The sequence below is a fragment of the Paramisgurnus dabryanus genome, chromosome 5 (assembly GCF_030506205.2).
Source record: "Paramisgurnus dabryanus chromosome 5, PD_genome_1.1, whole genome shotgun sequence".
In the NCBI taxonomy this organism is placed as follows: Eukaryota; Metazoa; Chordata; class Actinopteri; order Cypriniformes; family Cobitidae; genus Paramisgurnus; species Paramisgurnus dabryanus.
In genome coordinates, this window is record NC_133341.1 from 46522624 (window position 1) to 46639363 (window position 116740).

Below are 116740 nucleotides of genomic sequence, written 5' to 3' on the forward strand. Positions count from 1 at the left end.
TACTGTTTCATTAATGATGATCCTTTTTTAAAGATCACGTTCTTTCTGATCCCAGTTTTTAAACCCTAGTTAGTGTGTAATGTTGCTATAATAGCATAAATAATACCTGTAAAATGATAAAGCTCAAAGTTCACTGCCAGGCCATATATTTTCTTTAACAGAATTCCATCTTCCGCCACAAGGGCGGCGATGTGCTCGTGCGCGCCTCTGGAATAATCAAGAGAAGAAGCAGCATCCGGGTATTGTTCAACCGAAACAGACACGGATGAGAGAAGGAGATTTCGGACTTTGGCGACAAAACACGGCAATTTTATCGGACGTTTCATTTGTTTTTGTTTGAAATGGCGGTATGTACATTAGTTTTTCGGTTTCTCACGACTTTAACATTTAGCGAAAGCTTAAAATTTCCAAAACCGCTATTCCTTTACTGAAACATGAATTGGAAAAATGGCGGACGTTAAAGCCGATAGACAGAAATGAATCGTAACGCTCAAAAGAGCGATTTTACTAATATTCTTCATGATCATCTTTAAAAGTAATATCTTGTATTGAATTCTATCACAAGTTTATAATCTTTCAAGAAGTATCATCAATTTAACAGACGAACGAGCTAGTTAGCTAGGTGCTAAAGTAATGCAGTTTGGGGTTTTCATCCTTCGTGTGTGCCATGATATATACATGTTCATATTAAGAATGATTACATATAATTTTGTGATATGTTTTCAATCAGGCATATGACGCCGACTTCAAATCTCAGTCAGACGAGGACCGTCGACGGTTCGCACCTGAAACCTCGAAAAGCTCGCGGAGTTCGAAGCATTGCTCCCGGTCCAGATCACGTTCTGTAGAGCGGAAGCGCAAATCAGGTACGTATTTGTTTGTCTTGAAAGTCACATAATTTACATTTCCAATTACATGTCCTTTTGGCAGAAAATACAGTTTTCAGTATGTTTACTTTCAGGTTATCATCCATAGATATTTTCTGAAACCCAAATATTTTTCTGTTCATTCCCCCCCTCCCCTATAAATAACACTACTGAAGATATTCTTAAGTTAAACCAAAATTTTTACAATAATTTGTTAATATATTGTTTGCATTAGCTAACAATGAACAATAGTTTTTACTAGGGCTGCACGATTAATCGTATTTTTTATCATGATAACGATATGTGCGCCCCACGGTTAGTTTAAGACAATCGTCGCGATTAATGTGTAAAAACCAAGCACAAAGCAGACGGTCTAGAATCAAGCAATGTGTTTGCTTGATATGGGCGGAGTGGATATTTGCAAGCGCGGTCTGTGTTATGGTAGAATTAAGTTGGCATCACGAGATTTACATTCATTCATCTTCAACGAAAATAATGGCAGAGCAATAAGAAGAAAGTACAGAAATACGTACGTTAGTTCCCCGAAAAGGGTCATATACTCCATTGTTTGGATATTTCGGAATTGAGGAAAGCGTTGTTGATTAGGTTAGTTACGAGTCTTGTGCAAACTGTGCTTTTGTTTCGTCCAAACGTGAAATATCCAGATTTTTAAAAGCTGAAGACACAAGCCGCAACCATAAAAAAACCAGATCATCCACGACATACAGATATATGTTAAAATTGGCTCGAAACCCGACAAGAGGGGCCTTTTTACGTCCCTCTTGTCGGGTTTTGGGCCAATTTTAACGTCACAGTTGATACGCAGGCTTTTTTAGGCTTCTTCATCTTTTTATATTTTTAAATTTAATTAAAAGAAACGTTTAGCCATTGGTGATTGTAAAAGAAAGACATTTAACCTATCGCACGAGTCCGCTACGCACACACATACATTCACAATGCACCTGTTGCAAAGGTGTTTAGCGTCTCCGCTTGCAGCACCGGGGGAAAATATAAATGGGGGACTGGATTAAAACCTTAAATACTGCACATAATCTATGCACACAGCATCTAAGACAAAATCTATAAAAGACTTCTTCCTGTAGTCATGTAAGAAAGCTTTGTCATTTTTTTCTTGTTTGAGAAGCCTTTTTTTCTTAGTTTAACTGTTTGATACATACTGTTTGATACATGAATAGCCATGTTCTGTGTTAAAGCATTACATTTTAATTGATGCATAGCGAATGTGTAAGGTAAGGCAACCTGCATGTTTATTTCGTTTCATGTTTATTTCATTTCATTTTGTATAGTCACTTTCATTATTTTCCTGCACTCCATCGCGACTGCAAGATGCAGACCAGCCTGCCTCCGCTTTTTAAAAATAGTGTTGATAATAAACATTTAAATAAACATTGTTATATGCTGAAAATATATATTTTATATAAATGTTATTTTAGGCAAGTAAAGTGTTAATTTGAGAGGCTCAATTGATCAAACATGTCGTTAACTTGCAGTCGGCCGCTAACTGGTCATCATCAAAAACCTTAATTTAACAAACACAAAATGCTCTAAAATGTAAGCAATAAAAGATATTTAATTATTTTGACAGTTAAAACAAAACTGAACTGCTTTAATTGCTGTAAGAGTATTAGGGATGGGCGTTTATCGCATTTTTTCATTTCGATTAATCCATAGGTCTGAAGAACGAGTACTCGATTAACTGGGGGCGGGGCAATCAAAGGGGCGGGGTGTATACGTCATGGTGAAAATGAAAATATTTTTATTAAAAACACTCAAATAAATCAACTAAGTTATGTACAGAAAGTTTTACTCACGTTGTGGACATGCATAACAGTGCACTTTAAACACGTCCAGTCAAAGCACAAGCTTCATAACATTAACCAGCTTTAAGTCTTTTGCTATCATTTTAGCGATTAGCTGTGTTGTGTTGTCCCCTTACCTGTTCTCAGTCAAGATGTAATGTTAATGCTCGTATGGCTCTCTGGGATCTCTTGGCATTTGATGTTTAAATATAAGATGATAATCCATTCAACACTGACGGCGCTGTACATTTTGCACCTGACCGACTGTATTTCCGAAAATCACGGCATCCTTTTAAACCATAGTGCCTCAGTGATGTGAGGTGTGGCCGGCTTCACGGGATTGGCGAGATCGGCGGGTTGCCGCGTGGCCGGCGCGCAAAATTTTCTGTTTTTTTTTTAATTATGCATGGTAATATTATGTCATATGGCGGTCTGCGTAGTTCAACACGACGTCAAACAAGCATCTCCAGACCCAGTCTTTACTACCACAGACGCCTGTAACGCTAACCAGACATCCATATGCCGCCATAACCACAATAAATAAATAAACCCACATGATCATCGTTTTCGTGATCGATCATCGATGCCACGTTCAAGTACTCGAGCAATCGGGGACTCGTGCCCATCCCTAAAGAGTATCGGCTACTACAATTGAATCTGTGTAAGAAGTAGTTATTTTGCTATTTCTGCGGATTTCTTTTGCAAAATCTATGCAGAATTTTGCGGAATAATTTTAAATGTTTTAAAAAGAAAATGGGAGCTGTGAATATTACAAAACAATAAAATATTTTATAATATATAATATATACATGGCTGTAATGTGTAATAAAAATACTGAATTGAATAGAAGTCCTTCACTTAGAGAATGATCGTGATTTCTAATCGTGATCAAAAGTTTAAGCAAAACAGTCCAGTCGTGATCATAATTTTTCCAGGAATCGTGCAGCCCTAGTTTTTACTAATACATTTTTAATGTCAAAACAATAGTTGTGTCTGCTAACATTAGTTAATGCACATTGCACAAGCATGAACCATTGCATTGGCATTTAATTAACATTAACAAGGATTATTAAATGATGATAAACTATATTGCTTATTGTTAGTTCATGATACAAGCTTATTTTGTTACCATTTTGTTTATAGCAAAATAGGGTTTAAAGGTGCCATAGAATAAAAAACTGTATTTACCTATGCATAGATGAATAATAAGAGCTCTGTACATAGTAATGACATATCGTGAGCCTCAAACGCGTTTGTTTCCTAATTTCTATGTAAACCTCATACATGGAAAAGAGGCCAATCTCAACAGAACACCCACTGTGCCGTCACCCCTGATATGCATGCCCCACCATTAAATTACACATGAAATTAATTACAAAGTTGTTAAAATGCTAAAAACAAAGTTGTGAAGTTGCAGAGTTAGCGCTACATGCTAATTAAATCTATATGCTAGCGTTTAGGCTGAAATTCTACTATTGACGTTACAGTTACGTTTTGCAGGTCCATACTGAAAAAAAACACACAAACTTAACACTTAGAAACTTCCATTAACAATCTCCCAAAAAATTTTTGTTCCTCAAAATCTATATTTTTGTCTAATATAGGCTCAAACATATAAGGTCTGGTTATTAATGTGAGCTACTGACATGAGCCTCAGAGCAGAGCTCAACATTATTATTCATGACCCTTCCAAATAGGACAAAAATAGACCATTTCGTTCAAAGGACTAATCCTGGGGTTGTAAATGGACATGTAAAAACTTTCTGGATCATTTTTGCACTTAAAGTTACATACCTTCTATTTAAATATCAAAAACAATTTAACATATTAATTCAGTGCATTCTTTGGCACCTTTAAAATCTAATATTGTTTATTATAAATGTTACTTACAATGGTCAAAGAAGATGCCATGGAGTTAAAGTCAATCTTAACAAAATTGTTTGGTAAGTATGGTAAGTAAGATTTGTTTTCTGTAAGCTAAGCCACACCCATTCATTATTTACAGGTAAAGTAGTCAGGGCACTAATAAGGGAGTCGGCCATGTCTTTCTAGTGCACTGAAATGTCCAAACACCCACATTCGAGAGCATGTGCACGTTCAGTAAATGTTCATTTCAAAATGTTTATGTATTCATTTAAAAAAATGTATAAAATATAATAATAAAAATAAAAAATAAATATGTTTTGGAATTTTTACACTTGCTAAGTGTGTCCCATCAGGTGACATGCATCATACATGCATGCTTGGGATCTTCACGCCCACTAGAACACTTGGGCCAAATGCTATTTGGACGCAACCTTAGTCCACAATGCAACACAAAAATCTGAATGGCTAAGTTGTTTGCTATTTTTTCTTTTAGGAGACAAGAGGCACAGACGAAGCCGGAGCAGAAGCAAAGAGGTAACTAATTTTCGTCCATTGAAGTCATGTAGACCTATGTTAAACTGGTCACAGCATCAGTAATTTTACAGCTGGCATTTCTAGTTTTAGCACAGGGTAAGTATGAAGCTTAGACAAGAATGAAATGCCAGACTGAGAAGCAAACACTGAGATAATCGCATCTAAGCGCATGTAATGTGATCTTAGATTTTCTTAAATATATGTTACAGATGAAGAGATTTGTTTGGGAGCTTTTTGAACGTCCTGTATTTAGATCACATGATAACATTTCTATAATAAATTATACTCAGCGTGCTAATGCACGAAGAGACACACTGAACAGAAGACGCTGCTGACAGATAGCAAAATTATATGCCTACTACCTGGACAGGTAACTATCAGTCATTCAAACTTACTTATTAAAAAAAAGACCTATCACTGTTTGTCACACAACCCAAGTTAATGCCTTTTTTGTAGTCACTAGCTGAGATTTACAATTGAAACAGTGAGTGATCTTTTCCCACCCATGTAAATGCATGCACATAGGACAATATGTAAATAAGAATTGAGCATTAAGTTGGATTTAATTATTCATGTAATTTTTAAAGTAAACATGAAACAACCTTCACATTGCAGATTAAAACCAAATATTGGCTGGGAAAAACAATTATTGCTGTAATCTGTATTACATTAATGTTTAAAAAGACTGCATTGCATATAAAAGTATCCTAAATATGTTGCTTATGGATTATAGATCGCATGAAATATTAAAAGTTCGAAAAATTGAAAGTTGCGTCGGATGCGTAAATTTTTTTTTTTTAAGTAAATCATGTTCATTTTGATTTCATGTTTACTTTAATGCTTTTCCAAGTCAGGTAAAATACATTAAATGTAATTTTGCAATAATGTGATTTCTGAAAAAGGTCTTTTTCACTCCAGGATCGTTCTGTTTTTCACAGTGTTTGTGAATTGTGTTTAAATGTGCTGGTTAAACGCACTGAATAATGAAATGAACACTATACACCTTGCACTCGTTGGATGGTGGTGGAAGTTGGGATAGGGTTCATGTAATTGATAAAGTTAAAGTGTTTGTCTTGTCAGAATACTTGGCAAGTTTGTTCTTAAACAAATGTACTAACTCTCTTTGTTGCACTATTTTCCTGAAAGAGACCAATTCTTCTTAAAACAGGTATGGAAGAAGGACTCTCTGAAATGTCGGAGCGGATCAGAGGAGATGGAGCTGTCGGATAAGGGCCACGATAGGCTGTCTGAAGAAAAGGAGGAACGGCAACGTCGTAAAGACAGGAAGTCCCCCAAGACGAGAAGCACGTCGAGATCACGCTCTCGAGAAAGGTGACGTGTTGACATTGAATGTGACACTTAAAATGTATTAAAAATTAATGTGCTAACCGGAATAAATGTTTTACTACAGACGACACCATAATCGAAACTGGGACAAAAAAAGATCTCGCTCACGCAGCGGTGACAAGAGATCGAGGAGTCGTGAGAAGAAGAGACGGGGCAGATCTCCATCAAACTCCAAAACCAAACACAGACATCGCAGCAGAAGCAGGTGGGCGAATTTTACAAATATATATAGTTTTAAGTCTAGCTAAATGAAACTCATGATTTAAATTCACAATTTTATTTAGAGAGAAGAAGAAGAGAGTGGAAAAAACGAGGAGGAGAAGTCGTAGCCGATCAGTCAGTCCTGTGGCTTTCAGGGGCAGAAACACAGCCATGGATGCTCAGGAGGCGCTGGCAAGAAGGTAAAGCATCACCTGGGTCATATACCAAATCTTGATTACATATTTTAGGTGCATTAATATAGCAAAACTAAGTTTGTTTAATAAACAAACAAATATGTTCATACTTTCAGGTTGGAAAGAGCAAAGAAACTTCAAGAACAGAAAGAGAAAGAGCTGCTAGAAAAACAACATCAGGAGAGAACAGCAGGCAAGTTTTCTGACTGTGGGCGTGATGTCTGAACATTGTATTCATCTAATAGTTTCTTGATTTGTTTTTTAACAGCAACGACTCCGTTGTTGTGTGACGCGGCCACTGCCGCGGCCGGCCCTGCTCTGAACGTTGCCGCTCTGCTGGCTTCCGGCACGCAGGTCACCCCGCAGATCGCCATGGCTGCTCAGATGGCGGCGCTTCAGGCCAAAACGCTGGCAGAGACTGGCATCGCTGTGCCGAGTTACTACAATCCCTCTGCGGTCAATCCGATGAAGTTTGCCGAGCAGGAGAAGAAGAGGAAGATGTTGTGGCAAGGGAAGAAAGAAGGGGTAAGGACATCCTTTAGGGCTGACACAGTGTCATAGTTGAAATTTTAGGATGATCAGTACCATGGTAAAAAAAATTATATAAGTGTAGCTACACAAAGAAAATAAATACTTTTATTTTTATGTTGTAGGACAACAAGTCACAGACGGCTGAGCTTTGGGAAAAGCTCAATTTCGGCAACAAGGACCAAAATGTTAAATTTCGCAAACTGATGGGCATTAAAGTAAGTGTCTTGTGTTATGTTGTCATTTCTACATTTTCTGTAACGTGTTCTCAATTTTGATTGACTCTTGTGTTACCATAGGGTGAAGAGGAAAGCGGTCCATCAGGAGGAGGAGCAGCAGCAGCAGCAGCTCACGAAGAAGATGGTTTGAAGACCTTGCAGCAGCAGGAGGAGATGTTTCGCAACCTGGACGTCCAGTACGAGATGGCACGATCGCAGACGCACACACAGAGAGGAATGGGCCTCGGCTTCTCCTCCTCTTTCTCCTCCAGGGGAATGGATGCCGTTTGAACTTCCTCTCTCGTCATTCTCCATTTTGTATTGTTGTCGACTTCCCAGCTGTAAGGCCGGTGTGTATCTGTTTGTAGAGAATGCTGACACGTTAGCTTGTGAAGATATCCGCTTCATCAGATCTGGCCGGGTTCGTCTCGGAAAAATTCACATGTAAATACAATTGATCACTCAAACATGATTTGTTGCTTGGTTTCTGGAAATCGTGTGTTTAATATTGCAGAGCTTTCGTTGAGATTTAGGGTGGGCATTGTAATTGTATAACTGTTTGTTTTTTTATTAAAACTGTGTTTACAGATGAATTCTTGTATAGTCTGATACGCCGATGTTAGCGGTATCTCAAATGCATGTGACGGACTAATACACACTGACATTGTTGGCCTAATACCAAGAATACTGTCAGTGTATCCAAAGGTAACAGATCTGTGTTTTATTTATGATTACTGAATCATATGAAGCTACAGCTTCACTTAGACATACCTGATGCACTGTCTACCTTGACAGTTTTGTGCTCGGATGTGAATGTTACATTGTTATCCATCAAAGTACAATATGAGAGGATGTGCTTCTATTCTGAAGTATTGTCACTATATAGCAAGGGCATCGAAAGGCACGATCCACACCCCCTTCAGACGTGACTCTGTAAAAAAACAGTGTATAGTAAACAGATCATAGCACAAAATAAACCTTGACACAAAGTGAAAGATTGATTTGAATTGAAACTATTATAGGACACAATTATACAACAGACATGGAGCTACTAGAGATTTGGTGGGTAATGGACAGGTGCAGGCAATGCTGGAAATGGCAGAACTGCACTGGGGGACTCTAGTTTGGAGAGGGGGGGTAAAATTCTTATATGGGTTTAAAGTAAAGATGCAATGATATTAAATTTTTCCATCGATAGCCCATTATTCAGACTGATATCTGCTCGTTCCGATAGTTTGGTGGTTTATTAACTTGCATTAACTACATTCTGAAGAGTAAATTTTCTGAATGTTTTTCATTCATATAATGATATTACTCACGTTACTCTATTTTGTGATAAATGAACACTTGCAGACAAGACATTTCTGATCTAACATCGCAGGGTCATGGTGGGGGGCACAATGACACATTAAATGTGTGGTCCCTGAACTAACACACCTTCTGTGTTATTCATTGTGCCGCCCACCATGGTCCTGCAACATTACATCAGAAATGTCTTGTCTGCAAGTGTTCATTTATCACAAAATAGAGTAACGTGAGTTACCAAGTCATTTAAATTTCAGTAATTGTAACTGCGTTACTTGATTTAAAAAAAAATACTTCGTTACATGCTCGTTACCGCTAAAATTAGTGGAATTACAGTAATGGAATTAATTGTAATGTGTTACTCTCATCACTGTTTTTAACACAATTTGTGTTGTCCCTTTCATTTATTTTAACATAAAATAACACCTTAAATGGCATGACACACACAAATTGTAAAAAATTAACACATAATTTTTTGCAGTGCACCAGTATTGTTTTTCATAAGGTTTGTTTGTAAAAACTACTTCAGTGCACCAGTATTGTTTTTCATAAGGTTTGTTTGTAAAAACTACTTCAGTGTCCTAATATAACTTAAGGCCTAGTCTTGAATTAATCTAAACCCTGTCCTGGAAACGGCCCCTAGGTGTTCATTTGTCACAGAGATCTGTGTGTTGATTGTGTAAAAAATTTTAATTTCAAATATTTTTCAAGTAAAATGTATTTAACTAGAAAGGGAAAATACCGCCCCTTAATCTGCACCATCCAGCCACAGCATTGCCAGTTTAGTGCAGAGATGAACTCATTTGCATTTAAAAGGCACATTTTTGCTCACGCCTACAAAATGGCAATTTTAACATGCTATAATAAATTATCTATATGGTATTTTGAGCTAAAACTTCAAATTTCACATTTATTTGACATGTCCCCTTTAAATTAAATCTATTAATAACACATTCCTCATCAGGCTTCTCAATAAAACATTAAATAAACACACAATTTTTTATTGCTTTGCAGATTTTAGCCAAGTAACATATTGAATTCCCTACCCTTGGCACAAATACAAAAGCTACATTTAGGATAGCAAACTCTTTGTGGAAAAGTGCAAATAGGTAAAATTTACATTGTAGAATTGAATTTCACTTTTATTTATTTATTGACCCCTTAAGTCTTAAATGATGCCTTAACCAAGTATCCCTTATTTGGATATTAAACTGGAATATAATACATGGGCCACTCCTGTGATAAGATTGTGATTGGCAAATTCGAGGATAAGCAATAAGATGGGATATTCGCTGTGCCTTTTCCATTCGTCTGCCTCTTCGCTCAAACCCATCCAGTGGGCGAGAAGATTCCTCATGGCCTCTGGGAAAAGTTCAGACGCCAGTTCCTCTGGAGGCGGCAGGTCTGTGATGTGTTCAATATGCTGGGCCTTAAAATCTTCAACCCGATGACTGATAGCGCCGTTAGCCGCGTTGAACTGCTGGCCGAGCCATCCTGAAATGGATTTCATCAGTGCGCTGGAGTAGATGGAGATCCTTTGAAAATGTGTTTGAAGCAGGGTCATCACCAAGTCCGTCAGTCTCCCCTCATCCGGCTTCTCGGTGATGCAACACTCGACATAGTCCAGGATCTTCATAGTGGTGTTTAACTGATCCTCTTCTATGTTTGTAATAAACTTTACTTTATCTCCAATGATGTTAAGTTTCTGACCAAGTAAAGCAGACTGGATTGTGTTCGATTGCTCTGTTGAGGAACAGTAGTCGTGGTCTGTAGATGATGAATTAGTGGACTGATCTGTAAATGCCTGAACGTTGTTCAAAGCCTTTTCTCCTTCAGAGTTCAGATGGCTTTGGGAGGATTCACATGTAACTGTTTGTGCCTCCTGAACATCCACTTGGGTGTCAAGATGATAGGTCAGGTTTAGTTTATCATCATCTATCCGAGACTTCCAAAGATCCTTATGAAATAAGATTTTTAAACCGTAAGAATATTTTAAGACCAATTTTAATCAAACAACCACACCTTTAACTTACTTGAAAGCACTCCATGACTGACAGCTGATCTTGTTTGCTATAAAGTTCAAAAGCCACTCGAAAAACACCATGTATACTATAAAACCACAGACTGTTACTGGAGAAAGGAAGTCTCAATCCCTGAAATCTGCAGTCTGGAGGTAAGAGAGAAAATATTAAAGGAAAACACCACCTTTTTAACATTTTACTATGTTCGTTCCTCATATTAGACAAATTAATACATACCTATCTTTTTTCAATGAGTGCACTTAATCTTTGTACAGCGGGTCATGAATGTGTTAGCACTTAGCCTAGCCCCATTCATTCCTTAGGATCCAAACAGTAGTTACACGACTAAGTGTGGTGGCACAAAATAAAATGTGGCAATTTTTTAAGCAGACAAAAAATGAGAACAATATTGTACGGCAGAAGAGCACTTAGTTTGCAGCACTTCAACCTCTGTGTGCAGTAACATCATCACTCCTGACTACTCTTGTTCAAACTTCCATCGATATTACTGCGACTAAGGTCAAAGTGCTGCAAACTAAGTGCTCTTCTGCCATACAATATTGTTCGCATTTTTTATCCACTTAAAAAATCGTCACGTTTTATTTTGTGCATAGGTGTAATTTACACTGGGGATGCTGGGGACATGTCCCCACCACTTTTTGAAATAGCTGATTTTGTCCCCACCACTTTTTGAAAGCATTTGGTTAAAATGATATGAAAAATCAAACAATACCTGTGCGATTTACATTGCAAAAATGACTTTCTTATTTAGAATTTTTATCTTGTTTTCAGTAGAAATATCTAAATATTCTTAAATCAAGATGCTTTTTCTTGATGAGCAAAATGACCTAAGAAAATGAGTCTCGTTTTAGACAATATACAATTTAAGTGAATTTGTAATTAATACAAGCAAAAATATCTGCCAATGGGGTGAGCAAAAAAATCTAAAAATAAGATTTCTTTTTTCTTAAACCCTTAATTTAAGCAAACTTTTCTCACCCCATTGGCAGATATTTTTGCTTGTTTTGAGAACAAATTCACTTAAATTGTATAGTTTTTGTCTCAAAACTAGACTTAATTTTTTAGGTCATTTTGCTATTCAAGAAAATACATCATGATTTAAGAATTTTTTGATAATTCTACTGAAAACAAGACAAAAAAAAAAATTCTTAGTATTTTTGTCTATTTACATTAAAAATATCTAAAAATTATTAAATTAAGATGCTTTTTCTTGATCTAGTTTTTAGACCAAAAATATCTAATATAAGTGATTTTGTTCATAAAACAAGCAAAAAAAATTGCCAATGGGGTAAGCAATTTTTTCTTGACTGTTTCTTGAATTTAGTGTTTAAGAAAAAATGTTTTTGCTTATCCCATTGCCAGTTTTTTTTTTTTTTGCTGGTTTTATGCACAAAATCACTTAAATTTTATATTTTTGGTCTAAAAACTAGACTTATTTTCTTAGGTCATTTTGCTCATCAAGAAAAAGCATCTTAATTTAAGAATTTTTTGACATTTCTACTGAAAACAAGACAATACTACTAAGAAAGAAAGTCAGATTTTCAAGAAAAAAATTCTTAGTATTTTTGTCTATTTACATTAAAAATATCTAAAAATTATTAAATTAAGATGCTTTTCTTGATCTAGTTTTTAGACCAAAAATGTAATTTAAGTGATTTTGTTCATAAAACAAGCAAAAAAATTGCCAATGGGGTAAGCTATTTTTTCTTGATTGTTTCATAAAAATGTTAAGATTTTTTTGCTTACCCCATTGGCAGATTTTTTTTGCTTGTTTTATGCACAAAATCACTTAAATTTTATATTTTTGGTCTAAAAACTAGACTTGTTTTCTAAGGTCATTTTGCTCATCAAGAAAAAGCATTTTAATTTAAGAATTTTTAGATATTTTTACTGAAAACAAGACAATAATACTAATAATTTTTTTTTCTTGAAAATCATTTTTTGCAGTGTACGACTACAGTTTTGTGGTCCAGGGTCACATATGTTGCATTGTATGCTTATGGTGTGTTTTCTTTTACATATTTAATAAATTTCATTGTAATCATTGACTTAACATTCTGCTGTTTTCTACAGTATGGTGCTTTGGCACTGTTCAGTTGAGCTGGTGTTGTAGGGACTGTTACCTGTGCAGTCAACATTGTTGAGGGTTTTATGCTGAGTATTTTCATGTTGTTGACCGGCCTACACTATGCCCATTTTTTATGTTTTTCAATATTTTTCCCGTCCTTCTGTAATGTTTTTTCATCTGATCTTTTGTCCCCACCAGTTTTCAACACAAACTGACGCCCCTGATTTTGTGCCACACTACTTACTCGTGTTACTACTCATGTGACAGTCTTTAAATAGGGAAAACATGGAAGTGTTTGGTGGACTGGCCTCTAAATTCATCCCTGTTTGGATCCTAAGGAATGAATGGGGCTAGGCTAAATGCTAACACACTAACGACAAGCTGTACAAAGATTAAGTGCACGCATTAAATAAAGACAGGTATGTATTAATTTGTCCAAGTTGAGGTAAGAACATAGTAAAATATTTAAAAAACGGTGGTGTTTTCCTTTAAGCACTGAAATAAACAGTTCATCATTTTTGAAACTACAAAAGATTATCAGAGTACCTGATGAGAAAACTAGTTTAGTTGCTAGTCCTCGCTTAGCAAATTTGGCATGATATCTGGGTTGGTTTTCACTGCGTATGTCTGTGTCTGAGAACAGATCAGCTCCAAGAAACAGAGGAACCATCGGATCCTACAAAATAAAAGTACGTAAAAAAAGATAAATTACAACTTTGTAAGGAATCGAAATAAGGTTAAAATATAAATTAATAAATATATTAAATAAATAAATTGCTAGTAGTGATCTTACCTCATTAGTACCTTCTTTAGCAACTTTAAATGACTTGTTGTTTACAAGATACAAGTGCCGTATTTTTCTTTTACCGCATTGCCAGTTTGACATATTGATGAGAGAAACCCCACCAGATGTCATGATACTGTAAAAAGACAACCATTTCCACAAAAAAAGTAAAATGCCTTGAGATGTAAAATATGTATTTAAAAATTATTACACGCATTATTACATTTATTTAATATAAAAATAAATATTTTTAATACTTGCTTGGGTGTTCTTCAGCGGTTGTATTTTGTTCTCGCGTTCCCACTGCATACGGTTTCCGGTCTCTCATCCAATCAGCGCCTAGCGTCAGCGCGTTTTTACCGATCAGCCCTTCGAACCTAGAGACGTCACAGTGATCATCAAACATGGCCGAGGTTGATTTTGGAGACACCGAACTGTTCGATCAGTTCGATGAAGTGCAGGTCGTAAAACACATTCGCTTTAATGAAGAAGATGAAGAGGACTCGGGGCAGCCGCGCAAGTGTCGACAGACGTTCGACGCGTACGAAGCCACAATCGCGCGTTTGAACGCAGAGAATATCCTTACAATGAGACCTGGTGCTTTCTCTTTGCATTTGAAATGCATTTAGGCGCTCTTCTATAACTTACTTTAGAAAAGTCTTGTTTTTCACTACAACTCTAAGTCATGATGACGTGCACCACAGTGTGCTCAGCCGAGATTAAAAGACCACGTGGAGAAACAAGTAGTATTTCTTCAGGTGTTTGTGTTTATCAGTTATGGATGTTGCAATGGGCCAAATAAGATTATATAGTTTTAGTCTCGGTGTTAAACGTAGTAACTCACCCACTTAGACTTTTTATTATGGTCGATAGTTGTGAGTCTACATTGTTTTAAAAGCATACAGCTTACCCTGTCTCAAATGTTAAGTCCTGCTGTGACGTCATACATCAAGAATATACAGCATAGAAAAATGGCGAATTGTTTTGATAAATAAGACTTTTTTTGTAGTTTTAAACAATTCAATGTATTTTGTACCTTAACAAAAGTCTACATGAGGAACTGAAGAGAAAGTTAAATGTATTAAGTCGTCCTATGTGAGTATATGAAACATACAATTTATCAGTATACAGTTAAACTAAGCATCTGTGTGTAATTGTAAATGGTTTGTTCGCTCATTTTCATCCCAGAGGTATAAACGTTGAAAACCCCAAAACCGATGGACCTCTCTGCCAAGTTCTTTATGGAAACAGTAACATTTCCAAGTAAGTTTTTGTTGCAACCTGTCCTAATTTCATCTTATGATACTTCTTATTGAGCGAACAAGGTAAACAAGGCTATATGTGATTGTGTTTACAGGCAACATCGACAAGAAATCGAAGACTTCATCTGCTGTCTTGTCCAGAAACACCTACATGATGCAGGAGGATCTGCGCCTAATGTCAAACCACATGTACATCTTTAAGTCTTGTATTCAGAAAGGGATTTGTTATAAATATTCTCGATTACAAACTCAAGCCTTTATTTCTTCCTCAGTATTCAAGTTTTGTCATGGAGAAGAGCTATAAACTGCAGGAGTCATGTACCACTAAACTTATCAAAGATGCTTTCAGTGTGAGTACCAGAGATGTTTGTCGGAGAACAGATATTTTTTTATTCTTCATTAAATAATTTTGAACAGCGTTAAAGTATAGTATTTATTGAGTGTGTGTGTGTAGTATTTGGGGGGAAAATTCTGATAAACATGCTTAAATATTTTTTTTTATAAACATTCATCACTTGTTGACACTTTTGCCAGAACTAATACATATTAGTATGTTTGTTTTGCTTTTGTAGGTGGTGGGAAGTGTTTTGTACTTTACCAACTTCTGTGTTGACAAACTCGGCCAACCACTGCTGAATGAAAATCCCCAGCTGACGGGATGGGAAGTTCCAAAGTATCCTGACGTTTATAGTTAGCTTGGCAACTTAAAATTGTGGCGCTTTTAATCATTTAAAAAAGTCTTTCAGTTTGTTTGCCCGTATCTGTGCATCACTGTTCCTGAATCACGATTGCAAAGATACCAGCAGGTCTTCGGGCAAGTTATTGCTCTTGAGGATCAAGAGATCCAGATTAAAGGGAAAAGGTAAAATCGCTTTGCAAGCCAGTATGCTGAAAAGTTTGTGTAGGTTGCCATATGTAATGGCAGGTGCGCAGCACAGACAGATTCTTATTGCTCGCATACTGTATGTGTTTGTCTTTACAGGCCGAAACCTTGCTGTTTTAACTGCGGTTCCGAAGAGCATCAGCTGCGAGATTGTCCAGAGGTGCGGATCTTGATCTTATTGAATAATTTAAAACATAAAACATAATTTAATATCAGATCTATTTAAAGTCTTCCTTCTGTTTAAGCCTAAAGATATGGCTCGCATCAATGAAAAGAGGAAAGAGTTTTCGCACAACAACAACAACAATCAGAGCAACCAACGGTACCACGCAGAGGAGGTCGAGGAGCGGTTTGCAAAGTACAAGCCGGGAAAAGTGAGGTCAGCCGTCTTTTACATTTATTTTATTGGCCTAGGCAACAAAATTACTTTCAATGATTTAACGATCAAGATGCAATAATACACAAATGTCTTTGTGTAGTCAAGAGCTTTATGATGCCCTTGGAATCACAGCAAACGCCCTCCCTCCATTCATATATCGCATGCGGGAGATGGGTTACCCACCCGGCTGGCTAAAAGAGGCAGAGATGGAAAACTCAGGCTTGACGCTGTATGATGGTAAATGTGATTTTTGAAAGATAACAAAAATTTTGATTTATGTTAAGATATGTTTTTAAATCGTATAATTCAACTTGTTTTGCAAGGATCAAATGATGCTTCTGAAGATGACCAAAGTCAGAAGATCTCGTATGATGTCTCCAAGTTGGTTGATTTTCCTGGATTTAATGTTATGACTCCACCCAATGTCAGGGATGTAAGTACACAAAATTAATGTATAAAATAATGATGTATTAGGGCTTGGCAGCGTGACTGTGTATAACTTGCAAATGTAAAAATGTGTCCATGTATCACCATTTATTCAGTTCCAGTAAAGGGCGATTTATAGTCGTGCGTAGGTCCTATCCGTAGCCTGTGCGTAGCTCTGCGTAGCCTGACGCGCACCTCACAAAATTTCTAACAGTGCGTCGGCTCTACGCGGACCGCAAGCTCTGTGATTGGTCCACCAGAACCCGTGCCGTCAGGAAAAAAAATGCGTCATAGGTATTTCCGTTTGAGATGGTGAAAACAAAGATGAGCCAAGTTGAGGAGTGATTTAACTCAAACTGCAACATAAGTCGCTGTTTATTTACTTCCATCATTGCTGGTCTTCTCAAATTATACACAACAAGTTGCTATTTCTTCTTCGTTTGTGGGTTAACTTGCTTAGCTTCTTCTTCTGTGACGACTTCTGCTGCTACTGTGGTTACACGCGTGATTACTGCCAACCAGCGGTTTCGCGTGTGTTTGCACGTCGACGCGGATGGCGACGCACAAGTATAAATGAAAACCGACGCGGAACCTACGCCGTCGCTGCTATGCCGTAGGACCTACGCACGACTATAAATCGCCCTTAACACTGAGCAACTATAAGTGTTGCTTTCTGTGTAGACTACTTTACTGATTATAAACTATATGATGGTTGGTTTTTATTGGTGTAAAAGTCGTTTTATGTAGTTATCATTTGAAAAGCAATTTTAATTTAGCTTTAACTCTGTTAGATCCGTTAATTTAATTTCCACTGAAACAGGAAGCTTGGGTGGGGCATATTGAGTGTCCCCTCCCTTTTTTAAAACAGACAATAGCATTTAGTGTAGAAACCAAAGTGCAGAATGATGTCATAAAAATGATTCATCTGTATTGCCAGAAACGAGACCCTGAGTGCGTTTACATGCAATGAATAAGTGAATAACTATCAAAAATCTGCTTATAGAAACCTGTTTTCATGCGTTTACACGAAAAGCAATTAACTGCATGTTCCGAAAACACAGGATTTGGAGATTTGTCACAGACAATGACGTCACCGCCTATGTACATCTAATCATTCAAGCTGGCGGGATATCTGTCTCAAGCTATACTGTTGTATCTCTTCTCATATCCAAAGAAATGTACCCGACCTGAAATGACCTCAATAACCCGATGTGGATATTTTTTTTAAGAAAGACCTGACTCAAGACAAACCTGACAAAATTAGACCCAAGTCTGACCTGATCCAGTGCAATTTTTTTTGACCCGAATGTAAACGGCACCGACGTGTGTGCAGTCTGTAGCCTGCAGCCCTGCACGCACCAGACAGACAGAAAGTAACCCTGCAACCAATTTGTCCTGCTGCTCCACTTTTTTGATTTGTTATCTGACGACGACACCAAGCTAACCGCTACAGTGTGCATTCAATATTAATTGACAGGATTGGCTCAATGAAAATAAACATACCGCCACCCACAAGATGTCGCAACCGCTTTTTTCAAACGGTGGGGTTGGAAAAGGACTCGATGCACACACGTAAGATAGTTTGGGGCTTGTCGGGTCCGTTCGGCAAAAACACATAGATTTTTAAATACCCGAGGGCACTAATATTATAACCGACCTTTGTCAGAGGAACCCATAAAACTTCTACACCCAAATCTGCTATAGTTGGACCTCAGATTTTCATATCTGGATCGGTGAAGACCCCTACTTTTCGTGTCTGCAGAAAATGTAAATGTAACAACTTAAGTGTTTTTTATTTCACAGTTTTTTTCTGCATTGAGCACAGACTTTTGAAAGTGCACTTACATGTAAATTCAATTTGAAATGTGGTTTTCATAAGTACTTTTTTTTACATTTCTAGAAATTGTTCACCAGACTATGATAATATTGATAACCATGTTGATTTTGCTCACTTTAACCGTGATTTAAAGGTCCCATTCTTTCGGTGTTTTAAAATTTTGATATATTCATCCTAAAACTGAAAAACTTCAATTTTGATTTCATGGGGACTTAAATAAATATTAATTTTATATACAGTGGTTATTATCTATTATAAAGACAAGGTGGCCTGTGCCATAACTAGCAACTACAATATTATACAAAAAGGAGAATATAAAAATCTAGTTACTTTTCAAGTTGACTTCCTGGATTAATTGCTGTAAAATTAAGAAATTGTTTCACAATTTTTAAACTCCTGCATTTGTTTTGTATACAGGACTACAGGTCTTTTGGGTCCATCCCCATGCAGCCCCAACACTGGAAAGAAAATTTCACTGCTTTTTTAACCAGCACTTTTCCAACAGTAAGAACATGCTGTGCAATATGTTTTTTAATCTTTAGTTTGTTGTTTTTCTAAATATGTCTACTCGAGTCACATGACTCGCACTTGTGTCCCAAATTTGAAGACTTGCGACTCGACTTAATTACAGAAGACTCTGTTTAGACTTTGACAGCAATGACTTGAGACTTGACATGGACTTGAGCCCTGTGACTCGGACAGACTTCATAATCAGATCAGAGTCCTTATCACTCTAGACTCCTGCAGTGTGCAATTGACCCGTTTTGCTTGACATCTCCGCTTCTGACAGCGCTGCCCTGTTTGTTTGATCGTCGCCCAGCAGAAACACAGAACGCAGGCATGAGAAACGAAAGGCGTGGTTGTGATGGTCACTGCGGCAAGCCTCATCATCACCATTACCACTGCTGTTAAATGTTAAACATTTTTTTCACTTCTTTTGTTTGTCCAACATCTTCTGCACCCTGGGAATCCCGCCCGCAACCTTCGCACTTTGACAGCGTGTGCTTTAATTTTAATTTATAAACACCTCACTGAGATCTGTTTTTATCAGACCTCTACTGTTTTTATTTAGTCCGTTACATATTTTAATTGCATGTGCATTTAAATGTATTTAAACCTCTATTAAAGGGACAGTAAGTAGGATTTTAAGTGTTATTAATCAAAATCAGTGTCTTTATTTATAAATATGGTCTCATTGGTGTCAAATGACCTATGCCAATGATCTGACTTTTCTTTGTAAGCTTAAAATGTCTTCTCTTTACTTGCATTGAACGGGTAGGTCCAAGGAGGCTTCCATGTCGTTCCGCCATACTGATAAACTATAATAGCAGAGAGGGACAAAAAGCACTAGTCTACCGCAAAGCGTTTCCACAACGCGTTTCCTCAACGCGTTTTTATTTAGAACACATGAACCAGCTGAAATGGACAAGGAGATCAGTGAGTACATAACGGCTACCGTAGCAAGGCGCTAGAGAGCACTATTCATTTGAATGCAAAATACAATTTCACCACTAAATGGGGTAAATCCAACTTGCTGTCCCTTTAAATTAAACCATAATCAAGATGTAATTCTGAGTTTAAAGTTATGGGGCAACAGGACTAAAGGTAATCTTAAATATAAGTTAAATCCATGATCAAAATGATGGGTTAAATGTAAATCAAGGTTTAAAGTTTGGTGCAACAGAATTATTAGATAAATCCTTAAAGGAATAGTTTGGCCAAAAATGATATTAAACCCATGATTTACCCACCCCCCAAGCTGTCCGAGTTGCATTGTGTTTGTTTTTCATATAAACACATTTTCGGATATTTTAGAAAATGTCTTGCATCTTTCAGTTGATTAAATGTAATGTTACGAGGTCCACGACCTTCAAGTCCAAAAAAAGTGTGTCCATCCTTCACAAAATAAATCCAAACGGCTCCAGGATGATAAACAAATGTCTTCTGAGTGTAATCCGCGCGGTGGTGTTGTAGAAATATCCATATTTAAAACTTTATTAACGAAAATAAATACCTTCCAGTAGCGCCGCCATCTAAGACTCCTCTGTATTCAGGAGAGAGTATTAGCGTAGTGTACGCACTTTTCTTAGTGACGTATGACAAATTCGGAGGGCGGGGGCACAGAGCAGCAGTAGAGTAGCCTCCGTAGGCTGCGTAAGCTCTCATCCTGAATGCGGACGCGACTAAGATGGCGGCGCTACCGGAAGGTAGTTATTTACGTTAATAAAGTTTTAAATATGGATATTTCTACAACAACACCCGGCGGATTACCCTCAGAAGACCTTTGTTTATCATCCTGGAGCCGTTTGGGTTAACTTGCCAAGATTCTTCTTCTTTGATGGTCGCGCTGCTACTGTGGTTACACGCATGGATACTGCCATCTGGTGGTCTGCGCGTGTATTTGCAAGTCGACGCGGACAACGACGCCAAAGTATAAATGAAAACCGACGTGGAACCTACGCCGTCGCGGCTACGTCGTAGGACCTACGCACAACTATAACGAGCCCTTCACAAACTAGGCAGCTAAAAATTGCACATAAGGCAAGTGATGATATGATCCCTTAAAATAATTTGAATTTAATTATTTATTTTACCAAATGAGCATCGTGTATAACTATTAAGTATAATACATTTTTCTCACTTTTAACTTTAAAGTTACTTTAATTTCTTTTGGGATAAACTAATTAATTAAATTCTTGTAAATCCAGTTTGCAGCGCATAGCCCCTAGATTTAGCGATCAGCTGCACATTATAAACTTAACATTTAAAGGGGACAGAGAATGAAAACATTTTTACTTTGTCTTTGTTGAATAATGGTAGTCTACCCGCATTCACGAACATACAAAAAGTGCTAGACATGCTTAAAATCTCAGTCTCATAGAAATTCCTCTTTTAGAAATGTCAGCCAGAAAATGGCCCAATCTGAAAAACTGATGCTTATGACATCACAGGCATCTCACTGCCCCTCCACTTTAAAATAATTGGCTACAATTTTTGAGTGGCAGCAAAGTCAGCCAATCAGTAATGAGATTGCAAGTTAAACCAGTAGGGGGAGCCAAATAGGTGCAAAACCACTTGTTTAAAATCCCACACCCTAATAGAGCTATCTGAGAGAGGTTTTTAGGAAGCTTCTAAGGCATTACAGACCCAAACAAAAAAATTTTGTCTACATGTCACATCACAGAACAAGGATAAATACCCCATTCAATCATTCTATGTCACATTCAACAACACTTTAACATTTATTTACATATACTTGAAAATCTGAATATTTAATATTTTGCAGGATTTCACGTCACTTGATATGTCGTCATGGACATAGACATGAAAAATATTCATAAATTACAGCAATGTGAAAAAAATTCTACCTGCCTTCCTGATATAAAATTAATATAAATTTGATATGATTATTATTAATGATACACTTATTTGAGCAAAGAACACTAATGACTTTGAGACTTGAGCTGATGACTTGCAAACTCGACTTGGACTTGCCTATCTTGACTCGGGACCTGAATGCAAAGACTCAAGACCTACTTGTGACTTGCAAAACACTAACTTGTTCCCACCTCTGCGTCTACATACATTTCTCAATTTTTCTTCCACAGCCTAGTCCTGGTTCCAATAAGAGGCGTCATACATCTGAATTAATTCTCGGCCCTACCAAGAAGCTGAGGTCCAGTCCAGATCGTGAATCAGATATGGAAATAGAGTCAGGTACGAGTCTCAGACTTCAGTGTAAAGAGAGATTTCGTAAGCACAGATTGATTCTGTATGAATTAGGCATAAATGATGTAAAATGGTTCATAAAAGCTAGTTTGACTACATTAACAGTTACATAGAAGAGTAATTTGTTTAAGAGAGTGTATTGATAATTGCCTCTTAATTATTTATTGGAAAATAAACTATGATAATTTTAGTTCTTGGGGAAAACAGAAGTTTTAATCCACTTACAGATCAAGACAAGACTCCAATCAGATCAGAAGGTTTCCAGTTTCAACCACCACCGCCGCCTCCCGGTACTTCGTCCCCTGGCATTCTCCCACCTTTACCACTGGGAACGCCACCCTCCACACCCACCCCGCCTCCCCTCCCTAAAGGTACTCCACCAACATATAACTCTCCATCCAGTCAAGCAAGAGGCGTGACTGAGGGGGAGGAGTCAGAGGATGGGCTGACCCTGGAGGAACTGGAGGAGCAGCAGAGGCTTCTGCGGGAAGCCCTCGAGAACGCGGACACCACGACAAACAGTGACTCTGAGACCGGAGCATCCATGACTCCTGTGCCAAGCTCCCCCAGTGTCTGCACACCGTTGAGACTCGATGTGGAGGACGACGGAGAAAAGATTCAGACGGAAAACTCAGACAGTCACATGTATGAAGTCTTGAGCACGCCTGCTTCACCTGTTGTGGAACCGGTGAGCAGTGTTAGTGAGGATGAGAGAATGGATCGTGAACAGGAAAAAGCTTTGATTGATGAAAATGTGATGGACATGAGTGACATTATTGTACTGGATGAAATTTATGAGGAAAACGATAATCCTGACGCAACGGAAAGAACTGAAAATGTGACACCGGTTCAGAAGCAGGAAGCCAACGCTGAAGTGACTGAGAACACTGAGGAACCTGTGACAAGTAAAGTTACTTTCGTTCCTCACCGTAGCAAATTTGCAGCGGGAATAATTCCTTTTGAGGACACACCTGAGTTTACAGAGGTTGCTGAAGCGACAGGGGTTTACCTGAAGATTCGAGATTTGCTGAAAGGTTCCCCAAGAAATCAGGCCAAAAACAAGAAATAACGGATGTCTGTTTTTACATTTTTTCTTTTACTAGTTACCCAGTCAGTAGAATTTCGGTCTTTATCTGTTTTATAGGTTATCAACGATGCCTTTGGCATCATTTTTAAGAAAACGACAAGGTCTTGGTCTAAAAAACAGATGGAAAACACATTTGATCCATGTACCTGGACTGGCTTTTGTACTTAAGATTTAAATGTGTTTAATATTATTTTTATATTCTTCTTGTTAAATTTGTTGTTGGTAGGGTGATTATTGCTATGGTTGCTTGTTTGACCGCCATAGAAAATTTGCATAATTTGTGAATATCTTAAACTTTCTTAAAGATTTTGTCATTTGTTCACCTGTGTTGATCTCATTAAATTAAACATTTTAACTGGTAGATAAATCTTTTTTACTTTACTATAGACTATAGCGTCTATAAAGTAAATTCAATAAAACAATTCATATTATTATATAGACAAATATTTGACCCCAGAATGTTAAAATAGGCCAGTCAGATGACCAGACAGCTCTGCAATGGTAAATAAAATTTTATTACAATTTGGAGCTGGGCAGTAATTTATTAAATTTAGTCATTTTTAATTTATAGATTTATTTTCTCTTAATTGTACAGTACAGAAGATGCAACGCACGACTATTATTTAGGATGCTTTACTTTAATATAAATTTAGATTGCACTACTGGTTACCGACTTTCCCAGGTGTTCCTGTATCTCGGTAAGGAGAGCATTGCAAGGGTCATGGGTTCAATTCACACGGAACATAAACCGATACTGATAAAAGGTATAACTTAAATGCACTGTAATTCCCTGTTTACGTTACAAGTGACACAATCCCATTCCTTTTTAATGATGAGCTGGCGATTTCCAGCGACAGTGACCATTGGGTCATGTCCAGTGACGTGACAAATAAAAAAAAAAATCTTAAACTTTATGCAGATGATGAACGACTTTGAGGAGCGACTACCAATGGGAATTAAGTGTGGAGTTCACGCCATCCATCTTTCGTTGTTCTTTTAAGAATTAAAGCTGCAAGCAGCGATGGAAGGGCCCTCACACACATGCCCCCCGCCACCCAATGGCCCTAGGTATGCAGTAAATAGTGGGGATATGCATTTAGGTTTGTAATTATAGGAGGAATATGGTAGGTATATTAATGGTATTAAAATGTGCCACAACTCCTTTTTGCAACAGGTGGCGCAATTCCTAAAACACATGTTTGAGATTTTAAAGATTTTTAAAATATGCCAGTGCCATTGATTTGTCTCAAGATACACACCAGTAAAATTTTTCTGAGTCATTTTTATAAAAAAAAAATGCGTAAACACCTTAATTTAATTTGTATGTTTAAGGCTTCAGGCCTGTATGTTTAAGTAAATGTAAAGCATGCCTGCTCACATTGACAGCAGGTGGCACTATGACTGTAACTGAATATTGCCATGTTGATGTGTGCAGGTCAGGACCATTATAAAACCTGTGAGGTTTGGGGTAGGTCAGACATTGTATGCCTTCACATCAGCTTCCTGTTTCATGGCAAAACATCAAACTTTGTCAGGCCGCCACAGACACAATCTCCAACGACTTCAAGAAATTTGCAATTTATTATCGTAAAGGCTTTTAGATGAGACTGATAAAATAAGATATTGATCTGGTTAAATCTCTTTGAGTAGTAAATCACAGTAGCAAACATGGTATTTCCTGCAGCCTGTAGGTGGCGCACTGACTATCAATGAATTTTGGCATGTAGATGTGTTCAGTCCAGGACAGTTATTTATCATGGAAAGCGTAGGACAGATTGAATATTGTAAGCCTGAGTTAGAACAACCGATCAAGCCGATCAGTCTGCACAGCACTGCATGAACTCGAGCATACCTATTTCAAAAACCTCCAAGCAAAATCATTGCATAGCAAACAGTGCAGCTATTCTGAAAAACAAAAAAGCCCTAATCGGATCTTAACAATTGCGTTACACGGTGTGGACAGTCAGTAATTCAAATCAGATATGTATATAAACCAGATTTAAACTGAAAGTGTGAACAAACTCAAAGTTGCAGGTAGTTAAGTGTGCATGCAAAATAAGTCGCTTTAGATAAAAGCATCTGCCACATGCATAAATGTAATGTAAAGGAGTGCGCTAACCAGTGGGTGGCGCAAGTAACCAACTCCTGCTTCACACAACCTGTCGATCGCGCTGTTCCTGCATCGGGTCCTTGCAGTGCGATATCACCGTTTCTTCGCATTTTTTATGTGTTTGGCCTTCAATATTTTGTCTTCCCATAGGTTGAAGCACAGCAGACCCGCGGTGTTTAGGCGGGGCAGAAGCGACGTCATTACGCCACGCGTGTCGCTGCAAAAGTGGGTGCTTGAACGCGCCGGTTTAATCCTTAACCCACGCGGCAATCGAGCCAAGTGGATCAAAGATAATTCAAAGGAAACCATCTCCTCAAGACGCAGCAGGTGAGTGCGCGAGATCAACAGAAGAAGCGCTCGTTTCCGTGAATCGCGCGGTTCTCCAGGAACGTGCTTTCTTCGTGTGGAAGTTGCCCAGTCAGAATTTCCTCAGGTTGTGTTTTTGGCCCTCGCTCGTTCGGTAACTATATTATTATTTATTTATTTAATAACGCCACTGGTGTTGTACATGGAATGATCAGCTGCTGGTGTTCGTGGATTAGCGTTAATCGTGGATTTTCAGTGACTAGTTAGTATGGTTTGTTCACTGCAGATATGTTTTGGTTCGGTCCGTCAGTCAGACAGTCAGTCAGATGACATTGCGGGAAGTCGTCAGTCGAACTTGTGAACTTCAAGAACATGTTTTTCCCGTCTTTTCGACATATGTGTGTTGTTTTAGAATGGTTCTTGTTGTAAAGCTGAGGTGAAATATGTCGGGATATTTAGTTTAAGCAACCTTGTGACGTAGTGGTTGGTTTTGTGAATGTAACTTTGTAAAACGATCCTGGAAGCTAAGTCCTCAGCTACGCAATTCTCATTTAAAATCGAAGCTCCTCAGCATTCCTCGTCAGAACTAGTTAATTTAGTTTTGTTTGACACGTAAAATCCAAAATAGGCTTAATAATTGGTCATGCTGTAAAATAAATCTGTTTAATCTTCTCCATAATCCAGATGTGGCACCTGATCACATGCTGCAGTAGATTTCATGCCAACTGTGCAAATACTTGTTGCAGATGAAAGTGTACAAGCTAGCATATACGTTAACTAAGCTAGTATTTAACTATATGAACAGCTAATACATGCATAATAATTATTTTGACTATGAATTATTTTACTGTAAAGTGTGTGTAGCACTGATGAGTAAGTGGATATCGTTTAAACTTGTACTCGTGTCTTTAGGCCAGGGTTGTTTTGGTAAATGTCCAGGTAACGTTAGTGTTATGGAGGAGGTGTCACCTTTTATACATTTGTACTGTTTATTGTTTTCTTTTGTATTTATGTACTATTGTTTTTCTTAAGGTTTCTTCTTATGACTAATAGTAGAGGTGGTTTTAGACACGATTGTAGGTATCACACAAGAGCTGTTCATGATTTTTGTTTTGGTTTCTGCCTTCTGTTCAGTGTTTATCTAGTATTCCCCCTTTCCCTTTAGAGTGTGTGTATTATAAAGTTGTGCATACATGTTTTTGTACAAAACAAATGTATTAGAAATGTCCCAGAGCATAACGATTAATTGCAACTAATAGAGTTATATGTATATATGTGTGTACTGTGTATAATAATTATGTTTATATAAATACACACACATGCATGTATATATTTAAGAAATATTTACATGTGCATATACATTTTCATATTTATATATAATTTATTATATATGCGATTAATCATTATGCAGCCCTAGTAATCTAAGGGTACAGAAAGCTTCAATCTGCTAAATCTTTCTTCTTTAATTGAAGATTTTTATTGAACTCTTTACTCTTGCAATACATGTTTGCATTTGTTTAGTCAAACATCTGTTTACAAAGTATTTATTTTCAGTACAGTACTTTACAGTATTAATTTGGAGTCAAGCTCCTTTTGAACATAATATTGTACCAGATAAGACTTCACTTTAGACAGATTTAAAGATTTACAACAGAAACGCTGTACTTAAATCCGTTCTGGCATTGGCAACTAAAATCTGCCCTTAATACGCTGCTCTGGTATGGTTGATATTTTTGTCAGTTAATGGATAGCCAGCAGATAGATGGTCTTTTTAGGCCTTTTAACCTGTTTAATACTGATAGCGCTAAGAGGTCTAGTCAGTAAGTCTTTTTGTTTTTCAAAAGCAAAACCCTTTTTGTTCGAAGTGGTTTGACATGCGTATTGCTTTGAAGGTTACATGTTATTTTTGCTGTTTTTCATTCACTATTACTGTGATATTTTTACTGTCAACAATGTGACAGTTTCACACTGTTATCCATACATTCGTGACTGAATAGATCACTTGACAAAGACATTGTGATCAAAAGATGTTTATTTATATTTACACACAGCACTGTTTGGTCTCATAACATTTCAGTGGAGCTAGTATGTCACCAGTCTAATAATAACCATTGGAAATGTTATTTGCTCCTAGTGACGGTACTACACAATACCGAAAAATTAGCTATCCTGTCATCAGTGTAATATATTTAAACATACGCTGATGCTAGTTTCTGAGATGGTGGAGGGTATGTGTTACTAAAATCAGGTTGTGAATTATGTCAAATACAGACTACGGATGTATGTTGTGTGGACTGCTGAGAGGTTCGGGTTGTCACATTTCTATCCTTTCATCATTTTATTTTTTCTCAATTTTAAGTTTTGCTATTGCCGTATTACTCTCTACTCTGGACTATTTGCAAGGGGAGGCAACCGATAACACTGATGGCGCGCGGGTGACGTGCTAGGCAATCTTGAATTCATAATCACAGGCGATTCATCCGCGATTATGAATGCGATTATTCCCCCGCATGTCTATGGCTCTGTGTAGTAAATGCCGCTCCATCTGAAAGCAGCTGATGGTGATTTATTTATTACTGATCAAGGAACCGGCTTTACTGACGAGATGCGCGTTACAATTGCATGTGATTTATCGTGCAGCACTACCTGCCAAAATGCATTCCTGAACTAAAATCGTTCACAGTTTTTGTGGTAAAACTTGTTCTTCTAGTAAATGGTTCCGGAACTATGAAATAGTTCAAGCCCTTATACTTGTGTACATGTTCTGACCGCATGACTTTATTACTTGCGCGTTTTGCTGTTATGTGGAGTGGCTGAACTGCCTTAGTTCAAATCTTAAATGCATTTAAATGCCGTAAAGGAAAAAGGAATTACAACAGGAAGTGGCTTAGCTTGTTAACTGTATAACAACCAGTGTGAGACTAGACTAAGCAGTTAATTTACCCATGATCAGCAAATTGGTTACCAGCTCTCTCCTCTAAGTGTAAATATATTGAAATTAATAACTATGTACGGTAATATGTAAGTCCATATTTAGTAGAGCTATGGAAACCATTGGAATATCTAAATACACATCACGCAATGGTTTGCAATAACTGAATAATTTTAATACTTCAAAAAGTCAGGCGTAGGCAAAGTTTTAGATGGGCGAGGCTGGCCAAAGAGTTTTTCCAATATATTTGATCATTATTCAAAATAATTTACAAACTAAAAAGCATTACTGCACAGGTTCTCAACTCTGGCCCTCAAGACCCACTTTCCTGCAGAGTTTAGCTCCAGCTCTGATTAAACACACCTGTATTTTGTTGTGGATTACTGTATCCCTAACAAAATACCAGTTCATACTCAAATCAAACAATGAGAAAACAGTCTCACATTTGGCTTACAGATGCTCTGTTAAAGGTGCGGACCACCATCATGTGAGGCTGGATTTAATGTTTAGTCTTTGAATAGTTCATGTTAACAGTCTGTATTGCATAGCTGTGTTCTGACACACTGTGAGACCTGTGAAACCCTGACAGGGACATTCCAGTCCAGTGTTTCCCACAGATCTGAAATTTACTTGTGGTGGTAGCTGGTGAAAAGGGCAATCATTATCCACCGACAAATAATGGTCTACTATACATGTAACAAAGAACTAATAATGTGTGACACAACACAATACTTTGATTTAGGGCTGGGCGGTATGACGGTATATTCCGTTACCGCGGAATAAAATGTCAGACGTAACAGATTTTTCTATTCCGTCTATTCCGCGGAATGCAAATAAGTGGGCGTGGCTAACTCTGCCCTCCAGCATGTTAGACTGACTGTGACGAGAAACATGTAAAATATTTCACTTATAAAAAATGAACGAGTTATTTGTGTATTTTTTAATAACAAGTGCCAGTGAATCCACCGCGGGTCACGCAGGGAGAGTCTTGTCTTGCTGGCTCTCACGCTCTCTCTCGCGCGCGCGCTTTCTCTCTCTCCTCATGCAGCAGCCGGCCGGTCTCTCACGTGCAGAGGTCTCTCTAGGCAAGCGCAAGGAGCTGCGCCTGCGACGTCAAATAAAGAGTTCTTCTCGCACATAATGCTAATAGTTGTAAAGTTTTCTGAACTTTAAGCAAGCTAAGACAAAACTCGCGTTTATATCAGTGACACGTGCGCTGCTGTGGCGCCATTTGCTTATACAAACATATTTGATCGGAAAGACGAGAAAGAGATGCAAATGTTAAGGTCTAATAGAAAGTAAAGGGCGTCAAGACCTTAAAACAAACTTTATGATCATCACATCATAGCACCTGTCACATTTATAATATCTAGAGCTTCTTCTCTCATATACAGGTATTTATCCTGTCTGTAGGTTTTTGCATATATTTATACCTGTTCATTTTACATATTGCATGTGTTTAATGTAATGTATGCATAAATACAAAATACAATGAAGCCATACTATAGCTTCAATAGTCTATAAAATTAATAACTCAATTAAAAACAAGATTCTGTCTAATCAAGACTTATCTGTTGTTATCTTCTGGACATTTTCACTTTAACATTATTAACTTTAAATTGCTCATATTTTAAAACTGTGGTGAGCATTTAGTCAAAAGCTATAGTGAGTGGTGTATTTCTGTACATTTTTATTATCAAAAAACAATATAAACTGAAAAACATGTATACCGTGAAATATTCCGTTCCGTGAAATAAAATGACTCATTCCGTGAAATAGATTTTTGGCCATTCCGCCCACCCCTACTTTGATTTATAAAACATTCATATTAATTTCACATTATAGTTAATTAATCTAACCACCCCAAACTTTTTTTGCCATAAACAAAGCTGACACTGTTTGTCAAAGCACCACGAAAACACTTTATGTTTTTGCACTTATATATGAAGCAATTTGATGACCCCTTTTATCAAACTCAATTATATACAATACTATGTATACTATAGCCTATATAGACAGTGCAGGTCTATAGATTATAAATGTGACTGATGTTATAATGTTAATAACTTCTATAAGATAGGCACTTTTACTGCTTCTGCTTTCTATTTCTCTTTTGCCGATTAAAAAAAAGCTTAATCCAGTAATTATTTCAGATTTAAAAGTCTACTTGCTGTCCCAATGACAGACTTTACATTACAGCTTTGCGTTTTTTATATCCTGAGTCAGCTAGAGCTTTGCTCATTCAGTATTAGCACTGCTTTTTGCTACAATCTCTGTGCAAACTGTTTAGATTTTAGTAAAGATATTGTCTATTAATAGTAAGATTATTAAAAAATGGGATAAAGAAAATGAAGCGGCGCGTGGTCGTGACAAGAGCCAGTTGCTATCGCCATAGAAACCGGAGGCCCGCTAAAACAGCACTCGAGCTTTAGCGCGTTAGCGCTCACGGCCGTTCTTTGATCGACTCGGGTTTACACACAATATTAATCAGACTTGGGACCCGAAGTAATGAACTAGGACCGACCCGGACCCGACTGACCATTTAAAAAATAAACCCGGAACCGTACGGGTCCCGCGTCCTCAGTGAAGAAAGACCTCTAATGGTAAAACTCTGCTCAAGTTCAGAAACATGAAAGGATACAATGTGACACTGAGGTTGCTTCGCGTCGCACCCAATTCATTGAGAAACAGAGAGCACGTGAACGGACACTCAACGGAAGAGACACAACGTGCTTGCACGCAAAATGAAGCCAACTTGGATGCCATAAACACATATGCACATAAGCATATGCAACCATTTTGGTCGCAGTGTAGTTCCCTGGCTGCTCCGTATGTGCTGCAGTTGATCCAGTTTGCCGCGCTGGATGATGATTTTATGACGCGTGCATCATCTTCACGGTCACCCGGCCCCCACCTCTCTCTCTCTCTCTCTCTCTCTCTCTCGCTCTCGCTCTCTCCAAAACACGGGTCATCCAGTCGAGTTCAGAAAATACGGAAATTCGTAAAGTGATTTTTTTTTTTTACCTGGGCGGGTCGCAATTTACCTGGGCGCACCGCCCAAGTAGAGCCTATGTATGGGAAACACTGTACCATCTCTGAAGCTGTGTACCAAATGTATTATGAATTTAAGCTTTGCCCTGTGTACTCTATCATGTAGTGCAGTGGTTTGCAAACCGGGCGGCAAGAGATTGTGCAAGGGGGCCCCAGTTTTATGAAATTTATAAACATGTAATGAATTGAAGCCAAAAATGTCAGACCATGGGCGCTGCCATGTTACGTAAAAACGTCAGTTTTTGGGGGTTAAAATGACCCAAAGTACCCATGGGGTATAATAACCCAGAAGTTGGGTTAAAACAACCCAACATTGGGTAAATTTTTACCCAGCGGCAAAGAGAGTAGAAGTACAAGACGGGAAACTCTTATTCATTTTTGGCAACAGTCACTAGGTGGCGCTTCAGTAGCGTGGCCGCCATTTTGAAATGGAAAATTCTCACAGCCAATTCATTCTCAGCGAATCTCACAGCCAAATCTGAAGCGCAATAGTAAGTTTCTTATATTAAAATTTTGTTCACTTCTACACCTACACGAAACGCTGTATTGTCTTGTATGAATGTGTTGATTTGTTGTTGTTATCAGTTGTGGAATCCAATCATTAAATAGATACACATTTGAGGTATTTTTTTCTTGCTTTATTATGTTATTCTATTTTATGCTACTTTACACATTTACTACTAGGGCTGTCAACTTTAGTCGTTTAGTCGACTAATCGGTCGATGCTGTCTTGGTCGACTGACATTTTCATTGGTCGACCAGTTGCATAATTAATTTATTTTCCCCAATAAAGAAATTTTCATTGATTTACTCCTTGATATTTATTCCTTTTATAAGCAATTAAATATTACTGTATTCTAAATATAATTAGCCTATGTTTTATCCCCAACTTTAAATGCTTTAATTTAGGCTATTTTGTAACAGCGCCACAGTTTAGCGCACCACGTAGAACACTCTGGAACCGCACTTGTGGCTGGGTGCACTGCTACTTTGCTCAGAAAGGAATATAGGTAGTTCTGCTGTATTCATTCAGTTCAAACGCTACCTGTTTTGGCTTTAGTCAGCAAAATGTCCAAGAAATCTAAATCTTTTGTCTGGCTGCATTTTCCAAAAAAGGTCACGGAGTTTGAGTTCGCCTGCTCACAAGGTTTGCGTAAAGTAAATGGGACAGTCTATTTTTTTGTAAATTCTTTCATTTGAATAGTAAATAAAAAACAGCAATAAAATAATTCAAATGAAAGTCTCTCCTGATTGTGTTCCAAATTATTAACATTTACGTATTTTAGGCTATAAGTAAATTGCAGATTAAGTTTTGTTTTTGTAAATCCTCAGACATTATTTTTACCACTTAATTAAGTTTTGCTTTATAGAAAGCATTTCTTTAAAGTGAATTTCATTTTGTATAAATTGTTTCTTTATTTTAATAAATGTTTCATCAACCATCTGCATGTATTTAATAAATAAAAAGCAAGTATTGCAGACAATATAATATCCGCGCATGGAGGCGCCGGCACGACGCATTCACTTGCATTGCATTGTTAACTAGAACACACCTCATTATGTAAGGGATAATGTAGAGGCAGCCGGTAGTTATTGGGAAATAAGCCCCGACAGTGTGATCAGGACTTGTATCACACTGAAGGGGCTTATTTCCCAATAACTACCGGCTGCCTCTACATTATCCCGCTTATTACACGGCTACTTGCCACATAAGAAAAAAAACTGGACATGAATATGAATTTGAAACATTTTATTGGCATATTGTTTTAAATTAACATTTTTATCCTTCCGCGAAACTTTGCACAGATGCATAAAATGATCGTAATACCTTATTAAGATCCTCTGCTTCATACTTGTCTGTCTCCATTTTTTTCTCTTTAACCAGTCTTTGAGAAGCTTTAATGCCCATTCTGTATTTTTTTGTGTGTTGGCTTCGTAGCTGTCATGCTCTATTTTGTCAAGTTCAGTCTCCGTAAGCTGTCTGTGTCTTGTCGTGGTTGTCAAGTGTTTGTCACAAGATGGCGCCAAACAGACAGTAATCTTTATTGATCTTTATTGGCGCGGAGCGATTTTACTCGTGCAAGTAGTCCGGCTATGCGTTATTATTTTGGAGCGGTTATTATTTGAAAAGAACGAACCTGCAAATGTCTCAACTGACCAATCAGAATCAAGCATTCCAGAGAGCCGTGTAATAAAAATTAATCAAACTCAGCGTATGCCTATATGTCTCATACATTAGCATTAAATATCTTTGCTGCATTCGTTCTAGAAGATGACAAGGGCTTTCTCACACACAGTGAGTTAGACCCGCCTTGGCCGGTGCGTCTTTTTACGCATTCTTAAGGTGCCTGTCTTATCCATTAGTTTTATCGTGTTAGATTTGGAAATATATTACATCTACATTTCAGTGGTTACAGATACGGTGATGATGATCATCTTCTTTCTTTATTGTAGCACTACCTCATACTAAAGCGGAGTTTCTTCTGAGCTGTCATTTTCTTAAATGAGCTGCGGCAATGTTTCAAATGAGCTTCTAACGCTAGACAAACGCCTTTATTTTCAACACGATCACCTCGTACCCAAACCATTTAGAAACTAAGGAGCCAGTTGTCCTCTGATTCTGCGTTTGCTGGACTTATGTTTTTGTTTTTATTTGTACAGTTGACGCGTTTGAAAATAGCCTAAATAATGTAACAAAACGAAAATAAACCTATAGGCCATCCTACTATACAGCCTATTATTATTAGGATTGTTTTAGGCAATTTTTGTGTGTGTTTGTTTTAAAACGCCTAGATCGGCTGGACAAAAGTTAACCCATAGCTTTAAATTAAATAAGAATATACAGCCTGTATAAACGAGAGCTTTTAGGAGTTTTCATTTTTTGGCAGTTTTAGCAGTTATATTTTTTGTAGCGTGCGGGAGTGGTCAGGTGCGCGATTGTGACTGTCACTATAGACCTAGTACAGAGCTCCTCACTTTGCACATATAAAAAAATCACTTAGAATTGTGGTATTATTATAGTTTTATGTATTATTATTGATGTTTTTTCGTTGTTGTTTTATAAATTCTCTATGACAATTGTTTAACAAATGTTCAATCAAAATGCAAAACATTGCGTCTTTTTTATTTTTAATCGTCTAATCGATGCGCAGGACAGGACTTTGGTCGACTAAGCATTTCTTTGGTTGACTACAGCCCTATTTACTACTATTATTAGTTACCAACTCCACTAGGTATGAAATATATTTTGTACATATTAATCCCCTGGATCCCGCTACAAACATTATAATCTTATAGAACATGATATATTGTTCTGTCTGTTATCCTATAATTGCTACTTTTGGACAGTGGCTGTGTTTTTTTTTACTTAATCCATTTCGAGCAATTCAGATGTATATGTGTGTATATGTGTATGTATATGGAGCCAAAATATTATGTGTGGATGAGTTTATGTTAGTATGTATCTATGTAAAATTAGCCTATATAAAAGTGGAAGACTTGTCTAAATATCTGAAAATAAGCTGTAAAAAGGGATTAATGATCACTGGTCTGATTGTATGTTATTTTATGTAATCATCATTCAGTTTGAATTTGATCTTTTAATGTACAAAGTAGCTGATATTGCCATTACTTCTAGTTGACTCCCGATTCGCTTTCATTCCAAAATGGCGGATTCGTGGGGCTGCTGCTGGGCGCTGGTGTTGCAATGGAACGTTCTATTGAGTTTCCTTATTTAGTTTTCTTTACATAAGCAAAACTGTGACAGTTGTGAGCATGAAGTGTCTACACTTTATTACTTTGTTCAAATGAGTTCTTCTGGGTACTTGAAGTGCACTTGTTTTTGTTGGAAATTGAAATGTGAACACATTACTCAACACTATTTGTACTACAAGATGGCTTAGAATAGTTCATAATTTGGGATTCACCATGAGTTTACAACAATTTAAGTAGTAGTAGCTTGAAATGGATATACATTCCAAATAAACAGTGTGTTAATAAAATGTCAGTAAAATAAGATCCAAAGCTGAAATACTCAAGTATTTATTGTGTTTCTTTATTTCTCACCACAGGGCCCTTGCTGCCTTCTTTTCTCCTTCACCTTTTTATTTTCTTTTACTTCTTTTTGTCTGCTGATGTTTCACCTATGAAGCTGCCTGTACTGTAGCAGCTGAATCAATGTGTGTTGGAGGGTCAAAGCTCATCTATAGACAGAAGGCACATTTAAAGAGACCATGAGCACAGCAAAGCCCAGCGGGCTCAAAGCGCCCAGCAAAATCGGCAAAACAGTCGCCACTGGGGTCACAAAAACATCCTCCTCTGCGGGTGAGAAGCCTCTCACTTAATCAAGTCATGTATTTGATCTTTTAAATTCTTTTTTTAAAGATTATAATGCATTTACATGTATTGATTTATGTATATGTAAATCTATTTATCTGGAACAGGTGCCCCTAAACCAACTCCAAGTGACAAATCCTCACCTGAAGCACAAGATGTAGGAGAGGAGTATAAAATTGGTGATCGGGTCTGGGTGAATGGCAACAAGGCGGGCGTCGTTCAGTTTCTCGGAGATACCCAGTTCGCTCCAGGGCAGTGGGCTGGCATTGTGCTGGATGAGCCGATCGGGAAAAATGATGGCTCTGTATCGGGGGTGCGCTATTTTCAGTGCGAAGCCTTAAAGGGTATTTTCACACGCCCCTCCAAACTCTCCCGCACAGAAGGGGAGGCTAACGGGACGACGACGGCCCCTCCGTCTCGTGCAGCATCACCCACACCCTCCACGGCATCAGCCACGGCATCAGCCACGGCTTCAACCAAGAAACCTGCCACGACCACCAAAACGGCGGCACCACCCTCTGAGCTGGTGCGCTCAAAAAGTGAATCGGTATCAAATCTATCAGAAACCGGTTCGGTCAAGAAAGGTGAACGAGAGCTAAAGATCAATGACCGGGTGCTGGTGAGTGTCTTAAAATGATGTTGTGATGAAGTGGTACAAAGCTGCTTTATGCTGATTGATGTTATTTCGCAAATAAACCCACATTCAGATAATGTTATTTTTTATGCATAATTCATAAAAATTCAGTAGTCTGGCAGTTGATATAAACTATGAAGAACTTTTTAAGAAGTTTTTTAACATGTTTCTAGGTTGCTGGCTCAAAAGCTGGTGTGGTGCGATTCTTAGGTGAAGCAGATTTTGCTAAGGGTGAATGGTGTGGCGTTGAGCTGGATGAGCCCTTGGGAAAGAATGATGGTGCTGTGGCTGGAACCAGGTACATTTTTGTACTTCTGTTATGTCCTGTTTTTACATGCACCGCTAGTGAGGGTTGGACACATGCATTAAAGCCTAATAGTAAAGTCATGATGCCTAGAAAGAAAGAGAGAAAGAAGATTGTTTGGAGTTTTACATGGATGTGCGTTTGTGTCATCAGGTATTTCCATTGTCAGCCCAAGTACGGTCTCTTTGCACCAGTGCACAAGGTGACTCGCATTGGTTTCCCCTCCACCACGCCGGCCAAAGCGAAGGCGACTGCGCGGAAGACATCGACCACGCCATCAGGACTGAAGCGCAGCCCCAGTGCCTCCTCCATCAGCTCCATGAGCTCAGTCGCCTCATCCGCTAGCTGCAAGCCAAGCCGAACCGGGCTGGTGAGATGCACGCACTCCTGCATGCACACTGTTTTTGGTTTTGGGATGCTTAAGAGTGCCTAACAACTAGCCTGAAACTGAATGGAATGGCTTATTTACACATTAAAGCAGGAGAGAGTATTTTAAAATGCTCATTTAGCTCTTGTAGTAGTGAGGTCATGGGTTTAATTCCCATGGAAAAGACACACACTGACAAATTGTGTACTCATGTCTAAATATCACAAATGTTTAATGTAAAGATTTTGAACTAAGTTTCTCACTGAAGCTGACGGAGACGTCCTCGAGGTACACGCGGAAGATCTCGGGCACAACGGCCCTTCAGGAGGCCCTTAAGGAAAAACAGCAACACATTGAGCAGCTCCTCGCTGAACGTGACTTGGAGCGAGCTGAAGTTGCCAAGGCAACCAGCCATGTGGGTGAAGTGGAGCAGGAGCTGGTGGTGCTGCGGGAAGGCCAGGAGCAGGTGAGAGACAGCTGTACTTCTCCTCCTCAATGTGCCCCTGCTTGTGAAATTAGTGCCAATGCACTTAATTACTTTTGCGAGTATATAAGGCATGACAATTTTTAGGAACTTCTTCCTGGCAGGTTCCCCATCCTGGCATGATGTCAGAAAAAAACAGTATAGTGCTTGTTAATACAGACTGTAGAGATGGAGCTGAAGTAAACAGTGTTGTATATTTAGGTTGCTTGGAGGTAGCAACCCTTTGCAACTATTTTCACGCCAGCTATTAAACCAACAGCCATATTATATTTTCCTATTCAAATAAATTGAAGTCACCATATAACAGTAAGATTGGTGGATTAAAAAAATTCAGGTTTAAAAAAAAATAATATCAAAAATAAAATGATTAAAGTTGTTAAAGAATTGTTTTGTGTAGTAAGTGTATGTTGTGGTAAGTTGTTTTCATATATTTGTGTGGGATATGTTGTGGTAGGTTGTTTTGATATGATGTGATAAGTTTTAAAGTCACCATAAAACGGAAGTAGCAATTGTTGTGATGTATATTTGAGTGAAACGGCTTCTGAAATGACATTGGGTCATGTTGCTATTTTCTAATCGCTGCAATCTTTTCCCGGACTCCGTCCACCTGCCATACTATACGACCGGAAGTAAAGAGAAAGTGTTTCTAGAAGGGGAGAAGATTTGCGTTTTTGATTAAAGATTATGAGGGCACATGAAAAAAAATCATTTGTGTAAAATACCACAATATTCCAAAACAAATGATAGTTTTCATTTCCATTTCATTGCGACTTTAATGTGTTTGTGTGGTATGTGTTGTGATCAATTTTATGTGTTTGTGTGGGATATGTTGTGATAAGTTGTTTTATGGGTTTGTGTAGTGTGTGTTGGAGATGGAGGCTAAAATGGATCAGCTGCGAGTGCTGGTGGAGGCCGCAGACAGGGAAAAAGTGGAGCTTGTAAACCAGCTGGAGGAGGAAAAGAGGTTCAGTATCACTCATATATTCACAATTTATATTTGTCTAAAAGGATAAGCCTTATATACAAAGATTTTTTCTAGTGATGCACAGAAAAGGAAAATTCTTGACCCCGTGTGCTAAAAACCCCAAATACCCCTAAAAATGTGTAAACCTGATATCTTGGAAACTTAGTTGTTTATCAGTTTTAGAAAAACATAAAATAAGTCATAAAACTGATAAAGGGATTGATTATCAGAGGTTAAAAGAAATTGAAAGTGACAAACAAAGAAATGTAAACGGTTGATAAGGAATTGTTGTTCAAACAGAAAGGTGGAGGACCTGCAGTTCCGGGTGGAAGAAGCTTGCATTACCAAAGGAGATTTGGAGGTATTTAAAGTTTCTTGCTCTGATATGATTAAGTTTTATTCACCTGTTAGTTTTACTGGTTCTTAGCATTGTTTGGCATCCATTAATTTGGATGAATCGGGCATATTCTGCTAAGGAACTTTACATCAATCTGACTCATTTGATTTGACAAAGTGTACAAAATCATATACCAGCTCATACAATTTACAAATGTTAGTTAGCTGCTTTATTAATTTATTCAAATGTTTTATTTTTTTTTTTTAACCCAATTAGTTATTATATATTTTGTAATGATAATTTGATAAAAAAAAAATAAGATAAGTTGACCATTGTTTTGACATAAGACCGGGACATAAAGACCTTTAGGTTCTTTTTCCCCCTGTGATTTAAACAATGGTGGTACTGGTTACCGTTGCATATAACAGCTTTACAGTTTCTTTTTGTTGATCTGCAATGGGTTTTTAATGATATTTATACATAAGAGTCCCGCTGTCTATTGGCTATGTGTTATATTATACCAGTGTAATAATTGCGGGCTGTCATATTCTGTTTTTCCACACATTTGCACAATACAAACATACATACATTAATACTAGAGATGCACTAATACATTTTATTATTTTTTTAATTTCACTGATGACGTCAGATTAAAAAAAACAATTTTATGTTTCAAACAGAGATGGCAATATAGAGTTAAAGGTTACGTATTACAGCTTTAAAGGGGTTATGACATGTTTCTTTTTATTATTTTATTATGTTCTCCGTGGTGTACCTTTTAATATTACGTTTTTCCCAAATAACATACAAATTTAAGTAGTATTTGACATTTTCACCCTGTTTTTCATCCTGTTATTGAAACCATTCAATTGATTTATGTGCTTCCCCTTTAAGAATGTTCCGCCTGACTTGATGTCCCGCCCACTTCTGTGATTGACAGCCTACATGCTGCGCATACTACGCAGTTTCACTTTTCTCAAATGGTCTTTTTAAGCACATTTTTTGTCTATTCATGTCATAGACAGCCAAACATTCTCTCAGAAACCGATTTAAACAAGCAACAGAAAACATAAACGTGTGCAAGTCATATTTAACATTTCATTACTGACCTCCTGATGTGGGGTTTTATTGCATGTGATGGAAACAGAAAGAATAAACAACACAATCTTTGCTTAAAAGCAAACAAACAGAGCAGTTTTTATTTGATATTTTCTGTATTATGCAATTTTGTTTAAAACTATTGTTTAAAACTGTTATTAGTTCATGTACTGGCTATACATTTTTTATGGTTCAGTTATTAATAGTTTTTACATCATGCGTGTTTTATCGTTACTGTATCGTTGATCGTATGTCACTATCGTCTATTGTCAAAACAAATCTAAATATGAAATATGTCTAAAAACAGATTAAATTAAAACTGTGTCGAAAATTTTGCGTGTTTCTAAGACGATGCTTTGTGATTTTATTGGACAGAAAGAATTTTATTTAAGGTTACATGTTTATACCTTCATACTCTAAGCGCCTATTTAGTCTATTGTTTTGCCTGTTAAATACAATGTTACAAAACTATGTAACCACCTCATCATCAAACTGATTAAAACATATCTCAATATTATAAACTTAAATAAAAGGGTAAATGCTTTGTCATTGTGTAGCTGTAGATAAAAGTGTTTGGGTAAATGCAATGTAGCCTAAACATAACTTTAAAGCGCATAACTTAAAAATGCTGTTTATTAAGTTCTATAAAAAATGCTTCACTAATTATTTTAGGCTTATAATAGGCTTATTATAACTTTTATGCCTACTGCTTATTCTTTCTTGTGCTTTCTTTGATACGCGTGCACAAGCGTCTTTAACGTTGAACAAGAAAAATGATGTGCTGGTAAGGCGTGTCTTTTTTTCAAAAACTGAATAAAAACTAAATAAGTCTGCCCAATGTTTGTATAATGTAACTGTACTATTTGTGTAAAGAATTGTTAAAACAAAACAAAATGATGATCTGCTCTCACGTGTAAATCAATGTCCATATTATATTAAATATTTATGTCTATCGCTATTTTTATTCATGTTTTATTGTTGATGTTTTTTCAAAATTACAACACACTGTTAGACAAAGAGAATGATGTTAATTCTAATTCTAAAATGTTATGTTATAATCTATAAGCATATTTAACAGTAGGTTGAAGTTAAATAATCGGAAACTTTAAACGGCAGTTTCCCAGACAGAGTTTAGATTAATCCAGGACTAGGTCTTAGTTATATTAGGACGTTTAAGTAGTTTTTACAAACATCCCTTACATAAACAATACTGGTGTGTATCTTGAAACAAATGAATGACACTGATATATGTTAAGATATGTCAGTTCAACATGTTTTTAAATTAAGGCACCTCAAACGCAGCAGGCATAGTGATATTACGCACTGCCCAAAATTGTCCCCTTGGTTACTTTCAATAGCAGGGGACACTTTTAGGGCAGTGCGTAATATCACTACGCCTGCTGCAGCCATGTTACTCCAGCAAGGTCCTTGATTATTACGCCAGAATGAGAGTATAGTTCCTAGCCATATCTGCCTAGAAAATCGCAACTTTAAATTTTCCGTTTTTCTTAGTATACGATGTACAGAAGAGTCAAGTTTTAAATAGGAAAAATAATAAAACTATTTGGTTATTTTTAGCGCAATGCTAATGGTCTAATTAGATTCAATGAATTAGGCTAAGCTATGCTAAAAGTGCTGTAATGTACGTCACTAATTTAAAAAAATTATTCGTTTTTTTTTTTTTTTTTCGGATAACGATTACATAACTCTTTTCTATTGATAAGGAGGGCATTTAAAACTGTGAATCTTGCAGGATGATACCAAGACCTGTTATGTCAATAGATCAAGGCAAAATTGATTCATGTCATAACCCCTTTAACAATTTGGATATTTAAACATTTCTCACTAATGATTAAATTGATACCACTTTTTCAATTTTAATTGGCCACTAACACTTATCTGTTCAGTTCATCTGGTTTTTCAGTAACAAATCTCATGGAAATGACAAAACATCTATTACTGTATATCTGTTACTGTATACTGAATCTGTTACTGTAAATCTTTCTGTCTGCATTTTTCCTATGTGTGTCTTAAAGCTCTTGATAAGTTAAATGTTATGATTATCCATTGCATTCATTTGTACATTTATCGGTTCAGATTCATTTCAAATTCCACATTTAAATATGACATCATTTACATCAATTCAGATTCCAATAACCTGTTCATATGAGTATTTTTAAGATTGACAAGTCAAATGCTTATTAAGAATTGTTAATTTAAATCACAGTATGTGAATGTGATTGTTTTTATTCAATGCACTTACTGATTTTTCACCATGATATTTTTGGGATAATCTTTAATCCTTAAAAGCCAGTTGATTCCTGCTATCATGCTAAACTGTGCAAGAATCTTATTCTGAAAGTTTAAACATTGTGATTTCCATAAGGTTTATTTTGAAATTGTGTGAAATTTTAATTTGGTGCTTTTATATGTTATTCGGCAGCAGGTCTCATTAAATATTTTTACATTTTTCCTCTTCTTTTTTGATGCCAAACTATCATTTTATTTTACGTGTTTACCCACATTTTATTATTCTCTCTCCTGCTCATCGGTCACTATCACGCTGCATGAACGTGTTTTTGATTTCTGTGTTCATCGTCAGCATGCCAATAACCTTTATCCAGGACATTTCACTTTCTTCTTTTCCTGCATCGTGTTTTTTCACGTCCTGTCTTCGTTTCGCCTCCGCTCCACACCTCTCGCCCTCTGCATCAGGCTGGCATGTGATGGTGGCACTGGTTGTTTTTCTTCCTCTCCCCATTCTGTACTAACAGACGCAGACGCGACTGGAGCATGCCCTCCTAAAGGAGCTTGAGCAGAGTCTGCTTTTTGAAAAGACCAAAGCTGAGAAACTTCAGAGGGAATTGGAAGACTCTAGGGTAATGGATCTCCACCGGGGCCGTGGGTCAGGAATCGCTGCTCATGAGTCGTGGAAGCTGATTTTTTAGTAGGGCATTAGTAAGGGATCCTCACTGCATGTCGCTCAATAACCAATAAAAAATTACTAACACACACTAAATATCTTGGTGCTGTAGTTTGGTTGGGCTCTGTGTGTGTATTCACGACATGGGCATAGGTATGTAGACCCACACCCACCTACGTTTGGCTGTTTCAACAGGTGCATAAATCAAGGCAGTCTCGTGCACAACCAAGTTTTGCACATCTACCAACCCTATAAAGGACCATTGGTTTTGAAATGAACTGTTCAACAGGCACATATGTGCATGGTGTTCAGATGTCTATATACTTTTGGCCATGTGGTGTACATTTAGTATAAGTATAAATCAAAATGTTAGACAATTTAATATTTGCCTTTACTCAATAGTACAGTTTTGGTGGCACTACTAGATCTTCAAGAATTGGGAAGCCAAACATACTAGTTATCTAGATGTTATCACCTTCATTAAATTGAGATATTCATATGGTCTTGCTCTCAATCTCAATCATAATGTCTTTGATGATTTGACGATCCTATGCTTCACAATTTCAGAAAATACAGTTTTGCAGAAGCCCGTTTTCTCACCCTTTCCTTTAGGTGGCCACGGTCTCTGAGAAGTCCCGTATCTTGGAGTTAGAAAGGGATCTCGCCTTGAGAGACAAAGAGGTTGCTGCCCTCCGCAAGCCACTGGAAGTTGTACCTGGACAGGATGGAGTTACCGAGGACTCCACCGCAGCATTGCTCCAGGAGGAGCTACGTTCCCTTCGCACACAGTTGGCCGACCAGAGCGCCAGTCACCAGGCCGAGCTGTCCGCCCTGCGTGAGACGCTTGAGGCCCGAGAGAAGGGACATGGTGAGGCCTTGATACAGCTCCAAGAAGCATCAGGACGTTTGGCGAAGGAGAACGAACGACTTTGCGTCCGCCTAGCAAAGGCCGAAGAAGACAACGTGAACGCCATTGAGCAGTGGCGTGCCAAACTGGTGTCAGTCGAGGCCTCGCACCAGAATGTCTTAGAGGAGCTGAAGACCTCCTCGGGAGCAGGCCATGCCGAGCTGATTGAACAGCGAGCTGCTCTGGAGCGGTTGAAAGCGTCACACCAACTGGAACTAGAGGAGATATCCAACAAGCGTGCTGCTGAAGCCTCAGGGTGGGCCGGTCAAACCAAAGAGCTCCAGATGCAGCTGCAGAGGGTTACGGAGGAGAAGGAGCGACTGGAGGACTCGCTACACACCAATATTGAGAAAACCGAGGAGCAGCACCTGGTCGAAATGGAGGACGTCTTGGGAAAGCTGCACACTGCTGAACTCAGGGTAAAAGAGTTAGAGGAGGAGGGGGGTAAGGTGGGCCAGCAGTTGGAGGAGAAGGTGCGAGAAGCTAAGGAGAAACATGAAGCCCTTCAGGCGCTGCAGTCGCAGCATAGTGAAGGTAATCAGGAGATGCAAAAACTGTTGGCCCAGATAGAGGAGGCAACGGCCAAAGCCAAATCCCACGAGGAGAAGGTAGGGCTTCATATCCATTTGTGCCACTTTTACAGCAGGACCACGGATTATCCAATGTCAACCAGACTTAAAGGCAAGATAGGGAGGAATTATCTAAAAAACTGTTTTTACAAATTTGTTTAAACTGTCTTTATATACCAATACATAAGTAAAGTTATATACCAATATATAAGTAAAATGTAAGTACTCTGAATAAGAGAGTATAAAAATCGAGTGTCTGTAGACCTCTCACGACTGTTTTAAACACAGCTCATTTTTCCATTCACTGCACAACCCCCCCTCCCCCCCTGGGTTTCTTCTAAAGCCACGCCCCAAAACACATGAACGCGCGACGCTGACCGGCTCTGCTGGGAGAAGCATTTACCTGAGACGAACGGAGAGTAAGGAGCGCGGTGCATGTAGTAACATCATGTCACAATCACATGTAATAATACACCTAACTTTATCACTATGAATATAAACAAATACGATAGCTTTAAGTACTCACTATTAAGCTAGCATATCGATACTGGTAAAGTTTAAAATATTTCGTGGAAGATTTATAACGTATACAGTGTTACACTCCGGAGACAATACCGCTACCGCATCGTCGACTCGAGGAAAAGCCACGCGATAGTTACTCTCATTTGATTTCTTCGTTTATTCCTTTTTTTGCCTTCGCTGACTGCATATGTAGGTACTGTAAGTTCTGAATGCTCTTTCTTTGCCGTACTTTTGCTCTTCCTAGAATGCCTCATGCATGTTCAAATCAATCGGGTGTGCGCATGTGTGGGTGGATCCCGCAGCAACAGGGGTGGTGCCATGGTCGCGAGAGAGAGTGATAGTCGCGCAAGCCAATCATTTGTTTAGTCCTGAATGGAAATAATGAGCTGTGTTTAAAACAGTCGTTAAAGGTCTACAGCCACTCGAGTTTTATACTCTCTTTTTCAGAGTACTTTTTAAATATGTATTGGTATATAGACAGTTTAAACAAATTTGGAAAAAGTTTTTTAGATAATTCCTGCCTATCCTGCCTTTAAATTATAGAGTCATGCTAAATGATTGAGACTAAAATTCATTTTTTTAAAACCCATTCCCTCTCTCTTACCGTATTTTCCGCACTATAAGGCGCACCGGATTATAAGGCGCACCTTCAATGAATGGCCTATTTTAGCGGAAGCGTCCCCGCGCGAGCCGGCTGCGGAAGCGCACTGTCATTTTTTTTAGAAAATTAAAGGCTTTTAAGTGCGCCTTATAGTGCGGAAAATCTGGTAGTTATCTTGTTTGCACTTGCACAGATGCATGGTGCCAGATTTTTTGTCAAAGACGCTTATTGGCCCTGTTTACACCTGGTATTAAAGGCCAATAATACCAGGTGTTCATTGGTGGTCCTGCTGTGAAACACATCAAACTCATTCATTTATTTCTTTAAAATTACTATTATTTTAGTACATCCAGCATGTAAATGTGTTCAGTGTTCTGTGTGTTCATTTTCCATAATTTCAGTCATTCTGTATGACAGAAATTTTGAGTTTGTGTAACTCATGCGTCCCCTGTCATGTCCCTTCATTTCTCCATTGTGGTGGTGCATCTCCATGTAGGTTGTTGAGTTGAATTCAGTACTCGAGGACAAAGCTCAAAAGTTGAGTGACCTGTTGCAAGAAAAGGGCTCTTTGGAGAATGAAGTTAGTGTGCTGGTAAGTACCCTGTGTTGGGTTTTTCCCTGTGTACGGTAAGGATAAATCTTACAGAATATCTAAATATCAGAGGTATCAATGCTAAATGGCTTTTTGCACCTGTGTTATTTCCCCATTTGCTTGGTATGTTTTAGCCATAGGCCACAAACATATTTTATACAAGTGTGCACATGCATTGCAAATACATGTCCCGTTTAAAATGCCTAAAGTTTGTTTCTGTGTTAGTTTTTTTAAATGTCTTTACTAGATGTGTTGTTCAGGTAGCTAGCTACACTTAGAGAAAAAAGGTACAGATGATGTCACTGTGATGGTACCCTTTGAAAAGGTATTAATATGTGGCATTGGACCACAAAACCAGTAGTAAGTGTCAGGTTTGTTTTATTGCGAATTTTACAGCACCTGGAAGCCGAATAAATGGTTAGTTAGGATAGCATAACATTTGGTCAAGATACAACTAAAAAAATTGGAATCTGAGGGTGCAAAAAAATCAAAATATCTAGAAAATCGCCTTTTAGAGTTGTCCAAGTGAAGTCCTTAACAACACCGATTACTAATGATAAATTCATTTTTGTTAGAATTACCGTAGGAAATTTCCAAACATCTTTATGTAACATGATCTTTACCAAATATCCTAATGATTTTTGCATAATTTTTTTTTTTATTGTATTGTTGGCTATTGCTGCAAATATACCTGTGCAACTTATGACTGATTTTGTGGTCAAGGGTCACATATGTATAAATATGTATACACTCACCTAAAGTATTATTAGGAACACCTGTTCAATTTCTCATTAATGCAATTATCTAATTAACCAATCACATGGCAGTTCCTTCAATGCAATTAGGGGTGTGGTCCTGGTCAAGACAATCTCTTGAACTCCAATCTGAATGTCAGAATGGGAAAGAAAGGTGATTTAAGCAATTTTAAGGGTGGCATGGTTTTTGGTGCCAGACGTGCCGCTCTGTATTTCACAATCTGCTCAGTTACTGGGATTTTCATGCACAACCATTTCTAGGGTTTACAAAGAATGGTGTAAAAAGGGAAAAACATTCAGTATGCGGCAGTCCTGTGGGCAAAAATGCCTTGTTGATGCTAGAGGTCAGAGGAGAATGGGCCGACTGATTCAAGCTGATAGAAGAGCAACTTTGACTGAAATAACCACTTGTTACAACCGAGGTATGCAGCAAAGCATTTGTGAAGACACAACACGCACAACCTTAGAGGTGGATGGGCTACAACAGCAGAAGACCCCACCGGGTACCACTCATCTCCACTACAAATAGGAAAAGTAGACTACAACTTGCACAAGCTCACCAAAATTGGGACAGTTGAAGACTGGAAAAATGTTGCCTGATGCAAGATGCTATCCTATCTACATGGGCCAACATTTTTAAAGAATGCTTTCAGCACCTTGTTGAATCAATGCCACGTAGAATTAAGGCAGTTCTGAAGGCGAAAGGGGGTCAAACGCAGTATTAGTATGGTGTTCCTAATAATCCTTTAGGTGAGTCTATACTAATATGCGCACACATGTGTACTTTTTAAAAGGTTACAGCCCCTTTCAAAGGTTACCTTTTCTTCTGAGAGTGTATAAACATTTTCATGATTTAACTAACTAGCATAACAAAGTCTTTTTGAGATTGATCATCTTCCATGATGGCAGGTAATTCGTAACTGACCATAAAAGTAGCTTATGGCTGTTGTGTGGAGAAAATAGTGGTTCTGTCATATTTCATGAAATTAAGCTTGCACAACTAGAAGTGTTTGCGTTTACATGCTTAAGTAACGTATGTTTCGTGCCATAACCTTAAACTAATTCTTTTCTTAGAAGCAGACTCTGGAAACGGCATCGAATGACCAAGCCAAATCTTCTCAATCTAATCAAGGTATGTGTTTGTTTGAATCGCTGTTTTTGTTGATTGTAGGTTATTGCACATTCAATTTAATTATTATTATCCATAAATCTGTATCTCAGAGTTACGTGAGGAGCTCAGGAAGAAAGAGGAACAATGCACATCGCAGTCTACTGAATTACAGGAGATCAAGAGTCAACTAGCTGGTTAGTGTTTGTCTATCAAGTGTTAATCAGTGGGGGGGACTGGTCAGTACAGCTTGGGGTTTGTTTTGTTTGCATTTGACAGTATGACTTGTTTCATTGTCTGTGTTGACTTTGACCTTCAGGATTACAGAGAAATTTGAAGGCGAGTGAAGAAAAGCTAGACATGTTGACCAAAGACAAGACCAAACTTGAGAATGACATCATGGATATGATGAAGTCATCGGGAGACAGTTCTGTCCAGCTAACAAAGATGCAAGAGGAAATCAACCAGAAGGAAAGGTCTGATGGGATATTTAAAATTGATTTTTTTATTATAGTTTAGATTAGATATGAGATCTGCTTCAAATGGCCTAAAATCACATCCTTATATTATTACATGCTGTCAGGTGGTTTTAATCTATTATGTCAGACTAAAATGTCAAAGGTACATTTTCCAGCTGCTTCAGAGTTGTACATTTGATTTTTACGGTTTTGAAATCCAATCAGCCATTTTCCGGGTCTGGCGGGACCACTTTTAGCATAGCTTAGCATAATCCATTGAATCCGATTAGACCATTAGCATCGTGCTCAAAAATATCCAAAGAGTTTTGATATTGTTCCTATTTAAAACGACTATTCTGTAATGATATTACGCAGTGCCCGAAAATAGTCGCCTGCTATTGAAAGTGACTAAGGGGACTATTTTTGGGTGCTGCGAAATATCATTGGGCCTGCTGTTCTAAATAGGAAAAATATGGGGCGGTGGTGATGGCGCGCAGTGGATAAGACACACGTCTTTGGTGTGAGAGACCTGGGTTCGAATCCACTGTGAGACATCATTGTGTCCCTGAGCAAGACACTTAACCCCTAGTTGCTCCAGAGGCTTCCGACCTCTGACATGTATAACAATTGTAAGTCGCTTCGGATAAAAGCGTCAGCTAAATGAATAAGTAAGTAAATGAATAAGTAAAATAGGAAAAAAGCTTTTTGGTCATTTTTGAGCGCAATGCTAATGGTCTAGTTGGATTCAATGGATTGTGCTAAGCTATGCTAAAAGTTGTACTGCCAGACCCAGAGATCGCTTAAATGGTTTCCAAAATGGTTAGAATCGAATGTTTCACTCTAGAGGAGTTTGAAATGAGCCTTTTTTTTTTAAAGAAAGTGTAGTGTCCCTTTAAGTCACACATCTTTAAACCTAATTACAGAAGACTAGAAGAGCTTCAGAACCAGCTGACAGAGCAGAATGAAAAGACAGCCAAAGCAGAGGAACGCTGTTCACAAGCACAAGTCCAGGCTGAGAAAGAAGCTAAGGAGATCTCTGAAAGGCACCAAAGAGAGCTTAACAGCCTACAGGAGAAAATCCAGCTACTGGTGAGTAGGGATGGGTAGTATGATACCCATGCCAAAACCATGTGGTAACACTTTACAATAAAGCCTAGAGTATATTTGTTTTTTACGTGTACACAAACATACGCTCATGGTCGAACGCACAGCCTTGCAAAGTAAATGTTTGTACGTGTACGCTACGAAATACAATGCATCAACTGGGCTACATGCTACATTCTCCTGTACGCGCATGCATTACAAAAAATATTTAAGAGGCACTGAAATAAGGCACAGATATCTGCATTCCAATTCGGTGCGGTACCATATAGGTACCCTGTCTGATGAGAAGCTAACATCATAGAGAGACCTCAATTAATCAAGCCTACTTTATTTATAGTTATATTGCTTTTGTATTGTACCGAGTGCACCACAGCCCATATTAACAGTCTGTTTTCTGCAATAGTGTAAATATTAAATGTGTGTATCTGATTATTTGTACCACACTTCATTTAATAGACAAAAAACAAAAAACTTTTCATAAGAGTTACATCTATTTTCGGACAACAGCTTTGACTTTGACCTTTTATTGAAGTTGTCTGTTTGTCATCACTGCAGGAGAAGAATGTTGAAGAACATCAAGCTAAAACCAAAGACGCAGATGCTTCGAGAGAGAAAGCTCTTGCAGATGCAACAGATCGCCATTCAAAAGAAATACAGGACTTAAATGCTCAACTTGAAAAAGTCAAGCAGGAGCTCTGTGTGTCTCAGGACGAACGTGTGGAGTTAAAGAAACAGCTTGAGGAATTGATGCCCTTTAAAGAAAAAGCTGAGGTAAAACAGCATTCAGCAAAGGGCACCAATGAGAATCTAATCAGAACTTTCCACAAATACACACACGTAATTCACAGCAACTAAGACAGATTAATTAGGTAGATTGAAAGTAGTTAAAGTGTTTGGATATCACACCTAAAAACTTGTTTAAAGCGACACTCCACTTTTTTTGAAAACATGTTCATTTTCCAGCGCCCCTAGAGTTAAACATTTGATTTTTACCGTTTTGGAATCCATTCAGCTGATTTCTGGCGGTATCCCTTTTAGCATAATCCATTGAATCTGATTAGACTATTAGCATCGCGTACGACCATGGTACGGCACCAGTCCTTGATTCTTACGCCAGAATGAGAGTATAGTTCCTAGCCATATCTGCCTAGAAAATCGCAACTTTTAAATTTCCGTCGGTCTTAGTACACGATGTAACTACAGAAGAGTCAAGTTTTAAATAGGAAAAATATAGAAAAATATTTGGTTATTTTTTTGCGCAATGCTAATGGTCTAATCAGATTCAATGGATTATGCTAAGCTATGCAAAAAATGGTATCACCAGACCCGAAGATCAGCTGAATGGATTCCAAAACTGTCAAATGTTTAACTCTAGGGATGCTGGAAAATCACCCATATTTTCAAAATAAAGTGGAGTGTCCCTTTATGCCCTGAAAATGATAGACTACAGTAACAATGGTGTTTATTTGTTCTCAGGTCACAGAGAGAGCGGAGCAGGCTGCACAGGCATCACTGGAGATCTTAACCCAGCAGAACAGTCAGCTGAACAAAGATAAATCTGAGGCTGAGACGCTGGTGACACAACTGAAGAACACCGTGCAAGAATTACAGTCCAAGGTAAGTAATTGTAAATGATTTGGGGTGAGAGATCGTTGGTGATGTGATTAAAGGTGCATTATGCATACCATATCAGGGTTTCCCGCAGCACTTTTCAGTTCGGGCGGCCCACCTAAGCTGGGATACCCTACCACCTTAACTAGGTCGTCCAAAAAAAAAATTCCACCAAACGACACGTGGCCGAAATGAGAGAAAGACAGGGTCCGTCACTGTCTGGAGGATAACTAGCCTGTTGATAAAACATTTAATTAATTACTAATCTAGTATGTGTTCATTTTCTGTCATAGTTTTTTCAAAATTGAGTTTTATTTGAGTGTTTTAAATAAAATATTTTCGTCATGATGCGTACGCCCCGCCCCTTTGATTGACACGCCCCCGGCCCGCCCACCTGCACAACCCTACCATCTTAACTAACAAATTTTCTGCGGGAAACCCTGCATATCATACCCAAGTCAAAGATATTTTACCCAAGATGCATCACTGCTATTGCTACGAATGAGGGAGATCACACCGGTTAATATAGCCGCTCTAGCAAAGGTAGTCCCACCTTTCAATAAAAAGAGCCAATTGTCAACCATTAAAGAGTTACATCCTCTGGGGGAGGGGCTCTTTACAGACTTACCTGTTTTTTGCGACAGTCCATGCCAGTTGTTTGCGCATGCGCACTGTCTGATGTTGCAAACATGGCGGCGCAGGGGCGATTCAAAAGAAGAGACCTCTGTTGCGGGATCACTCACCTTCATCTGCCTTCGTTAAAATCTTCTGATGCGCGCAGCAGGGTTACATGAATGTCTGAGCTGCACACGCGACAGACCAACTAAGCATTTTAATGGCATGTGACAGGGCTGTTTGTCATCGCGCACCAAACGACTCCGAATAAAAACATAGACTTAACATTACGATGGGCTCCAGTGTTGAGAGAGCTCTGTACTTCCTGGTTTGTTTAAAACAATCGCATCCTAATGGCGAAAGCATGCCTGGGCTCAGATCAATAAAAGTACAGTGTGAGTGCCTGCTCTTGTTGCAGTAGGAAGGGGGAAAAATCGCGCTGGGGTGCAGTTTGGTTTGGATAGGAAGTGCGCCCTAAGTGTTTAGTCTTACAGAGCAGATTATGATGTAAATCTCAACTCGGATGCGTTGAACTAACTTATATTTGCTTTCGTCTGTGTTTAGTTTGATCCATTCCTATCTTGTCTGTTCTATCAACCAAAGTTGTTTTCTCTGAATAATTTTTTTAGCTGGATGGTGTTAGCGAGCAGAACTCACAATATCAAGAGAAACAGAGTTCAGACAGTGAGAAGATCAACAGTCTCAATGCAGAAATGTGAGTCACTGTCTGCACACACTACAGTCTTCCATTTCAGTTTCTGGATTTTGTCTCATTGTTTTATATATTTTTGTGCATCTGTGTGTGTTGTGTGAATGGATGCTGGTTTTGGGCTTCAGCGAGACACTGAAACAGGCCGTTTGTGAAGGAACGGAGACGGTGGAGGCTCTGAAGAAAGACAATGAGAAACTGACATTACAACTCGCCAGCAGTCATAAAGACAGCGACATTCTGTTAAATGTATGTTAAACAAATAACGTGTAATATATATAATATGCATTTTAAATTCAGCTTGTTTGTGAAATGTCAAATGCCCTGATTTTTTATATGCAGCTGAAAACAGACTGTGACCGACTAAACGATCAACTGAAGGAGATGAAAGTGAGGTGAGGAAAAACTAAATGAAAGTATTTGTGATTTTGCTGTGTATACTGCTCTCAACTCAGCTATGCAAAGGAACGAACAGTTTAATTTTGAGATTTTTCGAAAATTCTATGGGCGGGGCTTTATCATTGTGACATCACATTAACAAGAGAATCAAAACAGCTTTGATTTAATGGGGATAAAGGAGTGGGTGGATTTTTTTCTTTGTTGGCAGTGTGTAAACACAACAACCATACACACATTTATGTCCAAACACCCTTAATCATGTATGTTTATGGATGAGTGTCTGATCTACTCTCATGTTTTTTTTTTGTTTGTTTGTTTTTTGGAGCTTGACTAGTGCTGTTCAATGTTTTTTGATTGAAAAGATTTCCCAGGACTTCTGCTTTTCTGTTTCACATGTTTGGAACGATATGAAGATGCTTAAATGACAACAGAGTTTTTCATTTTGGTAACGTATTACTTGATTGCAAAAGAAACATCATCCAATTTCTCTTCTGCACAGGGAAAACACATTAAAAAGCGAATCGGAGAAGGAGAAATCTTCACTTCAGCAATCTCTCCAAACACAGAGTGCCTTGGTTTCAGAGAAAGACAGTGAATTAAACTCTCTGAGACAACAGGTAATGTCCTGTTTACATTTAAGCTAATTTACCATTCACAACTGTTAAAGGGCACATATTAAGCCCATTTTTACAAGATGTAACATAGGTCACAGGTGTGCCTAGATTGTGTCTGTGAAGGTTCAGCTCAAAATACACAGATAATTTATTAAAGCATGTCCAAAAAGCGCTATTTTCATGTCTGTACCTTTAAATGCAAATGAGCTACAGCTCCATACTCCTTTACCAACAGACAGTGAGCGCTTTCATTTAATATAAATTTGATTCCTGTGAATACAGTCTGAGACAATAGTATCTTTAGTGCTATTATGTGCAAACACACATTTAAAAAACAACAACTTTTGGGTAATATTAAACAGTCAGTTAGTGCCATGGGCGGGCCTTTATCAGTGTGACATCACATTGACAATACAATCAAAACAACAAGTTTATTGAGGCTGCTTTGGTTTAATGGGGATTAAAAAAAGGAGATTGTAGAAAGCTGTGTATTTGGTGAGATAATATAATGGCTTGTCTATAATTGTTTTCTCTGAATATTAGCTGGATGGTGTAAAAGAGCAGAACTCACAGTATCAAGAGAAACAAAGTTCAGACAGTGAGAAGATCAACAGTCTCAATACAGAAATGTGAGTGACCGTCTGCACATACTACAGCACAGTCACACATTACAATCATGTTAAGTTTAACTACTGTTTGTTATTTATTAGTATGTTTATAAGGAGTTTGCACATTATGCAGTCATGTATGTCAGACTGCATAATTTTAATGGGAATCTTTAATACGCTAAATAGACCTCACTGGAACTTCTTGTCTAATTCTTTTATATATTTTTGTGTATCTTTGTGTGTTGTGTGAATGGATGCTGGTTGTGGTTTTCAGCGAGACACTGAAACAGGCCGTTTGTGAAGGAACTCAGACGGTGGAGGCTCTGAAGAAAGACAATGAGAAGCTGACATCACAACTCGCCAGCAGTCATAAAGACAGCGACATTCTGTTAAGTGTATGTTAAACAAAATAATGCATGAGATAGAAAATACATATTAAACTTCTGCTTGTTTGGGCAATGTCACATGCCCTAAATATTTTTAAATGTTTTTAAAATCCAGTTGAAGAAAGAGTGTGAAAACCTCAATGATCAACTGAAGGAGATGAAAGTGAGGTGAGACGTTTGGGGATGAAAATGGGTTTGTGGATGAAGATGTTGGGATGAGTATTAATGCAAATCTCTCTTCTTCACAGGGAGAAAACTTTAACAAGTGAATCGGAGAAGGAGAAATCCTCACTTCAACAATCTCTCCAAACACAGAGTGCCTTGATCTCAGAGAAAGACAATGAATTAGACTCTCTGAGACAACAGGTGATGTCTTATTATTTGCTCTCTTGTGTATATTATTAGTTAGTCAGAGGATTGATGTAATGTGTCTTTAATGTTTTCTCTGACTATTTTCTTTAGCTGGACGGTGTAAGGGAGCAGAACTCGCAGTATCAAGAGAAACAGAGTTCAGACAGTGAGAAGATCAACAGTCTCAATACAGAAATGTGAGTCACTGTCTGCACACACTACAGTCTTCATTGGTTTAGATTAAGTTTGTTCTTCAGTAAAGTCATGTAATCCAAATCTCCGATCTACTTCTGCCACAAATTCAGTTATATTTGTCTTTTGTATTTCTGTTTTAAAAAATGTGAATTAAATATGCCGAAATATTCAGATGATGCCAAAGTGTGGTCATATTTTAGAGGTTATGTTGTAATTAAAGTGAAAAATGACTTTAGCTCTGGGTTTTTACAGGTGGGGTCACCCTATTAAATAATCTATATAATTCCCTATTAAATATTGTCTCTGATGTGAACTTACGTTTTTTGTTTTGTTTGTATTGCAGTGAGGTTTTGAATCAGACAGCCGCTGAGAAAACCCAAGCGGTGGAGGCTTTGAAGAAAGAGAATGAACGACTGACGGTGGAGCTCACCAGTAGCCATAAAGAAAGCGACATTGTGTTAAATGTATGTTTATCAAACAATGTGAAATATTTCATTGATTTATTTTGTTTTGCATGTAATTGCTCGTTTAACAGTAGGACTCAAGTTTCAAATACTCAAGTTGAACCATGTTTAACTTCATTGTGACTGAATATATTGGTTTAATGCTTTGGCATTGCTTAAATTATTTAAATGCAGTGTTGTTCTCAATTATGTGATCATTTTGTATAAAGTGAATGTCTTTAATTCTGATCACTTTAATTGCAGCTGAAAAAGGAGTATGAAAACCTCAATGTTCAATTGAAGGAGATGAAAGCGAGGTAAGAAGCTGCTTGAATGTATTTGTGATGTTATCATGTATTGACTGTCCTAGTGCTAGGTGTAATGCAATTAAAAAATTACTCAAAGTGCATTCAAGCTATACATTTTTATCAGCATGTGTTTTTTTTTGGGGGGGGGGGTCGAACCCATGATAGTTTGAACTGCTATTCTCTACAAGTTGAGCTATACAAACACTGTAATACTTCAACGGAAAAAAAATATATATATATAATTTTTTTTTTATTAACACATTAAGTTTATTTCGTGTAATCGTATAACAGTTCCTGACTTACAAATATATTATGATTACATAACTTGGGTAACACAATATGGGATTTTAAAACGACGTTACCATGATTTTGTATAAAGCTAACATGCTTTGACATGAAGCTAGCATGATCAAAATTAAACTAGCATGATTTAGGCATGGCAAGGCAAGTTTATTTGTATAGCACATTTTTATACACAGAGGTCATTCAAAGTGCTTTACACAGAAATGAGAAAACAATATATAAAAAAGAAAATGTAAAAATAAGAGATACACAATAAAATCACAATAAAAACAAAGAAACATGAGAATTAGTGCGAAGCTAACATTTTTTGACATGAAGCTAGCATGATCGGAATGAAGCTAGTATGATATAGCCTGAAGCTAGTATGATTACGCCTAAAGCTAGCATGATTTAGCCTGAAGCTAGCATGATTTAGCCTGAAGCTAGCATGATTTAGCCTGAAGCTAGCATGATTTAACTTGAAGCTAGCATGATTTAACCTGAAGCTAGCATGATTTAACCTGAAGCTAGCATGATTTAACCTGAAGCTAGCATCATTTGTCATAAAGCTCATCTCTCTTCTTTGCAGGGAGAAAACTTTAACAAGTGAATCAGAGAAGGAGAAATCTTCACTTCAACAATCTCTCCAAACACAGAGTGCCTTGATCTCCGAGAAAGACAAAGAATTAGACTCTCTGAGAAATGAGGTAATAATGTTTTCTTGACTGTTTTGTTTTTTAGATATTGCTAAATGCAAAAACATTTAAAGGTAACACTTACAAAATAATAAGTGTTTCACTGCTAGTGAAACGTTCATGAGCTGGAATAAATTCTTCTTAATGGTGTTATTAAATAAATATGTAATTTTTTTTATTCATTTTAATATGCCCAGTTTATAATTTGAGTACTATGTTGTGTGATAATTTGTAAAATGGTAAATGTACCATATCTTGTACTCTTTTGTCTTAATGCAGCTCACAAAGGAGTGCGAGACCCTCAAAGATAAGCTGAAGGAGATAAAAATGAGGTTTGAAACTATTGAGAACTTAAACATTTGTGAAGTTATGAACTAGGCGCACATCATTCATTTTATTTTCTGCACAGGGAAAACACATTAAAAAGTGCATCAGCGAAGGAGAAATCTTCACTTGAACAATCTCTCCAAACACAGAGTGCCTTGATCACAGAGAAAGACAAAGAATTAGACTCTCTGAGAACACAGGTAATGCTTTATTATTTTGAGATTCATGATGTAGAAGCAGCACCGAGGTTGCTTCGGTTTGATTTTCAAGCTGCAGTCAAGAAGTTTTTTTTTTAAAGGAACACACCCACATTTTGGCAATTTAGCTTATTCACCGTATCCCCCAGAGTTAGATAAGTCCATAAATACCTTTCTCATCTCAGTGCGTGCTGTAACTCTGTTTGACGCAGCCCCCGCTAACTTAGCTTAGCAAAAAGACTGGAAGTGAATGGCTCCAGCTAGCATACTGCTCTCAATAAGTGACAAAATAACGCAAACATTTTCCTATTTATGTGTTGAGGTGTGTTGACAACGTGTACAAATAACAAGGTCATAAGAGACACAGCTATCTTTTAACAGTATACATACTGGGAACTATATTCTCAGAAGACGAAGCACTGCTACTTGGGCAGAGTGATTTGCTCGCAGCACCAGAGAAGCCCCGTGGTGAGGAGGAGAGAGTTCGGTCTGAGTCACTCTGCCCATTTAGCAGTGCTTCACCTTCTGAGTATATACTTCCTAGTATGTATACGGTTAAAAGATGGCTGTCTCTCATATGACCTTGTTATTTGTACATGGTGTGACTATACAAATCACAACACATAAATAGGAAAATGTTTGTGTTATTTTGTCACTTATTGGGAGCAGTATGCTTGCTGGAGCCATTCACTTCCAGTCTTCGTGCTAAGCTAAGCTAGCGGGGCTGCGTCAGACAGAGTTACAGCAAGCACGGAGATGAGAAAGGTATGTATGGACTTATCTAACTCTGGGGGATACGGTGAATAAGCTAAATTCCAAAAATGTGGTTGTGTTCCTTGAAAGCTAACCTAACATTCAAATAAAGTGTTAGGGTTAGACCTATATGCTTTAAAAATTAACCTGTAATATAAAGGCATTTTTTTAGTCATATTTATTCTATGTTGTTTGTGGCTGATTGTGTGAGTAGATGGCAGGTTTGCGTGGTACAGTACAGGTTCTGCAGTCTTCTGAGAAGTCTTACGAAGTTGAGAAGATTCAGCTGCAGGAACGAGTAAAATCTCTTGAGAAGAATCTAGCAGATGCTCATATCGGCAGCCAGGGAGACGCCTCATCAGGTAAAGCTTAAATTTTACTTCTGCGTTCACTGTATGGCATAGCCTATGCATGGATGCATAGTCGGGAGTAGGTTATAATATATGCCATAGGCCAGGGTTCCCCAAATCTTACCCTGGATGGCCAGAGCACTACAGAGTTTAGGTCCAACCCTAATCAAACTTACCCACCTGTGATTTTCTAGTGATCATGAAGACCTTGATTAGCTTGCCCAATTGTGTTTGATCAGGGTTGGAGCTAAACTCTGCAGTGCTCCGGCACTCCAGGGTAAGATTTGGGGAACCCTGCCATAGGCCGATGCGGACCTCGCCAATTTAACAGGCGTCCGTTCTACACGGAGTGCAAATGCTGTGATTGATATGTTAGAAACCCTCCCGTCAGGTAAAAAAATTTGCATCGCATTTCTTCATAGGCATTTTCGCCTGCGACAGTAAGAACAAAGATGGGCCAAGTTTAAGTGATTTAACTCAAAATGCAACAAAAGTCGCAGTCTATTTACCTCCATCGCTGCTGATCTTCTCAAATCATGCACAACAAGCTTCTACTTTTGTGGGTTTACTGGCCAAGCTGCTTCTTCTGTGGGTTACATGCGTGGATACTGCCTATTAGTGGTCTGCATCACTGCGTCGAGGCTACGCTGCAAGACCTACGCAAAACTAACCTACTGAGCACTTACCCCGTAGCCTGATGTGCACCTCCCCAAAAATGTAACAGAGCATCAGTTCTACACTATGGTTAAAAACTTAAAAGTTTGCATGGGATTGCCCAATGATAAATTATTTACATTCAGAATGAAAAAGTTTGTTGCCGTGAAGAAGGTTTGAAGAAAAGTTTCAGTAAACTAAACAGACTTTAGGCTTTAAAGGTGCCATAGAATAAAAAACTGTATTTACCTAGGCATAAATGAATAATAAGAGCTCTGTACATGGTAATGACATATTGTGAGCCTTAAAGGGATAGTTTGGCCAAAAATGATATTAAACCCATGATTTACTCACCCCCAAGCTGTCCGAGTTGCATATGTCCATCGTTTTTCAGACAAACACATTTTCGGATATTTTAGAAAATGTTTTAGATCTTTCAGTTGATTAAATGTAATGTTACGGGGTCCACGACCTTCAAGTCCAAAAAAAGTGCGTCCATCCTTCACAAATTAAATCCAAACGGCTCCAGGATGATAAACAAAGGTCTTCTGAGGGTAATCCGCGCGGTGTTGTTGTAGAAATATCCATATTTAAAACTTTATTAACGTAAATAACTACCTTCCGGTAGCGCCGCCATCTTAGTCGCGTCCGCATTCAGGATGAGAGCTTACGCAGCCTACGGAGGCTACTCTGCTGCTGCTCTGTGCCCCCGCCCTCCGAATTTGTCATACGTCACTAAGAAAAGTGCGTACACTACGCTAATACGCTCTCCTGAATACAGAGGAGTCTAAGATGGCGGCGCTACCGGAAAGTATTTATTTTCGTTAATTAAGTTTTAAATATGGATATTTCTACAACAACGCCGCGCGGATTACCCTCAGAAGACCTTTGTTTATCATCCTGGAGCCGTTTGGATTTAATTTGTGAAGGATGGACGCACTTATTTTGGACTTGAAGGTCGTGGACCCCGTAACATTACATTTAATCAACTGAAAGATCTAAAACATTTTTTAAAATATCCGAAAATGTGTTTGTCTACAAAAAACGATGGACATATGCAACTTGGACAGCTTGGGGGTGAGTAAATCATGGGTTTAATATCATTTTTGGCCGAACTATCCCTTTAAACACGTTAAAACACAATTTCCAAACAATTAGTTGTTCCACAAAATCTGTATTTTCATCTGATACAGGCTCAAACATATAAGGTCTGTTTACTAATGTGAGCTACTGGAATGAGCCTCAGAGCAGAGCAATCGGTGCAGAGCTCAATATATTTATTTATGACCCTTCCAAATAGGGCAAAAATTGACCATTTCATTCAAAGGACAAATCCTAGGGTTGTAAATGGACATGTAAAACAATTTTCTGAATATTTTTTGCACTTAATAAAGTTACATACCTCCTATGTAATTATCAAAAAATAATTTATATTGTTCCAAAGCATTCTTTGGCACCTTTAAAACGTTCATCTACGCTTGCCTTTAAACGTTTTAATGTTTTTACCTGTTTTGTTTTAGATGATTCTGTCCTGAATCAGTGGAGGGAAGCAAAGGAGAACTCGGAGCGTCAGGTGTGCAGATTCTTAAGCATTTCTCCATATCTCTTTTGTATTTGAAAAGAGTCGTATATAAATGTGTGAAGGGACTTTAAATGTTTATTTTAAAATTTCTAATGGCTCCTAGTTCTCAGATGTTTTAAACGTACACTATAACTTTACACAACTTGGGAACCAAGTCAATCCAAATGTAGTTTTGCAGTTTTTAGAAAAACGCAATCTCTTATTTAGTTATTAAAGAAATATTCCACTTTCATAAAAAATTTGGATAATTTACTCACCGTCATGTCATCCAAAATGTTGGTCTTTATTTGTTCAGTCGAGAAGAATTTATGTTTTTAAGATAAACATTCTAGGATTTTTCTCAATATATGATGGACGTTAGTGGGCCTCAACAGTTCACAGTTTCAATGCAGCTTTAAAGGAGCAGTGAATCAATGAATCAATTTTAACTTTAGCTTTTGTTATATATGAGGTCATCGTACTTGAACGAATATCCTGTAAGTTTCAGAACTGAAAACGTCCTTGTGAAATATCAACTGTTATTGACACCAAGCCTAGAAAACGCCAGGTGCTGGACAGTTTCCAGATCTTCTATTAGAAATAAGTGATGCATGGGTCAATGTATAAACAACCCGCACCCGACCAACGTTTTCAACTAACCTGCCTGCAAAAATGGCCCAAAAACACAACTTGGAACTTGAAATAATCCTGGAATGTTTTCCTTAAACTTAATTTCTTTTCAACTGAACAAAGAAAGACAAACATCTAGGATTATATGGGGGTGAATAAATTATCAGGACTCGTGGCCATGTGCTTAGGTAAACGGCACTGTTGTTGATGAATGATTGATTCTGTTTGTGGCAGATTGAATTCTTAAACTCCGTTATCGTGGATCTGAAGCGGAAGAATGAGGAACAAAAATCTAAACTAGAGAAGATGGCTGAAGCGGCACTTAATGGAAACAATGCAGCTGAAACAGAGACTCATAACAGGTGAATTGTTTATTATTATTAATAATAATATTATTTTTAGTCATATAGTTAAAGTTACATAATTATCAAGTATAGTAGCCCATTTTTGTAATTTGACCTCTCCCATCCTAGTAAAAATTATATATTTTTTAAATATCCTTACATTGTCTCTGCAGTCATGCTGAGGCTCCGACGAAGAAAAAACCACCTCCCCGCCTCTTCTGTGATATCTGCGATTGTTTCGATCTACACGACACGGAAGACTGTCCCACCCAGGACCAGATGCTCGACTCCCCACCTCACACCACCTACCATGGCAGTCCCAACGATGAAAGACCTTACTGTGACATCTGCGAGGTCTTCGGCCACTGGACAGACGCCTGCAACGACGATCAAACTTTCTAGACTCGCGCTTTTACACTTGCAATACTGTACATGCCTTGAATCAGACAGTGCACAAGAGACTTCGTAAACATTTGTCTGGCTTGTTTTCACTTCCGCGTTTACCCTCAAGCCTAAATCTTCAGTCACTTTATAGCCAGCACCTATACTTTAATCTATGGCAGTTTTTAACCTGCCTCTGTTGCACAGAAAATGACTGTTAGGAGGAAAAATGGAGGTTAAAGAAGTAGTTCACACAAAATGACCGTCATGGTGTAGTCATTTACTCTCTTTCAGATACGACTTTCTTTTTTAGGAGACAAAAGGTTATTTAATGGATATGCGGTTGGTTTAGTACAATGGCAGTCAATTTTGACTCGCTTTAATGCTTATTAAGCTTAACAAGGGCTGTATGTGATGGTCTACGTGGATGTTGGTGAAAAATGTCTCTATTTTTAAGCCATTTCCAAGTTGCCATGACACCTCATTACATCACTTTTGTTGTCTATTCAAAAGTGCAATTTCATTTATTTTGTGCTTGTGAAACCGAATGGTTTTGTTGGAAACCCCAAAATTAAAGTTTTGAAGAAATGATCAGTGGGTCACTTTAAGCATTAAAGTATGGTCAAATGTACTGCCATTGTATTGAATAATGTTTAATTTATCTTGTTTTGTGTTTTGAAAAAGAAAAGTCGCAAGGTTTGGAACGACCTGAGGGTGAGTAATGACACAACTGTTTCTTTAAAGTCACAGGGTTCCTTGTGTTAAACACTCGGTTTTTATTAGGGTGAAAGTTGATGAAGATGACTGTAGTCTTGACTGTTTGGTTTTTGGCTTGTAGTTTTTGGGTTTGTATTGCTGACCTCTAGTGGAAAGGGTTATTTGCCTTCTCAACGGGCTTTTGCACAGCGAAAAGAATTTGGTGTAAAGACATTAAAAGAGATAATGTTGTTTTAGCTTTGTGAATAATTCATTCTAAAGAAAAAGTTATAAATAAAGTAAATAAATTAAACAAAAGGAGTACATAAGTATGTTTCAGAATTATTCTAGGTGTAATTTTAAATATTTTGCACCAACCATTTCTTTTTTTGTTTTTGTTGTTACTTTAGTTCAAGACGTGTTGAATGACTGTGTACGATATGAAGACTGACTGCCTTTAGTTATGTCAGCATTTGTGTGTCTTTGTGTTATGTTTGTGAGACATGTATATGTATAAAGGTCATATGAAAGAGAAATTTATGGAACTAAACAACATTGAATATCTTTTAGTGCAAATATAAATTCTTTGTTTTATGTGTGAATGTCTGACACCGAAGAGCTTTTTAATATCTTGTCTGCGGGTAATTGAGGGCTATTTGTCTATACTCTTATCCATGACTTGTTTTGGAAAATGAAACTACTTGAAGATTGAGACGGTCAAAATAAACGCATTGTTTTGAAATACGATTGTCTTAAAGTGTATTCAATCCATTAACTACCTCTGTGACATGTAAGATGGAGGCACAATGGCTTGTGGAAAAGTTTAAATGTGTACATATATGAATGTAATATTGTAATAATAATTTTATCTATTATAATATTTTAAATTAAAAGGTTCAATCCAGTGTTGGGTGTAATTTAAGTAAAGTGAGGGATTACTTTAGTTATTAGTTATAACTAGTTATTAATTACTTTTTAAGTAACTTACCCAACACTGGGTATATCTTTAAAGAGTCACCAAAAGCATTTTTGACCAATAGAGAAGTTTTTTAAAAATAAGTAAATGCAAAATACTTTGCAATAAGCACATTTCAAAATAAATGGATAACTTGACGAAATGGAGAATAAAACAATGTAATTTAGCAAGATTACAATTTACTGCGTATTAATTATGAATAACAGGGACTTCAAATAGCTAAAAAAAAAGAGCAAAGTAAGACCTTGATTATCTTGATCAGGTGTGTTTGTTTAGAATAGGAGCATAAAGGCTTGTTCGACTTCATGCGGCGCCACAAGAACCGACAGCCGGATGACGTCAAAGTACCGCGAGAATGATTCAAGAAATCATATTTCGTTTCGCTCTCGCGATACTTCGACGTCATCCGGCATGAAGTCGAACAAGCCTAATCTCTGCAAAGACACCAGCCCTCCAGGAGCATGATTGGACACCCCTGCCTCGGTCACAAAATGTATTGTTACAAAAACACAGGTGAAGAAATTAGTTAAGATGGTATGATGTGCTTTTTATTAATGAACATCAATGGATACAAAAATGACCAGGTCCCATTTTAAGCTTGTATATTCATTAAATTACATTATTAAGTTAAAACAATATATCAAACTGTGACAAATCAAGATACACAGAAAGAAGAAATTCATAATTTTCTAATAACTTAAGGAAAAGTAAAAAAAAAGAAGATAGAACAAAAAGAACATGAGGGTAAGATATTAAATTATATATCATTAGCAGTTGTTCCCAGCCTGGGGTCCAGGCCCCCCTTATGATAGCCCCAGATTTTTTTGCAAAGAAAGTAAATTACATTTATAATAAAGTAAAAAAAAAAATTTGTAGACTCACCTTAACGCAGTTACATTGAATAGCATCAGTTGTGCTTTTAGAAAACAAGTGCAATAAAAAGAATATAAATATCAATCATCATAAACTTAACGTAAATAAAATTCTTCAAGCGATACATTTACAGCTTATTTTTATTTATTATATATTTTTTATAAATATTTATATTTACAGCTTAGCAATATTTTTAAGTTTTTTCTTTAACGTCATCACGCAGGAACCGTACGAACGATGCTACCGGAAGTAGATTCTCCTCGGCGCCAAATTTCAGTGTTTCGCTGTACATGACAGTTAATATCGCGCAGCCTTTCTGTTATTTCGGGTGTCATAGACGCCAACATATTTTAAGTGAATGATGTGGAATAATGTTGAACTTCTGCTAAATGAAGACACGAACACAGTTCGACTTTACAGCGATGCCGAACAAGAGTCCACCAATGCGCTTTATCAAGTGGATACCCTGGTGAAAATATCATCATCGGAGAAGGTAAACAAATCAATAATAAAGTCGCCTGTCATCACTGTAGGATTGACTTGCAAACATCTATCGTCATTAAAAGCACGGATAATAATATATTATGGTATTACAGTGTTTTTGGATAATTATGTTCCCTGTTAGTACCATACTAGTAGTATACTTTGACATTGTCATGATTTCACCAGGGGTACCACCACAAGAATGTTTTTATTTAGAAGTGTAGTTTATATCTGTACTTTATATTTTAATATATTGTTTGAAAGTTTATTTTATGAATCATGTTTAAAATTTTAAAACAACAAATAGCAGAATTATTGGTAGGAATGCTCCATGCATGCAGGATTTTTTTTGCAGCCGATACCGACTACCGATTTTCTGACCGATATTTGTCGCTTGCTCAGTTATTTAATAACTTGTCATTGAAATACGTTACTGTTTCGATTGTATTAAATTAGTAAAGTGAAAAAACCCTGCATCCATTAAGCCAGGTATACTACTAGTTAATGTATTACTGCATAATCACATAATTTTCAATTAATATGACTTGGATTCATTTAAAGGTGCATTGTGTAATTTTTAGAAGAATCTCTTGACAGAAATAATATACATAACTATATTATAATATACATAACTATATTATCAGTGACGTCTAAATACCTTAAATAATGAACTACATTATTTTAAACACATTAGAATGAGCTGTCTACATGCATGTTGCCGCCATGTTTCTACAGTAGCCCTAAATGGACAAACTGGTCTATAGTGTGCGTTTTGTCATAACATTGAGTACGTTTACATGCACAGAATAAGCGGATAACTATCAAAAATCTGCTTATTACAGAAAACTGTTTTCATGCGTTTACATGCAAATCAATAAGCCGGCTATGCATACAACTGCGTTTACATGGGACTTGGAGAATTATCAGTTTTCTCGCAGGCAGTGACGTCACCGCCTATAGTACACAATAGTCGATCAAAAAGTCAACGACATATCTGTCTTAAGCTGTACTGTTGTATCTCTCCTCGTGTCTGCAGAACCAGTAAATGTAACATGAGCTTTTATTTTCACAGTTTCTCTGCCAACTGCTTTAGTCGAGCTGAGACTTTTATGCGTTACCTTGTGCTTACTTCCGCGTGTGACATTTATCTTTCATACGGAGACATGCGCACATGGACAAAACCGTGAAAAAGCGGGTTAAGGTGTTTACATGCCACGTGAAATCGGCGTGTTTATGGGCTTTCCCCGATTAAAGAAAACCGCTTTACGCGTTTACATGACCCCACGTGTTATCAGTTTATTAAGCATAATCGGCATTGTCTCAGCAAAACATTGTCACAATATGACAGGCAGAGAATATTTTTGCTATCAAATATTTCTGAACAATATAAATTTATATTTGACTTGTTATATTTTGTTGATAAACTTAACACATGGCTCACGGAGTGTTAAGTGATCAATTAGGTTATAAAAAAAGAGACATTGTGTGTGTGTGTGTGTGTGTGTGTGTGTGTGTGTGTGTGTGTGTGTGTGTGTGTGTGTGTGTGTGTGTGTGTGTGTGTGTGTGTGTGTGTGTGTGTGTGTGTGTGTGTGTGTCTGTGTGTGTGTGTGTGTGAAAAAACTAAATTATGTACAAATTTCTTTAAAATTAAATTTTAAAATTGTATTTGTATGAAAAGTCTTTATTTTATGTATTAAAAAATATTAAAAGATGCAACAGACATTAAAGACTTGTATAACTGTATAACGCCAATAGTTTTAAATTGATCAAAAATCTAACTGCTGTGTATATTCACATGTGAAATTATTATTTCTCTTTCTCAGGTGTTGTCTAATCCAAAGGTTTACGCCTTTAGTAATCCAAACTGCAACGTTGTAGTGGCAGACACGGCCGTGGTTCTCTTTGATCCTGGTTTTCAGACTATACTTTTCCATCTATATTTTGGTAATATAAGCTCTGTCATTCACAGGTTATCTCATCTTTCACATTATGAAAACCTGTATCCCTTGATGCTGTTGTCATGTTCAAAACTTTTTCTTGTATTCAGACACTTTGGTAGATGCAGTTACCATTTGCCCTCAAGGACAGTTTCTTCTGATTGGAGAGAGAAATGGCAGTCTGCACATTGTCTATGTCCCTCTGAAAAAGACCGTGCTGACCAAAGTAACTAACAGTGCACATCACAGTTTGATTAAATTGTAACATGTTTATTTTGCTCTACGAACCAATAACCTTTGTGTTGCTGAATGTTTATGTAGACCCTTCAACAGCAAAACCCCTCGAATGGTGATGAGACAACCTTCAAAAGTCTTATACTACACGAGACACCTTGTTCTCCGGGTAAGAGTGGATAAACATGAACATTTCAAGTAGACAATAATTTTTTATACGTTTTATATAAAAAAATTCTGCACAGGAATTGCCACTGACAAAACAATAACGTCTTGGTGTGTGCATATAGCCTTATGATTATTACAACCTATTTCATTTATGTTTTAGGATTGTATGACCTCTACCTTGTTGTTCACGATGGTTTCCTACACATATCCAATCTTGCTTTGGGAAACATCCGGAAAGGTATGAGTGAAAATCCTCATTTTTGTTTATTCCAACGTACAGCTTTAAAGACAGAAAAAATTAAGCATTCTCTTTCTTTTTTTAAGCGATTGAAAACATGGATCTAGGGACCTTAAATGAGGTTTGCTTTTCAATTTGTCTGAGACGGTTTTATTTCAAACGTTTTGTTGTAATAACTACTCGTCATTTACATGCTATTCTCAATGTTTGTCTTCTCTATTTATTTTCAGATCCAAGCACACATTCACATGAACTTCTATTCAACTAAGGAGATTCATGAAGATGGCTGTATTTCAGCTGGTCTGGTCTGCTTTGGAAACACAGTCCATCTTCTGATCGGGGTAGGAAACCTTGTTTATTTAAAGGAATAGTTCAGCCAAAAATGAAAATTACCCTCAAGCAGAGCCCGACCGATATATCGGCAGGCCGATATTATCGGCCGATATTAGGCATTTTCCAAACTATCGGTATCGGCATTCATAATGGCCGATAAATGAATAAAAAAAAAACGGACGAAACAACCTTCATTAGATTTCCTCACTGTTGGTGTTTTTGACAGAGCGCTCTGAACCAGTAGCTGCTGGTGGGGTCCAGATTTAGGCGTCTAGCCACTGCCTGAGTCAAGTGATCAGCAATTTATATTTTGCTGTTGTTGTTATTTATCAGAACTTAACAGAATTTGTCTCCAGTCCTATTCAAGTCTTTTAAAACTGGTAACTTTATTTGGTTGTGGTTGTTTTTGTGTTTTTGTTCAAAGCCCTTTACGTTTCATATCTTAAGTTTGTATTTTTATACATTTTATTTATCAGAACTTTAATACATTTTGATGTTCCTCTGTTCTGTTGTGACAATAAAAGAAACAAGTTTCTTTTTAAAATGCATTATCATATTATTTTAGTTAAAACTCATAAATAACTACAAATAACTAATGTTAGGGAAAATCTGTTAATGTTTTGTTGCGCGTTTCTGATATAAAAAGAATTAAAAATATCGGCCGATATATCGGAATATCGGATTTTAAAACCAACAAACATTTGTATCGGTATCTGCCTTCAAAATCCTTTATCGATTGGGCTCTACCCTCAAGCCATCTTCAATGTATATGATTATGTTTTTTTCAGACGAACACGATCAGTTATTTTAGAAAATGTCCTGTCTGTTCCAAGCTTTATGATGGTAGTAAATGGTGCTTCTGATTTAAGGCCCAAAAAGTCCATCCACCCTTTATAAAAGTAATCCACAAGGCTCCAGGAGGTTAAATTAGGCCTTCTGAAGGCAATCAATGTGATTTTGTATAAAAAATGTATATTTTAAACTTTACAAACTAAAATAACTAGCTTTCCAGCTACGCTCGTTACTAAAAGTAAAATTGCATCGATTGCCCTCAGAAGACCATTATTAACTCCCTGGAGCCGTGTGGACAGTGATGCGTGGGTCAGAGTTTTTTCCATACCCATGGGTCCCACTTTGTTGAAATTTTTGCCCAGCCTGTCTCACACCACTGTATCTATTTTTACATTCCACTCCCACGACCATTAAACAGACATACTAGGCAGTTTAATGTAAATAAAAACAGGCTTTATTTCAGCCTATAGGTATAAGACGACCCGTGCATTACTTGTGTGGATTACTCCTGTGAAGGATGGGTAGACGTACCATTTACTACCACTATCAAGCTTGCAACAGCCAGGACATTTTTTATATCATTTTTTTTTTTTATATAACTCTGATTGTTTTCGTCTGAATAAAGATATTCATATACATCGAGGATGGCTTGAGGGTGAGTAAATCATGGGGTCATTTTTACTTTTGGCTGAATTATCCCTTTAAGCAGGTTTTTAGATGTTTATGAATGGTTCTGAAGTACTTTTAAAGGTTACAAAGAGTTTTATTGATCCTTATGGTAGGCTGATGGTTCGAGTGTTCTTTCACATTGGAGCATGAGTCACGGCCAAACATCACTGTCTCTCACAAACCATCTTCACTGCGATTTAATATCAGGTGATGAACTAAACATATTGTTTACATGATCATCAGTGTTGATCAGAATCATTAATGTCATGTTTTTTTTTAAGGGGTGAAGAAGATTCAAGTTGTGGATAATTTGATTTATGTTCTGAACAAAGAGGTGAGAGCTTTGAAAATGGATAGATTTAAAATGAAGACCATACAAATACCAATATATCGTGGTTTTTCATATTTGCACTGCATTTTGAAGTTCGTACTCAATGTAAAACTATTTTAACAGCATTTTAATGTGAATATTATGCCTTTATTAACACACTAAGGCCTGGTTTCACAGACAAGGCTTAGCTAAAGCCAGGACTAGGCCTGTTGTGTATCTTGAGACAAATCAATGCCACTGGCATATTTTAAGATCTGTCAAACGCAGCTGAAGTCATTTTTGTGATTTACTGTTTTCTACATTAACTAATCCTATGTAAAGAACATTCAGTGAAAATATAGTCTTGATATCTTTAATATTGACTGAATAAGATCATGTCATAGATTCAAATCAATGAATGAAATCAAACTTTGATGCTCCGAATCTGTTATGAGATTTCACAGACAGGCTGACATTTGATAAAACGTGTTATTTGTTAAATCCTGTGTTCACGGCATGATGAAAGTTTTTATTGTGGATCGAACAGAACTTTATCTCTGTTTTTTTTTTTAGGATATGCTCAGCTTGTTGGATTTACATTCGTTCGTTGTCCTCTGTTGCTGGCCTGATCAATACATGGTTGACTTTCTGCTCATATCCGACAGAAACTCCAAATCCTTTACAACGTAAGTATGTCATTTATTATAAGACTTAAAACCCATTCACACAGCACTTATGATTATGGTTCAGCTCTTTGACACAGGGATTTAAACATAGATCAACATTAACAACGAGAAATGTCGGCAAACTGGACTAAGGCAGGGATCAGGGAGCTCGTCACTATTCGTGCTGAAACTGAGATCATTCACAAGCATAACAGAACAGCGCATCACGTGCTCCTCAGGGTTTCCCGAAGCACTTTGCAGTTCGGGCGGCCCGCCTAAGCTGGGAAACCCGACCGCATAACTAGGTCGTCCAAAAAATATTTTGGTGCACAAAAGGCCGTCAAGTGCATCTCGGAGAATAGCGCAGATGCGCTTCACACCGCGACCGGACACGCAATTCTTCATCGTTCACCAGACAACATCTGCTTCAGTTTGTTTTTATTAACCCTTTAGTTTTACTTCATCTCACAGCTATTCCTGTAAGAGAAATATGTTAAAAACATTTAATTCATTAATAATCTAGTATGTGTTCATTTTCTGTCATAGTTTCTTCAAAATTAAGTTCTATATGAATGTTTTTAATAGGGCTGGGCATAGATTAATCTAGGTTTATCTCATACAAAATAAAGTTTTTTTTTTCATAATATGAGTTTGTGCCGTGTATACATATTATATATATTTCACCACACACACATACATACATTTAAGAAATGTTTTATTTATATATCATTTTTTATTTATATATATATAATATATAAAAATATAAATAAATATATATATATACACACATGTAAATGTTTCTTAAATACATACTGTACATTAATGTGTGTGTATTTATATATACATAATAATTGCACACAGCACAAACTCATATATTATAAAAAATGTATTTTGTATGAGATTAATCTAGACTAATCTATGCCCAGCACTACTTTTTAATAAAAATATTTTCATTTTCATCATGACGCGTACGCCCCGCCCATTTGATTGCCAGGCCCCGGCCACCCCTACAACCTTAACTAACAAATTTTCTGCGGGAAACCCTGCTCCTTATGATCTCTTCATTAACTTCAGATGTGGAAAAAAACTACCAAGTGCAGGATTTAAACACATTACATGTCTTTACGGGATCTTTGCAGTTTTTGTGTGAATGCACGCACAGATTTCGGAAAACAAACAAGAATTCAAACGATTCCGAAAAATTACCGGATGCATTTTCCCTGTATTTTCCGTAATATCTGTGTGGGCTTTACAGAAACAGTGCTTTGTATTTTTTGTTTACAGTAAACACATGCACATGAAATGTACACTTTTGTGCTTAAAATAGGCAAAATGACACCAGCATGAAAATCCTGACTTTGGTGGTTGAGGAACACGAGGTAGGAAGATGCATATTTTTTATGTCAACTAAAGATGATTGGTGCTTTTTAAGTGGATATAATGCAAAATCCAATTTTACAAGGTGTTTGGACATAAAGTGTTAGCAGTGTGTGAACACAACCATCCTACAATGAAAATAATCCACCCACTCCTTCTTTTTAATCCCTAATTAACTAAAGCTTGTCTCATTAGACATGCTGTTTTGATTCGACTTTTAATGTGATGTCACACCCTTATAAAGCCTTGCCCATGGCCAGTGACTGAATGGTTAATTTGACCAAAACTGATTTACACATGAATCAGATCTATTTAAACTATTAGGCACACTTAAGACTTATTTTACATCTTGTAAAATAGGATTAATATATGTCCTTTAAGCCTTAAAAACTAGGTGTGTAACATCTTTACATGCATCTTTAAAATAATCTATATGACTAGTGAGCTATATTGCAGATCTTACATTAGCTAGATCTTTGTTAGGAACAGACCCATAATTTAGGTTGCCTACCCATAATTTACTTGTAATAATAATCTTGCTTTTGACTCTTTGTCTTTTGTCTGTTTTCAGTCTTTTTCTAGGAAGCTTGTGGTTCAGTCGCTCCCATCTATGGAGGTTTTCTACTCGCTCAAAGTTTCTTCTGAGTCTTGGTTGATCCAGAAGGAGATCAGTATGGTAAATATATAACATTTAATTACAATTTATCTCAATATTTTCTTTTAAAGCAGTGAGAAATTGATAAGCCTGGTTTTTATATATAATAAGGCCCTACAAACGGTTATGCAACAGAACTCTTTACTTGTATAGTGTTCACAATGTCTTTACACAAATAGTGTTTGTCTAAAAAAGCCTGAAAACATAAGAGAAAATATACATTATGGATTAAGTTGCATTAGAAACAACATTAAAGGGCACCCATTATCCAAAAAAATAGGTTGCATTAGAAACCACATTTAAGGGCATTGGCTGTGTGTGAACCCAACCACCCTACAAAGAAAAAAATCAACCCACTCCTTTTTTAATCCTCATTGATCCAAAGCAGTCTCCTTAGACATGCCGTTTCGATTCTCTTATCAATGTGATGTCACACTGATAAAACCCCACCCATGACCACTGGCTGACAGTCCTGCATTTCATAGTCATCAGCGAGTTGTACACTTTCCGCCATATCTCAATAGTGAGATACTATTGTCTCAGACTGTATTTACAGGAATCAGATCTATTTTAACAGAAAGCGCTCACTGTCTATTGGTTGGCTTCAGTAGCTGTAGCTCATTTGCATTTTAACGCTTTCACCGCCAGCGTTGTTTTAAAAAGTTGCCCGCCAGCGTTTTTCATGATTTTCACCAAAGTTTAATGCCTTCCAGAAAATGTTCTTCTTTAAATATATAAACATACAATATACCAAATGAAAGAACAGACCCTCTGCTTTCAAAAAAAAAAAAAAAAAACGTGTAATCAGCTTTTGAATATGTGTAGGTTTCTGCAAAAACAGCACATTTTGAGCAAAAGCAGAGATATTTCCATTTTTGTGAAGGACTTTTCATAGAGATCCCATTCAGAGCGATCTTTAAAACAGACACGGACATGCAGCCGCTTGCCATAGGGCAATACTTCCGGGTTTAAAAAGTTGTGGAAGGGCGCCACTTGGTGGATAATAGTGGCATTGCGGAAAGCCGGAAAATCTCGTCATTGGCAGGGAATCGTTTTCTCTTGATTGACTCGTCTCGTCAATGACGGCGAAAGAGTTAAGGTTTACACGGCATGTTTTTTGGGGAATCTTGGACATGCTAAAATAAATTATCTGTGTTTTAGCTGAAACTTCACAGACACATTCTGGGCACACCTGAGACTTATATTGCATCTTGCAAAAATGGGCATATAATGTTCAATTCAAATAATGAAAAAATTTACTATTGAGGCTAATGTATAAATTCTACTATTTTGCTTAGGACACAATCTACTTGCTTGAGGGGATTTTAGCTGACACGAAGAGGTACGGTTCATGTTACTGTAAATTCATCACATTTTTGCCTTACTAAAGAAACAGTACTTGTTAGTTTCATATTTTTTGTGTCTTAAAGCAGTCCTGAAGATCCTGTGTCTACTGTCATGATAAGATACTTCACAGAAGCTCTACCAGAAAACAGGTATGCTCATAAATAAGCTTGTATTATTAAGAAAAAAATGATATACAAGACAGAACATCTCATGTTTTCTATGTGCAATAGTTTGTACACTGTGTCTCTTTCTCTTCAGACTAAATAAACTTCTTTATAAGCACAAGTTTGAAGAAGCTGAGAAATTTGCAAAAGCTTTCGACCTGGACGTTGAGGTAAGACGATAGGAAATATAAAATCAGACATCATCAAATTTAATGACAGTTGAGACTATAATGGCATGTCTTGTTTGCGTTAGCTGGTATATAAAGTGAAGATGAACGTTGTGTTGGAAAAGTTCATCTCAGCATCAGGCAGCGATCAAAGTCATGAGTGGACCGAGCTTATCGAAGAGGCCAAAACCAACCTGATGAAGATTATGGTAAAGATTATGATGAAGATAAAGGCACATTTTCTGTCTAGGTTTTATATTTAAGTGTTCATTGTCATTTGACATAACGTCTTTGTGTATTTTCCACAGGATGAACAGTTTGTGGTGCAGTACTGCCTAACTGCTTTCTGGCCAACTCTCAGTATAGCTGAGGAGATGTTGAATTACGTCTCAAACCGCTTCCCTTGCTCCCAGGTCCAAATAGCTATGGCTAAGCTCGCCACCTTCTCCAGCATGTATGGACCCAACAGTTTTGAGTATGTGCCTCAATCCAGAGATTACATAAATCCATTCACAACTGAACCCTGTTCACTATATATAAATTAAATATTAATCAGAGAAGATAACACAAGTAAACACAACATGCAGTTTTTATTATGAAGGGAAAACAATTCCAAACAAAACCAAACCTACCTCAAAAGCGTAGCGATAACTCATTCAAAAGGTCACAAATGACCTCAAAACAACATCCAAAAAACTGCAGGCCTTAGTCTTAGGTCAGTGTTCGTCGTGACTCTACCATAAGAAAGAGACTGGGCAAAAATGGCCTACATGGCAGACTTCAAAGATGAAAACCGCTGCTGAACAAAAAGAACATAAAGGCTCCTCTCAGTTTTGCCAGAAAACATCTTGATGATCCCTGAGACTTTTGGGAAAATACTCCCAATTACGTCTGGCATAATGGTAACACAGCATACCAACAGTAAAGGTATTTTCAGGACCTGTAAAACTTGCTGTGATGCCGTACTTTCCGGACTATTCCGGCTTATAGACCGAAAAATACGTTAAATGGAACCATGAATTCAGCTGTCTACCAAAAAGCCATCTGTTCATGACCTCAAGTTGAAGCATACTTGGGTGCTGCAGCAGGACAATGATCCAAAACACACCAGCAAGTCCACCTCTGAATGGCTGAAGAAAAACAAAATTAAGACTTTGGAGTGGCCTAGTCAAAGTCCTGACCTCAATCCTATTGAGATGCTGTGGCATGACCTTAAAAAGGCGGTTCATGCTCGAAAACCATCCAGTGTGGCTGAATAACAACAATTCTCCAAAGATGAGTGAGCCAAAAACATCCTCCACAGCGCTGTAACAGACTCCAACCAGTTATTAGGTTTATGGGGCATGCACTTTTTCATACAGGACCATATGTGTTTGAATTTTGTTTTCCCTTCATAATAAAAACCTGCATGTTGTGTTTACTTGTGTTATCTTTGATCAATATTTAAATTTGCTTTATAAATGTAAAAAAGTCCCTTATTTCAACTTTGAAGTCCCTTTACTTATGAAACTTGCCAATTCATGATAATTGGATTCTTAATAATTGAATTAATTTATTTCTGTTTACAGGGGTGTTTCATGGATTGATTTTTTAAACCGCACAGATTATCTGAAAGACATCCTTGCTCTTCTGAAAGAGGGAAATCTTAGTGGAGCACAGTACTTATGGCTGCGACATGAGGTGAAATTTTAAATAAAGTATATGCATTAAACTTTTCAATTCCACCGTAATATGTGACCCTGGACCACAAAACCACACATGGGTATATTTGTCGCAATTGCCAACAATACATTGTAAAGGGTCAAAATTATCGACTTTTCCTTAATGCAAAAATCATTAGGATATAATGCAAAGATCACGTTCCAAAAAGATTGGGTGAGCTGCGGACTGAGCCGTTGGTTGCAATTCACAATCTCATCCCTAGATGCCACTAAAAATCTATACAGTGGATCTTTAAGTAACTTTCTTTTTGTCATTGCTAGTAAGCATTTTTTTTCTCATGCAGGGTGAGATTGCCAGTGATTTTGATGAAGGCTCTCTGAACATTCTGTTAGCCTCCATTCCATCTGACGTCCCATCACAGGACCTTAGTGTGTGGTTTAAGGGTATGGTCGTCCCATTTGTATGGAGAGTGCTGCCAAAAGGACAGGTAAATATTTTGTAGATATAAAGTGTAATGACGGCATCAGTTTTACGTGATATGTTAATAATTGCTATATACTCACAGAAAATCCTTGCTAGATGGTTGGAGCAGCGTGCAAGGAATCTTGAGTTAACAGAAAAGGTATTGAACCTTTTTATTCCCAAAATGATTCCTAGACAACATTAAAAGACAAGATAACCATGTAGCACATCAATGTTGTGCCAAAACATCCAGCAGGTTTTTGATTAAAACAGATGAAAGAACAGTCTTGTGATGTTTAATCTCTTTGATTTTATGCTTTTCTCAGAATGATTGGCCTCATAATGGACTCGCTCTGGCCGAACTGGGCCTGCCTTCCCTCTGGAGCTCCATGGGTTTGGTAAATAAAGTTTAAAAGTTTCTGACAATATTTCTGGATAGCCTATGTATGAAATAACAATAATGTGTTAGTAAATGCGTTTATATTAGCATACTTTTTTAAAACATGAAATCATATTTGGACAGGCTGACAACTGTGGAGATGATGACGTGCAAAATCTTCAGTCTTTGGTGAGAAACCTCCGTCAGCTGTGTGATCTCTACACTAAATACAACTGCCATCTTTCATTGTCGGACTATGAGAGGGTGAGTACAAGCATTTATGTGCTTTGACAAAACACCAGAAAGTATTTAGAAACTTTAGCCAAACTAAAATGTATCGGTCATTGCATTAGTTAACAAAAACTTCAAACCAAAACATCATTTGTTTTAAAGCTAGATGATACTAGGGCTGTACGGTATATCGTGCTTTGTTAATATATCGCTATTTTTTTTCCAAGCGAGATACGGGATGAGACAATACCATCTATACTGATATGATCTGATATGACCCTCTTTCTTTGCTAAATTTTCATCATATGGTGTTTTATTTAAAGGGCACCTATGGTTCGATTCACTGTTTTACATTTTCTTTGGTCTGTAAGTGTGTATTAGTATTAGTGTGTTAACGATATGCAAAAGTATGCCGCAAGTTATCGTCTTCAACGTAAATCTCTTTTCTTGGACAACAACAAACACATTGATTGTAGGCAACAGTTTACTTCTGGGAATGGTGATGTAGAGAGACAATATCATAATTTCTCCCGCTTTGGACTCAGCCTGTAAGTTAACTTATGTCAGCATTGCATTGTGAGCAAATCTTTCAAACATGGTAAGAAGCGTCACATTTCAGCTGATGTCAGAGGTATTCGGGCCAATCTCAAAGTACAGATTAGCTGGCCAATCAGGGACACTGCACTTTTTAAACCGATGAGTTTTGTACAAAATCTGTGCGTTTCAGGGAGAGAGTGAAATCTGGAGCAACATAAATGTACGGTATATGGAAAATAATGTGGTTTTTAACCATAAACCATGCGAACACATTGTATTATACCAAATACACAAAATAACGTTGTTTTTTTAGCAATGATAAAGGTGCCCTTTAAGGCCCTTCGTGATACTGAGATATTTATTACATTTGGCCATTTATCCCAAAAATTACCAAGATATAAATTCTGGTCAATAATGCCCAGCCCCAGATAGTATAAGAAAAACATTTCACAAAAGGCATAGGTTAGGTTTGAAATGGTATAACACATCTTTCCCATGGACTGGAGGTCTACACGGGTCCACTTAGATCCGAAAACCCGAGGTCCGACCCGAGACCCGATCGGGTTCGGGTCTAAAAGTTTCACATGTGCCTCGGACACGGGTCGGGTACAATAATAGCGGCATCGGGTCTCGGGTATTTTAAAAATGAGAGTGTTTTTTTTCTAAACGGGCCCGAGAAGACCCGAACTCTCTCGCCTGTGTGCGTCAATGTCCTTTTCAAACCTCTCATCTGTTTGCCAAGAGCGCTTGCGACATTGTGTGGTTGTCGGAAGGTTCATTTTCGTTGGAACAAACATGTCAGTGAATTATAAATGTATGTACATTTTAGCGGTTACGTTGGTGTCGTCGTCAGATAACAAAGTAAAACGAATGGAGCAGCTCGCCAAATTGGTTGCAAGGCCACCGGAGTTTATTTCTGTCTGACTGCTGCGCGTGGGTCTGCAGAATGCACACACGTCAGTGCCGTTTACATTCGGTTCCAGTCGGGTTAAAAAAAAATTTTCACTAGCTCGGGTCGGACTCGGGTCTAATTTTCTCGGGTTTGTCTCGGGTCGGGTCTTTCTTTAAAACATTTTTATTTATGCACGTCGGGTTCGGGTCATTTCGGGTCGGGTACATTTCTTTGGACCCGAGAAGACCTCTACCATGGACACTTTACCAAACATGTTGAATGAACTTTATTTTTTTATTTTTAAAGCTCATCGACTCTCTCTTCCTCCTCTATGAAGTACTGTACACCTGCAGTTACTCCGCTTGGAGGCCAGTGTGAGCTCAGATAATGATTGTAAAGTGATTTGTGTGTTTGTATTCGCTCATCTCTCGTGTGTCTATGTCTTGTGGCAGGGAAGCACTCGCAGTATGGCCTTTCTGATGCTGGATAAGGTTCAAGCTCCAGAACTGATCCCTGCTGTGATAAAGAGCAGCGTTCGGCCCTACGCGCTTGAGAACAGACTGGACCTGGACCAGACCTTACTGGACTATATCAAGGTCTTATATGTTGTCTTAAGGGAATTCTGGTCTCATTTGGAATTTCAGTATAGGCGTCATTGATTTATTAGCTGTTTTATTGAATATTTTGATGTTTCTGGTTTGCAGGATTTGTTGGACTGCTGTAGCTCTCAGATCACCTCTCTCTTCACTGAGTGGGAAGCCAAAGCTGTGGCTGTGTTACACTGCATGACAGACACTAATGTAAGATCCACTTATACACCACATATGTCACACACTAATTTAGTAAATATTGTCTTTATAAAATGTTTTAAACCAGCCTCATTGTTGATTATTTTGACACTAGATCTTCAGGAATTTGTTTGTGAGTTTTCCTAAATGCATGTTTCAAATTCTAATTTACAGAACTGATAATCAGGGTAGCTACTTGGTTCTATATTTGATAGTTTGTTGTTTCTCATGTTTCAGAAAGTGATGGATGCTGTGATTCAGATCATGTATAAGGCAGTGGTGCCCTGGAGCGACACCATTGAGAAACTTGTTCAGCAGCACCTGGAGAAAGAGCATCCGAAGTAAGAACCTCAGATCAAATATGTATCAGACTTTTCATGTTTAGCAAATTTCGCTGCCTGTACAAAAGGCTCTGTAGCTTCTTAACTTGATGTCTGATAGAGGCTGTTTACACTTGGCATTAACATGCGTTTTCGTCGATCGGATCTCAAGTGGACACATCCAGAGGTAGTCGAAACCACTTTCGATCTGATCGCTTTGGAGTTGCGGAACGCATATGTGGTTGAATGCATTCGAACAGCCACACGCAACCGCCTTCTCTCCACCCATTTATCTAATCTGAGGTATTAAACACAAGTTTTATGTCTTTTTTTTTTTACTTCTGGCGTGAACGTACGGTAAAAAGCGCTATTTTTAGCCTCTCATTGATAAAACTAAAGCGGCTGATCTCCGTAGTTTCGTTTTGAAAGCGTGTGAAAGTTGCACGATCCTTTTTCATCAATTACGCTGAAAATTCAATATTAGTTTGTGTCCATATAAACTCGTCATTACTCCCGCTCGCGTTTGAATGACAGCAGAGATACTCGCCCACCGTCTCACAACCACCCATCATAGTATTCAGGACAGAAGCGATCGTAAGTGGACAAAAGAGACGGATTTAAATACCAGGTGTAAACGTTATGTGTCTCTCGTTCACTTGTGATCCGATCAATGAAAACACATCTTAAAGGGAAAGTTCGGCCAAAAATGATATTAAACCCATGATTTACTCACCCTTAAGCTGTCCGAGTTGCATATGCCCATCGTTTTTCAGACAAACACATTTTCTGATATTTTAGAAAATGTTTTAGATCTTTCAGTTGATTAAATGTACTGTTACGGGGTCCACCCATAGTCCACGACCTTCAAGTCCAAAAAAAGTGCGTCCATCCTTCACAAATTAAATCCAAACGGCTCCAGGATGATAAACAAAGGTCTTCTGAGGGTAATCCGCGCGGTGTTGTTGTAGAAATATCCATATTTAAAACTTTATTAACGAAAATAAATACCTTCCGGTAGCGCCGCCATCTTAGACTCCTCTGTATTCAGGAGAGAGTATTAGCGTAGTGTACGCACTTTTCTTAGTGACGTATGAAAAATTCGGAGGGCGGGGGCACAGAGCAGCAGCAGAGTAGCCTCCGTAGGCTGCGTAAGCTCTCATCCTGAATGCGGATGCTACTAAGATGGCGGCGCTACCGGAAGGTATTTATTTTCGTTAATATAGTTTTAAATATGGATATTTCTACAACAACAGCGCTGTTTGGATTTAATTTGTGAAGGATGGACGCACTTTTTTTGGACTTGAAGGTCGTGGACCCCGTAACATTACATTTAATCAACTGAAAGATCTAAAACATTTTCAAAAATATCCGAAAATGTTTTTGTCTGAAAAACGATGGACATATGCAACTCGGACAGCTTGGGGGTGAGTAAATCATGGGTTACATATCATTTTTGGCCGAACTATCCCTCTAATACCAAGTGTAAACAGCCCCTTAGTGTCACTGACTGTAAACTAATATTCAGACAGGAGCTTTTGCGAGAAGGTTACAGACTGATGGAAATCAAGAAGCTTTTCAGATGTTACGGCATTCGCAGCTTAGCCCTGTCGAACTCTCGAGAGATTATGGTAAGATTGCCTCTGTCTGTCTGTGTGAGAGATACAGGAGGCCTTAGATCTTTTTTCACTTTTTATTTCAGAAGCTGATATATCAGTGTTGTTTGTTTTGACTAGATGCTCGTGAGACATGTTCTGAAGCAGGATCTTCCCAGCTCGCTCCAGGACTCTCTGAAGCTAGCAGAGGCCTACAAACTTAACCACGCTGAGATCTACCACCTTCACTGCATTCAGCTTATACAGCATAACAGGGTAAACTCACAAATACTGAAGTGTATTTACCTACAGTGCATTAGCTTCCTTTGATTTTGTTGTGTATTTTTAGATTTAAATGTTGCATAGGACAGTGAAAAAAGGAAGTGCACATTTGGTTCAGTCCCTTCTTTAAAGTCCCTGTAAAGTCTTATATTAAATGTGTTCTCAGTTTGTAAAACACCAAAGAAAAAAATGAGTTATTAACCACCCAACCAAATTTGAATGATGGAAAAAAACGGCAAGTAAATAAAATGAAAACATTGTATTTTATCAAAATCTTGGAAAAATAGGCAGCATTCTCTGCTATCAAACTGTGGGGGCGTGTCCATTTTTGGCATTGAAACCATGTCCAGTCTCTCAACTTTCAAATGCCGCTACAACCTGAATGAATTGTGTTAGGGACGGGCCAGGCGCTGTGGTTTAAGTGCGTCATCGAACCACCATTTTAGGCCTGCCTAAAAATCCTGAGCTCAGAAATTGTGAAAATATGGTAAGAGGCGTAATGCTGGATTCACACCAAATGCAGTAGAGGCGGCAAAAACGCACTATTCGCACGTAGTTGGAGGCTTGAACATTTTGAGTTTACTCGCTTCTAAGGGTGTCACGATTTCGATTTTAAATCAAAATGATTTCGATTTTAAATCGAACTTGCTCGAAATGAAGTCACAACCTCGAACTTCCCTAAAAAATGGGATCGTCGATGCTGTGATTGAAATGTTACGCCTCTTACCATATTTGGAATAACAAAAGAATATTTTTTTGCAGAGAGAGAAGTGCATTGAGTTGCTGAAGAATCTGCCTCATTCAGAAGCTGAATACGTGATTGAGCGCATGGCCTGCTGGGCAAGACTTGAGCTTCAGGATAAGCGACACATTTCTAATGAGGTCAGTTTGTGTTTGTTTGTTTGTGTGTGAGTGTGATGCATTAAAGCTTTATCAATAAAAATGCCTTTTTGTCAACAGCACAAGAAACTACAGATGCTCACATCACAGATTATGGTTGAGGCTTTGAAGTACCTGCAGAGCATTCAGACAGGTGAGTACACCACACATTAGTTTCTTTATTTATAGTCCCCCTGTGGTGAAAAATCAAGTTTTTATTGTCGTTTATATGCCTGTGTGGTGTTTTTAATATGCTTTTTGACAAACCATGTGCAAATTAATAATTTAACACCATTGCTGAGTATTTTCTCTAAAAAATTACAGTCATCTCATTCACGTGGTTTGAAATCGCTTCGGTTTCTACATCACAAATTGACCAATCACATCATCATAGCTGAACGAGTGGATCAGTAGTTTGAGCCATAGATATTATGTATAGATGCTGGAATGATCGCGTTAGTGTGATGCTCACACATGCAGTGTAAATACTCTAACCCAGGGGTGCCCAAACTCTTTCCTCGGGGGGCCAGTGTCCTGCAGAATTTAGTTGATGGGAAAAAGTGGAGGCGGGGACTATTTGCATATTCATATACAGTCTTGTTCAAAATAATAGCAGTACAATGTGACTAACCAGAATAATCAAGGTTTTTAGTATATTTTTTTATTGCTACGTGGCAAACAAGTTACCAGTAGGTTCAGTAGATTCTCAGAAAACAAATGAGACCCAGCATTCATGATATGCACGCTCTTAAGGCTGTGCAATTGGGCAATTAGTTGAATTAGTTGAAAGGGGTGTGTTCAAAAAAATAGCAGTGTGGCATTCAATAACTGTGGTCATCAATTTTGTGAAGAATCAGGTGGCCCCTATTTAAGGATGAAGCCAACACTTGTTGAACATGCATTTGAAAGCTGAGGAAAATGGGTCGTTCAAGACATTGTTCAGAAGAACAGCGTACTTTGATTAAAAAGTTGATTGGAGAGGGGAAAACCTATAAAGAGGTGCAAAAAATGATAGGCTGTTCAGCTAAAATGATCTCCAATGCCTTAAAATGGAGAGCAAAACCAGAGAGATGTGGAAGAAAACGGAAGACAACCATCAAAATGGATAGAAGAATAACCAGAATGGCAAAGGCTCAGCCAATGATCACCTCCAGGATGATCAAAGACAGTCTGGAGTTACCTGTAAGTACTGTGACAGTTAGAAGACGTCTGTGTGAAGCAAATCTATTTTCAAGAAACCCCCGCAAAGTCCCTCTGTTAAAAAAAGGCATGTGCAGAAGAGGTTACAATTTGCCAAAGAACACATCAACTGGCCTAAAGAGAAATGGAGGAACATTTTGTGGACTGATGAGAGTAAAATTGTTCTTTTTGGGTCCAAGGGCCACAGGCAGTTTGTGAGACGACCCCCAAACTCTGAATTCAAGCCACAGTACACAGTGAAGACAGTGAAGCATGGAGGTGCAAGCATCATGATATGGGCATGTTTCTCCTACTATGGTGTTGGGCCTATTTATCGCATACCAGGGATCATGGATCAGTTTGCATATGTTAAAATACTTGAAGAGGTCATGTTGCCCTATGCTGAAGAGGACATTCCCTTGAAATGGTTGTATCAACAAGACAATGACCCAAAACACACTAGTAAACGGGCAAAGTCTTGGTTCCAAACCAACAAAATTAATGTTATGGAGTGGCCAGCCCAATCTCCAGACCTTAATCCAATTGAGAACTTGTGGGGTGATATCAAAAATGCTGTTTCTGAAGCAAAACCAAGAAATGTGAATGAATTGTGGAATGTTGTTAAAGAATCATGGAGTGGAATAACAGCTGAGAGGTGCCACAAGTTGGTTGACTCCATGCCACACAGATGTCAAGCAGTTTTAAAAAACTGTGGTCATACAACTAAATATTAGTTTAGTGATTCACAGGATAGCTAAATCCCAGAAAAAAAAATGTTTGTACAAAATAGTTTTGAGTTTGTACAGTCAAAGGTAGACACACCCCTTTAGTTCAGTTTTTTTGAACACACCCCTTTCAACTAATTGCCCAATTGCACAGCCTTAAGAGCGTGCATATCATGAAGGCTGGGTCTCATTTGTTTTCTGAGAATCTACTGAACCTACTGGTAACTTGTTTGCCACGTAGCAATAAAAAATATACTAAAAACCTTGATTATTCTGGTTAGTCACATTGTACTGCTATTATTTTGAACAAGACTGTATATGGTCCAAGCTGTACAATTCAGTAGATTTAATTTGCATTTATATCTATGAATATGTTAATTTGCACGGTTTTATCCAAAGCGATTTACTGTACAAGGTATTCACTTTCTATTACCGTATGAATTAATTGAGATATGATCTCATGGCATTTCTGTTATATAATATTATATGTAATACTTAACTGTTTGCTTCCTATAGATGATGCCTTCAAGAGAACAGAGTGTGAGAACAATATGAAGATGTTCGCTGCCATTGCCCATCTACAGGTGCCTATTTATTCATAAGGATTCTTAGATTTTTTGTAAACGTTCAGACATTCCAGTTTTAAACTCCTGTGTTCGATCTCAGGAGGACTTTGACATCTTCCTGACACCGGCGGAGTACGACGATCCAGTAGTGAGACACAAGTTCAGCCAGCAGCTCATCACCGCCTACGAGAACACGCAGGCGTGGCGCCGCTCAGGAAAGCAACATCCCGACAAAGTCTCCAACCGAGTGGATGACAATACTGCCATAGCCAACGATCCAGATGGCAAAACAAAATCTCTATCGACTGAAGCGGGACTCCACCGGCTGGCCAGACAGCTGCAGAAGACCGAGCAGGAGCTGTGGGCAGACCTGGCGCTGAGAGCTTTGGATGCTGGAGACGTGGAGAAGGCCCTTAAGATTCTTAGGTATGCAAGTTTTGGGTAGTGATGATAGTATTATGTATCTTCATTCTGATAACCACAGTAGTTTTGTGAACTACATGAAGTAGGGACAGTGTTATTATACAGTCAAAATAAAATAGCTGATCCAAACGAAAATCAAGGAAATTGTCAGGGGTGCCCAAACTTTTGAATACGACTGTAACTTCTGACCATTTTCATTATTTTGCATGATTGTTGCAGATAAATAAACTTTAATTTTTCATCTGACATTAATCATTAACTATCATCTCTCTCACTCTTAACCCTTTTAGTGAACTGTACCAGCACCACCCAAGCTCCAGCACAGGAAGAGTCCTGTTTAACACTGCCCAGCGCCTCTGCCAAATGCTCGAGGAGAACGTGCCCATGGTTCTGCCTGAGAAAGTGAATCTTCCCGCTGTCATTAACGGGTTGGCCTGCCAGGCCATCACTATCTGCCACAGTGGTACTTAAGCACTGTCGCATCTCATATTTATTCAAGCTTCACTTATTTGTCATCTCAATAGAAATAAACACACATATCTTTTACAGACCTTCTGCTTGACTGTGTGGAGTTGTGCAAGAGCACCCGGAGCGCTGCGGATGTCTACAGACAGTGTCAGATTGAAGATTTCGGATTTTTCGCCAAGGTTGGCTTCCCATTATATATTTTGCATGACCGTTGAGATGTTTAGGTGACTGACTGTTGTGATTTTCTGAATAGGAATCGGCACTGAGCGATGGAGAGGATGTATACACCGAATCCAGTTTTAACGACAGGTTTAATGAAGACGGCATTGTTTTGGATCCAGTATCAGTGCTTCCGCTCCAGTATAAAATCACCACCAATCTGTTACCACTGTCAGGTACTAACAAACCATACATCAAAGTAAAGCATATTTTTAAAAATGTACCCTTATAACTGGTTTAGTGGTCTAGGGTCACAACCTTGCAGAATTTTAAAACCGTATTTGAATAAAATTGCGTTTTATTATACTGCCTAATAAATACTTGTGTATGATGATAAACAATATAATAAATGGGCTTTGAGCAATGTTTGAATATGTTTGTTGATTGGATAAATGTATCGTAAATGTTTGCTTACCAACTATTTTATATGTACTATGTTTTTAATCATAAAACTTTCTTTTCTCCTAAATTTCAGATTCATGGCTTTACCCTTTTGACTGTTCTTGCCTGTCGTATTGTGCTCTTAAAGAAGGTGAGCATCTCTTACTAATGTCTTGATCTGCGAGTCTGAGATGAAGCTCGGTAAACATTTGTCTGTCTGTTTTCTCAGATACTGATCTGGTCGGACCTTTGCTCAATCCCATGGCCTCTATGTTACAAACACTACAGGAGTGCAGTCAGCTGGAACTGGCTCTGAGACTTCTGATGGAGTCCTACGGCAGTATATTACTGCACTTCGTCTCCAATAACATGGACGTTTCTCTAAGCACGCAGGTAATACTGTCGAGTTTTTCTACATTAACTCTTTCCCTGCCAGCATTTTTCATGATTTTCACAATAGTTTAATGTCTCCCAGAAAATGCTCTTTTTAAATATATAAACATACAATATATTAAATGAAAAAATAGACCCACTGCTTTCAAACAAAAAAATTTTTTATTCTACCTTCATTAGTTCTCATTTTATCACCTCTCAAATATGGGTATGTTTTTTCTAAACCATCAAATTTTTGATAATTCCATTTTTGTAAAGGACTTTTGATAGAGATCAGATGCAGAGCTATCCTCAAAACTTAGATGGACATACAGCTGTTTGCCCTATGGCGATTCTTCCGGGTTTTATAAGTTGCGGAAGTGTGCCTTGTGTACCTGGTGGATAATAGCGGTAATGCAGATTAACGAGATAACTCAGAGATAAAGTGATAAAGAGAACAAATGAAGATAGAATGAAAGTTTTTTTTGTTTAAAAGCAGAGGGTGTGTTCTTTGATTTGATGAAATGTATGACTTGTATGTTTATATATTTAAAGAAGAATATTTTTTTTGGAAGGCATTAAAGGATTAGTCCATTTTCTTTAAAGAAAAATCCAGATAATTTACTCACCACCATGTCATCCAAAATATTGATGTCTTTCTTTGTTCAGTCTAGAAGAAATTATGTTTTTTGAGGAAAACATTGCAGGATTTTTCTCATTTTAATGGACTTTAATAGACACCAACAATTAACACTCAACTCAACACGTAACAGTTTTTTTCAACGGAGTTTCAAAGGACTCTAAATGATCCCAAACGAGGCATAAGGGTCTTATCTAACAAAACGATTGTCATTTTTGACAAGAAAAATAGCAAATATACACTTTTAAACCACAACTTTTCGTCTAGGTCCGGTCCAGCGCGACCTAACGTAAATGCGTAGTGACGTAGGGAGGTCACGTGTTACATATATAAAACGCACATTTGCGGACCCTTGTAAAGAATAAACTGACACAAAGGCATTAATTAGTATCATTCCACATACAACAACGTCGGAACGGTCCTCTTTCAACACACTTGTAAACACTGGGACTGAGTTTCGCGTTCGTCCTCTGTGACCTCTTGACGTCATGACGTATTGCGTGAGGTCACGCTGACGCTTTCAGGACGAGATCTAGACGAGAAGTTGTGGTTTAAAAGTGCATATTTTTATTGTCAAAAATGACTATCGTTTCGCTAGATAAGACCCTTATGCCTCATTTGGGATTGTTTATAGTCCTTTGAAACTCCGTTGAAAAAACTGTTAAGTGTTGAGTTAAGTGTTTAGTGGTGGTGTCCATTAAAGTCCATTAAAATTAGAAAAATCCTGCAATGTTTTCCTCAAAAAACATAATTTCTTCTGGACTGAACAAAGAAAGACATCAACATTTTGGATGACATGGTGGTGAGTAAATTATCTGGATTTTTCTTTTAAGAAAATGGAATATTCCTTTAAACTCTTGTGAAAATCATAAAAAATTCTGCTGCTGCTGGCAACTAAAAAAAAAAAAACGCTAGTGGGGAAAGAGTTAAAGTTCCCCTGTAGTCGAAAATGTTATCACTTAATACTCAACTTTGAGCATCATAATAGCATAGGTACAAGTTTTTCTTGTGACTTACATTCAAAGCATGAAGAAATGACTATGTTGTAAGGTCAGTCGCAAAAACAGCTATCCACGTCTTTTCAGCACTAATTATATACTGCACGTCTTAAGTAAATTTTAATGGCAAAGAGGGGTTTGCACTGGCGCAAGCTGTTAGTAAATCTGGCCCATGGACTTAAAGTGGACATACCATGAAAATCTGACTTTTTCCATGTGCTATAATTGGGTTTGCACTATCCAACCACGGCCCTGCCATTTAGTGCAGAGAGAAAGAGAGAAAAATAATAATTGGCAGCACAATTGAGTTTCCATTTCAACAAACCAGCATTATGGTGATCAGTGTTTGCATTTCATCAGCATTTTAAAGGTCACACCCAAAAATGGCAAATTTTTGCTCCCACCTAGAAAGTGACAGTTTTAACATGCTATAATAAATAATCTATAAGCTAAAACCTCACATTTGTACTCTGGGGACACCAAAGATTTATTTTACATCTTAAAAAAGTCTTGTAAAAGTCCCATTTAAAGCCACTAAACTGACATATACTTCAAAAAGATGAATGAAATAAATATAAATGCATATCCTCATTAGTTTTGCGCATGTTTGTTTTTCTCCCTCACAGCTTTACTCCAGCAGCCGCATGGCCAGAGACAAACAGACTCTTGAGCAAATCGAGAAAACAGCTCTTACATCTGTCACTGTGGTTGTGGGCTTACTCTTACAGAAGGTACAGAATTTTTTTTTTATTGCAGATGTTGCTTTAATCAACAAGGGTTTAAGTAAGGGATAATGTAGAGGCAGCCGGTAGTTATCGGGAAATAAGCCCCGACAGTGTGATCAGGACCCGACGCGACCCGCTTATTACACGGCTACTTGCCACATAAGAAAAAAAACTGGACATGAATATGAATTTGAAACATTTTATTGGCATATTTGTTTTAAATTAACATTTTTATCCTTCCGCGAAACTTTGCACAGATGCATAAAATGATCGTAATACCTTATTAAGATCCTCTGCTTCATACTTGTCTTTCTCCATTTTTTTCTCTTTTAGCCAGTCTTTGAGAAGTTTTAATGCCCATTCTGTATTTTTTTGTGTGTTGGCTTCGTAGCTGTCATGCTCTATTTTGTCAAGTTCAGTCTCAGTAAGCTCTCTGTGTCTTGTCGTTGTTCGTTCTTCTATCCACTGTTTAAATGTTTTGTTTTTTCTGTACATGTTAAAATGAATGTCAAAATGTTGTTTGTCACAAGATGGCGCCAAACAGTAATCTTTATTGGCGCGGAGCGATTTTAATCGTACAATTAGTACCGGCTATGCGTTATTACTTTGGAGGGGTTATTATTTGAAAAGAACGAACCTGCAAATGTCTCAACTGACCAATCAGAATCAAGCATTCCAGAGAGCCGTGTAATGAGGTAAATTGTATAACTTTTTTAGGATCTCATGGCAGAAATGCAATATAATATACATTACTATATCATCAGTGGTATATAAAGATCTTACAAAATGAACTGTGTTGTTTTTATTACCTTAGATTGAGCAGTTTTTTATCTACATACGCCGCAGGTCCCCTTACATGAAAGTCGCCATTTTTTGCCGCCATGTTTCTAAAGTAGTCCTAAACGGACAAACTGCTCTACAGAGCACGTTTTGTCACTACGTTGTTTCAGACGACAACATGTTGGTCCTGTGGTGGCTACCATAGCTTCACAACGCGTTTTGAAATGGAGTGGTGAGCTGTGAACTGAGCCATTGGTTGCAATTCACAGTCTCACAGCTAGATGCCACTAAAATCTACACAGTGCACCTTTAAAGGGACACTCCACTTTTTACTGTAGTGGAATCCATTCAGCTGATCTCCAGGTCCGGCGGTAACACTTTTAGCATAGCTTAGCATAATCCATTGTATCTGATTAGACCATTAGCATCATGCTAAAAATAACAAGAAAACAATTTTCAGGCGCTGCATAATATCATTGCGCCTGCTACAGCCATGGTACGGCAACAAAGTCCTTGATTATTACACCAGTTTGAGAGTATAGTTCCTAGCCATATCGGCCTAGAAATTGCAAACCAGACCCAGAGATCGGCTGAATGGATTCCAAAATGGAAAAAAAAAATTTACTCTAGGGGAGCTGGAAAATTAGCCTATTTTCAAAAAAAAGTGAAGTGTCCCTTTAAAGTATCATTCGTATAGTTTAATGTGAACCATGCATAATGTTGTAGTTCCTAATGAAAATCTTTAAGTTAAATCTGTACCAAAGCCAAGTTTGGGGCTTTGGGGGTATTTTTCATTCCTGCATAAAATTCTCAGTTTTTGTCTTCTTTTATCTCATTAAAAAATATTATCAAAAGTTTGAGCCTTAGTTGACTCAGTCTGTTTGTGATGGACTATGAACCGTGTCTACTTGTCAACTGATGTACTGAATGATGTTGGTCTTGTTACAGGTGCTCAACTGGAGAGTAGTCGACTCAGACTTGGCCATTGGATTTTGTACTATTTTGTCCAAAGCTGCAGTCGTTGATATTTTGTGGAAGATGATCGGCAGCGCCTGGCAAAATTATGACAAGATTAAGGTCAGAAATAAAGGTGTATAAGCATCTATCCGTAACCCTAAAGGGGCGGTCACACTAAGCTTGCAAATGTTCTGTTTTCAGAGATTGCTGCAAATAAGGGCGTCAATTTTATTTTTTTGATCAGTAGAGAAAAATATCACATACTGGTCACATATCTCCACGTGATATGAATTCGCAGTTCAGAGTTCACCAGACTTGAACGTTGGTACGCAACAAAATGCGAAATACACGCACAATCTTGCGTTATCAGTTTGCATGCGTATGAATGGAAGTCAATGGAACGAAAGAAGTCAGCATGACTTGTAAATTGTTATTATATTTTTGTCTGCAGGCTGTTGCTATGGTGGGAGCCCATTTTAGTTTGTTGTATAAAGATGAAGAGGAGAGAGGAAAGTTTCTGGCCGTCATCACTGATGCTGAGTGGGGCATTCAGTTGGGCAAACTTGGGGTCAGTGCTGCTGAACTTGTTCATTATACTGCCCATGTGTTTGTCATATATCCAATAATCTTTTGATGGTCATCTTTATAGGGATAGTTCACCTAAAAATGAAAATTAACCCATGATTTACTCACACTAAGGATGTATATGATTATATTTTCTCAGAGTTAAATTAGAAAATGTCCTGGCCGTTCCAAGCTTTATAATGGTAGTAAATGGTGCTTCTGATTACGGTAGCTAATTATTTTAATTTGTAAAGTGTTTAAATATTGATAATTTTCTTACAAAATCACATCTATTCACCTCAGAAAGCCTTTATTAACCCAGTGGAGAGGTGGGGATTATTTCTGTTAAGGATGAATGGACTTTTTTGGGCTTCAAATCAAAAGCACCATTTACTACCATCAATTGTGTTCATCTGAAAAAAATAATCCTATACATTGAGAATGGCTTGAGGGCGAGTAAACAATCCTTTTAAAATCGTTTGATGATTGTTTGTAGGTTTCCATTCAGTCTGTATTCAGACAATGCAGAGAGACGAAGAGGAACTTGATAACTACGCTTGTGAAAAACAAAAACATCACTCCTGACGTCATTTTGCAGTACTGCAGGCAAGTCAGACATTTCCCTTGATCTTTTCTGGTGGCTTACAAAAATGATATTTCGATAAAATGACACCGTAATGAGGGTCTTTCTGTTTTGGGTAGTGTTTTATACGTCTCTATCTGCTAACAAAGTATTTTAGGTGTTTACCATATCAAACTCAGAAGTGTTGTGTTATTTACTTTCTGATGGGCAGCACATTTGATCTGGACTGCGATTCGGCGATCAATCTGTACATCACGACTCTGCTGCAGGATGACACCTGCTATGAGACGGAGGGGGCAGAAGATCACGACCCCAATCCTCCTCAGAAGGCCATCAAACAAAATGGAAATGATGACAAGCTGGAGCGAGCACTACAGATTGTTCCTCGACTCAACTCGACCCGAGATCTTGTGATCAGTCTTAACACGGCTTTGACCAAGGTGTCCTGCATTGTCTAAAAAGCTTCAATCCAGTCTTTTCATCTTTAGTCATTTTTATTGTTTTACTATTTGTCAACAGCGGACATATTATGGGATAAAATGTAATAGAGTATTGCAGTAACCAATGTTACATCATAATGCATACTTTTGTATTGATAAACAGTAATGAAATGCAGTTTGTACTAAAATTAATGTCATCTGTTCTCCAGCTGAGTCCTTACAATTATGAGCGGATTGAGAGGGTGCTCAAAACCGTTCAGATGGCGGATGAGAGCACCAGCCTGTTACCTCTTGGTCAGGTCAGTGAAATTCAGGTTCTGACATCAGATGAAACATTACTAATATTTGCACCTCAGTCAGTGTTGGCCACAGGGTTAGCTTTTTTAAAACTCGTCTTCATCCCAGGACGTTTGTTTTATAGGGCACCTATTATACCCATTTTTATACAAGATGTAATATAAATCTTAGGTGTGACCAGAATTTGTCTTTGAAGTTTCAGCTCAAAATAACCTACAAATCATTTTTTATAGCATGTCCAAATGTCCCTCTTTGGGACATGATTTTATCTGTCTGTACTATAAACTGTATAAAACGTAGTGTGATGTCACATTGACAGGAGAATCCAAAACGCATGTCTAATGAGACTGCTTTGGTTTAAAGAGATAGAAAAAGGATTTTTTCTTTTTTTAGGGTGGTTGTGTTTGCAGTATGTCCAATCTTTTTGCATAATAGGTGCTCTTTTAAAGGGATAATTTTCATCAAAAGGAAAAATCATTTACCCACCCTTGTGTTGTTCTAAACCTGTATGAGTTTCTTTATTCTGTTGAACATTAAACAAAAAATATTTTGATAAATGATGATAAGCACACAGCTGATTGTAGACCAAACCAAGGCTTTTAATGTTTATGATTTATCGCTCAGATGATGGGATTACTGCAACACTTAAAGTCACACAGAAGAATCTCTCCCCCCACCGATCTGGAGAGCTCATACCTGTTGGAGAACTGTTTAGAGCCAACGTCTCTCTCCGGCACCCGTCTGCCATTTCACCTGCTCTTCCAGACCAGCCACGCCTTCTGGAAGATTGTTTGTGTGTATCCGCTACCTACAGTCCTCTGCTCATTTCACCTTACTTGCATGATCTTCCCTATATTTGTGTGATCTCGTTGTCTATCCACAGCTCCAGAGCTCAATGAGGAGACTTTACCCACATTACTCTTCATCTGTAAACTCATGAAGGTAACACACACTTGCATGTCGATTTATATATAGTGTGTCATATACTGTATAAAACAGCGGGTATAAGAACAGAACAGAACCTTCTGTGGCAGAAGTGGCAGTGGCGGCCCTTGACTGCTAATCCAAGGGGCAAAAATTCAAAATAAGTGTTTGGAGTGTCATGTGTGTTGCTTGTGTTTTCAAAATATGTGTTTGTTGTATCATGTGAACCATGTGCATCCCGTGTTTTGTCTAAATAAGTACCTGCTGCACACGCGTCAAAACCGTTTATGATTAAAGAGACGCTCACAAAATACACGCAAGACACTCCCATAACACTAAACTCTGATTACGCATGAGTTTATGCGAGTATCTGCCAAACGCGAGCGTCTCTTTTATCATTAACCCTTTAGACGCGTCTGAAGCAGGCACTTATTTTGACAAGACACGTGATGCACATAGGATCACTCGACGCGCAGAACACATATTTTGAAATTACGACCCACACACGTGAAGGGCTACATACATGTTGTGACGAACTTTGCATCGAGCGCCCCTCGAAAAAAGAAGTCACCGGTCGCCACTGCACCTGAGCAATGCATGCAACTTGTTTCTCCATACAGGAGGCGTCTTACATTACCAAGAAAGGCTTTTGTGCAAAGTATTAAATACATTTCAGTAAGCGTGTTTGGTACTTTTTCCCTTTGTCATTTTAAATTATTACACATATGGATATCTATGGTTTGATTTCTTTAAATGTGTAGGATTGCGAGATGATAATTTAATGATTAGCACCTTTAGAAGTATGTTACGTGTTAATAACGCCTTAGCGCAAATTCATTTTAATGCCACTAATTTTATTAACGCAACAGGCAATTTCTGTTCGACCCTTGGTCTAGCTCACAGCTGGATGAATTGAGACGCAGCAAGTGACCTGCGCTGTCTAGATGAGTCTGAGGTTTTCATAAAAATAAGAACATTAAGCTCTCGTCCAGCGAATCCAATGCTCTAAATGGTCATTAAACATCTAAAATTATCTTTATCTGTACATTTCCTAAAAGGTGTACTGTCCCAAATCCATAATCTAAATCAAAGATGTGACTTCATTCCAACATGCTCGTATTTTGGTTTAGTTTTTAAGCATGCAGAAATGATAGAAAATAGATTGCAGGACTTGCTTGATGTTAAAATATTTATTAAGAGAGATAAAGTTCGGGACCTGATTGATGTTAAAAGAGTTATTAAGAGTGACAAGACTCAAAATGCGCACACAAATGCGCGACCCTGATATATATAGACATCTACACAAAATTACAGTTTTAAAAATTGTACAGTATATACAATGGAGATTTCTTTTGTCCAGGTTAATCTCGACAAGCTGTACGTTTTGGCTGTGAACCACGTGTTCAAGAAGAGCCTCTTGCCGTTGGTGTTGGATCAGTCCAAGCAAACCCATCTTCTCGATCCTTCAAGAGAAATGTCTGCGGTGACTCAGATCATCTTTAAACATGTGCTGTGCATCCAAAATCTGGAGCTGGCTGCAGCCACAGTCCATAAGATCGCACAGGACCTTCCTGCAGGTGAGTCTCACTCTTCATAATTTATGTCATTAAGGTTTAATTGTTGAACCTACATAGATACAAATATAAAATAATGACAGAGAGAGGTTTTTTTCTATGATTTCAGGTGCAGAAAAGACGGTTTTCTTAAAGTTCAGCTTGGAGCTTGTACACAAGTTGCTAAAGTCAGATACGCTTGAGGTAAGTTGCCTCTCAGAGCATCCGTTATATATTATTTCCTTCATAAGCGTTTCTCATAGGATTCATAGGGTATATAGAGTGCCACACGGATGCCCCATTTTTGTAGACCAAAACAAGAGTTAGTGGGACACTGGCTCCCTCAACAAATAGCTCATATTTTTTTCTATAGAGTTTTGGATTATCCCAAAAATTAAGCTTTGTATTTAAAAAAAGTTTATGAAGCTTACACATTTTGTCCAACAAGATAATCCTCACAGATGACCACAACTTTTATGAATTTTGAAGTCTAAATGCATTTACTAGAAATATAAAGCTAACCTCAGGCTACAAGCGAACTGCACCACGGTCTCTCCACATCAACGCCATCACCACCAAGCATCCAACAGCTCTTTCAAACTTTATTAAACACATTTAAAAACATGTTTTCTGATAAGGAAATACTCCGTTGATTAATCTTTGTTGAAAATTGTGCCCATGTTGCGTTGTTTTTGAGATCTAATGTCGTTTAAAGTCCCCAACAACATCTGTAGTCACATGTAGCAACTTTTTAGCAACCACCCTTTTTGGGACACTTCAAAGCTTTATAAAGTCACGAGTAGGGGTATCACTGGTGTTATATGTCATATAATAAAGTGAAAAAATATTTCGGCCTTATGTAAACCCAAGATCTTATTTGATGAGTTTAACTAAAACCCCATTCTAAAAACCCATTGACTTCGGAACGTTGGAACCAAAGGTGCAAAAATGCTAACTCGCATCTGGGTTTTGCCTACAAAAAATTGTCATCCCTGCAGCACTCTTATTTTGAAACTTAAGCTGTTATCTTGTTCATGATATGATACAACCTTGTGTGCCTTATTGCTTTTATAAAACATTTCTTTATATCTGTTTTTTTTTCCGATCCCCTGGGTGGTTCGAAGTAGGGCTGCACAATATATTGTTTCAGCATCAACATCGCAATGCATGAATTTGCAAGTCACGTCGCAGAACATACAGAGTTTGTTTTTTAAAAGAAGCACAATTCTGGAGCTCTTTGCTAGTGGTACACTATATAAGAAAGGTTTTACACGGCAGAAGAAAATCACAGATCTCTAATAAATCAGTGATTATTACAAAAAATGCAAGGCAAATCCTCTTAAACTGGTCATCTGGTGAAATCATCCAGTATTTCTCATATTGGAATATACATCACAGGAAAACATTACATTACTATGTAAGTTTCCCCCAATATTGTGCAGGCCTAGTTTGAAAAGGGAATGAAAGGGAATTGCAGGAGGTTTATGAGGGGGGAAAAAAGACTAAATTACAATTAAATCACAAAAAATTACATAAATCATTTTTAAATATAAAACACAAAATTATATAGTTTATTTGTTTAATCTTAATGTCATGTGACCATTGCACAACACACTAATATATATTAGAAAACTGTAAAAACTTGTACAAAATGGACAGATGTGTTTTATGTACCACCAATAAAATAAAATTACCTAATAACCGGTACTAATAACAATAGCTAAGTAAAATAATTCTGATAGTAACTTTATTAAATGAAAAATGAATGTTTTTGAAGTTACACATGGAAATGTGTTATTCATTTATAAAAAATGTACTTAAATTCTCAGGGGGCATAATTCAATTATTCACTTAACTTTTTTTGCTTCTTGATCAATGTGCCTAATGGTGCATTCACACCAACCACGGTAGAGGCGGCAAAATTGCGCTATTCGCGCATAGTTGGACGCTTGAACATTTGAGTTTACTCGCTTCATTCGCGTGTGAAATTCTAGTCATTTGAGACATTCACGTGGAAATTCGCGTCATGGAAGGGGCTTCTGCGACTCCGCTGAGATTCCGCTTGCTTCCTGTAATCACCTCACTACTACAGCAAGGTCCTGATTGGTTAATGCGGCTGCCGAAGTTCAGATTTTCAACTCGTGCGTTTCTTGCAGCTACGCTCAATTCGGGCGTTTCGCACCGCTCCATCTACGCCGCAGGATGCCTAATCGTGTCTTAACATGTAAATCACTCGCGCTTACTTCCTCTACCGCGTCTGGTGTAAACCCTGCATAACACTTCTAGTTTTGTAATGTAAATATCTTTCTACGTCCACCCCAACATACAATACATCCAGTGGAATCCACTGTAACATAACTGTCTATCAAATGTATATATAGTAATATGTCTAAGTTTGGTTACATAGTAAAAAATTCTCTAAACCATATTTATAACCATAAATCAGGAGAATCTGAAGGCTCGAGGAGAGGTGCTCACCTCCAAACTCCAGCTGCAGTATCAACGCTCGGCCACAGAAAATGCCCTCCTGTCATCTCAGCTCGGCTCCACGGAGCTCCTGAAGCTCACCGGACTGCCCGGCCGTCTCATTGTGGCTCTCTTTGAGCACAGCTCAGTGGTGGAGCGCATGAAGAGTCCTGCGGGACAGACCTTCCCCGGTGTGTAATATACAGTACCACTGATGTAAAGTATCTGTGATGATCTCAGTATTTCAACTGTTCCCTCTTTATATCTCGGGATAGATATTCACAGCGTGGCCAAAGAGATCGCTTCCATCAATGGCGTAGACTTTCTGAAGATCCGAAATATTCTTCTGGAGAAGTGGCTGTGCCAAACTGGACCGTCTAATGGCAAGGTAAGATCCGGCCACAGACACACTAAACAGAAGACGAACTTGGTGGATAAACAATGTAGTGTGTGATGATGTCACCATCCTCTCTCATGAGTTTGCAGAATGAAGCTGCATAATTAAACAAGACCTGTATACTTTATTTTCTGTAGGACATCAGTCATCAGGACATGGTCACTGATATCAATGATGACCCTGATCTCATGAGGTAGTCATTTAATCCAAATCCTGAATTTTTAATCAGTGATTATATGTGCTTGTGATACTGTATGGTTATTTTTCCCAACGCTTTTTTTGTCTGCAGGGTCGTGTATTTGTTGCAGATGCACCCCATGGATATAAGTGCCCGTTTGCTCAGTCCTATCCTGACAGCTCAGACATGGGTAAATGGGACTTTAAAACTTCATCCTAGCCTGAGCATTTATTATTAACGTTTCCATAAATTGAATCACTTTTTACGAATAGGGAAAACTGTGATGTTTGTTTGCAAGCATGTGTAAGGGTCCAAATATGACCCCATCCATCCGTTTGGCCCAACGGCGGAATCCAAACGAGGATTATAGCGCGTTCTGTCTTTTCCGGCGCTTGCAGATGACGTTTTGGCATTATGCAATTTTGTATTATTATTATCTGACTCCAAGATAATGTTAATATAAATCGGATTGAGAATTACTTTTAACAGTTACAGAATTTGGGTGGATGTTTGGTTATTCTTGTTTAGCCCTACTTGTTATTGCATCCGTTCATTCGGCTACTCATGTCGCTTTGGACTCACGCACCGGCCGTTTATTAATATTTAATAATCATGCGGGCCCACGATCACAACCGAATCAGGCTTGGTCGCTGCTAGAGGTTAGACCATATGTTCAGAAGGCCGCCCTTTACGCGTGCTCATCTCTGAACATACTTTATTTAGTCCCCATAGAGGTGCAACTTAATTATTACAATATTTATTTCTAACCAGAGGCTCACGACCACTATCATAAAACAAACTGACCGTCTTCTCCAAATGATAGCTTTGTATAATCGCGTCATAATTTAATATGCAACTTAGATAGATTAATATTGAAATAACCAGAGGCTGAGGCTCATCTGATTTAGAGTGGTCAGACAACATTTACTTGTTACTCTAAACAGGAAATTAGCCTCCACGCATCTAATTTAACTTAAACTAACGCCAAGTGCTAGTCGGATCTCCAAAATCCTCCGCTGATGTACTACTATGCCATCTAGTCTGGGATTTTGGTCCGTAATACTAGCCTGATTTTCAGACATTGCGGTAACAAGGATACATCGTAATTTACTAATCATGTCAATAACTTTTGTAGCAACACAGAATAATCCAAACACAATTTATTAACCAGGTAGGTAAAACATAATTCAGAAGCCAATTTACATTCCAATTCGAATACGAAAATCAAACGAAAACCCATTGCATACCTGGTAATGAGATGAAGATCTGGTTACAGATTCCTCAAAGTAAAATAACAATACATGATGCTGTGCCAGGACAGCATCATGGGGGTGCATTTCTCGATATTGAAAGTCCCGCCTAAATCTTCTACACATCTCCTTAAATAACCAGAGAACAAAGCATATAGGAATTTTGTACTGATTGGTTGTTGGTAAAACTAAGGGCTGTCCTTAATCTGTATACAGTGGGTGATTGGTTTATGCTTAGAAAGGGAGGTGTCTATCAACATTGAATGAAGTTTCACATATACTTTAACATTGAATTCTGTTGTTATATGAGTGAGACCTGTAACCACTTGCAATGAGACATTCCAATAGAAAACAAATAAGATACAGATTTTAGATTCTTTGTGCATGTAGCATTTCATATACAGTTTGCTTTTAGAGAAAATAATACAAATGTATGACACCCTAAAGGTGTGTCTTTGAAACCCAAATGTGTCTCAGTGGGAAGTCCACTGTGAATCGTGGAGAGAGGCTTTTCTCGCGCACTCACTTTGCCCCCATACAGTGTCCTTTGGGGAGGTGCTATCTTATTTAGGAAATTATCTTACAGCTCCGCCGCTTGATCATATCGGAGAACATAACAGTCCCGATGAGATCAACATACAGTAAGATGTTAGCTCTTGGTGGTGTCCAATCTCTGTAGTGTTCGTAGTGTTCAAGTTCAGTGTGTCAACCAAGGCCTGCGTGCTTTGTTCAATGAATGTCCCATTCTTTTGCGAAAAAACCACCTGTTTTTAGACGTTCTGTCCCTAAATAAGATAGCACCTCCCCAAAGGACACTGTATGGGGGCAAAGTGAGTGCGCGAGAAAAGCCTCTCTCCACGATTCACAGTGGACTTCCCACTGAGACACATTTGGGTTTCAAAGACACACCTTTAGGGTGTCATACATTTGTATTATTTTCTCTAAAAGCAAACTGTATATGAAATGCTACATGCACAAAGAATCTAAAATCTGTATCTTATTTGTTTTCTATTGGAATGTCTCATTGCAAGTGGTTACAGGTCTCACTCATATAACAACAGAATTCAATGTTAAAGTATATGTGAAACTTCATTCAATGTTGATAGACACCTCCCTTTCTAAGCATAAACCAATCACCCACTGTATACAGATTAAGGACAGCCCTTAGTTTTACCAACAACCAATCAGTACAAAATTCCTATATGCTTTGTTCTCTGGTTATTTAAGGAGATGTGTAGAAGATTTAGGCGGGACTTTCAATATCGAGAAATGCACCCCCATGATGCTGTCCTGGCACAGCATCATGTATTGTTATTTTACTTTGAGGAATCTGTAACCAGATCTTCATCTCATTACCAGGTATGCAATGGGTTTTCGTTTGATTTTCGTATTCGAATTGGAATGTAAATTGGCTTCTGAATTATGTTTTACCTACCTGGTTAATAAATTGTGTTTGGATTATTCTGTGTTGCTACGAAAGTTATTGACATGATTAGTAAATTACGATGTATCCTTGTTACCGCAATGTCTGAAAATCAGGCTAGTATTACGGACCAAAATCCCAGACTAGATGGCATAGTAGTACATCAGCGGAGGATTTTGGAGATCCGACTAGCACTTGGCGTTAGTTTAAGTTAAATTAGATGAGTGGAGGCTAATTTCCTGTTTAGAGTAACAAGTAAATGTTGTCTGACCACTCTAAATCAGATGAGCCTCAGCCTCTGGTTATTTCAATATTAATCTATCTAAGTTGCATATTAAATTATGACGCGATTATACAAAGCTATCATTTGGAGAAGACGGTCAGTTTGTTTTATGATAGTGGTCGTGAGCCTCTGGTTAGAAATAAATATTGTAATAATTAAGTTGCACCTCTATGGGGACTAAATAAAGTATGTTCAGAGATGAGCACGCGTAAAGGGCGGCCTTCTGAACATATGGTCTAACCTCTAGCAGCGACCAAGCCTGATTCGGTTGTGATCGTGGGCCCGCATGATTATTAAATATTAATAAACGGCCGGTGCGTGAGTCCAAAGCGACATGAGTAGCCGAATGAACGGATGCAATAACAAGTAGGGCTAAACAAGAATAACCAAACATCCACCCAAATTCTGTAACTGTTAAAAGTAATTCTCAATCCGATTTATATTAATATTATCTTGGAGTCAGATAATAATAATACAAAATTGCATAATGCCAAAACGTCATCTGCAAGCGCCGGAAAAGACAGAACGCGCTATAATCCTCGTTTGGATTCCGCCGTTGGGCCAAACGGATGGATGGGGTCATATTTGGACCCTTACAAAGTCCTTTGGGGAGGTGCTATCTTATTTAGGAAATTATCTTACACATGCATTTGATAGACGGTTTTTCATAGGCAGCTTACAGTGCATTCATGTTTTTTATTAGTATATGCTGCTATTGCAATGCTCTACCAATTGAACTTCATGATTTCTTTCGTCATTCTTCTCCCTTTTTGTGAAAAGTGGCTGTATAAGGTTCCTGTAACATTTCCGATCAATCTACAGTATAACACTGATCAGTAAGCTTTTGTCGATTTGTGTAGCCACTGGGAGGATCAGGTCTGCGTTTGACCTTTGAGCATCGCAGTCGGGCTCTGCTCTGTCTCACTCACTTAGCCGATGCGGCGACATTGGAGGCTCTTTCCAATCAACCCAGCAGCAAAATCAAGTGAGTGAAACGAAAAATACTTTTACGCAAGAACATTATAAATCTTAAAGCTTTATGTCTTACGTTTTGTTGAACATTAATGATTTTGCATTGCTGTTTGCACAGGTATTATTTGAAGTGTTACGTCTATCTTGCCCAGCTGGAAGCTCTTAACATACCGTATACCCTGGAGATGTTCATCAGCAGCCCAAAGGAGGGCATGATCAAGGGTTTGTGGAAGAACCATAGCAATGAACCTCAGGTAGGCCGTTCTTTAAAGGTATCTGTTAGGGTAGGATGACACCAAATCGATGCCAATGAAGCAGACTGTATGTTCGGCTCAGATTAGCTGAGTGTTGGTTGCACCTGACACAATAGCCAAATAGCAGTGCGTTCTGTTCAGCCACAGGTGGATTTGTGATATATTCATAATAGTTCTGCCTAGTCGCGGAATACAAGTCTTTGTTTACATATTAAATGTCTGTACTGTGTATAATAATAATAATGTATATATACATGCACACACATGCATGTATATATTTAAGAAATATTTGCATGTTTATAAACATTTGTATATTAACAATATATCAAATGTCTATATATATCAATATATTTTTTCCTTAAAAATATACATACATGTGTTTGTATTTATATATACACATAATATTTGCAGGGTTCCCACGGGTACTTGAAATCCTTGAAAGTTTGTGAATCTGGGGGGGGGAATTCAAGGCCCTGGGACGTTTTTGAAAATATACATAAATAGATACAGGTCATTAAAAGTGCTTGAATCTATTTTATGCAAGAAGTTTTCTAAAAAAAAAAAGACTTTTTAAACACACATTCCAAACTTTTTGCTTTAAATGCTTATATCTTCTGTATGCGAATGTTGATTCATACCAAAATGCTTTTTTGCATAGTTGTGTTTGACACATGAAAACATCTCGGGTTACGTATGTAACTGTTGTTTCCTGAGAGGGAACGAGACGCTGCGTCTCCTTTGCCATAGTTCCTGCGTCCCTGTAATGCTTTCTTTGGCAATATTTCAGATAGCGATTTACTTCCTGGCTTCCGCGTCACCCTGTCTTTGTCGTTAAGCCTCGCCATTGGTTGAATATTAATATACACATTCAGACGCACTTACACCTGGAGGCATCCCCAAAGTGTCACCGCAGTGACTCATAGCGAGTTCCCGCAAAGGGAACTTTAACAATGTATCTTAAAAGATAACATGATGTAACCTTGCTCTCACTTGAAATGTGTCCCCACATTTAGTCCTTGAATTTGAGGGTACTGGACCTGGAAAGTCCTTGAAAGGTCCTTGACTTTGAAGTTAACTAAAGTGTGGGAACCCTGTATTTGCTAATGTACTGTGTATAATAATTATGTACACAAAAACTTTTATTTAGCAGACGAATAGTCGTGACTAATCATTAGGCAGCCCTAATATCTATTAAGTATTCACATAGTGGAATGGGACATGCAAAAAAAATCTGATTACCATTCGGTTTGCTCTCTCTTGACCTTGTGGTTTGCTTGCTTCATCACTTCAGCAGTTTTTCTTCTTGTGGAATGGTTTAGGGCTGCAAGTGACAAATATTTTTGACCAATCAGACTTTTTTTTTCAAGTAATCAACTAATCGTATTTACTTATTATAGCTAAATAAAACCTAAATGAGGATATTCATGTGTAGAAGTGTTCTTTTAAAAGTGCAAAAGCAACACATTGACTTTTACAAATAGAATCATTTTCATAATTTTAAAAAAAATTAAACCTTTATTAACCAGCATTTTTGCCCCCGTAATTTTAGTGTTATACATAAATGCTATTTTACTGTTGTGACACTATATTTTTATCTCACATTGTATGAAAAAAGCCCCTGACTTTATAAGCGCACAAGCACTGTTCAAAACAATGGTGGTGCGGGAGCATGTGATGTTACAGACCAACTAATCGATAATGAAATTCATTGACAACAATTTTGATATTGATTATTATTTTATTGATTAGTTGTTCCAGCCATAGATATGTATAAAGGCTAGATGTCTCGCCGCGCTTCTGGCCAATTGAGTGGAACGTCCACATTTGGTGGCCATCTTACCACAGGCAGCTCGCTCACTTGTAGCATTGAGTTTTAATAGTGCAGGTACTTTTAAATGGCCATAACTTGCTTAATTTGCTACCGATTTTCAAACGGTTTGGTTTGTTATAAACGTCAAGGATGTACCTATGACACTGCATACTTAAAAAATTAACTTTTTAAAAAAATTCATAAAAACATGTTAAAGCATCCAGAATTATAGCCACATTAATAGCGTTTGTAAGAAACCAAACCGTTTGAAAATTGGTAGAAAATTGAGCAAGTTATGGTCATTTAAAAGTACCTGCACTATTAAAACTCAATGCTTCAAGTGAGCAAGCTGCCTGTGGTAAGATGGCCGCCAGGTGATGACGTTAGAGACTCCGCCGTAACACATCTAGCCTTTATACATATGGTTCCAGCCCTACACTGGTTGGCTAAGCCAGTCAGAATGAGTCGACTCCCAGACAAACTCCACCACCGATTCGACATGCCGATTCGCCTGAAAAAAGGCAAATGGTGACTTACTTTAGCGACAGCGCGGATCACACCGAAAAAATCCCAAAAAGTCAGACAACACTCAAAACCTCCACGACATCTAAATTCAAGTGTTAGACACCCATTGTTTTTATTGTAAACAGTCAAAAGTTAATGTGAAAGAGGTGGGAGTAAGTGGTCCTGTATCTCATTCTGTAGGAGTAAAGGTTTGTGCGTGAGAGGAGTTGACAGCCAGTTATTTTCCCAGCACATCACAACACGCTTTAATCACTTTCAGTATAATTATGCAGAGCTGAACTGAACATAGCAAATGATGTCACTGAATTAATATTGTAAGTGATGTAGTTTTAATTAAAACAGACAAAAATCATTTCTTGCAGCCTGAAGCAAAAGTTTTGGGATGTTCATGAATAAAGCTCTTCATTAAATCTACATTACATTTGTTTGTACAAGGACTTACTGGTATAACCCAGATCTTATTTTATTTCCTTACTGGAGGTTAATTTGCCTGTTTTACCAATCAAATTATGATGTTACAATTTAGAGGGATATTTGCTTCAGGCATGCTAATTTGTATATGGTAGTCTTGTGTATATCTGTCCTAACAAAAATCTAGTGAAGCAATAATAGTAATAATAATAATGTGTCTAAGGCCACATTCATATGAAGCCAGTGTCAAGTCCCAAGAAATGTGTATGGGTGTGAACAAATGGCAGAAACAATGCCTTAAGGGGTGTGTCGTAGTGAGGACATGGGTGTCGTCACAACAAGTTACCTTTTACATGTAGCTCTTTGACACAGGTGTTTTAAATACAGATCAACATTCATGACGAGAAATGTGTGCAAACTGGAATAACGCAGAGATCAGGGAGCTCCTCACTCTCCATACTGAAACTGAGATCGATCGCCAGCTTCATAAAACAGTGCACGTTATGCGCAAGTTCATGATCAGATCAAAAAATAAATGCACACCTGTGGTGTGGTTTCTCCAGAAAGAAATAGCATGTGATAAGTAAAGATATTTTTCTATGTGTTTTCCATAATCTGTTGGAGAAAAGGGCTAAAATATACAGATTGGCTATACTCATGAAGACGCAAGGGTGTCAGTTTCAGATCAAACCACTCGGGGAACCGTTTCAAAAAAATAGCGGGCTCCCAAAATGCTGGATCTGTCTGGACAAAACACTGATTCGATAATTGTTTTAATGCATCTCTGTGTGCACGGGCTCTAAATATCAACCTGCTGAAACTGATAAAAACAAGCATGTGTGTGATACTTTAGGTTCTCATGCGTTGTCTCTTTTGTCCAGGCTGTTCGTCTTGTGGCAGATCTTTGTTTGGAGTATCAGGTTTATGATCTTCAGCTCTGGAATAGTGTCCTGCAAAAACTTTTGTCATTCAATATGGTAAGTCTGTTTTATTATACTATGGTAAGTCTTTTATAAGAGAGTCATTTCTGGGCTACCATCATTTACTGTAAGTATCTTCATCTCTGATCTTATCTGAAAATCTTAATTTACACAAGCTCTAGGATCACATTGGCTGTTTAGATGCACAAAATTTTTTCAATCCGACTGAATTTAATCTGATTGAAGGTTACGACAATACAGTTTACATGTACCCTAAACAACGTCTGCGCAAGCGCACAGCCAGGGTTGCCAGATTTGCGTATCAAAACCATCCGCATGGACATTCAAAACTAGCCCAAAAGCATCCCAATGATTATTCACAGTCCAAATACCAATAACTAATGAACGAAATACTTCCGTCTCCGACCCGCAGGAAAAACAACCCATGGAGTTTAAAAAGTAGTCCAAATCTGAACTCGAAAAAAGCCGATATACACTAATAATGGGTGGACGATAACTATTCTGAATCGCACAGCCAATATTATTCACAGCTATTTCATGTACTACGGCTTTTGATCAGTAAGTCCTTATCGATCTAAAATCACTGTTAGTTTAAGTCGTTTATAACATGCATTTGAAAAAGCAACACTCGTCAAACATAATCATTATAGATATTCTTTATTATCATGAAAATACCGGAAAAGGTTTGAAGAACAGCAATATAAATATATCATTAAGCCATTTCCTGGAGCTGCGTGTCATAGCTACGCGTGTATGGTTCTTCGTCTGCAGCGCATATTGAGTTTCTGCACGAGAGCGCCCTCTGGCTTTTGGATGTAGCGGCATTTGACCGTAATTCATTGAGAAGCATAGCAAGCATCATCGGTGCACCCCAATCAATACGATTACAAATAGATTATTTGGTTACATGCACACCAGTGGGGAACCTTCAGGGCCTTCTACGCCTTCAGAGAAGGCCTAAAAAAATTTATAAAAAGATTTTTTATAATAATAATACAAATAAATAATATAGTATTCAATAAAAATATGTTTTTACATTTTTAAATTTCTATTTAATTCAATTTAATACAATACATGTAATATATTTTCTCTCATCTGTGTTCTAACGTAAAGCTTACTGTCAGGTTCATGTCATGAAAACATCTTATCCAATCAGAATCGTCTGTCTCTATTAAGGCCCGGTTATCTGGCTCATTCATTGGTTAGGACTTCATGAATCCCAGGGAAGGCCAAGCTATGCGTTTTGGTGTGGAGAGTGACGGGCAAATCGACCAATCACGTTTTGATTTCAAGTGGGCGGGTAAAAAACAAAGCATTGTAAGCCTTCATGAAGTCCTAAGCATGCAACAAACTGGATGCGAGCTGCCGTAAAACGCCAAAGACGAAGATCATAGACCGTTAATATTAATACAGTCTAATGGCCCGAATCTCTGCGGTGAGAGTGGTTGAGGTAAATGGCGGAAAACGTGATTGACGTTGTGGCTAGCTTGATAGGGCTGAGGTAAAAACGAAATTACTTAAGCGCGTACTCGTGAAGAGCACAGCCGGGAGAAGCGCGTGCATATGACGCGAACACGAGAAAAATAATGGGTTTAATTATACTTTTACTTCCTGACAGTTTCACTCGTTACGTGAGGATAGTAATGACTGACAGACGACGCCGAATAACATACAATATAATTTCCTAACTAAATCTGAGAGAATGCGAAAACATTCAAATATTTTTTTCCCCGCTATAAGTTAACCGATGGGCAGGGCGGAGATACATTTTGGTAGCCCTCGGGGCTTGGGCTAGAGATTTTGCGAGCCCTGGATATCTTATAACAACAGTTATAAGCCACAAGGAGGTGCACTGAGAACGCAGGGTGCTATATTTCCCCTTATGAAAAATACTAACAAGGTATCCTACAGCTAAATATATATTTCCAAAAAATAAAAAATAAATTAAAGAACATAATTTAAGCTTGTTAAATGCAAATTTACAGAGCCCCTGTCATTACAGAGCAGCAGAGTCTGTATTTGTGTTTATCAGTTAGATTAAAGTAATTTTAAACGTTAAAACTGCATTTAAAGGCAGACAATGCCCATTCTATAATTCAACTTTGCGTGCTCAGAATTTTTACACGTTCACTGTATGATTTAACGAAATACGAATAGCCTAGTATTATGGATGGAGAGGCATTTGCACTTCATTGCATATTTTGAAGGCCCAGCTGAAGTACCCACGGTTCGCCACTGATGCACACATACAAATTTTCATCCAAATGGTAAATCGTCTTCTGAAACCCAAACCACAAAATGTAGATTATAAGCAACTTAAACTGTGATTTTGGCCAAATTTGCTAAATAGCCCTGCTTTCAACCGATAATATTAAAAATATTTTGTCCCCTTAAAAAAATGCATTTAAATTAAGTATAACCAGCTTGGTTTTACAAGTTATTTTTTATCTTTTTTTTTTTTTTGACTCACTTGCATGTCTTTAGCACTGTCTTTATGGCAAGAAAAAATTTTTTCCTCTTTTCTTTTATAGACAGGTTACTTACAGAAGGTTCTTGAAGCTCTCTTGGCAGCACCCAGTCTATTAGAGGTCATTTTTCTTTTCTTTATTTTTATTGTTAACATGCAACAACTTTGTGTGTTTATATTAAAAACGTGGTATTTATTTCTCTTTGCAGGGACAGGGTCTGTCCAGGACCTGGCGCAATGTCATTCAAGCCCCCTTCCTGACAGGTCAGACTAAACATACTTTAAACATTATTATTATTATTATGCTTTCAGAAATACTTGATTTTAATTGTTTAGTTGTGGCATTCCAAGGTTAGATATGTAACAATAAAACCGATAACACACTGTTCATCTGGGTACAGCAAGTGCTACTTTCATGTTTAATGTATCAATTTGCTGTCTCTTCAAACAAAATTCAAATTTGTAGCCAACAATACATGTAAGGAATAATTGATGATGGGCTGTTGAATTATAAGAAAATAATGCACACCCAAGGTGGTATTCGCGTTGTGCCGTTACACCGCGCGTGTGCATTATTTTCAAATAATTGAAAAGACAGGAGTCAATTATTCTGCTTATACCACGGGGACCCCAAACATTGCTTAGGTGCTTATTTTGTTAGGTTTACAGAAAAATAATCAACACCCATGGAACATTTCTCATCCAATCAGAATAAAGCATTCAACAGCCCTGTGGTATAATTTAAATTAATATTCATGTCTAATTATTTACTGATGTGACAAGAAGCTGTATAATAAGCGGCGGCATAATGTACATATCGCAAAATAAACTTAGACAGGTCGATCAGGACCTCGACACCAAGGCATTTTTTTACTTTTTGTTGAATTGCTTGACTACATTTATTTAACATTTCATTCTTTGTCTCTTTATATGTTTATTTGACAGCCTCTCTTCCTCTCAGTCCTCAACAGCAAGAGATCATGTATAAGACTTTTGTCCTCTTACTAAAGTAAGTCTCTTTTCCTAAAAGATGAAGGGCTATTAGGTTTATCTGTAAGATTGGGTGTATAATGTGGCATCATTTAATGTCAAATCTAATGTTTATGTATTTTGCATTTCATTTCAGATGCCCATTTTTGTTGACACTGGATCTGGTTGCCATCGCCAAGCGGTTTTCTCAGTTTAACCTGCAGGCCTTTTCTTTGGGCGCCCTTCTGCTCATACCTTGTGTCAATAAGAAGAAACCACACATTCAGGTACAGCAGGTCTAAATTCACTGCAGATGGTGCTCAGCACTTTGAGAGTATTATGAAACATCACCAAGGATGTAGAAAGTAATAGAGTGCTGATGTCGTATTTTTGTAGGCCAGGCCAGAAGTATGCGAGACACTGGTTCCTTCACCAAAAGCCAATAATTTTTTTTCCGATGACTTTTGGATTATCACAAAAAATAAGCCCGGTGTTCAACAATTTTTTATGACACTTAAACGTTTTATCCAAAAATAATAATTTTTACAGTTGAACAACAACTTTTATGAATTTAGAAGTCTAAATGTGTTTACTAAAAAATGAAAAGCTAACCTAAGGGGGCGATCACACTAAACGCGTTCATGGCAGTTGCCTTTTTTGAATTATTTTCTATGGGCAGTGAGCGTTATGCGTGCTGTTAATGCTGGCTGAACGCCATGCGTTTTTATCCGCGTGCCACAGCATGCGTTTTTGTAGGACACTGAGAGCGAAAAAGCACCCAACGTCATTCACGTCTTTCCATTGTCCAATCGAATGAGTGCAGAGGCGGGTCTTCCGTTGTTGTGATAGAGGTTTACAGTTGCATGGAAGATCTGGACTCCACTGACTCACTTGCTGCGTCCGAAACCGCCTACTACATACTATATAGTAGGCGAAAAGCAGTAGGCGAGGCGAGTAGTATGTCCGAATACATAGTATTCGAAAAACAGTATGCGAAAAGTACCCGGATGACCTACTACTTCCGGTTAGATTTTGCAGTGTGCATACGATGGACGCTTCACTATCCCATGATGCCCCGGACGAGGAGTTATCCAACGAAGAAGAAGAGGCACGCGGCTGTTTTCGCGCTGAAATGACATGACGTGATGACGACGTATGTCACGTGATGTAGCAACATGGCGGATGTAGTACGTCCGAATCTCATTCATACTACAAGGATTCATACTATACAGTACCTACTGTTTTAACGCCAAGTAAGTAGGTACTTCATCTAATTCAGTACCTACTATACAGTATGCGGTTTCGGACGCAGCCACTGTCTCCTTTGTGTTTGTGCACCTCTCACCCTCAAACAAGGTCAGAACAAGCGTCCTCTTATTAAAGTTTCTGCTAATGTGACAGTTAACAGCAAAAGAGCGCTCACGCTTCAACATTTGATTGACAAGAGAGCTGACTCGGTGGTTGCCTAGCAATATAAAAAGCTGCGCAGCACTAAAGTGACTAAAAAAGCCTTGCTTTTCCAATCGTTTAAAACACATTTGGTGTGATTGGCCCCTTAAGGTACATTCACATTATAAGCGACTTTGTTGCTGTGTGTCGCTCGTCTCTTTCAAAAGAGGCGTTTCTATATCTGGTGAGTAATGTCCACTCCAGTAACTGACAAGAGGCGGATGAGGTGAACTCCACTGCTTCGTTGTCATTGGTAGTCGCTCTGGAAAGTCGCTCATAATTTGCATGAAGTTAAACATTTCTCAACTTTGTCGCGCGACTGGACACACCCCATACAGTCGCCAACAGTCACTGAATTGTGCCCATGTTGCGTTGTTTTCTAGATCTTAACGTTAAAAATCCCCAACACTGTGTGTAGTCCCATGTAGCAACCACCCTTTTAAAGACACTTTGGGCCTTTAAACAGGGTGTAAGGGGCTGTTTACACTTGGAATTAAGATGTGTTGTCATCGATCGGATCACAAGTGGACGAGAGAGACACATTACGTTTACACCTGGTATTTAAATCCGTCTCTTTTGTCCACTTTCGACCGCATCTGACCTGAATACTGTGAGGGGGTGGTCTGTGAGACGATGGGCGAGTCTCTCTGCTGTCATTCAAACCCGAGCGGGAGTAATGACGAGTTTATATGGACGAAAACTAATATTATGTGGGAGTCCACTGCTTGTTTAGCAAGTTAACATGCTGCACAGAGTTTTGTACGTGTGTATGTAAGAGCTTTCTCCGAATTTCAGCGCAATTGATGAAATAGGATTGCGCAACTTTCACACGCTTTCAAAGCGAAACTACGGAGATCCTCCGCTTTAGTTTTATCAATGAAAGACTAAAAATAGCGCTGTTCACCGTATGTTCACGCCAGAAGTAAAAAAAAAGACGTAAAACTTGTGCTTAATATACCTCAGATTAGATAAAAGGGCTGAGAGAAGGCGGTCGCGTGTGGCTTTTCGAACACATTCAACCACATATGCGTTCCGCAACTCCAAAGCGATCCGATCGAAAGTGGTTTCGACTACCTCTGGATGTGGTTGAAAGTGGTCGAAAGTGGACGAGCTCAAAACGTTTTGAACACAGTTTACACCTGGCATTAACGTCGTCCACTTGTGATTCGATCGACGAAAACGCATGTTAATGCCAAGTGTAAACAGCCTCTAAAACATTTTGAGTTCATCCACTTTCAACCACATTCCGAGGTAGTCGAAAACACTTTCGACCAGACTGCTGTTGTGTCCAGAGCACAATGTTTTACATTGTTTTTGACTTCTAACGCGAACACACAAAAATTAAATGTTGCGATTTTCTAGGCAGATATGGCTAGGAACTATACTCTCAAACTGGTTACTTTAAATAGCAGGGGACTATTTTCGGGCAGTGCTTAATATTCACTACGCCTGCTGCAGCCATGTTACGGCAGCAAAGTCCTTGATTATTACGGCAGAATTCGAGTATAGTTTCTAGCCATATCGGCCTAGAAAATCGCAACTTTAAATTTTCTGTCAGTCTTAGTACACAATGTAACTACAAAAGAGTCAAGTTTTAAATAGGAAAAATATCGAAACTCTTTGGTAATTTTTGATCGCAATGCTAATGGGCTAGTCATATTCAAAGGATTATGCTAAAAGTGGTAGCGCAAGACCTGAAGATCAGCTCAATGAATTCCAAAACAGTAAAAATCAAATGCTTAACTGTAGGGGAGCTGGAAAATGAGCACATTTTCAAATGTGAATTTTTTTCAAAAAATGACTTTGGAACAATGGAACCGGAATTGCTAAATGCTAACTCGCTTTTGGGTTTTGCCTACAAAAATACATGATCTCTGAAGCACTTTTTAAAGCAATCATGATTTTTAAACTTTTTGGACTTTCTTGGTAGTGAAAACTTTACATGTTAAGATTGCAGATCATCACCCTCTTGAGACTTTATCTTTAGCAACAGTCTTTTCTAATGACTTGTTGTATTCTGAAGACATATTAGATGAATATATGCAGACTAGTATTTCCATTTTCCCACTAAACTAGTGATTTTGTTGTTGTTGTAAATTAGAGCTTTCTGTCGTCCTGTAACCCGACCCTCATTCTGGATCAGGTAGAGGACAGCATGACCACTGGAGAGCTAGCCGGCATTCCTTCACAGGTTGACACCTATTATACAAATGAAAAATACTTCTTTTCAAATTTTTTCATTTATTAAAGCTATTTTGTGTTCCATGTAGATCAGAGAGACCGTGTTTGTATTTCTTTGTGAAAATGGCCGGTCAGAGGCGTTGATAAAGACCAGACACTTCAAGTATCTGAAGAGACATCTGATCACAAAGGGTCACTGTGATATAGTGGAGGATCTGTTGAACTACCTCATGCAGCAAAACTGGTTGGTTGATCCTCCTAATTTATAACAAGACATGAAATACACTTCAGTTCTATAAGTTTGCGTTGTTGAGGGGCTGTACCGTCATGAGAATGACAGAATAACACTGTTTTCTTGGGCATTTTGTGTATTGTTGAAATGTCAGTGCACCTGGTACTTGGAGAAATTGCATTATAACTATAAAAGGGTCAATGACATGATGCATATTTTAGTGTCCAGGGGCATTATGTACTACAAAGACCTGCCTTTAAATGTCCTTAATTGACTAAAGCCTAGTCCTTGCATAATCGAAAACCTTTCCGGGAATCCGCCCCAAAGATGCTATCAGTAGTCTCTGCCAGTAACGCATACACCATCATACATTTTTGTGCAGATATTACACAATAGTTCAGAAAAGTGTTGTGGAAAAAAAATAGGACACAGCTTTTGAGACTTTACATTCTTCTACCAGCATGGTACAGTGAATATAATTACATGCAATACATAAATAGACATGGATGCACTTATCAGTGGTTTCTTTTATTGTTGTGGTTTTTTATGTAGTAAAGAGGAGGCAGTTTCATTTTCCCAGGAGTATTTGAAATACAAACAGCTGAAGGGAAGGGACGTGAGCAGCACTGCTGATCCTGTCAGGGTAACAAACTCACGTGTAATGTTATTAATGCGTTTGTTGTATTTGTAAACGATGGTTCTCAATGTTCACGTGTCTTTTTAGGAGTTTCTGGAAAAAACAATGGAATCCAGGGATATGAAGAAATCTACAAAAAACTAATACTAATACTAAAACTGTAATTATTAATACATCATTTGTTCTGTACAAAACATGCACTTATGTAATATTTATATTTTATTTGCTTGCACAATCTACATGTTTTCTCTTCTTTGCTAAAAAGTTAACGTTACAATTTTTATTATAAAATAAACTGTTCTTTCTACTATTAAATGTTGTTGTTTGTGATTGTTTCAACATTTACTTATTTTTTGATTGTGTAAATACTTTTTCTTTAAATTATCGTGACCATAAACATACTCAAATACATAATTTGATGTTTAAAGAGCAGAGTTGTATAGTACTTAAGTATTTTTACTTTCTACATAAAAGTACATTTTCAATTATTCATATTTTATTCGTGTTTTTCTTTAGAAAACATACATTCCAAAACATATTATCATAATTTTTACTCCACTACATTTCATAATTTCAAGTTTTTGGTTTACTTAAGTAAAAATTATTTTCGTACTTTTACTCAAGATAGTAAAAGTACACAATTTTTATGTAATTAGGCATTAAATAAATTTTAATATGCAATATCTAATGAATACACAGTATGATTCTATGCTTTAGAATGTAATGAAAATCTTTTAGTAAAGAAAAGTAATTTTTTTCTCAAGACAAACACTCTGATAAAGCACAAATGTTTGGAAAATGTAACTAAAAAACTTAAGTATTATACACCTCTGATGACATTTCACAAGACTTTTAAAGATGTCAAATAAATCTTTGGTGACCCCAGAGTACGTATGAAAAGTTCTAGCTCAAAATACCATATATATAATTTATTATAACATGTTAAAATTGACACTTTGCCGTTTTTGGGTGTGTCCTTTAAATAGCAAGATTGTGATTCTCACGAAATCCAGATTTAGAAGGTGTCCAGCATCTGTTTTAAAAAGCCCATGTAGCCATTTTTTTTGCACATATAAGATTAAGGTCTGAACTTACTATTACCATTATTTTTAGGGTATTTAAACAATATTTCCTATAGACTTATTTACATTTTTTAGATTATCATTATCAAAAGTTATCATTACCGCAATGATATTACATTACCATAAATATATGCATTTACAAACTCATGTTTCGGTAATGAGAACTAAAAAGTTGTCTAGGTACTATGACAAACAAAATTTTTACTTTTATCTGGAGAGAAAAAATAAGAACTGCTTACCTGGTAGCCATCTTGAGTGTCACAGTCAATTATGTCCCAATTATGTCTCTACATTTACCAATGATCACCAAATACCACATGTTTCTTTACTGTAAATGTTTATAGTACAGTATAACATGCACTGAAGCTTTTTATTTTTGTTATTTTTTTATTATAAATATTTCCATGTCAAAGAACCCAAATCCAGTCATGGACATGTTGCGGTAATGAAAATGTTCCCCTTAAATGTGGAAAAAACAACAAAATTGGCTTGTATGATGTCATTTGAAATCATGTGCAAAATAGTACATGAAGAGATGTTTGTAACTGTATGCTTCTTATTTTGATAGCATTTAATTTTTTTATCAAAATGTTTCATGACACCTCATAAGTCTAATTTCGAGAGAATCACCATGAGCTGATCTCTGCACTGAATGGCAGTGCCATGGTTGGATAGTGCAGATTAAGGGGCGGCATTATCCCCTTTTGACATCACAATGGGAGCCAGATTTCTATTACCTATTTTTTTACATACTTGCAGAGAATGGTTTACCAAAACTAAGTTACTGGGTTGTTTTCTAAGTTGATAGAAGCACTGGGGACCCAATTATAGCACTTAAACATGGAAAAAGTCTGATTTTCATGATATGTCACCTTTAATAATTGTTTTTGTTGTTTACGTACTAAACAGTAAATTCTTACAGTAACTTCACATATGATAAACTTTAATGTGATATAGTACATCAGGAGCACTGTATGTGATGAAAGATATGGGTGTGTTTGTTAGTTAAAAGTGGGTGTTTAATACGACTTGGTGATTCACAAGCAGTACGTCTAGTCATTTGGCATGCTTGAAGTTGTTTACATTTTTTGTGATAAGGTAAATGGTAAATGGACTGCATTTATATAGCGCTTTTAACTGACCTATGGCCATCCAAAGTGCTTTACAATTAGCCTCACATTCACCCACACATTCATACACCGACGGCGGTGTCAGCCATGCAAGGCGCCATCCAGCTCGTCGGGAGCAGCTGGGGTTAGGTGTCTTGCTCAAGGACACCTCGACACTTGGTCCGGTGGAGCCGGGGATTGAACCACCAACCTTCCGGTTTGCAGACAACCTACATGAACCACTAGGCCACTGCCGCCGCATAAGGTGTGACTTGGCAGTCAATGCAGAGTTGAAAAAAATGTATTTAAAGCTTATAATCATTTAACATTTACTGTATATTTAGCTGCAGTCTAATTGTATTAGTAGGAATGATACATGACTACAGTATTGCGGTAAACATATGATGCAAACCATTTTGAAAGATATTTTGGTAACAATGTAAAGCTGGTAGTTAAGTTTGTGTTGCGCAGGTGTCAAATGTGTCTTTCCCAGTCCTCTGTAACACTAGAACTCTTGACACACATTTATCAGTGATGGTACGTTAACCTTAC

General features: G+C 37.7%; 5 protein-coding genes across 14 annotated transcripts; 4 read left to right on the top strand and 1 right to left on the bottom strand.

Moving 5' to 3' along the window:
• Window positions 1-200: 200 nt before the first annotated feature.
• Window positions 201-8569, top strand: rsrc2 (arginine/serine-rich coiled-coil 2). Of its 3 annotated transcripts, XM_065284477.2 has the most exons (10): window positions 201-347; window positions 731-866; window positions 5046-5086; window positions 6255-6418; window positions 6498-6638; window positions 6718-6834; window positions 6945-7021; window positions 7097-7353; window positions 7482-7574; window positions 7656-8569. In XM_065284477.2, the coding sequence occupies exons 1-10, from the start codon at window positions 342-344 to the stop codon at window positions 7863-7865; spliced, it is 1242 nt and encodes a 413-aa protein (XP_065140549.1). In that variant the 5' UTR covers window positions 201-341; the 3' UTR covers window positions 7866-8569. The 3 variants fall into 3 exon arrangements, with proteins under 3 accessions (XP_065140549.1, XP_065140550.1, XP_065140551.1); XM_065284478.2 differs by lacking the exons at window positions 201-347; window positions 731-866; window positions 5046-5086 and adding an exon at window positions 5146-5456 and having other exon boundaries at window positions 6233-6418; XM_065284479.2 differs by lacking the exons at window positions 201-347; window positions 731-866; window positions 5046-5086 and adding an exon at window positions 5146-5456.
• Window positions 8570-9405: 836 nt separating this feature from the next.
• LOC135774408 (uncharacterized) lies at window positions 9406-25631 on the bottom strand. Of its 2 annotated transcripts, XM_065284488.2 has the most exons (6): window positions 25496-25631; window positions 14031-14150; window positions 13783-13909; window positions 13536-13665; window positions 10913-11046; window positions 9406-10836 (listed from the first exon to the last, which is right to left on the bottom strand). In XM_065284488.2, exons 1-6 carry the CDS (start codon window positions 25594-25596, stop codon window positions 10075-10077), a joined length of 1374 nt encoding a protein of 457 aa, XP_065140560.1. In that variant the 5' UTR covers window positions 25597-25631; the 3' UTR covers window positions 9406-10074. The 2 variants fall into 2 exon arrangements, with proteins under 2 accessions (XP_065140560.1, XP_073670872.1); XM_073814771.1 differs by lacking the exon at window positions 25496-25631 and having other exon boundaries at window positions 14035-14158.
• On the top strand, window positions 14075-23902 carry zcchc8 (zinc finger, CCHC domain containing 8). The gene is made up of 14 exons (XM_065284487.2): window positions 14075-14349; window positions 14826-14868; window positions 14962-15036; window positions 15131-15224; window positions 15308-15385; window positions 15608-15708; window positions 15832-15897; window positions 16018-16078; window positions 16164-16297; window positions 16398-16534; window positions 16621-16730; window positions 18978-19064; window positions 22169-22277; window positions 22517-23902. The coding sequence occupies exons 1-14, from the start codon at window positions 14178-14180 to the stop codon at window positions 23356-23358; spliced, it is 2109 nt and encodes a 702-aa protein (XP_065140559.1). The 5' UTR covers window positions 14075-14177; the 3' UTR covers window positions 23359-23902.
• Window positions 25632-25651: 20 nt separating the features above from the next.
• On the top strand, window positions 25652-63690 carry clip1a (CAP-GLY domain containing linker protein 1a). Of its 6 annotated transcripts, none has more exons than XM_065284480.2 (35): window positions 25654-25813; window positions 35846-36098; window positions 36218-36729; window positions 36918-37042; window positions 37202-37418; window positions 37684-37881; window positions 38760-38863; window positions 39164-39224; window positions 43073-43177; window positions 43834-44736; window positions 46317-46412; window positions 48242-48299; window positions 48389-48472; window positions 48595-48751; window positions 49657-49822; window positions 50393-50608; window positions 51314-51454; window positions 52693-52778; window positions 52901-53021; window positions 53115-53167; window positions 53671-53788; window positions 54329-54414; window positions 54668-54788; window positions 54895-54947; window positions 55028-55145; window positions 55242-55327; window positions 55669-55789; window positions 56033-56085; window positions 56948-57065; window positions 57333-57385; window positions 57463-57580; window positions 58545-58692; window positions 60855-60907; window positions 61760-61887; window positions 62043-63690. In XM_065284480.2, the coding sequence occupies exons 2-35, from the start codon at window positions 36008-36010 to the stop codon at window positions 62269-62271; spliced, it is 5097 nt and encodes a 1698-aa protein (XP_065140552.1). In that variant the 5' UTR covers window positions 25654-25813; window positions 35846-36007; the 3' UTR covers window positions 62272-63690. The 6 variants fall into 6 exon arrangements, with proteins under 6 accessions (XP_065140558.1, XP_065140556.1, XP_065140552.1 ...); XM_065284481.1 differs by having other exon boundaries at window positions 25808-25946; XM_065284483.2 differs by lacking the exon at window positions 43073-43177 and having other exon boundaries at window positions 25656-25813.
• Window positions 63691-65079: 1389 nt separating this feature from the next.
• Window positions 65080-114356, top strand: kntc1 (kinetochore associated 1). Of its 2 annotated transcripts, none has more exons than XM_065284489.2 (61): window positions 65080-65288; window positions 67102-67222; window positions 67326-67441; window positions 67537-67618; window positions 67778-67855; window positions 67942-67976; window positions 68086-68196; window positions 69763-69856; window positions 69931-69983; window positions 70533-70645; window positions 71952-72003; window positions 72573-72677; window positions 73955-73998; window positions 74087-74152; window positions 74262-74337; window positions 74421-74543; window positions 74643-74809; window positions 75903-76014; window positions 76340-76483; window positions 76562-76618; window positions 76785-76856; window positions 76982-77101; window positions 78950-79093; window positions 79202-79297; window positions 79523-79626; window positions 81131-81233; window positions 81339-81473; window positions 82242-82361; window positions 82440-82512; window positions 84779-84846; window positions 84929-85254; window positions 85542-85714; window positions 85801-85898; window positions 85973-86114; window positions 86414-86470; window positions 86549-86712; window positions 88956-89060; window positions 90783-90911; window positions 91243-91359; window positions 91852-91961; window positions 92150-92378; window positions 92588-92677; window positions 93300-93468; window positions 93559-93617; window positions 94960-95176; window positions 95283-95356; window positions 97599-97809; window positions 97894-98006; window positions 98153-98208; window positions 98305-98383; window positions 102010-102134; window positions 102240-102375; window positions 106003-106098; window positions 108594-108650; window positions 108739-108793; window positions 109475-109538; window positions 109656-109785; window positions 113049-113138; window positions 113218-113372; window positions 113913-114003; window positions 114085-114356. In XM_065284489.2, the coding sequence occupies exons 1-61, from the start codon at window positions 65154-65156 to the stop codon at window positions 114139-114141; spliced, it is 6693 nt and encodes a 2230-aa protein (XP_065140561.1). In that variant the 5' UTR covers window positions 65080-65153; the 3' UTR covers window positions 114142-114356. The 2 variants fall into 2 exon arrangements, with proteins under 2 accessions (XP_065140561.1, XP_065140562.1); XM_065284490.2 differs by having other exon boundaries at window positions 74090-74152.
• Window positions 114357-116740: the final 2384 nt, after the last annotated feature.

Bases quoted from the DNA above. Each gene is read 5' to 3' on its own strand.
- rsrc2 (XM_065284477.2), top strand. The intron at 6,835-6,944 runs GTAAAGCATCAC...TCATACTTTCAG, and splicing joins CAGGAGGCGCTGGCAAGAAG to GTTGGAAAGAGCAAAGAAAC. The intron at 7,354-7,481 runs GTAAGGACATCC...TTTATGTTGTAG, and splicing joins GGCAAGGGAAGAAAGAAGGG to GACAACAAGTCACAGACGGC.
- zcchc8 (XM_065284487.2), top strand. From the start codon at position 14,178: ATGGCCGAGGTTGATTTTGGAGACACCGAACTGTTCGATCAGTTCGAT. The intron at 15,898-16,017 runs GTAAAATCGCTT...TTGTCTTTACAG, and splicing joins ATCCAGATTAAAGGGAAAAG to GCCGAAACCTTGCTGTTTTA. The intron at 19,065-22,168 runs GTAAGAACATGC...TTTCTTCCACAG, and splicing joins TAACCAGCACTTTTCCAACA to CCTAGTCCTGGTTCCAATAA.
- LOC135774408 (XM_065284488.2), bottom strand. From the start codon at position 25,596: ATGCGAAGAAACGGTGATATCGCACTGCAAGGACCCGATGCAGGAACA. The intron at 13,666-13,782 runs GTAAGATCACTA...TTTATTTTGTAG, and splicing joins CTAAAGAAGGTACTAATGAG to GATCCGATGGTTCCTCTGTT. The intron at 10,837-10,912 runs GTAAGTTAAAGG...TTATTTCATAAG, and splicing joins CAGTCATGGAGTGCTTTCAA to GATCTTTGGAAGTCTCGGAT.
- clip1a (XM_065284480.2), top strand. From the start codon at position 36,008: ATGAGCACAGCAAAGCCCAGCGGGCTCAAAGCGCCCAGCAAAATCGGC. The intron at 36,730-36,917 runs GTGAGTGTCTTA...ACATGTTTCTAG, and splicing joins AGATCAATGACCGGGTGCTG to GTTGCTGGCTCAAAAGCTGG. The intron at 53,168-53,670 runs GTGAGGAAAAAC...TCTTCTGCACAG, and splicing joins CTGAAGGAGATGAAAGTGAG to GGAAAACACATTAAAAAGCG.
- kntc1 (XM_065284489.2), top strand. From the start codon at position 65,154: ATGATGTGGAATAATGTTGAACTTCTGCTAAATGAAGACACGAACACA. The intron at 67,442-67,536 runs GTAACTAACAGT...ATGTTTATGTAG, and splicing joins AAAAGACCGTGCTGACCAAA to ACCCTTCAACAGCAAAACCC. The intron at 68,197-69,762 runs GTAGGAAACCTT...TCCTTATGGTAG, and splicing joins CAGTCCATCTTCTGATCGGG to GCTGATGGTTCGAGTGTTCT.